A 144,179-nucleotide genomic window follows, 5' to 3' on the forward strand; every position below is an offset into this window, starting at 1 on the left:
GAACCTTGCATGTGCTTCCATCAAGATGTCATGGGGCTCCCTTAATATTTGTTGCTTCAACCTTTTCCAAGGCCATAGAAACATTTTACCCTTGTACCAAAATATATTTCCCTTCAACTTCCAATGTTATATAGATTTCATCCCTTCATTTATACATTATATTTCTTGTTTAGTACTATTCTCATTTTTCAACTAATGTAAATATTTTTCCATCAAAATTGAAATAGAAGATGTAATAGAATATAAAGTTGAGACTTTTTATATTCTAGAAAGAGCATATGCTAATCTTTTATCAATGAAGTTATGGGTAATACTTGAGTTAATTAGAGCTATTACCTTTTGCTTCAAAGTGTAACCTACAATTTCAAGGGTTTGAGGTGCTAACGCACATGCCAATGTATGACGTGGTATTGCTCTAAGTGGTACCAGTAGGGGTTACATGGGTTTTTGATAAAGGTAAAACCACTTGTATTCCTTGCATGTATTCGCCCATTACTGAACTTTTACCCATATAATGATGGATCATTTTACTATTTAAAGATGCAAGAACATGCCTATAAAAAAGAGAAGAGTAAAAAAAAATCTTGCTAACCCCCCCAAAGAAACTCTCAGAATATCCTAAAATTCCACAAGATATATATCATAGGTTATAATGAGTTAGAATCTAAATTTTTTCCCACATGTCAACTATGTCACCTTAGGATTCTAAAAATTTCAAAGAGTAAGAATTCACAAAAAAATATCTATAGCAAATATTCTAAGATTGTTTTTTTAAACTTATTTCAGGATTAGTCATATACCCTATCTTCCATAGGCTACATCTAAAAAATTATAATGAACCCAGATTTCAATTTTTTACTATCTACATTATGATATTTGGTCTAAGGATGCACAATATTTCACTATCTAATACCTACCATAAAAGAAGTTACAAAAAAATAAAAACATGATGTGTTTGAGAATAATTCCATGACTATTCAGAAACCTTAACTTTTATAGGCTATATCCATAAAATTACTGTTAGAAAATTATATATTACAAAGCAATGGAACACATAAAATATTGTAGAAATATAAACACATAAAACATATAAAACAAGAGAGACACAGATATACGTGGTTCACCCAGTTTGGGCTACATCCATGGAGAAACAACCAGTCCTTCCTTTTATATTATCCAACAAACTGAAGAGATACAACCTATAGTAGATCGGCTATAATTACCTCTTCGCTCTCAATCTCCTCTCTCTTCGACACTGAGAATACAAATCTACATAGACGCAATACAATTCCCTCATATATAGTGAGGGGTTTCCTTCTAGGGCCAAAAAAACCCTAAATTAAACATAACTTCTACCGTCAGATCTCCGCCTAATGAACGGCCCAGATTGGCTACGAAATTACAACATTTTACAAGGAAAATTTACATCTATTATTAGCTTTTGGAGCATTTCCCCAGATCCCCTCGTCAGGGGGGGCTCCCAAAGGTCGCAGCTGCACCACCCCCACACCCGCACCCCCCGCCCCACCCCCCCCCCCCCCGGCCCCTCTGGACCCCCCCTACAATGAATATTTTACGGGCGGCGTTGCCACCCTATTACAAATTGGGGTCCAATGCAACGATACATTTGAATACAGAAGATAATCAGGCTCCACACCCAACAATTACAGTAGAACAAAACTTTAAATTTCGACCACATTTACTTCATTATTTGTCCTTAGTATCCAAAAATTTAACTATCAAAAACTTCCCAAAGAAGACATTATATTGAAAATGCTGAGATATCTTGATTAAAGAAACAAAACCTTATGATCATAGCCCTTATACAAAATTTTATGATCCAAGTTCCTTAAAAATGATAAAATTTTAATGAATACAATCCACTTCAGGGGGGATCTACTTTTACAATTAATCCAATGGAAATACAAGATATCATGATCCTAATACTAGGTCTCCATGGTATACATATATAAGAGAAAAAGGGTAGAATTATAATGAAATAATACAATGAAAGTTTCTATCTAACCTACCAATATAACAAATGAAATGATAATGATGCTTATTAGGGCCTTCAAAATAGCTCTATATGTGAAATTATACATTTCATATTTAACTTAAATTGCATTAATTGGGAACCAAATCCTTTGGAATTAGTTTTGTTTAGATTCATCCATAATATCTATGCATGTTGCACTGTAGTTCATCACCTTAATTCACTACCAAGTTGTATACCTAGTTTTCCCCATTTTTATGCCAACTAGTCGTGATTTTGGTTTCTCTTGGATTGTTATAAATGGAAATAATATCTCTTGCTCTCTGTGTGTGGAGGATAAGCTAAACAATGATTTGAATTAAACATATATTTTTACATTATATCATAGTAGTGTTTTGATCTTAGGGCTATAAAGCTAACAACTTTGGAGCATTTGTTGATTATTCCTCCATTTGAGCTTCTACCTTCTTACTTTTTCATGATTAGTGACATCAATTGGCATCATCTATGACTAACAATTGGTTTAGCATTGTAGGGGAAGTGGTGTGTAGTGATTCTTTATGGCATTCTTTAAGCATCAAATTTGGTTCAAGATCAATTTCTCTTTGGAATGAGCTTCATATCAAACTCTAATTCCTATTTTGGCTCAACTATTGACTTAGTGATTACATTGGCCATGACTTAGGAATTTTACCAAAATGGATAAATATCCATAACGACACTCAATTTATCTTATTTTTCTCATTTTACAAGGGCACCTAATTTCCCTTTGTATCATAACTCATTTTAGAGGAAAACTCTCCTTTTTTATTCTACCCTAAGTTGCACTTAACAAGGTGCATTAACTGCATTTGATTCTCTATGCCTTAGGAGTTTGAAACTTGTGACCTTATGTCTCTATGTGGATCTTTTAAGTCATTCCCAACATGAGGTTAATTATCTCTCTTTATATTTCTATCATATTTCATGTTTGGATATTCAACTTCCATAGTCCTAGTTTCTCTTGTGGTTCCTGTTGGTGTTTTCCACTATTGTAAGGCTCTGTTCTAGTTCTTTGTATTTTATAACATTCATGTGGTATTTTTCAATGTTTGCATTCTTTTTCATTTGCAATTATTTGTATTCTTCATTCAAATTCAACCACATTCTTTGGAGTTTCTTGACCATCCATTTTTATAGTTTTGGTTAAACTTCCTGATTAGAGTTTTCAACATTTACATGCCCCATGCTCTTACTATTAAATGCATCTTTGTGGAATCTTCTTTAATTTCAACTCTAGCTACCTTACATCATTGATGTATACTATAGCAGGGGGTCTTATTTTGGTTTGTAACCAACTTTAATCTCTTAAAACTTTTTCAATTGGGTACCTTTATAAGTACACTTTCCATCAACCATTTATTTCTTATTTTTTAAATTTGTACATCTCACTTATGGGAGGGATTATTGTACATAGAAATTTATTAAGGTTACATAAGCTAATATTTATTTTATAATCTGATATACATCCTTGTGAAGTTGTAGAACTAGTTTGTTTTGTTTGGGAAAATAGGGTATACCACATACAATGAACACCTTAAGTAACTATTGATGCTTTTATGGTTAGGTGTCGCTTCAACACCACATCAACATCTCAAACTTCTCGACGAATGAAGAGAAGTAATGGGAACACTATCCCAAAGTTTATAATCGCTAAAGTGGGAGTTGAATCCACACTAATAATGGTGCAAACCAACCCTCTTGCTTTTTAGGGAGTCACAACTGGTTAGGAAGAGTCCTGTAGCTAGTAACCCTAATAGATAAAATAAAAAGAAAACAAAGACCTAACAACTCTAACCCGGTTTTAAGAAAAGAATTGAACACAATGCAAGAAATAATAAATAGGCCATACCTCCTCCCACTTGAAATTAAATAATGAAACACTTGAGATATCTATTGAATAAGTGGAGGCATGATGTGCATATTAATCATTTCTTTTTTTTCTTTGACGTACTCTTATAACGATATTGAAATATTAACCATTAGCATAGTACACATCATTAACTCATAATGAATACGACTTGATTAAACAACAATTAAACATTTGAAAAAGCATTAGTTATATACTTTTGGTTCAATAAACTAGCCCTAATAGGGTTTGACATAATGACCTCCAAGTTGCATGACAAGTGACTTTACCATTAGGCCACATGTAGAACTTGTGTAATTGACTCTTTCATTATGTAATTTAATTATTGCATGTGTATTTATTTTAGAAATTAAGAATATTAACAAATCAATGAGTGATTAAATTACAAATTAATGAAATTTCTTATTTAAAACAATAAAACAAGAATTAACTCTCAAGACTCGTTGTAGTCGAATTGGAAATTCTTAACTAAAATATAAATTGGATTCAAAGGAAGTATACAAATGAAGACTTATACGAAGTTTCATTATAGAAGGAGTCCTTCAATAGGAAACTCTACAAGGTTTGTAAGATCAAGTTTAGGTATGTATAAAATTACAAGAATTGTAGTAATTTTCCTTCAAAGGTATGATCATTTTAAAAATTTCTATATATTACTAATTTTTTGATGTTTAGCGTTTGCTATAGAAACATTAAAATTCTATATTGTTAGGGTGATTTATCTCGAGATTAAATCATCCCTCTCTTTAATATTCTTGTTTACTTTTGTAAAACCATAATCTTTAGGGTCCACTACAAAATCCTAGCCTTTTGATGCTTAGGGTATATCAATAATGAAACCCTAGTCTACTTAGGGTTTGTTGTTAAAGTCTAGAACATATAATGATATTCTTTGATGTTTATAATTTTAGTAATGTTATGTAGAAACCCTAGCCTTTTAGGGCTTGTCGATGATATATGATGAAACCCTTAATTTTTAGGGTTTGATGATTTAAGGTTTATGTCAAAACCCTTGCGCTATATATATATATATATATATATATATATATATATATATATATATATATATATATATATATATATATATATATATATATATATATGTTGTAACTAGTGCAAGTAAGAATAAGTTAACTATAACGATAAGTACCCATAAATCAGAGGATCATGGAGGCGACTCAGGCGAGGGTTTCTGAACAATGCGCCGACGCGATACCTGGAGCCTTGCTCTGCTATGGAGCGGCCAGGAATCGGATTGCTGAAGACACAAAATACCTCTGGTTCTGGGCTGGTTTTTTCGAGGGGAAAGAAGCATTACGTTACGCCCAACGCCGGGAGCAGGTCGACAACCTCAGGGCGGCATCAGATATTCAATCGGAGGTTATTACCCAAACTCAAACGATTCTTACCATGTCGTGCTGGGATGCGCCCCTCCTTGCGACTGCATGGCACAGATCTAGCAGATCTGTCAATGGGAAACAGAGGTGCATGTTTTTCATGGTCCATTTCGATAAGAAGTGGATTGGTTTTGTTGATAAAGGGTTGCTGCTAACTGATATGGTTGAAGATCAAGTAGAGTTTGGGGCTTTGAACCTGGTGCCTCGAGGTGAAAAGTTTTTACTGCTCTATGCTGCGCAGATCTGGTATAAGATACAAAGCCCCCAGCATATCTTCAGATGCCCTGATATGGGAAACGGCTCACCAGAACGGGCCAATCGCTATAGTTCCGGGGTGGAACGATCGGATCTGGTCAGATCTAGGAAAAAGACAGAGGGAAGCCAGCCAGACCCAGAACCCAAACCAGTAAAATGTGATCTGAACAAGGAAGACACAGCAGATCTGAAGCAAATTTTTATCAGATCAACAGAAGGAAGGCACGTTTGTGTACAGATCTGGAAATGGATGACTGTATTGGAATTAAAAAAAGAGATCCAGGACAAACTAAGTACTCCAGTTGCATTACAAAATCTTTTATTTTCAGGGCTCTGCATGCAGGATCAACACACACTCCAGCATTACAGGGTTGCAAAGGACTCAACTGTTATCCTCAATCACCGACTGCGAGGCGGATCTAAGGGATCTACATCAAAACCTACAGGATCCTACAGAGATGCAGCAAAAGGGAAAGAATCTCCAAAGGGGAAAGAACATGCAACTGTTAATTCTCCTCCAGGGTAGTATATCGTGGATGAAGTACCAGAGAGTCCCTCCATTCCGTTGGATATCCCAGAGGTAAAGTGCATATTCTCAGATCTACAAAAAAATGCAGTCATTTGTAGATTTAACGGTTTCTGGCCTAGATCGGACGCTTTGTATCAATGGATTCACACGGCATGGAAAAAAAACTGTCGGATCCACCTATGCTCGAAAGGCTTCTTCATAGTAGTCTTTTGCGTTGAAGAAGAGAGGGAAAAAGCTCTCACCGAAGGACCATGGTTCTGGGGTAGTGCGGGATTATTTGTTACCCCTTGGTTCCCGGAGTTTGATCCAAATACCATGGTGGTGTCAAGGATGCCGGTATGGGTAAGGTTACATAATCTTCCGATGCACTTTTGGCACTTTACATCCTTATCAGCTATAGGGAATACCCTTGGAAGAATGTTAAAGATTGATACAGAGAGACATTTAAAAGGAATTTTTACATTTGCTAGAATTTGTGTCGAGGTAGATCTCAGCAAAGGGTTACCAGAAAGTATCATCCTGAATTTCAACAATACTCAATAGAAACAACCCATGGACTACGAGAATACAGCATTCAGATGCAGGGGATGTCAACAAACAGGTCATTTGTTCAATGCATGCAAAAGCCTTAACAAGAGCAAGCCACAACAAAGGAAGCACAAAGGATGGCAGAACATAGATAATGTCATAAAGAAGAGAACCGCAGAAAAGAAAGCCCCTATAGTATCAGAAGACGAAGAAACAGAAGCAGAGGAGGATGATACCACCATAGAGGAGGTTGAAATAGAGAACCAGAAGGAAAATACAGCAGTCAACGAGGAGCTACAGCCACACTCAATTCAGGCAGAGACCCAGCAAAATCAGCCAGAGATGACAAGCGTGGATCAAAGCATGGGAGGCATCAAACGACAGCATCACTCAGATACGTCAGACTCAGACAAAGAAACAGGGCAACAAAATGTAACAACCCAGTTAGTCATTGCTTCGACCGAGCCCACTGTGGGAGAGTGGCGCAAGGTTGAAAAGAAAAAGGGGCGAAAAACCTGAAGAAGTCAGGCTCTTTTCCCCTTTTTTCTTTCTCTTCTCTCTTCTCCTTCTTATTCTTTGTGCACGTTAGTTTACTAACGCTGTGAGCCCATGTGGCAACATACTGAATGCTTCATTGCATGTGCTAGTGTAACTTTTCATTAATTTTTTAATAAAAGGTTACCGCTCTTTTCCTTGGAATATATATATATATATATATATATATATATATATATATATATATATATATATATATATATATATATATATATATATATATATATATATATATATATATATATATATATATATATATATATATATATATATATATAAGTTAACTCAAAACCTTCGAGGTTCTCAAATATATTGATGTTGCTTCAATCATCATCATATTATCAAACACATCTTCATTGGAAGCTTTCTTCTTTAACTTTTACATCAACACCAAACTCAGCCTTAACACTACTTCTAAAACATCGAAGTCTTATTTACAACTTTGCCACTCATGAGTATCTATCTCTAATGCTTCAACCATGATATTTATTCTTTATTTAAGGCCTTTATTGAAGTTGTCACATTATTCTCTCCCTCTTAACTAGGGAGATATACAACATCATTCTTACAGGTTCTTTATCATAACATTGGAGAAACCCCAACCTCTTAATGCTTCATTTTCTTTAGGGGCATCATTCTTTCTCATGGAAACAAGGTTATCTATTCATCTTTTATGTCATCATCATTCTTACAACTTCCTTCATTCATCATGCTCATTATTATTATCAAGTCATCTTCAATTATGAACATCTTCAACATCTTGAATATTATGTACTTGCAAAAAGCAAGTACAACCAAGTTAAAAAATATAGAAGCATGAAGTGAACTATATCAAAATAATCCTTTATCATGTCATTACAATGGAAGCATTAAAAACCTAAACCTATTTAGGTCCATAATCAACAAGGGTTACATCTTTTATATTCTAGACTTTAAGAAATTGCTAGGGTTTTGTCACAAACCCATCATCGAGACTTAAATATTTAGATATCAGTAACTAAATCAAGTTAGCAATCTAATCATAACGTTTTACATAAGATGTTTTGATATTATACTCTTATAATTTTATGTCAAACTCTACTAGGGTTTTGTCACAAACCATAGATTTCACCAATAAAAGTAAATCATAGATATCAACAATAAAGTTAGCATCCTATAATTTCATATCTAAGGTTTCATTATTATTTCCTTATATAAATATATTACTAGGGTTTTTATCATAAACCCTAGATACACACATCAAACTCCAATAATTTTGACTAGACAAGGGTTTCAATTATGCAAAAGCTCATACAAATAGGGTTTCATTCCTAGGATAGACTATCGCAAGGGTTTTGACATAAAGCTTAAATCATCAAACCCTAAAAATTAAGGGTTTCATCATTTATCATCGACAAGCCCTAAAAGGTTAGGGTTTCTACATAACATTAATAAAATTATAAACATCAAAGGATATCATTATATGTTCTAGACTATAACAACAAACCCTAAGTAGACTAGGGTTTCATTATTGATATACCCTAAGCATCAAAAGGCTAGGATTTTGTAGTGGACCCTAAAGATTATGGTTTTACAAAAGTAGACAAGAATATTAAAGAGAGGGATGATTTAGCCTAGAGATTAATCACCCTAACAATATAAAATTTTAATGTTTCTATAACAAATGCTAAACATCAAAAAATTAGTAATATATAGAAAAATTTTAAAATGATCGTACCTTTGAAGGAGAATTACTACAATTCTTATAATTTTATACATACCTAAACTTGCTCTTACAAACCTTGTATAGTTTCGTATTGAAGGACTCCGATAACAAAACTTCTTATAAGTCTTCATATGTAGACTCCCTTTGAATCCAATTAATCCTTTGAGCATACCTGCAAGTTTTCCTTCAAGGAAAATATAAGAGAAAGGATAATATACAAAAAAAAGTAAGAAAGAAATCAAAATATAATACTTATATTTTGTGAAAAGGGCTTCTTTTTGCATAAAAATAAGTATTTATTTTATGTACATGTAACATTTTTCTTGACTAGTATCATCAAAAGTATACAAGTGAAAAACGATGATCTAAAGTTTTTCATTAAGTTTTAGGATATGTATTTCTATGGTTTCTAGAAGCCATTTAATTTCATTCTTGCCATAGATTTTCATACTCCTTACAAACCCTAGAAATTATGAGGACTTTCATATGAACAGTTTTCAACATTATGAAAAGTTGCAAACCCCAAAAGCAGCTAAACCTTAAAACTTTTCTAATTTAACAAATGAGCAAGCTATACTTACCTCAAGATTTTGTACATTGTCTATGATTGAAAGATTGACATTCCATTGAACGTTTTGCCTTTTCAAAACATAACATCAATATTTAATTGAGTTGGGTGAGGACTTCAAGCTATTAAAAAATGAGTTGGCTAAATGATTGCTTCCTACTTTATTGGTGATAGACTATGCATACATGTCTTCTTTCACAAATTGCAAGGCTGATGGCTGCTTCTTTCTAGAAGACATTTTTGCTAGTAAAATTCACTTTTTATGTCACTGATACATCTTGGTATGATATATATATATATATATATATATATATATATATATATATATATATATATATATATATATATATACATACATATACTCAGATTCTTGTACAGAGTCTCGTCTTCTTCTAATTCTTTGACTTTTGTGATGAGAGAGGAATTAGAATAGACCTTTTAGAACATGTATTCATCAACTCTATATAGGTTCTTCCCTTTATTTGATTATGGAGCTATATTCTTTATAAATTTCCATAGGTCTCCTTTTTGGTCATGACAAAAGTTCTTATGGTGGCTAGAATGTCTTTAGATAAATTTTAGAACCATATGATTTTATGAATTTCTGAGATGATTCAAGACTTCAGATTTCTTGCATGATACTCGACCTTCCCTTATTTGTATGCACAAATCCATGTCATATTCGATAGGGGTATCAACTTCATTAATTGTTGTAGTCTCACAATTTAGCTTTATGAAATGGTCTTTTCTTCTGCTAAAATGGAGACGCCACAGATTGTTTACAGAGCTTTAGATTTCTAATGTGTGCTGAGCTTGTTCATTCCACAGTGATTGTAATATAATTCTAAATAGTTCGGTATATAATCCATACTATCACTAAAATTCACTCTATGTTCTAGGGACCTTGGTTTGGATCAAGCTTATAATTTTGGTTTTCTAAGATCCTTCATTGATGCTTCATGGCTTCCATAATTAATTTGGTTTTCTAACATAGTCTTTTTGCCTAGTTATTGACTTATAAATAAGTTTGGTAATGAGCTTATTTAATTGAATCCTTCTTTCAGATAGATAAGACTTTAAAAACTCTTATTTTTCCAACCAATAATATCTTCTAGCTACCATTTCATCATTGACCTTAGGTCTAAAACCATGTAGAGAAATATAGGGAAGCTTAGTTAGGGCATATACTTAATTTAATTTTTGTTCCTTTGACATTTTTTTGTGATTATTATTAATTATTATTTGTAATTTATTAGGATCTTATCATCAATACAAATGCCAAACAATACAGAACACATGATGTAAGTAGACATCCAGGGCGAAATCCCTATGAAGGGGAAACCCAGTCAAACTCTTCCACTATTAGATTCAAATAAAAATTGAGACAACCAGGACCCAAGACCAAGACAAGTGACTTCCCTAACTCGACCAAGTCAGCCTTCCATAAACTAAAAATTAGGGTTTCAATCCCTTTCTTTTTTCTCCTACAACTTTCGATTTCTTGTACTTTTTCGTCGCTGTAATTCTTCAAAGAATTTGCATATGTGGCAAAGGATTGATGGATTCAGAATTTTTCTTGGCTTTTTTCTCTTCATGGCATAGGATAGGCTAGCTTTCACATTTCATTTCTTCTTCTAAGCTTCAGATCAAATGTTTTATATGTCACCTTCAACTCATCAAATGCACATGTATATCAGTCTCCAATATTAGGCCGACTTGTCAATTGTTTTGAGGTTGAATTGAAGGAGTAGGGCATGCTGACATATAGGAGAGGGAGACAAATTGGTGGAGGAGTCTCTTGTTAGATGATCCAAAAATAAAATATTATCATAGGTTATAAAATTAGAATAAAATTATTATTAATTTAAGATATTAAATTAATAATTATTATTCTAGAATGTTTAATTATTTAATGGAGACATTTAGAATTAGTATATTGTTGTAACAAGATATGACTCTCCAAAAGTGTCGTATCTTAGGCTCTATTTTAGGAGATTTGTTAGGTAGTTGTTTTGAATAGAATTTATTGCAAATGGACACTTGCTATTTAATAAGTGATCCATAATTAGAGGTAGTTAGTATATGGAGCTTATAAATAGCTCATTGCAAGAGTGTTTTGTTGTTCGGGTGTAAACTCTTGCAAAATCAAATATGTAATTATTTTTTTCTGATTAATAAAATTACGTGACTAATTAATAAAATATGTAATTATTTTTTTCTAATTAATATAATTGACTTCTGTAACATGGCTTGTGTCACCTAGTTTACTCAATAAATTCATGTTGGAGGAGTTAGAGTCCAGTTAAGCATGTGTGACTATCAATTTGTAGCAATCAAAGTTAATTATCTCAAGTTATTTTTATTTAAACTAGTTCCAACTATTGGAGGAACTAGTGGAAGGTCAGATGTGTAGTGGGACTTCAATCAAACTCAGTGATCATCTAGTTAACTGATTAATCAACCCCAAATAGCTAGTGCATGCAGTGAATTCGAGTTCCCCTATTGTGGTGGAGATTCTAAGGCAGTGTAACATAAATTGTGGACTAGTATTGAGTGTACATGTGTTGCATCCATTCAAATGATCAACCTTGGGAATTGTGCAATCCATTTTGGATAATTTCCTAAATAATAGCAGGGAGTTTCTCACGAATTGCGCAAGAAAATAGGGGCTCAAGTAGAGGAAAAACTTGACTAAGTCTGGGTAAAAGCTTTTCAATGAGCATAGAGATAGGTTATTCACTTGCAGTTTGTGCTCAGTTGAGCAAAAAAAATGTAATACATCTATATTCATCAGATTAATGCAAGATGCATTAGAGTTTTTAACAAATTTGTTTCCCTGAGAGAAATACCATATGCATGTGTGTTATTTCTTATTGCATGCTCAAATTTTTTTCTTCTAAATTGTGAACTAACTTCCACAGAGCAGTAGAGTAAGTTTATGTCTTGTGATTTTGATTAAAACTTCATGAGCAATTCCAAATATACAATATAATTTCTACAAGATGAAGTTCATTAAGGATAATGACAATCTCCTCCTTAGCTTCATTGTGGTCCAACAAAACTCTCCCAGAAAACATCTTTAAGTGCCAATAGATATCCACGATGTACATATATTGACTAAAGTGACAACATGTGTGGTTAACATTAGAAACCCAATCAACAATTTCACATACAACCTCAAAATCTAATAGGAATCCTCATTCACCAACAATTTCTCTTTCGGCTTCTCCAATTTCATCTTGAACATGTTGTGGCATATGAGAGTGGAAGAGCTTGCCAAGGCTTCTAGTCTCCATTGAGCTTTGGAGCTACCATGATCCTTGTAATAGGTGGCATCATTCTAACTTCTAGTCTGCTACCTTGGCATTGTAGCTATCAAATTGAAATTCAGACTAGGGCCAAGAGGAAAGAGGCAAAGGTGTGGAGTGTGAGTGGACGGCAAGGGAAACTTGACAAAGATAGGGATTGGAAAAGAGCTACACAAGAGAATAAGAAGTCATAGCCAAAGAAAACCAAAGCTCATAGAGAAAAAAGAGAACCAAAATCACTGAGCAAAAAAGAAAAAGCAATGGCCAAAAAATAAGAACAAAAGAACAAAAAAAACATAGAGCCAAAGAAGCTCGTCATATTAACATAGTTATTAATATTATTTTAATTTTAATTTTAAAATCATGCACTAATCATTTTCAACATTTAAATTTATTTAATTATATATTAATATTAATTATATATATTACTTTTTATAAAATCATATTAAATATTATTTCAATTTTGAATTTAAATGAAATTTAAATTTAATTTAACTTTTAAACCTATAATTTTTTTTAATTAGATATAAATAATATGTTATTACACATTTCAAAGTTCCTATAATTATTTTAAATTTTAGATTTGGATTATACACAACCACTCCATTAAATTCCTATAACTATTTTAAATTTCAAACTTTGGATTATGCACAACTACTCCATTAAATATTTTTAAGAAGTAAACAGAAGCAACTTGTAGCAATATTTCTTCTTATTTTACAGTGCATTGTCAGAATTAAATTTCGTCACATTACCTGATTTGTTAACGTTACACTTTGTAGTTAAAATATTTATCCACGTCGGGTTGTCTTAATGACGTGACAATTTCGCTGGATTGTGAATTTTTGATGGCTAGAAAATTTTAAGGAAATTCAATCTTAGAGAGTGTTTTAATCATTTTTTAAATAGTAAAAATGATTGAGCACTCTCAAGAATTTTAGATAGCCAAAATTTTAAATCTTAATAATTATAACTTAAATTAGCAGGACTTTTTTGTCAAGATGATATGGATAAATTGAGAAATGGTCTAAATTTTTTAGTCTGGTAACTATAGTTAAGGGGTTAAATTTTCTTAAGGGGTTAAATTAGAAAATTGATTTCCACAAATTTTGTAATTTAATCCCAGGTAATTCAAAAATTAGAAATTTTTCATTTCCCATCAATTTTTCTAGTTTAATTGCTCTAAAATCTTACAAAAATTTATTGAAATCAAAAATTTAATGCGTAACCCCTGCACAACCTAAAAAAATTCCAAAAAAATTCACACTAAAAACAAACTAATAAGGCAATAAAATATTGTCGTGAGGATACGCACTAGATTAGGCGGTAGGCCATGTAGACCCTTACCTAAGCGGCTTGAACCTCGATCACTGAATTTTTTAAACATGGAAAAGACGTACTGGAGAGCTCATTATCAATCTGTCGCTCACAACCTCGACGGCCCGGTTGAAAATAGGACGACGCAGATCCCATTTCATGTCTGCGTTCATACTGAGATCTTGATTTCATGGAAGTAGTATCCCTCGCTTATAAAAAGAGACAACTGGTCGTTTCTCTCCTTGTAACTTTAACTTGTGGTGATATATCGTTAGTGTTATTGTGAGCTTGCGATTCATTCTTCAATTATTCAAAGGGGAGCTTGCGATTCATTCTTTATGGCAGACGTGAAGGCAGTGATGGTAATACTGTTTGCACTGTGGAGCTCACACATATTGCAGACTGTTTATAGCGCTGGTGAATGTGGGAGTACTCCCATTAGCACCGTGGGTCTCAGTCTGAGCCCCTGTTTTGGGGCTGCGAGCAATGCCAGGGCAAGCGTCCCTGCTTCCTGCTGCACCCAAGTGAGGAATGCCCTTGCAATGCCAGCCTGTCTGTGTGCAGTGTTCCTTTCTCCCGTAGCGAGGCAGGTTGGAATCAACCCTGCTATCGCCATCACCATTCCTAAGCGCTGCAACATTGCCAATCGCCCCGCTGGAAAGAAATGTGGCAGTAAGTTGCTTTCCACCTTTTTCATCTCATCACCCACACTCTCACTATGTAGCTTATCTGTTTGTATGTTTGTTTGTGCTTGGTGTGCAGGTTATACAATTCCCTGAACAAAGCATGGAACGACAGCCACTTTGGTGTATGCCTTTATATCTATCTCTGTATAGATACCATACTATGCTGCTACTTTGATGTATGTGTATATGTATCTCTATATAGATGCTATACTCTGCTACTACTTTGGTGTATGCATATATGTATCTCTTTATAGATACTATGCTATTATATGTATTTCACTACAAATACTATATTGCTATTAATATTACTGTATGAATTTATGTATTTCTGCGGCTCAATAATGGAGTATTATCCTCATGGTGTTTAACTACTTATGGTTTGTTCTTAAAATCTATCATTTCTAATGTCACCTTCAAATATAATACGATTTCCATTAAAATTCACATAACATTCACATGTATTTCTTGAGGTCATATACTTCAAAACTAAAATTTCCATATATAAATTGGTTTGGATAATCTTATTCATGATCGCATTAGAATTAACATAGTTATTAGATACAACGTGTTTTTCATAAAATGAATAAAAAGGTCAGAATCCCCTAACGAGGAAGAGTTTTTTTCGAAATTAATCTAATGTATTATAAGATATGATAATCATATATACGTGAGATAAAGGCTTTCCTTATAATAAAAGGATATAAGAGGACTAAGGCTACTCATTTACTTCATTTGTTTTTAGCGGGTAAGTTCTTCCGCTTGATGAGATACTCTGAAATTGATCGATTTCATAGCTGTTGCGTTCTTGTTTCTGTGACTGCTCGAGCTTCCAATATGATTTTTCCTTCGTCTTCAATTTCTGGCAATATTGTTTGAATTGGGATCTTTCGCAACTTTTGAATAAGTGGCCATACTTCTTCGTCCTTCTTCCATTCATCCCTTGCTTTGTTTATCCAATCTAGTTGGATAATAGAAATAGCACAAAACAATGCTTCCACATCCTCATCCTTGAAGAGTCTTTCCATTCGGTAAGGTCCCCATTTTTTTGGTTCATGTAGTATTGCCAACATTTCCTTCTCATAAATAGCTTGCTTGAGATGTAGCAGTAAAAATACCCAATCACCTACATCAAAACATTTTTTACTATGATGTTGATCTACCTGTTGTTTCATTTGATTTTGCACTGAAGTGGCGTTATCCTTTAAAAGTTGGAGAACTTGTTGTTGATGCTCGATATGATATTTCACTGCTTGAACCTTTTTCTTCTTGATATGTCCTTCTATCTCTAGAGTTTGAGGAGTGGTAATTTCTTCCAATCCTTTACAAGATATGGTCGGATTCATTTCTTGATTCTCGATGTGATCATTCACTTCTTGAACATTTTTCTTGTTGATATGTCCTTCTACTTTATAGTTTGAGGAGTGGTAATTTTGACCAATGAATTACAAGATATGGTTGGATTCATTTATTCTTTCTCGATGTGTTCTTTCACTTCTTGCACCTTTTTCTTCTTGATGTGTCCTTTTATCTTGAGAGTTTGAGGAGTGGTAATTCTTGCCAATGCTTTACAAGATATGGTCTGATTCATTTCTTCTTTCTCTGGGGTGGGGTCGGGGCGTATATCTTGTTCTTTTGATATTTCTTGATCCTTTTCTTCCTCCTCTTCATATTCTATGTAAAATAATTTATTTTTAGCACACTTATGATCTTTAGTGCATTTGCTATCACAATTGTAACAAAGCCCTTTTTCTCTTTTTTCTTCCAATTGTTGTGGTGTAACCCTTGTAGGTTGTGGAAGGCTAGGAGAAACAACACTTTCATCTTTATAGTTGTGAGGGGTATGCTTCCTGGTTTCCATAATTTTTCTTTCCACTATGTCACAAAGCCCTTTTACTCTTTCCAATTGTTGTGGTGTTGCTCTAAATAACGTGTTGCTCTTTGTATCCTCATAATGTGCTATCATTTCCTCCATGAAAATTGACCATGTAACAAGTTGTTTATGAGAAAAAAGCCCTTCATACCATAAAAATTGATCCGGTTCTAAATATGAAGATGCAATACATACCTTTTGTAACAGTGGTACACCATGTAGATCAAAATATTGCTCCATCTGAAGTATCCAATTTACCGGATCCTTGCCATCAAACTTCCTCATATTGTTTTTTCTTGATTTTAGGAGCTCGATCTTGAAACGACTGTAACTTTGTACTTTCGAATCTTTAAGTTCTGAAATTGCGATCTGTAGTATCCCTCTGTGTCCTCTTTCCAATGCCACCAGTTTGATCCAAATTGGATTCTCCAAGAAAGAGTTATGCACAATCTCCCAAGATGACCTGATTATAGACCTTTCCAGAAGAGCGAACTTGTATGAAGTTCCACGTGTCACTTTTTTGACCTTTGGATCTGAAAAAGATACACAAGAAACTACAGTTCATCCTCTTTCTGTACCTTCTTACGAAATTTCAATTCGATGCTCAGAGAGAAAGTTATGACAATTTTCCCCAGGTCACCTGTTTGGAATGTAATTCAGGAGTCTGCAAAAGACCAACTTCCTCAGATCATATCTCCATAAATATAGCGCAAAAAGCTCGAAAATTTGTACCCGAGATTTAGCGTGATTTCTTCCCAAATGGGTTTTCTTTCTAGCTTTTGAAACGTCGCAAAAAAAAGTTATAGAGAAAATGCCACGATGACCTGTTTGGAGCAGTGAAACCATAAAATCCAAAGCTCTGATACCAAATGTTATGAAACAAGCTCACAAAAAGATAGAAAAGAGAGATCAATGCCTTAGAATTCAGCCTCTTCGACGGGGCAGCCTCCTTTACATTACACAAATGAACAATTCTTGGATCATACAAATGAAAAGACCTCCTTTCTATATATAGGAGTCTAAGGGGTCATAACATAATCAGAGTTGACATAAAAATAATAATGTAAGGGCACAATATTAATAATAGTGAGCTTCTATGGAGCACAATAACAATATGGGCACTACATGGGTACATCAATATAATAAGTGGGTTGTAGTAATAACAATAAGGGGTTACACTAGTAGTATAGGGACCTAACATGGAGTTGGATATCCGTAAAGGGCCTCAAATGAAGACATATAATTAGTAGATTTGTGACAGGTACCATTATACAACTATTATAAGCCACATCATCCATTGAGATTGCTTGTATAATAAAAACATGTAGATACCCCTCTAAATATTTGTTAATTATTTCTATTTGACAACCTATTCGTGGATGATATGTCGAATTCATTGATTCGGATTTAAATAGGAACACAACAAATTACATATATAACCATAAATACAAAAATGCATCAGAAATAATACTTCATTTCATTAATGTAAAATACTGAAATATGCTTACAAACAAAAATGGAAAAACACCAGCTAGGACGATGATAGCTTATCTCTGAGAAGAGATGTGGCAGCTACATGCCTCTGAACTATGTTATAATGGGGCCCAAAGGCATATTTATGGTTGAAAAACAATGGGAAACCCTAAACATCCAAAAACCTAACCCTAGGAGATGAAACGCCAAACTGTGGGTTCTGTTTGGGTAAATTGGTACATCAACTTCCCGGGGTTGTAACTTTGGCATATGATTTCTGTTTGATGCGCACAATACCTGGTTAGAAAGATCTACCCAAGGACTACAAATTTTCAGTGAGAAATAATGGTTAGCGACCCACTTGCTTCTGGTTTTCTCAAGAAATGTCGTTTAGGGCCTCAAAACGGCTCTGGAAGTTCACGACCCAAAAAACTGCCAAAAATATTAAATTGTGCTACAATTAAGGAAACTAAAAAATTGAAAGAGATAGTTGTGGGGGTCCAAGTGGGATAGATGGGTGGCCACCAACATCCACCTGGATCATTCCTCCCCCCTTAGGAAGCAATGGTTCCCATTGCATTGAATTCCTCCATGAGATGAGGAAACTTCTGCTGAACTTGGTCCCTGGTGAGTTGTTCTGCAACCTCTGATGTGTCTAGTAATGGTGGGAAGCGTGGTTGAAGGCAGTCCACATTGAAAACTTGGTGTAAGTGAAGGAATGGGGGAATGATGTTCTCCAAAGCATTGTTTCCCACATACTTGGTAATGGTGTAAGGACCATATCAGAGTGGTTTGAGCTTTTGATGGTCTCTTGTAAGGCATTCTTTCTGCAGATGCAACCAGACTTTGTCACCCACTTGAAACTTGTGTGGTACCTGATGCTAATCATGTTGATGCTTGTACTTGGCATTATCGAGAACGAAGTGGCCATAGATCGGCCCTTTGGGTAGAGGTGCTTCAGAAGACAGATTAGATGAATGTTTGACCTGACAGTGCAATGGTACCCCTGTAGGTGAGGAGAAGATGTCTGTGTGTTCTTCCACAACCATATCCACCTACTTCTGCTCCATGGAGTAACCCTTATTGGGGTCCATGGATGTGTATAGGATCTTCCCCTTACTCTGGAAGCGAACCAGAAAGGAAATAAATTTCCTAGTCTAGGAGATGATCTTACTACCTTTCTTAGCAGAGATCAAAGAAGTGGTGGAAGGTGGAGATACCTCCGATATCCTGTATAATGTATTACCCAAAGAAATAATGACAGCGCGAGGCCTTGACTCATACACATCATGTCACCTCCACAATTATGGTTGGCCTAATAATAAATCACAAACATCAAGAAGTGCAACATCACACAATACCTCATCTGTGAAGGGCTTGATGATGTAGGGAAGGCGGCATTGCTGGGGGGCTCGGAGATCTCGTGCTTGGTGAAGCTACCCAATATTGTATGACTGCAGGTGTGATGTAGTCAGTAGGCCCAACCACTTCACGACTTCTGCTGAAATGAGGTTCTTTTGGCTCCCACTATCAACCATGAATTACAGCGGCGAAACCTTCACCCACACCTGTGATTGGAAAAGATGCTCCCCCTCCTCTGGATCTTCAGGCTCATTCTTCTGGACCTTGGCGGTGACAACAGTGGCATTGGGCTCCGCGTCAATGATCTACTTCCCTTTTCCATCCCCCTTGTCGGGTTCTGACTCAAGGTCAGAACATGCATCTGATTCTGAAGCCTTCAACTCCGCTACCAACAACTTCTTGGTCCGACACTCACTTGTGTTGTGATTGGGGCTCTTATGGAAGTCACACCACTTTCTTGTGTCCTTATTTGACTTTGTGTTGCTTTCCTTTTCTTACGGCTTCAACGGGTTGCCTTGGGTCACCCTGCCTTGGCTTTGTCCTTTGTTCTTTGGATTCGCAGATCAGAAGTCTCGCTTCTTTTCTTTAAACTTCTACTCAATATTGACAACATATCGGTATGTTGTGCCGAGTGAGGAGATGTTCAGGAACTCCATCTCATCTTGGATGTACCTGTGTAGGCAGCCGCTATATTTGAGTACCAAATGCAGCTCAGAACCCTTGATACCAAACTTTGTGTGAAGGGTATGAAAAATATTTGTGAACTCCGACACATCTTGGTCCCTCCCCTACTGCAGTGTGGTCCATTTTATGTATTTGTCCTCAAAGCTCTTGACAGGGTAGTATTGCTCCGTGATGGCATCCTGTAATGAATTCCAAGTGGGTGCGTGATCCGGATTTAAATAGGAACGCAAAAAATTACAGATATAACCATACATATGGAGATGCAACATAAATAATACTTCATTTAATTACTGTAAAATACTAAAATATGCTTACAAACATAAATCGAAATAAACTAGCTAGGGCAATGGTAACTTATCTTTGAGAAGAGATGTGGCAGTTACATGCCTCTGAATTGTATTACAATGAGGATCAGAGGCCTATTTATTGTTGAGAAATAACGGATAACCATAAACATCCAAAAACCTAACCCTAGAAGATCAAATGGCAAACTGTGGGCCCTGTTTGGGTAAATTTGTACATCAACTTCCCGGGGTCATAACTTTGGCATACGATCTTTGTTTGATGCACAAAATATCTCGTTAGAAAGATCTATCCGAGCTCTACAACTTTGGGAAGAGCAACATCAATGCATGGACTCATGTTGCTTCCAATTTCCCAAAAAATGTCGTTTAGGGCCTCAAAATGGCTCCGGAAGTTTAGGACTCGAAAAACTGCTAAAAATAGTAAATTGTTATGAAACCAGCTCAAGAAAAGATAGAAAAGATAGATCAACGCCTTAGAATTCAGCCTCTTCGAGGGGGAAACCTCCTTTACATTACATAAATGAACAATTCTTGGATGATACAAATGAAAATACCTCCTTTCTATATATAGGAGTCTAAGGGGTTATAACATAATCAGAGCCGACATAACAATAATAATGTAAGGGCACAATAATAACAATAGTGGGCTTCTATGGGGCACAATAGTAACAATATGGGAACTACACGGGTACATCAATATAATAAGTGGGTTATACTAATAACAATAAGGGGTTACACTAGTAGTATGGGGGCCTAACATGCCCCTCTCCTTCAAAAAGTGTTGTCCTCAATGCTTGAGTAGTTCTTGATGCTTTTGTATAAAATTCTTTTCCTCCCATGTGGAATATTCAGTGGGTAAGTTCTTCCACTTGATGAGATACTCTGAAATTGATCGATTTTGTAGCTGTCCGGTTCTTGTTTCTGTGACTGCTCCAGGTTCCAACATGATTTTTCCTTCCTCTTCAATTTCTGGCAATATTGCTTGAATTGGGATCTTTTGCAACTTTTGAATAAGTGGCCATACTTCTTCGTCCTTCTTCCATTCATCCCTTGCTTCGTTTATCCAATCTGGTTGGATAATATAAATAGCACAAAACAATGCTTCCACATCCTCATCCTTGAAGAGTCTTCCCATTCGGTAAGGTTGCCATTTTTTAAGTGCATGTAGTATTGCCAACATTTCCTTCTCATAAATAGCTTGCTTGAGATGTAGCAGTAAAAATACCCAATCACCTACATCAAAACATTTTTCACTACGATGTTGATCTACCTGTTGTTTCATTTGATTTTGCACCGAAGTGGCGTTATCCTTTAAAAGTTGGAGAACTTGCTGTTGATGCTCAATGTGATCTTTCTTTGCTTGAACCTTTTTCTTCTTGATATGTCCTATCTTTTGAGGAGTGGTAATTTCTTCCAGTCCTTTACAAGATATGGTCGGATTCATTTCTTGATGCTCGATGTGATCTTTCACTTCTTGAACATTTTTCTTCTTGATGTGTCCTTCTATCTTGATAGTTTGAGGAATGGTAATTTCGTCCATTGAATTACAAGATATGGTTGGATTCATTTCTTCTTTCTCGATGTGATCTTTCACTTCTTGCACCTTTTTCTTCTTGATATGTCCTTCTATCTTGAGAGTTTGAGGAGTGGTAATTCTTGCCAATTCTTTACAAGATATGGTCTGATTCATTTCTTCTTTCTCTGGGGTGGGGTCCCGGCATATATCTTCTTCTTTTGATGTTTCTTGATCCTTTTCTTCCTACTCTTCATATTCTATGTAAAATAATTTCTTATTAGCACACTTATGACCTTTAGTGCATTTGCTATCACAATTGTAACAAAGCCCTTTTCCTCTTCTTTCTTCCAATTGTTGTGGTTTAACCCTTATAGGTTGTGGAAGGCTAGGAGAAACAACACTTCCATCTTTATAGTTGTGAGGGGTAGACTTCCATGTTGCCATAATTTTACTTTTCAATATGTCACAAAGCCCTTTTACTCTTTCCAATTGTTGTGGTGTTGCTCTAAAGAAGGTGTTGCTCTTTGTATCCTCATAATGTGCTATCATTTCCTCCGTGAGAATTGACCATGTAACAAGTTGTTTACGAGAAGAAAGCCCTTTATACCATAAAAATTGATCCGGTTCTAAATATGAAGATGCAATACATACCTTTTGCAATAGTGGTACACCATGTAGATCAAAATATTGCTCCATCTGAAGTATCCAATTTACCGGATCCTTGCCATCAAACTTCCTCATCTTGCTTTTTCTTGATTTTAGGACCTTGATCTTGAAACGAATATAACTCTGTACTTTCAGATATTTAAGTTCTAAAATTGATACCTTTAGTAGCCCTCTGTGTTCTCTTTCCAATGCCACAAGTCTGACCCAAATTGGATTCTCTAAGAAAGAGTTATGCACAATCTCCCAAGATGACCTGATTATCGACCTTTCCAGAAGAGTGAACTTGTATGAAGTTCCACGTGTACAATTTTTGATCTTTGGTTCTGAAAATGATATAAAAGAAACTACAGTCCGTCCTCTTTCTGTACCTTCTTACGAAATTTCAATTTGATTCCCAGGGAGAAAGTTATGACAATTTTCCCCAGGTCACCTATTTTGAATGTAATTCAGGAGTCTGCAAAAAGACCAACTTCCTCAGATGATATCTCCACAAATATCAGCAAAAAGCTCTGAAATTCGGACCCAAGATTCAACGCGATTTCTTCTCAAATGGGTTTTTTTTTGCGACTTCTGAAACGTCACAGAAAAAAAGTTATAGCGAAAATGCCACGATGACTTGTTTGGAGCAGCGAAACCCTAGAATCCAAAGCTCTGATACCAAATGTTATGAAACCAGCTCAAGAAAAGATAGAAAAGATAGATCAACGCCTTAGAATTCAACCTCTTCTATGGGGCAACCTCCTTTACATTACATATATGAACAATTCTTGGATGATACAAATGAAAAGACCTCCTTTCTATATATAGGAGTCTAAGGGGTTATAACATAATCAGAGCCGACATAACAATAATAATGTAAGGGCACAATAATAACAATAGTGGGCTTCTATGGGGCACAATAGTAACAATATGGGCACTACATGTGTACATCAATATAATAAGTGGGTTATACTAATAACATTAAGGGGTTACACTAGTAGTATAGGGGCCTAACATAAATTGTGCTACAATTAAAGAAACTGAAAGGCTGAAAGCAACAATGGTGGGGGTACAAGTGGACTTGGCGGGTGGCCACCAATATCCACTTGGATCATTCCTCCCCCCTTAGGAAGAAATGGTCCCCATTGCATTTAGTTCCTCCATGAGATGAGGAAGCTTCTGTTGAACTTGGTCCTTGGTGAAGGAGTTGGCCTGCTTTGACAACTTGATACAGTTAGATATTCTCTTGGCAAGTTTGCCTGATCTGTGTGTCCATGATCTGATCAGTTGCAGCTTGTTACATGCAATTTGGATTTAACTTTGTGGGTGTGATCTATTCTGCAATGTCAGATGTGTCTAGTAATGTTGGAAAGTATGGCCGAAGGCAGTCCACATTGAACATTGGGTGCAGGCCAAGGAATGGGGGAATGCTGAGCTCAAATGCATTATCTCCCACACCCTTGGTAGTGGTGTAAGGACCATATTGAAGTGGTCTAAGTTTTCGATAGGCTCCGGTAAGGCATTCCTTTTGCAAATGCAACCAAACTTTATCGCCCACCTGAAACTTGTGTGGCACCCGATGTTGATCATGTCGTTGCTTGTACTTGGCATTTGACTTCTCCAGAATGTCGTGGACTTGTTAGCGAATATGTTGGATATGCTTAATGAAGTTGTTTGCCTTATCTGTTTCAGACTGCACATGAGCCGAATTTGTGTGGGTAGCTGCAAATGGCATGGCCACATCAATGGGAGAGAGTGGCTGGAATCCAAGCCCACCTGAAAAGGGTTGTGGCCAGTCGAGCTGTGGAGAGCCCGATTGTAGTTGTGCTGAACATAGGGGAGGCTCTCATCCCATGTGCGTGATGCTTTGAGTTGTACATGTGTAGAATGTGTACAATCATCTTGTTGACAACCTCTGTCTGGCCATCAGTTTGAGGATGGAAGGTTGTGGACGTAGTGAGTTTGGTATCCAGCATTGACCAACGACTGAACCAAAATGTATTGAGGAACCTGTTGTCCCGAACTGAGATGATAGACTGTGGGATCCAAAAGTGTACCCACACTCATTCAAAGAAGAGTTTAGCAGTGGCTTCTGCTGTGACATTCTTCTTGCAGACTGCCATAATGGCCATCTTAGAGAACCTGTCGATGACCACAAAAACACATTCATTTCCATGCTTAGTAGAAGGAAGGCCCGACATGTAATCCATGGAGATGGATTCCCAAGGTTGACTAGGGGCAGGCAGTGAGGTATAGAGGCCTTACTTCTTGATGGTCGGCTTGACAATGCCATAGGCAGTGCATGATCTGATGTACTTCCCAATATCCTGTCGAAGATTCGGCCAATATAAATACTTCTGCAGTACTGCCACCTTTTTCTCGACCCCAAAATGCCCAGTAGCCCGACTGTAGTGTGCTTCCCAAATCATCTTGGCACGCTCACTTGAAGGAACACAAAGGTGACCCAGGTGGCATAACAAGGCATCGTGGAGGTGAAAATATGGAACATGATGACCCTCCAAGAGTGTCTGGTATGTGTGGCCGAATTCTGGGTCGCTTTTGTAGAGAAGTGGCCAATCAGAAGTCTCGTGCCCACAAGAGTTGATCACGGTAGTTAACGCCATGATCGGTGGTCGATTGAGGCAATCTTCAACATTATTGATGCCTCCCTTCCTATACTTGATATTCAAATGGAACTGTTGCAGGTATATGGACTACTTCTGATGGCGATCATTCTTCAATTTCCCTTGGATCTGTATGAATTGCAGGGGTGGGTGGTCTGTGTTGACGACCATTTCCTTCCCCAAAATGTAATGCTTCCATTGTCGGTAGGCCTGCATAATGGAATACATCTCTTTGTCATAAGTGGGATACTTCCAAACTGTGTCTGAAAGTGTCTCACTATGATATGCCACTGGATGCCTGTGTTGAGTAAGAACTTCCTCAATAGCATAGTCAGAGGCATCTATATCGACCTCAAATGGTTGTTTCAAGTCTGGTAATGCGAGCACTAGTGCCGGGTAGAGGCGATCTTTCAACTCTGTGAATGCCTTCTGTTAAGGTTCAGACCAAAATAATTTTTCTTTCGCTCCTCCCTTGGTGAGTTGACTCAAGGGCCAAGTGATATGAGAAAATCCCAACACAAACCTGGGGTAGAAGTTGGCAAGACCTAGAAATTTGTAGAGCTCTGTCAAAGTGGTTGGAGATGGCCAATCCCGAATGACTTGGATCTTGGCCGGATTCACATGCACTCCCCATTCATCAATAACGTATCCCAGATACTGAACCTGGGTCATGCCAAAAGTGCATTTCTCCAAATTGGCACATAACTTGTGTTGCTACAGTGTTTGGAGAATCTGTCGGATGTGTTGGAGGTGCTCTTTCCAACTCTGGCTGAAGATCAGGATGTCATCCAAGTATACCACTACAAATGAGTTAGTGTATGGCCGCAAGATGTCGTCCATTAGCCTCATGAAGGTTGTAGAAGCATTTGTCAATCCCAAAGGCATAACCAACCATTTCAAAAGACCCTCCTTGGCTTTGAAGGAAGTCTTCCACACATCAGAGGCTTTGATTGGTACCTGGTGATATCCTGACCTCAAATCGAACTTGCTGAAATATTTTCCCCCTTCAGTTGGTCCAGGAGGTCATCAATCCGTGGGATCAGGTACCTATTATGGAAAATGATCTTGTTCAACGCCCAATAGTCAATACAGAGTCTCCAAGTCCCATCCTTCTTCTGTACCAAAACGATCGGGCTCCCACAGGGCGATGAACTCAGATAGATGTGACCTTTCTGCAACAGCTCTTGAATCTGCCACTTGATTTCATCATTTTCTAGAATGGAGAGCCGATAGATTGGTCCATTGGGTACTGATGCACCTGGGGTCAGATCGATGGAGTGCTTGACCTGACAATGCAGAGGAACCCCTATGTGGGAGGTGAAGATGTCCTCGTACTCCTCCATGACCTTGTCCATCTGTAGTTGTCGTGTGGAGGGGCCCTGTATGGAGGTCATGGCCATTGTCTTCTTCTTTCCTTGAGGGCAAATCATTAGGAAAAAAAATTTCTCGGTTTTGGAAATGAGCTTACTGCATTGTTTTACAGTAACCAAAGAGATGGCGCTAGGCAGTGCTACGTCTGGTATCCTGTACAACTTATTTTCCAAAGTAATAATAATAGCACGAGGCCTGGATTCATACATAGCATGTCGCTTCCACAAGTATGATTGTCCTAATAATACATCACAAGCATCAAGGGGAGAAACGTCACACAATACCTCATCTATGAAGGGCTTGATGCTGTATGGAAGGAGACACTATTGACTCACGTGAAGATTCCGTCCTTGGTGAAGCCACCTGATGGTGTACAGTTGCGGATGTGCTATGGTCGGTAAGCCCAGTCACTTCACGACCTCTGCTAAAATGAGGTTCTTTTGGCTCCCACTATCGACAATGAACTATAGTGGGGAGCCCTTTACCCATATCTGGGAGTGGAAGAGACGCTCCTCCTCCTATGGATCTTCAAGTTCCTCCTTCTGGATCTTTGTGGTGGCAACAATGGCGTAGGACTCCACATCGATAATCTGCTTCCCTTTGTCATTCCCCTTGTCTGGTTCTAACTCAGAGTCAAAACATGCATCTGATTCTGAAACCTTTAGCTCATCCACCTGTGACTGCTTGGCTCAACACTCACTTGTTTTGTGAGTGAAGCTCTTGTTGAGCCTCAAACCTGCACCTTCCTATACACCCTCTCAACCTTCTTTTTCCACTTACTTCATCCATCAAGCTGTTAAATCATTGCATTATAGTCTAAAAAGAGCTTCTGACATGGTTTTCTAACTATGCTTATGACTGTTGTTTGGTTTAGATTTTTGTTCAGGCAGCTGCGGAAACTTGTCAGTTTCTGCAGGCAGCACAGGTTTCCGCAGCTAGCATAGGATTCCGCGGCCATTTTGTTAAAAGCTATGCTACAGGTGTCCTATGAAGAAACGAGCCACATGGGAAAGCTACAAGTGACAGGTACATGGAACGTGTCCCTTCAAATCAGCCAAATCATCCATAGAAGGTTACGGTCAACAAGGGTCAAAGGCAAAGCCAACCAAGGAATTCAGCAGTGGCACGTCTCTGTTTTGAGCACGTGAACGTTTACGTGGCATAGTCCTCAGCTCACGGAGATATCAGCACACCTGGAGATCAACCCCGTAACCTGAATCCAACAGCTACCACTCCGAAGATTTAATAGACATGATGACCGTTATGCTAGATCTCGCCTGAGGAGATCTATGTGTCTCTGGCAACGCAGTTAACAGCATAGGATTTAGTTAATTAGTTTCAGCACTTTTTCATTATAAATAACGCATTGATAAACGCTGTGTAGAAGCTTTTTGGCGATGTAATTTTTGAACTGTTGCTATTATCACCCCACTGTACTCTGTTTTATATATTTTGCTGCTGCTTTAATACATGAGAAGACTACTTTCCTGAGCTTGTTCTTGTGACTGTTCGTTGACTGGCTGAGGTGGCAGAGGGCCCCTGCGCACTAAAGCCCTGTATAGTTTTCATTTTATTTTATTATATTTCTGTTTTCATAATCACTAGCTTGTATATAACATGCTGTTTTGATGTTTTTAATCTACTGCTGTTTACATTTTCATTTATGTTTTCTTATAGCTGTCAGCTGATCAATGCTTTTCTACAGGTTTTCTTAGGCAGCCCGGGCAAATTTTCATCTTTTGATAACTATTGACATATGAGATCATCTTGTCCTTCCTGCTAATTTTCATTTTCTGAAGTTTAATTCCAGCACTGTCCTTTTTCAAATTGTGTTTTGCTTATTTATTTTCTGCTACTTAGACATCATACTACTCATTTGTTTATAGTTTCTTTCTATAGTCAAGTGACTCTATTAGTAAGGAATCAGAATATCACTTATTGTAGTGTGATTTAGTTATCATATTGCTTAAACTTATTCATGATTGCTTCCCATAAGGTAGATTGAGCTGAAGGGTAAAGGATCAGAAGAGTTGAAGTAGTGTGATTAGTTTCCTTTATGCAATTTAATTTCTTGCAATTTAGTTATCATATTGCTTAACTTATTCATGATTGCTTCCCATAAGGTAGATTGAGCTGAAGGGTAAAGGATCAGAAGAGTTGAAGTAGTGTGATTAGTTTCCTTTATGCAATTTAATTTCTTGCTATTTAGATATCATATTGCTTAACTTGTTCATGATTGCTTCCCACAAGGTAGATTGAGCTGAAGGGTAAAGGATGAGAAGAGTTGAAGTAGTGTGAATTAGTTGCTTTGCTTTTAGTTTTTGAGTTGCTTTAAGTTCAGTTTTTACTTTCTTTTTCATACAGCAGCAAGGATACTGGGCCATTGTCATCAGTTCACTCTTTGATACATTTACTTTCTCTTAAGAATTGATTTCATTACAGTTGTTTTAAAGCTTTCTTTTTGAGCACTTTTAAGTTTGGAAAACCACTGTAGAAATCACCATCACCATCCATACTTAACTTTCATTTTCGCCATCACACATTAGGGAAAGATAAATCCAAAAACAAACTAAAAAAAAAACTCAAAAACGACAAAAGACTAAGGAAATGGTTATCTTGTACATATAGTACACTTCACTTCGTCAGTTTACGAATCTCGGATTGACATTTTAAATAGCAATTTAGAACACACTAAATTGACCAAAGAGCTCTTATGGAACTCACACCACTTTCCTGTGTCCTTTTCGGCTTCGCAGTGCTATTCTTTGCTTGCAGCTTTGGCGGGTTTTCTTTGGCTGCCTCACCTTGGCTTTGTCCTTTGTTTTGTGGTTTGGGGGCACCTTTCTCTTGCTTCAGATTCATAGATCAAAAGTCTTGCTTCTTCTATTTAAACTTTTGCTCGATCTTGACAGCATATCGGTATGTCATGCTGAGTGAGGAGATGTTTATGAATTCAATTTCTTCCTGGATGTACTTATGCAGGCAACCACGGTATTTGAGTTCCAAATGATGCTCCGAATCCTTGATACCCAACTTTGTGCAAAGGGTATGGAAAATATTGGTAAACTCCGGCACGTCTTGGTCCCTTCCCTACCTCAGCGTGGTCCACTTTATGTATTGATCCTCAGAGCTTCCAACAGGTTAGTACTGCTCCTTGATGGCAGTCCAGAATGAATTCCAAGTGGGTGCGGCTGAAAACATTGAGGCCGTACTTTCATCCTTTTGTTTGGAGTAGGTTTCCCACCAGTCCTTGACGTAGGGGATGGCTTTGAGAAGAGCGAAAGTAATGTTTTCCTGGTCGGAAAAATCATGAACAGAAAAATACCTTTCTAGCAGATTTAACCATTTATCTACGGCGTTCGCATCTATATGACCCTCAAATATGGGAATGTCAAAGTTAACTTGTACCTTAAAGGGTGTGGTGCTTCCAGAGTAGCTGCTGGAAGTAGATGTGTCACCCCTAGGTAGGCGCTAAAGGATCTGGGCAAACTTGTCCATCATCACGTTTCTTTGTCGCTTGAGGGCCTCTTCGAGCAAGATTTTGATGATAATATCTCCTACCCCCTCGTCTTTATTTTCATCCGCCATGGGAGGCCGTTGGGATTTGTGAGGCTAGTCTTGCAAAGGTTCGACCAGTTCAAGCCCTAACTCCCTAAATCCTGACCTCGTTGGGGACATGCAAAGAAAGATAGAGAAAGAGCAGACCGCTCTGATACCACTAATCCGAATTTAAAGAGGAACGCAACAAATTACAAATATAAACATACATATAGAGATGCAGCAGAAATAATACTTCATTTCATTACTGTAAAATAGTAAAATATGCTTACAAGCAGAAATGGAAATAAACTAGCTAGGGTGGTGGTAGCTTATCTCTAAGAAGAGATGTGGCGACTACATGCCTCTGAACTGTGTTACAATGAAGCTCGAAGGCCTATTTATTGTTGAGAAACAATGGATAACCCTAAACATCCAAAAACCTAACCCTAGAAGATGAAACACCAAATTGTGGGCCTCGTTTGGGTAAATTGGTACATCAACTTCCCAGGGTCATAACTTTGGCATACGATCTCTGTTTGACGTGGACAATATCTTGCTAGAAAGATCTATCGGAGAACTACAACTCTGGGTAGAGAGACATCGGTCCATGGACCCATGTTGCTCTTAGTTTTCCCAAAAAATGTCGTTTAGGGCCTCCAAACGGCTCCGGAAGTTTAGAATCCAAAAAACTGCTAAAAATAGTAAACTATGCTACAATTAAGGAAACTGAAAGGCTAAAAGAAACAATGGTGGGGGTCCAAGTGGACTTGAAGAGTGGCCATCAATATCCACCTGGATCAGTGTGAATGAAAATAGTGAGCGCGTACTTTCATCCATCTGCTCAGAGTAGGTTTGCCACCAATCCTTGACATGGGGGGCTACTTTGAGAAAAGCGAAAGTAATCTTTTCTTGACTGGAAAAATCATTAACATAAAATAACCCTGTAGCAGATTTAACCATTATTCTAGGGAATTTGCGTCTATTTGACCCTCGAATATGGGGATTTCAAAATTAACTTGTACCTTAAAGGGTGTGGCGATTCCAAAGTAGTTGTGTCACCCTGGGTAGTGGCTGAAGGATTTGGGTAAAGTTGTCCATCATCGTGTTCCTTTGTCGCTCGAGGGCTTCTTCGAGCAAGATTTTGATAGGTTCTCCTATCCCCTCGTCTTTCTTTTCATCTACCATGGGAGGCCGTCGGGATTTTTGGAGCTGGTCTTGTAAGGGTTCGACCAGTGCAAACCCTAACTCCTTATATCCCAACCTCGTTGGGGACATGCAAATAAAAATATAGAAAAAGCACACCGCTCTGATACCGCTGATTCGTATTTAAACAGGAATGCAACAAATAACCATAAATACAGAGATGCAATCAAAATAATACTTCATTTCATTAATGTAAAATACTGAAATAAGCTTACACACAAAAATAGAAATACACCAGCTAGGGCGATGGTAGCTTATCTCTGAGAAGAGATGTGGTGGATACATGCCTCTAAACTGTGTTACAATGAGGTTCGAAGGCCTATTTATTGTTGAGAAAAATGGAAAACCATAAACATCCAAAAACCTAAGCCTAGGAGATGAAATGCCAAACTGTGGGCCCCGTTTGGGTAAATTGGTACATCAACTTCCTAGGGTCGTAACTTTGGCACACGATCTCTATTTGACACGCACAATACCTCATTAGAAAGATCTATCTAAGGACTAAAAATTTTGAGTGAGCTCTTGATTTCCCCAAAAAATGTCGTTTATGGCCTCAAAATGGCTCCAGAAGTTCAGGACCCGAAAAACTGCCAAAAATAGTAAATTGTGCTACAATTAAGGAAACTGAAAAAATGAAAGAGATAGTTGTGGGAGTCCAAGTGGGATAGGTGGGTGGCCACCAACATCCACCTGGATCACTCATAACATGTATTGTTCCACTCATCTTCCATAATGTTTTCAAAAAAATATTGTGAATTTTTTATCTTTGTCACTTATTATTACTTTAGCAAGACAAAGATGTCTATGAATTTCATCCACAAACACTTATGCGCTTTTCTTATTGTATATGTCCTTTGAATTTTGCAAAACCATGTATGACGTGTGAGTTTATCAGCAAGAAAAAATATGACATTCTTACCCTCATATTTTGATAAGCCTATAATGATTTCCAGGTATATGTAATGGCTCAAATAACCTTGCAGATTTTTCTATCTCTCATTTATTTATTTGGAAAACCTAACATCCTCTTACAATTTTTTAAATATCTTTCTTCGTTTCTTCCTATTTTATTTTATCCCTTTATAAGTTTTAAGGAACCTTGCATGTGCTTCCATCAAGATGTCATGGGACTCCCTTAATATTTGTTGCTTCAAACTTTTCTAAGGCGATAAAAATATTTTACCCTTGTACCAAAATATATTTCCCTTCAACTTCCAATGTTATATAGATTTCATCCCTTCATTTATACATTGTATTTCTTGTTTAGTACTATTCTGATTTTTCAACTCATGTAAATATTTTCCATCAAAATTGAAATAGAAGATGTAATAGAATATAAAGTTGAGACTTTTTATATTCTAGAAAGAGTATATGCTAATCTTTTATCAATGAAGTTATGGGTACTATTCGAGTTAATTAGAGCTATAACCTTTTACTTCAAAGTGTAACCTACAAGTTCAAGTGTTTGAGGTGCTAATGAACATGCCAATGTATGATGTGGTATTGCTCTAAGTGGTACCAGTAGGGGTTACATGGGTTTTTGACAAAGGTAAAACTACATGTAGTCCTTGCATGTATTCGTCCATTATTGCACTTTTACCCATTTAATGATGGATCATTTTATTATTTAAAATGCAAGAACATGTCTCTAAAAAAGAGAAGAGTAAAAAAAATCTTGCTAACCCCCCCAAAGAAACTCTAAGAATATCCTAAAATTCCACAAGATATATATCATAAGTTATAATGAGTCAGAATCTAAATTTTTTCCCACATGTCAACTATGCCTCCTTAGGATTCTAAAAATTTCAAAGAATAAGAATTCACAAAAAAAATATCTATACCAGATATTCTAAGATTTTTTTTTAAACTTATTTAAGGACTAGTCATATACCCTATCTTCCATAGGCTACATCTAAAAAATTATAATGAATCCGGATTTCAATTTTTTACTATCTACATTATGATATTTGGTCTAAGTATGGACAATATTTCACTATCTAAGACCTCCCATAAAATAAGTTACAAAAAAATAAAAACATGATGTGTTTGAGAATAATTCCATGACTATTCAAAAACCTTAACTTTTATAGGCTATATCCATAAAATTACTATTAGAAAATTATATATTACAGAGCAATGGAACACATAAAATATTGTAGAAATATAAACACAGAAAACGCATAAAACAAGAGAGACACAGATATACATGGTTCACCCAGTTTGGGATACGTCCATGGATAAAAACCAGTCCTTCCTTTTATATTATCCAGCAAACTGAAGAGATACAACCTATAGCAGATCCTCTGTAATTCCCTCTTCGCTCTCAATCTCCTCTCTCTTCCTCACTTAGAATACAAATCTACATAGACGCAACACAATTCCTTCATATATAGTGAGGGGTTTCCTTCTAGGGCAAAAAAACCCTAAATTAAACATAAATTCTACCGTTAGATCTCCGCCTAATGAACGGCCCAAATTGGCTACGTAATTACAACATTTTACAAGGAAAATTTAGATCTATTCTTAGCTTCGAGAGCGCTGCCCCGAACCCCCCGTCAGGGGGGGCTCACAAAGGTCACAGCCGCCCCCCTGGACCCCCCCCTGTAGTGAATATTTTATTGGCAGCGTTGCCACCCCATTATGAACTGGGGTCCAATTCCACGATACATTTGAATACAGAAGATAATCAGGCTCCACACCCAACAATTACAGTAGAACAAAACTTGAAATTTTGACCACATTTACTTCATTATTTGTCCTTAGTATCCCAAAAATTTAACTATCAAAAAATTCCCAAAGAAAACATTATCGTGAAAATGATGAGATATCTTGATTAAAGAAAGAAAACCTTATTATCATAGCCCTTATACAAAATTTTATGATCCAAGTTCCTTAAAATTGATAAAATTTTAATGAATACAATCCACTTCAAGGGGGGGATCTACTTTTACAATTAATCCAATGGAAATACAAGATATCATGATCCTAATACTAGGTCTCCATGGTATACATATATAAGAAAAAAAGGGTAGAATTATAATGAAATAATACAATGAAAATTTCTATCTGATCTACTAATATAATAAATGAATGGATAATGATGCTTATTAGGGCCTCAAAAATAGCTCTGTATGTGAAATTATACATTTAATATTTAACTTAAATTGCATTAATTGGGAACCAAATCCTTTGGAATTATTTTTCTTTAGATTCATCCATAATATCTATGCATGTTGCATTGTAGTTCATCACATTAATTCACTACCAAGTTGTATACCTAGTTTTCCCCATTTTTATGCCAGCTAGTTGTGATTTTGGTTTCTCTTGGATTGTTATAAATGGAAATGATATCTCTTGCTTTGTGTGTGTGGAGGATAAGCTAAACAATTATTTGAATTAAACATATATTTTTACATTATATCATTGTAATGTTTTGATCTTAGGGCTATGAAGCTAACAACTTTGGATCATTTGTTGATTATTCCTCCATTTGAGCTTCTACCTTCTTACTTTTTCATGATTAGTGACATCAATTGGCATCATCTATGACTAATTATTGGTTTAGCATTATAGGGTAAATGGTGTGAAGTGATTCTTTATGGCATTCTTTAAGCATCAAATTTTGTTCAAGATCAATTTCTCTTTGGAATGAGCTTCATATCAAACTCTAATTCCTATCTTCACTCAACCATTGACTTAGTGATTACATTGGCCATGACTTAGGAATTCTACCAAAATGGATAAATATCCATAAAGACACTCAATGTATCTTATTTTTCTCATTTTACAAGGGTACCTAATTTCCCTTTGTATCATAACTCATTTTAGAGGACAACTCTCTTTTTTTATTCTACCCTAAGTTGCACCTTAATGGGGTGCATTAACCTCATTTGATTCTCTATGCCTTAGGAGTTTGAAACTTGTGACCTTATGTCTCTATGTGGATCTTTTAAGTCATTTCCAACAGGAGGTTAATTATCTCTCTTTACATTTCTATCATATTTCATGTTTGGATATTCAACTTCCATAGTCCTAGTTACTCTTTTGGTTCCTGTTGGTGTTTTCCACTATTGTAAGGCTTTGTTCTAGTTCTTTGTATTTTAGAACATTCATGTGGTAGTTTTCAATGTTTGCGTTCTTTTTCATTTGCAATTATTTGTATTCTTCATTCAAATTCAACCACATTCTTTGTAGTTTCTTGACCATCCATTTTTATAGTTTTGGTTAAACTTCCTCATTAGAGCTTTCAACATTTACATGCCCTATGCTCTTACTATTAAAAGCATCTATGTGGAACCTTCTTCAATTTCAACTCCAGCTACCTTACATCATTGATGTATACTATAGTAGGGGGTCTTATTTTGGTTCGTAACCAACTTTAATCTTTTAAAATTTTTTCAATTGGCTACCTTTACAAGTACACTTTCCATGAACCATTTATTTCTTACTTTTTAAATTTGTACATCTCACTTATGGGAGGGATTATTTTACATAGAAATTTCTTAAGGTTACATAAGCTAATATTTATTTTATAATCTGATATACATCTTTATGAAGTTGTGGAACTAGTTTATTTTGTTTGGGAAAATAGGGTATACCACATACAATGAACACCTTAAGTAACTATTGATGTTTTTATGGTTAGGTGTCGCTTCAACACCAAATCAACATCTCGAACTTCTCGACGAATGACGAGAAGTAGTGGGAACACTATCCCAAAGTTTATAATCACTAAATTGGGAGTTGAATCCACACTAATAATGGTGCAAATCAACCCTCTTGCTTGTTAAGGAGTCACAACTGGTTAGGAAGCATCCTACAGCTAGTAAGCCTAATAGATAAAATAAAAAGAAAACAAAGACCTAACAACCCTAACCCTATTTTAAGAAAAGAATTGAACACAATGCATGTTATAAAACGAGCTCAAGAAAAGATAGAAAAGAGAGATCAATGCCTTAGAATTTAGCCTCTTCGAGGGGGAAACCTCCTTTACATTACATAAATGAACAATTCTTGGATGATACAAATGAAAAGACCTCCTTTCTATATATAGGAGTCTAAGGGGTCATAACATAATTAGAGCCGACATAACAATAATAATGTAAGGGCACAATAATAACAATAGTGGGCTTCTATGGGGCACAATAGTAACAATATGGGAACTACATGGGTACATCAATATAATAAGTGGGTTATACTAATAACAATAAGGGGTTACACTAGTAGTATAGGGGCCTAACATGCTCGTCTCCTTCAAAAATTGTTGTCCTCAATGCTTGAGTAGTTCTTGATGCTTCTGTATAAAATTATTGTCCTCCCATGTGGAATCTTCAGCGGGTAAGTTCTTCCACTTGATGAGATACTCTGAAATTGATCGATTTCGTAGTTGTCGGGTTCTTGTTTCTATGACTGCTCTAGGTTCTAATATGATTTTCCTTCCTCTTCAATTTCTGGCAATATTGTTTGAATTGGGATCTTTTCCAACTTTTGAATAAGTGGCCATACTTCTTCGTACTTCTTCCATTCATCGCTTGCTTTTTTTATCCAATCTGGTTGGATAATATAAATAGCAGAAAACAATACTTCCACATCCTCATCCTTGAAGAGTCTTCCCATTCGGTAAGGTCGCCATTTTTTAAGTGCATGTAGTATTGCCAACATTTCCTTCTCATAAATAGCTTGCTTGAGATGTAGCAGTAAAAATACCCAATCACCTACATCCAGACATTTTTCACTACGATGTTGATATACCTGTTGTTTTGTTTGATTTTGCACTGATGTGGCGTTATCTTTTAAAAGTTGGAGAACTTGTTGTTGATGCTCAATGTGATCTTTCACTACTTGAACCTTTTTCTTCTTAATATGTCCTTCTAGCTCTTGAGTTTTAGGAGTGGTAATTTCTTCCAATCCTTTACAAGATATGGTCGGATTCATTTCTTGATGCTCGATGTGATCTTTCACTTCTTGAACATTTTTCTTCTTGATATGTCCTTCTATCTTGATAGTTTGAGGAGTGGTAATTTCGAACAATGAATTACAAGATATGGTTGGATTCATTTCTTCTTTCTCGATGTGATCTTTCACTTCTTGCACATTTTTCTTATTGATATGTCCTTCTATCTTGAGAGTTTGAGGAGTGGTAATTCTTGCCAATTCTTTACAAGATATTGTCTCATTCATTTCTTCTTTCTCTAGGGTGGGGTCCTGGCGTATATCTTCTTCTTTTGATGTTTCTTGATCCTTTTTTTCCTCCTCTTCATATTCTATGTAAAATAATTTCTTCTCAGCACACTTATGACCTTTAGTGGATTTGCTATCACAATTGTAACAAAGCCCTTTTTCTCTTTTTTCTTCCAATTGTTGTGGTGTAACCCTTATAGGTTGTGGAAGGCTAGGAGAAACAACAATTCCATCTTTATATTGTGAGGGGTACGCTTCCTGGTTTCCATAATTTTTCTTTCCACTGTGCCACAAAGTGCTTTTACTCTTTCCAATTGTTGTGGTGTTGCTCTAAAGAAGGTGTTTCTCTTTGTATCCTCATAATGTGCTATCATTTCCTCCATGAAAATTGACCACGTAACAAGTTGTTTATGAGAACAAAGCCTTTCGTACCATAAAAATTGATCTGGTTCTAAATATGAAGATGCAATACATACCTTTTGTAACATTTGTACACCATGTAGATCAAAATATTGCTCCATCTGAAGCATCCAATTTACCGGATCCTTGCCATCAAACTTCCTCATATTGCTTTTTCTTGATTTTAGGAGCTCGACCTTGAAACTACTGTAACTCTGTACTTTCAGATCTTTAAGTTCTAAAATTGTGACCTATAGTAGCCCTCTGTGCCCTCTTTCCAATGCCACTAGTCTGATCCAAATTGGATTCTCTAAGTAAAAGTTATGCACAATCTCCCAAGATGACCTGATTATAAACCTTTCCAGACGAGCAAACTTGTATGAAGTGCCACGTGTCACTGTTTCAACCTTTGGATCTAAAAAGGATATAAAAAGAAACTAGTGTCTGTCCTCTTTCTGTACCTTCTTACTAAATTTCAATCTGATCCCCAGAGAGAAAGTTATGACAATTTTCCCCAAGTCACCTGTTTGGAATGTAATTCAGGAGTCTGCAAAAAGACCAACTTCTTCAGATCATATCTCTGCAAATATAGCGCTAAAAGCTCCAAAATGTGGACCCGAGTTTCAGTGTGATTTCTTCTCAAATGGGTTTTTTTTTGCAACTTCTGAAACATCGCAGAAAAAAGTTATAGCGAAAATGCCACGATGACCTGTTTGGAACAGAAAAACCCTAGAATCCAAAGCTTTGATACCAAATGTTATGAAACCAACTCAAGAAAAGATAGAAAATATAGATCAACGCCTTATAATTTAGCCTCTTCGAGGGGGAAACCTCCTTTACATTACATAAATGAACAATTCTTGGATGATACAAATGAAAAGACCTCCTTTCTATATAGGATGCTAAGGAGTCATAACATAATTAAAGCCGACATAACAATAATAATGTAAGGGCACAATAATAACAACAGTGGGCTACTATGGGGCACAATAGTAACAATATGGGCACTACATGGGTACATCAATATGATAAGTGGGTTATACTAATAACAATAAGGGGTTACACTTGTAGTATAGGGGCCTAACAATGCAAGAAATATTAAATAGGCCATACCTCCTCCCACTTGAAATTAAATAATGAAACACTTGAGATAGCTATTGAATAAGTGGAGGCATGATGTGCATATCAATCATTTCTTGTTTTCTTTGACATACTCTTATAATGACATTGAAATATTAACCATTATCATAGTACACATCATTAACTCATAATGAATAAGACTTGATTAGACAACAATTAAACATTTGAAAAAGCATTAGTTATATAATTTTGGTTCAATAAACTATCCCTAATAATGTTTGAAATAATGACCTCCAAGTTGCATGACAAGTGACTTTACCATTAGCCCACATGTAGAACTTGTGTAATTGACTCTTTCATTATGTAATTTAATTGTTTCATGTGTATTTATTTCAGAAATTAAGAATATTAACAAATCATTGAGTGATTAAATTACAAATTAGTGAAATTTCTTATTTAAAACAATAAAACAACAATTAAATCTCAAGACTCGTTGTAGTCAAATTGGAAATTCTTAACTAAAACATAAATTGGATTCAAAGGGAGTCTACAAATGAAGACTTATAAGAAGTTTCATTATAGAAGGAGTCCTTCAATAGGAACCACTACAAGGTTTGTAAGAGCAAGTTAAGGTATGTATAAAATTACAAGAATTGTAGTAATTCTCCTTCAAAGGTATGATCATTTTAAAAATTTATATATATTACTAATTTTTTGATGTTTAACTTTTGTTATAGAAACATTAAATTCTATATTGTTAGGGTGATTAATCTTGAGATTAAATCATACCTCTCTTTAATATTCTTGTTTACTTTTGTAAAAACATAATCTTTAAGGTCCACTACAAAATCCTAGCCTTTTGATGCTTAGGGTATATCAATAATGAAACCCTAGTCTACTTAGGGTTTGTTGTTAAAGTCTAGAACATATAATGATATTCTTTGATGTTTACAATTTTAGTAATGTTATGTAGAAACCCTAGCCTTTTAGGGCTTGTCGATGATATATGATGAAACCCTTAATTTTTAGGGTTTGATGATTTAAGTTTTTTGTCAAAACCCTTGCGATATATATATATATATATATATATATATATATATATATATATATATATATATATATATATATATATATATATATATATAGTTAACTCAAAACCTCTGAGGTTCTCAAATATATTGATGTTGCTTCGGTCATCATCATATTATCAACCACATCTTCGTTGGAAGCTTTCTTCTTTAACTTTTACATCAACACCAAACTCAGCCTTAACACTACTTCTAAAACATCCAAGTCTTATTTACAACTTTGCCACTCATGAGTATCTATCTCTAATGCTTCAGCCATGATATTTTTTCTTTATTTAAGGCCTTTATTGAAGTCGTCACATTATTCCCTCCCTCTTAACTAGGGAGATATAAAACCTCATTCTTACAGGTTCTTTATCATAACATTGGAGAAACCTCAACCTCTTAATGCTTCATTTCCTTTAGGGTCATCATTCTTTCTCATGGAAACAAGGTTATCTATTCATATTTTATGGCATCATCATTCTTAGAACTTCCTTCATTCATCATGCTCATAATTATTATCAAGTCATCCTCAATTATGAACATCTTCAACATCTTGAAGATTATGTACCTGCAAAAAGCAAGTACAACCAAGTTCAAAAATATAGAAGCATGAAGTGAATTGTATCAAAATAAGCCTCTATCATGTCATTACAATGGAAGCATAAAAAACCTAAACCTATTTAGGTCCATAGTCAACAAGGGTTACATCTTTTATATTCTAGACTTTAACAAATTGCTAGGGTTTTGTCACAAACCCATCATCAAGACTTAAATATTTAGATATCAGTAACTAAATCAAGTTAGCAATCTAATCATAATGTCTTACATAAGAGGTTTTGATATTATACTCTTAGAATTTTATCTCAAACTCTACTAGGGTTTTGTCACAAACCAGAGATTTCACCAATAAAAGTAAATCATAGATATCAACAATAAAGTTAGCATCCTATAATTTCATACCTAGGGTTTCGTTATTATTTCCTTATATAAATATATTACTAGGGTTTTTATCATAAACCCTAGATACACACATCAAACTCCAATAATTTTGACTAGACAAGGGTTTCAATTATGCAAAAGCTCATACAAATAGGGTTTCATTCCTAGGATAGACTATCGCAAGGGTTTTGACATAAACCTTAAATCATCAAAACTTTAAAATTAAGGGTTTCATCATTTATCATCGACAATCCCTAAAAGGCTAGGGTTTCTACATAACATTACTAAAATTATAAACATCAAAGGATATCATTATATGTTCTAGACTTTAACAACAAACCCTAAGTAGACTAGGGTTTCATTATTGATATACCCTAAGCATCAAAAGGATAGGATTTTGTAGTGGACCCTAAAGATTATGGTTATACAAAAGTAAACAAGAATATTAAAGAGAGGGATGATTTAATCTTGAGATTAATCACCCTAAAAATATAAAATTTTAATGTTTCTATAACAAATGCTAAACATCAAAAAATTAGTAATATATAGAAATTTTTAAAATGATCGTACTTTTGAAGGAGAATTACTACAATTCTTATAATTTTATACATACCTGAACTTTCTTTTACAAACCTTGTACAGTTTCCTATTGAAGGACTCCTATAATGAAACTTCTTATAAGTCTTCATTTGTAGACTCCCTTTGAATCCAATTAATCCTTTGAGCATACCTGCAAGTTTTCCTTCAAGGGAAAATATAAGAGAAAGGATAATATACAAAAAAAAAAAGTAAGGAAGAAATCAAAATATAATACTTATATTTTGTGAGAAGGGCTTCTTTTTGCATAAAAATAAGTATTTATTTTATGTGCATGTAACATTTTTCTTGACAAGTATCATCAAAAGTATACAAGTGAAAAATCATGATCTAAAGTTTTTCATTAAGTTTTAGGATATGTATTTCTATGGTTTCTAGAAGCCATTTAATTTCATTCTTGCCAAGGATTTTCATACTACTTACAAACCCTAGAAATTATGAGGACTTTCATATGAAAAATTTTCATCATTATGAAAAGTTGCAAACCCCAAAAGCAACTAAACCTTAAAACTTTTCCAATTTAACAAATCATCAAGCTATACTTACCTCAAGATTTTGTACATTGTCTATGATTGAAATATTGACATTCCATTGAACTTGTTGCCTTTTCAAAACGTAACATCAGTATTTAGTTGAGTTGGGTGAGGACTTCAAGCTATTCAAAAATGAGTTGTCTAAATGATTGCTTCATACTTTCTTGGTGATAGACTATGCATACATGTCTTCTTTCACAAATCACAAGGCTGATGGATGCTTCTTTCTAGAAGACATTTTTTCTAGTAAAATTCACCTTTTATGTCACTGATACATCTTGGTATTATCTCTCTCTCTCTCTCTCTCTCGCTACACACACACACACACACACACGCATATACTCAGATTCTTGTACAAAGTCTTGTCTTCTTCTAATTCTTTGAGTTTTGTGATGAGAGAGGAATTAGAATAGACCTTTTAGAACATATATTCATCGCCTCTATACAGGTTCTTCCCTTTATTTGATTATGGAGCTATATTCTTTATAAATTTCCATAAGTCTCCTTTTTGGTGATGAAAAAAGTTCTTATGGTGGCTAGAATGTCATTAGATAAATTTTAGAACCATATAATTTTATGAATTTCTGAGATGATTCAGGACTTCAGATTTCTTGCATCATACTCGACCTTCCCTTATTTGTATGCACAAATCATTGTCATATTCCATAGGGGTATCAAATTCATTAATTATTGTAGTCTCACAATTTAACTTTATGAAATGGTCTTTTCTTTTGCTAAAAAGGAGACACCACGGATTGTTTACAGATCTTTAGATTTCTAATGTGTGTCAAGGTTGTTCATTCCACAATGATTGTAATATGATTCTAAATAGTTCAGTATATAATCCATACAATAACTAAAACTCACTCTATGTTCTAGGGACCTTGGTTTGGATAAATCCTATAATTTTGGTTTTCTAAGATCCTTCATTCATGCTTCATGGCTTCCATAATTATTTTGGTTTTCTAACATAGTATTGTTGCCTAGTTATTGACTTATAAATAAGTTTGGTAATGAGCTTATTTAATTGAATCCTTCTTTCAGATAGATAAGACTTTAAAAACTCTTGTTTTTCCAACCAATAATTATCTTCTAGCTACCATTTCATCATTGACCTTAGGTCTAAAACCATGTTGAGAAATATATGGAAGCTTTGTTAGGGCATATACTTAATTTAATTTTTGTTCGTTTGAATTTTTTTTGTGATGATTATTAATTATTATTTGTAATTTATTAGGATCTTATCATCAATACAAATTCCAAACAATACAGAACACAAGATGTAAGCAGACACCTAGGGAAAAACCCCTATTAAGGGGAAACCCAGTCAAACTCTTCCATTATTAGATTCAAACAAAATTGAGACAACCAGGACCCAAGACCAAGACAAGTGACTTCCCTAACTCCACCAAGTCAGCCTTCCATAAACTAAAAATTAGGTGTCAATCCCTTTCTTTTTTCTCCTACAAATTTCGATTTCTTGCACTTTTTCGTCCCTGTAATTCTTCAGAGAATTCGCATATGTGGTAAAGGGTTGATGGATTCATATTTTCTCCTGGATTTTTTCTCTTCATGGCATAGGATAGGCTATCTTTCACATTTCATTTCTTCTTCTAAGCTTTAGATCAAATGTGTTATAAATCACCTTCAACTCATCAAATGCACTTGTATATGAGTCTCCAATATTAGGCCGACTTGTCAATTATTCTGAGGTTGAATTGAAGGAGTAGGGCATGCTGACATATAGGAGAGGGAGACAAATTGGTGGAGGAGTCTCTTGTTAGATGATCCAAAAATAAAATCTTATCATAGGTTATAAAATTAGAATAAAATAATTATTAATTTAAGATATTAAATTAATAATTATTATTCTAGAATGTTTAATTATTTAATGGAGATATTTAGAATTAGTATATTGTTGTAACAATATATGACTCTCCAAAAGTGTTGTATCTTAGGCTCTATTTTAGGAGATTTGTTAGGTAGTTGTTTTGAATAGCATTTATTGTAAATGGACACTTGTTATTTAATAAGTGATCCATAATTAGAGGTAGTTAGTACATGGAGCTTATAAATAGCTCACTGCAAGAGTGTTTATTGTTTGGGTGTAAACTCTTGCAAAATCAAATATGTAATTTTTTTTTTATGATTAATAAAATTAAGTGTCTAAGGACACTTCTTCCATTATTATGGTATCAGAGATCCAGTAATGCTGTAGTGGATGTGAGAAGGAGATTCCAGCTCTACAAGTTTTTGGAAAACTCCATTAAATTGATTAGCGAATGATTGGTATGAATTTGTCCAATTTTATGTTCAAATGAAAAGAAATTTTTATTATTTTAATGATTTTAAATTTTTTTAAATCTGAAAATCAATTGTAAGAATTACTGCTGCCACCATGTACTATCAAATTGAATGACTGACCCATTTAAAGCACACATTTCAGACTCAATTCCTGGTTAGAGCGTGGAGAGCTCGATCCCTGCTTCAAGGCTGCAGAAATAGATGAAAATTTCTAATGTAGATTGCATTCAATTCTGAATTTTTAATGTAGTCTGTGGCATTGTATTTTAATGACCAGTTTACGTTGGAAATTTGTATTGAAGTTTGAGTTTAAATTGCATGGCCTAGCATAGATTTAAGTAAAATATTTGTAACAAGAAATGTAAGAAGCTTGAGAGAATTTGGTCTAAATGCCATGCTTTGAAGAATATTGTAGCGAGAGCGCTACTGACTGTTACTATTCTTCAACATATTTGCATTTGGGCAAGGCGACATTATTCTGCTCCTCAGAGTGGAGTACAGATTCCTGAGTGGTTTCTAAGGTTTGTTGTTCTTCTTACACCAAATTTCTGCTACACGAGTATTTATTCGTCACTGGTTTCTTAGATTTGCTGTTCGAACACAATTTGCCACACGAGTAATTGTGAATTGTGGGGTTTTTCATTTTGCCTTCATAAAACTTAATACTTTTATTGCTGGATCGAGCAAAGTTGAAACCTCCATTCGAATCGCTAGATAGATTGTGTGGATCCCTCGTATAATGATCGCAGGCAATATGAAAATTAACTTTTTCATCAAACAATTGGAATGGATTCCGGAACCATAGTACATCGGCATCATCTGATCCAAGTATTCTTCGGTCATAAAAATCTGCTGGCAACACTTAAATGCATGTTCGTCGACTACAACGAGGAGGACATGTTTCAATAACTGTTGTGTCCCTTTGCCAATTCGAAACTCTACAGGTACAAATCTAGTATACTGTTTTCTTCTTCCCAAGCTGCGTTTATGGGTGTGGTTATCACAGTCTTGTTTGGCATTTAAGCTTTTTCTAGAGCACTTCCCAATTCAGTGATGGTTGTTGGCAAACTCATCTCAACACTATGGTCAGGAAGCATGTAGACACCTTTTCTGCCATCGCTCTGGTCATCTGGGCAATAATAATATGAGAGTGTAATGAATAAAGTGAAAATTCAAATGCAGAATATATTGCCATATTTGCATATCATGGCCTGCTGCTCAATTGTTTGCAATCTCTTTTCAAGCCGCCGAGTCATCATTCCCTGATCCATAACTTATTTCTTTGTGAAATTTCTCAGCCAAAAGGAGTTGACCAAGTATGATATTCTATGAAAACATTATTATAATATCATGGATGGGCTTAATTAAGCCAGAAGCGAAGAAATAAGAAATATTTTTTTAATTTTGTAGTGTTAATGGAGTGACAAGTATTTTTTCCATTGTTTGCAATTTTGTGAATCTTGTGCAGTAAAAAAATTTCCATGGGGCGCTGCGCTAGACCCCATAGAGGGGGCTACTCACCCCCCTCAAACCCCCACTACTCAATCATTGCAATGAAGGGGAGGCTCCATCCTCCCTCTACCCCCTGGTTAACTACGTGGGCTAGTCGTGGAAAGAATACAACACAACCTAAAGACCAAGTTGATTTTACGTAACTCTCAAGTGTCTAAATGGTCTAAATCCCCCCTTTAGAATAACTTAGGATTCGATTGAAATATTTAAAGTTGATATAATAGGAGAATTAAAGGGGCACTAGAGCCTATCCTGGCCTAATGAAAACTTCTTGAACTCCCAACATAGATCAAAGTTTAGATTTATTTTTTTATTTTTTTATGTAAGAGACATTTTAAATATTTCTAGAGATTGATCATATTGTAGGAAGCGGAGCACTTTAATAACATGATCCAGAATGATATTTTTAATTAACTACATTTGTAGGTCATTATGTTTGTTGAGTTGATGTTGAATTGGATATTTCATAAGCTAGATGGCACTCTTACTGTCATACTAATGGGAGGTTAGATGTTGTTGTTGGAATCCAAAATATACAAGGATATATTAAATCCACAAGGCTTATTTACTTGTATTAATGACTACTTTGTGCTCCACTAGTATAGAAGAAAGAACAATAACATGTTGCTTCTTAATCCCAAGTGATAAGTCTACAGCCATAGTTGAAAGCATAGCCTATAGTGAAATTTCAATCATTAGGGTTTCTGATGCAATATAAATCAGTGAAAGAAATGAATAAAAAATTCCACTCAAAATTATAATGTGTCCAAATCTAAATTATACCCTAGATAGACTAAAATATCATTTCTCTTGCTTTCTAGTGGCATTCATAGAGTGTTTTCACATACTAGGAAACAAGACCAACATTAAAGGAAATACGAGGGCATGTATGATTCAAATATAAGAGGATACTAACTAATTGATTTCAAAAAGTGGCATTGAGTTCATGTGTATTATAGGTGGCAAAAAGTTTGACTTCGTGCTAGAAGGGAAAAGGGATATTTTACAATCCTCCATGTGAAAATGGTGAAGAAGGTCACATGCATACTTATATTGTGAAAGATAAATTATTTCCTTAGCCTGCAATAGTTGAGGGATGAGGAAATAATGCAAATATATTAAGCCTATTATTCCATATTTATCTTGAAGACTAGATTTCACACAAGTTGATGATAACAAGTAGATCAGAAGGGAATCCAAGCACAAAACAGTGAAAAAATACATTGTTGTAGGCACTACAAAATATTTTCATAGCGTGATGCGAAATATTTTCGTAACTCCTCTAGAAACTTTGTTTTCGTCTTTGGGAAGGCAGAACGACTCACGCTCTCTATAGGCTTGACTCTCCACCATTTGAGCACGTCTTCCATGCTTAGAAAGGGGTCTCCCTCCTCTCCCTTACTGATGGTTACATGCAGGATCCCAACAAACTTGTGACAGTGTCCAGGAAAAAAGGATTTTTCCAGCACTCGAATTACTCAGATTCTTCACCCTTTCCTCTCAGAAAATGATCTCCTCCTTCATTTTCTGCATCCATCATCCCCTCATCGGATTATTGAGCACACTCAAATCAACATAACTGTGTCAATGCCTGCAAAATACAGACGCTGCAAAAATATAGTTTGGGGTCACTTTAACCAATACGCCTAATGACCATAGCTCATAAATGGAATATCTACAAGATGATAACACTACAAGTGTTGTTCACATGGTTTCTGGAATGAAATCAAATATATATACAATTTGAACATAAAGATAATAATGCAGAGCTATGGAATGAATATGATACAAATTTATTTTATTTATTTCATTGGTATAGGTTTGATGGAGGAGAAGAAACTCCTTTCCTCTCAATCGATACTCATTTTATGCACATCCTTGGAAAACTGATTCACTTCCCCTTCTCTCTAGTTGAGGGAAGTCGAAAAGTCACAACAGAAATCACTCTTCATTTCCTAGACTCTACAAATTATTAGAATTTTGTATTTACAATATTTAAGATCTCATTAAAGGAGACAAAATAGACTTTTCTAGCTCAACATGTGGCCAATACAGCACATTGTCAAGCCCCCTTCATTTTTACTACAAACTTGGTCTAATGATTCTGCATCAGACTCCCCAGCAAAGAAATAAATATCATGAGCTCTTGCTCATATGGTCCTCTAAAGAGAAACCTTATATAGGGTTACAAAACTCATCCATTTAGAATCCTCTATCATTAGGTCCTTCCACTTCACCAAAAATTCCATATAGTCTTTTCCTTTATTGTGTTTTGCAACTTTGGCTTCCAAAATCCTTCCAGCTTCTAGTTTCTCTACCATAGGCATCTGCATCATCCACCTATGCTCACTGACTTATCCAATTCTCTCAATTGTTGCAGTGTCACCTTCATCATAAACTCGATAGGGGTACAAATCAGTCACATTGAACATAAGTGAGATACCTATGCCCATAGGTAGTTCTAATTCATAATAATTCGTGGAAAACTTTATGAGTATTTTACAGAGTCTGATTTTCTTCATCTTGAGTTTGTTATATTCCCCTCTTGGGATATTTATTTCCTCAGATGTGCTAAAACCATGTCTCCTACCTCAAAGTTTACCTCTCTTCTTCTCCAATTTGATCTTTGTTTGTACTTGTAGTTTTTATCCCATAGCTTCTATTTGACCTTCTCATGTAAGTCACTTATGGATGCTACAAAATCCTTCCCATAAGCACTCTTTTACTCAAGTTTTACCAAATCTCTCAACTCAAAAACTCCTCTAGGATCCATTCCATACAAGATCTGAAACAGACTCTTATCGGTGCTTCTTTTTGTTGAATCACTGAATGCAAACTCACCTTGAGATAATACATGATGTTGCTGCTTAGTATGCTCTCCCATAAGGATCCTCAATAGGTTTCCGAGGCTCCTATTCATAACTTCAGTTTGTCCATTAGATTGTGGGTGAGAGACTGAGTTGAAGTTCAATTTTGTTCCAAGCTTCTTCCACAAAGTCCTCCAAAAATGTCATGTGAACCTGGTGTCTCTCTCAAAAATTATCCTCCTTAGCAAGCCATGCAATCGTAAAATTTCATTGAAAAACAAATGAGCCATGTGTGTAGCATCACTAGTCTTGCAACATGGGACAAAGTGAGTTGTTTTCATAAATATGTCCACAACTACAAGTATAGAATCCTTACCTTGTTGCATCCTTGGCAAATGCAAAATAAAATCCATAATCACCGAGTCTCATGGTCTACAAGGAAAGGGAAAAGGAGTATACAACCTAGCATTCTGACTCCTTCCTTTCACATGTTGACATACTCTGAATTTACCCACATATTTATGCACATAAGTTGTCATCTTCGACTAGAATTAGAAGTGTTCTAGTTGTCCAAGTGTCGTTTCCACAACAAAATGTCTTGCCAATCCTCCATTGTGCTTTTCCTACATCAAATTATCCCTCATTAAACAATGGGGAATACATAAGTGACTGCTTTTTAACACCAAAATATCATGCAAAATAAACTACCTGCATGGGACGTTATCTTTTCTCATAGGGTTCCTGCATGCTTCAAAGGCTTCTTAGAATCAACTTCATCCTTGTACAAGTCCTTCAGATAATCAAAACCCAAAATATACACATGGCACTCCTACATGATCAAGCTACTCTTGCTCAAAGCATCGGTGACCTTGTTCTCTTGTCCACACACATGTTTCAAAACAAAGGTGAAAGTCTATAGGAATTCCACCCACTTGGCATGCTTATGGTTCAAATTGTGCTTCTACATTATATTCCATAATGTGGAATTGTGAGAGAATAAAACAAATTCCCTAGCCCTCAGTTGACAATTAAGTGTTGAAGGAGATTGTTGAACTAAAACTCTTGCACCCAACAACAATAATTTTAAATTAATCATTATTCTATATATTTTAGTGTTATGGATAGGAGTTACAACATAAGTAGTAGATTTTATTCATCAATTTATTTTAAGATCTGTTCATTTGTTAATTGTTTGTTTGTTTGTTTTTTTTTTCTTTTAAATATGTAAGCGAGGTTTTTTCATTTCTTACTATTGATTAAAAAAATATGTTATAATTTTCCCTAATGTGTCACTAGGGAGACTAGAGCAACTTCTCATCTAGTTTGTTTCCAACATCCAAAAATTAAGAAAATATTTAGAGACCAAAAGTACAATTCTTTTCCTAAGATCTATAGCTTGTCACTACTAGTGTAAACTGAAATATAGGAAACCAACATGGAAAATAAGAAGGAAAATAAATTGAAAACATCATTTAGATTTGGGGGAATCTATTTCTTTGACAACAATTGACTCTTTGTTCTTCCATGGTGAGAAACTTGGGTGGGAGGGAGGCCCAAGTAAGCCTCAATATGTTGGAAATGTTTATCCAAAACACACATAGAGAGATATGCTGAAAAATGCAACAAGAAATTATCAATTTGATTTTGCCTTGATTACATTGAGAAAAATTAAATTTCCAAATGAGAAGACAACTTGGATGTAGTTGACTTGTGTAACGAGGCTTGTGTCACCTAGTTTACTCAGTAAATTCATGTTGGAGGAGTTAGAGTGTAGTTAAGCATGTGTGACTATCAATTTGTAGCAATCAAAGTCAATTATCTCAAGTTGTTTTTAGTTAAACTAGTTCCAACTATTGGAGGAACTAGTGGAAGGTCAGTTGTGTAGTGGGACTTCAATCAAACTCAGTGATCATCCAGCTAACTGATTAATCAACCCAAAATAGCTAGTGCATGCAGTGAATTCGAGTCCCCCTATTGTGGTGGAGATTCTAAGGTAGTGTAACATAAGTTGTAGACTAGTATTGAGTGGACATGTGTTGCATGCAGTCAAATGATCAACCTTGAGAATTGTGCAATCCATTTTGGATAATTTCCTAAATAATAGCAGCCTAATTTCTCAGGAATTACACAAGAAAATAGGGGCTCAAGTAGAGGAAAAACTTTACTAAGTCTGGGTCAAAGCTTTTCAACGAGCATAGAGATAGGTTATTCACTTGCAGTTTGTGCTCAGTTGAGCAAAAAAAATGTAATACATCTATATTCATGAGATTAATGCAATATGCATTAGAGTTTTTAACAGATTTGTTTCCCCAAGAGAAATACCATATGCATGTGTGTTATTTCTTATTGCATGCTCAAATTTTTTCCTTCTAAATTGTGAACTAACTTCCACAGAGTAGTAGAGTAAGTTTATGTCTTGTGATTTTGATTAAAACTTCATGAGAAATTCCAAATATACAATATAATTTCTACAAGATGAAGTTCATTAAGCATAATGACGATCTCCTCCTTAGCTTCATTGTGGTCCAACAAAACTCTCTCAGAAAACATCTTTAAGTGCCAATAGATATCCACGATATACATATATTGACTAAAGCGACAACATTTGTGGTTAACAATAGAAACCCAATCAACAATTTCACATACGACCTCAAAATCTAATAGGAATCCTCATTCGCCAACAATTTCTCTTTCAGTTTCTCCAATTTCATCTTGAACATGTTGTGGCATATGAGTGTGGAAGAGCCTTGCCAAGGCTTCTAATCTCCATTGAGCTTTGGAGCTACCTTGATCCTTGTAATAGGTGGCATTGTGCTAACTTCTATTCCAAAACCTTGGCATTGCAGCGATCAAATTGAAATTCAAACTAGGGCCAAAAGGAAAGAGGCAAAGGTGTGGAGTGTGAGTGGAAGGCAAGGGAAACTTGACAAAGATAGGGATTGGAAAAGAGCTACACAAGAGAATAAGAAGTCATAGCCAAAGAAAACCAAAGCTCATACAGAAAAAGGAGAACCAAAATGACTGAGTGAAAAAGAAAAAGCAATGGCCAAAAAATAAGAACAAAAGAACGAAAAAAGACATAAAGCCAAAGAAGTTTGTCATATTAACATAGTTATTGATATTATTTTAATTTTAATTTATTTTTTTTGTAAGCTAAGGCGATACTCTACTTTTCCATTACTGAAAATAAAAGACATTACATATATAGACAGGTCTCAACCCGCCCTTAAGGGAAACCTGGTTTCTTGACCATCTGAAGTTTTTAAAAGCCATCCAAAAAAAGTATATTACCAGTCTATCTACCCACGCTAAATATCCATCTATTCTTACTATAGTCAAACTGTTTTTCTTCTGAGTCATTAACATCTAAGATTCCAAAAAACAAAATATAAATATATATAAAAAACCTCTTTGCAGCAGCTCCATCTTCTACTGATTCATTGTAGCTATCTTTGGTTCTTTCTCGACCTTGAATCCCATTCCACCCGCTTGAAGCATCTGCAGAATCTCATCCATCTTTCTTTCTTGCATAAGTAGAGTAACCTGGATATTCTTCAATTCCGTTTTCATGGTGGGAATTCCTTGGACCAATTCAGCCATTTCCATAGCCACCTGCTCCATTGCTTTGGCCAATAACCGCTTCATTCCCCAATAAACATGTAATGATTGTTTATACAGGGACATTCGTCCTCTCGTATAGGGAGGAACTCTCCCAATCCTCCATTTCAGGATCTGAAATCTCCTGCATAGCTTCTTCCTCTAAATGATCAATAATCCTTCTGATATTTGGATTTGTATCATGGTAATATGCTTCTTCTGCTTCCTGTAATTTTTTCCTCATATCTTTCTTACCTCTCTTTCTGCCTCTTACCTCACTAGCTGCTCCCTCCTCAAATTCTGATCTCACACTCCTACTCCCTCGGCCGCCTCGTCCTCCAATCCCCCCTCTCCCTCTCTGGTTCACGCGCCCTCGCGTTCCTCTGCTCCGTCCGCGTCTGCCAACCTCCGCTTCTTCGTCGTCTTCCTGACCCTCATCCTCCTCTTCTCGGTCTCCCTTTTCCATCTCGTGCACCTTCCCCTTACCCTCTTTTCCATGCGTTGCTCGTTGGGGCTCCTCGTCTAAAATATAATTCCGGATGTCAAACTCTTCCTCCGACTCGTCCTGGATAGTAAGATATATCTTCTGCAAAGCTTCCTCGACCGTGCTCTTTCCTTTCTCCGCTGGATTTGCTGCCTTGCTCCTCGTCCACCTTCCTGCTCCCCTGTCTTGGTGCTCTGCCATCTTACTGGCCTTCTTCTGTTGCAATTTCCTACTACTCTTCCTCACTCTGCTTTGCTTCTCTCCTGGTTTCTCCCTTTGCTTTGTTCGATTGCATGCAGGCCCTATATTATCGCTGTGCTGCCACCTTACCTTCTTGAAACTTCTCTGCTGCCTGTCCTCGTCATTAATACCCATTCCATATGCTCTATCATGATGGGAAACGATCACTGTCTCGCTGACGTTTCCACCTCTCCTCCTCGGTACCTTGCCCGTTTTTCTCCTTGGGATGCTCATCCTTCCCGTGGGTTGATTGCTGCCATCCTTCATGACTTTAACTTCATAATCTTGATCCTGCAGACACTTTGATCGATCATTGATTACCCTGTCCTTCCCCCTCCTTCCCATAATCTGGAGGCGTCTAATTATTCCTTCCCTGTGCGGTCGCTTCATTATGATCCTGACTTAATAAATTTTTTAACTCGTTCCAACTTGGATCATCCTGTAATGATGTCCAGGTGCCATCCACGATCCTGGTCAATCCTTCACTTCCCCAATTGGCCAATAGATCAGCTGCGCGGTTTCCATTTCTCAGTACATGGTTTATTATTGTATATTCGATCCTACTCAGCAGTCCCTCAATATCCTGTAGGAACCCTGCTGTCCGCCAACTCTTCGTTACATGATCCCAGCTCTTACCATGCCTTAATTTCTTTAACATATCGATTGTAATTTGGGAATCTCCTAATCATGCACTAATCATTTTTTGACATTTAAATTTATTTAATTATATATTACTATTAAAAACATGACGCCATTATTTTTTATAAAATCATATTTATACAAAAATTAAATGTTTAATATTATTTCAGTTTTAAATTTAATTTAATTTTTAAACCTATAGTTAAATTTTTTTTTTAAATTAGATATAAATAATATATTATTACACATTTCAAAGTTCCTATAATTATTTTAAATTTCAGGTTTGGATTATACACAACCACTCCATCAAATTCCTTTAATTATTTTAAATTTCAATTTTGGATTATACACAACTACTCCATTAAATTTTTTTAAGAAGTAAACAGAAGCAACTTGTAGCAATATTTTTTCTTATTTTACAGTTCATTGTCAGAATTAAAATTTCGTCATATTACCTGATTTGTTAACGTCACACTTTGTAGTTAAAATATTTATCCACCTCGGGTTGTCTTAATGACGTGACAATTTCTCTGGATTGTGAATTTTTGGTGGCGAGAAATTTTTAAGGAAATTCATCTTAAAGAGTGTTTTAATCATTTTTAAATAGTAAAAATGACTCAGCACTCTCAAAAATTTTAGATAGCCAAAATTTTAGAGCTTAATAACTATAACTTAAATTAGCAGGACTTTTTTGTTAAGATGATATGGATAAATCGAGAAATGGTATAAGTTTTTTTAGTAGTCTAATTATAGTTAAGCGGTTAAATTAGAAAATTGGTCTTCACAAATTTTATAATTTAATCCCAAACCAATAAGGTGATTCAAAAATTAAGAATTTTTCATTTCTCGTAGGTTTTTCTAGACTAATTTTTCTAAAATTTTATAAGAATTTATTGAAATCAGAAATTTAATGAGTAACGTTGCACAATCTAAATGCATTAAAAAAATTTCAGAATGCTGACTCTATATAGTCAAAAAAACCAATTTAAATAACAGAAATCAAAATTTCACCCTAAATTTTAGAAAATTCCAAAAAATTCACACTAAAAAACAAACTAATATTGTCGCGAAGATACGCACTAGATTCAGCGGTACGCCATGTAGATCCTTACGTAAGCGGTTTGAACCTCAATCACTGAATTTTTTAAACATGGAAAAGACGTAATGGAGAGCTCATTATGAATCTGTCGCTCACAACCTCGACGGCCCGGTTGAAAATAGGACGACGCAGGCCATTTAGCGGGGCCCATAACACAAGCGCACATCCCATTTCATGTCTGCGTTCATACTGAGATCTTGATTTCATGGAAGTAGTATCCCTCGCTTATAAAAAGAGACAACTGGTCGTTTCTCTCCTTGTAACTTTAACTTGTGGTGATATATCGTTAGTGTTATTGTGAGCTTGCGATTCATTCTTCAATTATTCAAAGGGGAGCTTGCGATTCATTCTTTATGGCAGACGTGAAGGCAGTGATGGTAATACTGTTTGCACTGTGGAGCTCACACATATTGCAGACTGTTTATAGCGCTGGTGAATGTGGGAGTACTCCCATTAGCACCGTGGGTCTCAGTCTGAGCTCTTGTATTGGGGCTGCAAGCAATGCCAGGGCAAGCGTCCCTGCTTCCTGCTGCACCCAAGTGAGGAATACCCTGGCAATGCCAGCCTGTCTGTGTGCAGTGTTCCTTTCTCCCGTAGCGAGGCAGGTTGGAATCAACCCTGCTATCGCCATCACCATTCCTAAGCGCTGCAACATTGCCAATCGCCCCGCTGGAAAGAAATGTGGCAGTAAGTTGCTTTCCACCTTTTTCATCTCCTCACCCACACTCTCACTATGTAGCTTATCTGTTTGTATGTTTGTTTGTGCTTGGTGTGCAGGTTATACAATTCCCTGAGCAAAGCATGGAACGACAGCCACTTTGGTGTATGCCTTTATATCTATCTCTGTATAGATACCATACTATGCTGCTACTTTTATGTATGTGTATATGTATCTCTATATAGATGCTATACTCTGTTACTACTTTGGTGTATGAATATATCTATCTCTTTATAGATACTATGCTATTATATGTATTTCACTACAAATACTATATTGCTATTAATATTACTGTATGCATTTATGTATTTCTGGGGCTTAATAATGGAGTATTATCCTCATGGTGCTTAACTACTTATGGTTTGTTCTTAAAATTTATCATTTCTAATGTCACCTTCAAATATAATACGATTTCCATTAAAATTCACATAACATTCACATGTATTTCCTGAGGTCTTATACTTCAAAACTAAAATTTCCATATATAAATTGGTTTGGATAATCTTATTCATGATCGCATTAGAATTAACATAGTTATTAGATACAACGTGTTTTTCATAAAATGAATAAAAAGGTCAAAATCCCCTAACGAGGAAGAGTTCTTTTCACAATTAATCTAAAAGATATGATAATCATATACATGTGAGATAAAGGCTTTCCTTATAATAAGAGGATATAAGAGGACTAAGGCCACTCATTTGCTTCATTTGTTTTAAAAATATTTAATTTTAAATTTTGTAAAATTTGTAATTAGGATGTTTTTCACTAATTATTCATTTTCTGGTATAAGTTCAACATGTAAAGTATTTCACTTGATTAGTTATTCTATAATGGTTATGTTTTTAAGAGATAGAAAAAGTTAGATTTATAATTTTTTATAGTTTAATAATCAGCTTTCTTTCATCTAATTTTGAAATTTCTATCTGCATTAACATACTTTGTCCCTTTTTTTTAGACAAGATACAAGAAAATTTTATGAATTCAGAAAAAAAATCTAACTCATACACCATTTGTCCATTTATGCAAATAATATTATAGGGTCTTCAAAATTTTGGCACTAAAAGTTCTAATTCTTCTTTTAAGTGAGTGCAGATTGTTTATAAGGTTGTAGTCTTAAAAATACTAAATTACCCTTCTCAAATTATCTTTATCTTTTAATTTGATATTGATTTTCTTGCTACTTTATTCTATTTTACACCATTTGAAGGCTTTCATTAAAAAATGAAAAAATGTTTTTATTCATCTCCATATGTGACTCTATTTCTAGTACTTGGGCTTATCTTGCAAACTGTATGAGATACAAGGAGTTGGATATCCATAAAAGGCCTCAAATGAAGAGATATAATTAGTAGATGTGTGATAGGTATCATTATACAACCAGTATAAGCCACTTCATCCATTGAGATTGTTTGTATAATAAAAACATCTAGATACCCCTCTGAACATTTGTTAATTATTTCTATTTGACAAACTATTTGTGGATGATATGCTGAACTCATAGCTTGTGTTGTTCCACTCGTCTTCCATGATGTTTTCCAAAAAAAATATTGTGATTTTTTTTTTTGTAATCTATGTCACGTATTATTACTTTAGGAAGAAAAATATGTCTATGAATTTCCTCCATGAACACTTATGCACTTGGCTTGTTATATATGTCCTTTGAATTTTGCAAAAACATGTATGCCTTGTGATTTTATCAACAAGAAAAAAATTGACATCCTTACCCTCATATTTTGATAACCCTATATTGATTTCTAATTATATATGTTGTCATCTTTTATTAGGTATGTGTAATGGCTGAAATAACCTTGGAGATTTTTCTATCTCTCATTTATTTATTTGGAAAAACTAACATCCTCTTACAATTTTTTAAATATCTTTCTTCATTTCTTCATATTTTATTTGATCCCTTGATATGTTTTAAGGAACCTTGCATGTCCTTCCATCAAAATGTCACGAGACTCCCTTAATTTTTGTTGCTTAAAATTTGAATGAGGCCATATAAATATTTTACCCTTGTACCAAAATATATTTCCCTTCAACTCCCAATGTTCTATAGAGTTCATCCATTCCTTTATACATTATATTTATTGTTTAGTACTATTCTCATTTTTCAACTCATGTAAAGCTTCTTCCACCAAAATTGGATTAGAAGATGTTATAGAATATAAAGTTGAGGCTTCTTATATTCTAGAAAGAGCATATGCTAATCTTTTATCAATGAAGTTATTGGTATTGCTCGAGTTAATTAGGGCTATAACCTTTTTCTTAGTAGTGTAACCTACAATTTCTAGGGTTTGAGGTGCTAACAAACATGCCAATGTATGATGTGGTAGCTCTAAGTGGTACCAGTAGGGGTTACATGGGTTTTTGACAAAGGTAAAACCACTTGTAGTGCTTGCATGTATTCTTCCATTACTGCATTTTTACCCATTTAATGATGGATGATTTATTATTTAGAGATGCAAGAAAATGTCTCTAAAAAAGAGGAGTAAAAAAAAAGCTTGCTAACCCCCCAAAGAAACTCTTAGAATCACCTAAAATTCCACAAGATATATATCATAATTATAATGAGTCAGAATCTAATTTTTTTTCCACATGTCAATTATGTCAAATTAGGATTCTAAAAATTTCAAAGTAAAAGAACTCACTGAAAAATCTCTATACCAAATTTTCTAAGATGGTTTTTTTAAAATTGATTTCAAGATTAGTCACATACCCTATCTTCTATAGGCTACATCAAAAAATTATAATGAACCTCGATTTCAAGATTTTTCCATCTACATTATGATATTTGGTCTAAGTATGCACAATATTTCACTATCTAAGACCTACCATAAAAGAAGTTACAAAAAAAATAAAAGCATGATCTGTTTGACAATAATTCCATAATTATTCACAAACCTTAACTTTTATAGGCTATATCCATAAAATTATAGTAGAACAAAACTTGAATTTTTGACCACATGTACTTTATTATTTTTCCTTTGTATCCCCAAAATTTCACTATCAAAAACTTTCTAAAGAAAGCATTATAGTGAAAAGGTTGAGATATCTTGATTAAAGAAACAAAACCATATAATAGTAGCCCTTATACAAAATTTTATGATCCAAGTTCCCTAAAAATGATAAAATTTCAATGAATACAATCCACTTCAAGGGGCGAATCTACTTTTACAATTAATCCAATGGAAATAAAAGATATAATGATCCTAATACTAGGTCTACATGGTATACATATAGAAGAGAGAAAGGGTACGATTATAATGAAATGGTACAATGAAAGCTTCTATCTAACCTACTAATATAACAAATGAATTGATTATGATGCTTATTAGGGCCTTAAAAATAACTCTATATGTGAAATTATATATTTCATATTTAACTTAAATTGTATTAATTAGGAACCAAATCCTTTGGAATTAATTTCTTTAGATTCATCCATAATAGCTATGCATGTTGCACTATAGTTCGTCACCTTAATTCACTACCAAGTTGTATACCTTGTTTTCCCCATTTTTATGCCAACTAATTGTGATTTTGGTTTCTCTTGGTTTGATATAAATCAAAATGATAGCTCTTTCTCTCTCTGTGTGGAGGCTAAGCTCAACAATGATTTGAATTAAACATATATTTTTACATGATATCATAGTAATGTTTTGATCCTAGGGCCTTGAAGCTAACAACTTTGGAGCATTTGTTGATTATTTCCTCCATTTTAGCTTCTACCTTCTTACTATTCCATTATTAGTGACATCAATTGCCATCATCTATGACTAATTCTTGGTTTAGCATTCTATGGGAAATTGTGTGCAATGATTCTTTATCGAATTCATTAAGCATCAAATTTCGTTCAAGATCAATTTGTCTTTGGAATGAGGTTCATATCAAACTCCAATTCCTATTTTGACTCAACTATTGAATTAGTGATTGCATTGTCCATGAATTAGGAATTCTACCAAAATGGCTAGGTATCCATAAAGACACTCAATTTATCTTAATTTTCTCGTAGTACAAGAGTACCTAATTTTCCTTGGTATCAAAACTCATTTTAGAGGACAATTTTCTTTTTTTATTCTTCCCTAAGTTGCACTTAGTGGGGTGCATTAACTGCATTTGATTCTCTATGCCTTAGGAGTTTGAAACTTGTTAGCTTATGTATCTATTTGGATCTTTTATGCCATTGCGAACATGATGTTAATTATCTCTCTTTACATTTCCATCATATTTCTTGTTTGGATATTCAACATCCATAGGCCCAATTACTCTTTTGGTGCATGTTGGTGTTTTTCACTATTGTAAGGCTTTGTTCTAGTTCTTTATATTTTGGAACATTCATGTGGTAGTTTCCAATGTTTGCATTCTTGTGCCTTTGTAATTATTTTTATTCTTCATTCAACCACATTGTTTGCAGTTTCTTGGCCATCCATTTTTATAGTTTTGGTTAAAATTCGGAGTTTTCAACATTTACCTGCCCCATGCTCTTACTATTAAATGCATCTTTGTGGAACCTTCTTCAATTTCAACTCCATGTACCTTACATCATTGCTGTTACTATAGTAGGGGGTGTTATTCTGGTTCGTAACAAAATTTAATCTTTCAAAACTTTTTTAATTGGGTACCTTAACAAGTACACTTTCCATGAACCATTTATTTCTAATTTTTAAATTTGTACATCTCACTTATGGGAGGGATTATTGTACATAGAAATTTCTTAATATTACATCTGCAAATATTTATTTCATAATCTGATATACATCCTTATAAATTTGTACAACTCTTTTGTTTTGTTTGGGAAAATAGGGTATGCCACATACAATGAACACCTTAAGTAACTATTGATGTTTTTATGCTTAGATTTTGCTCCAGCACCACATCAACATCTCAAAATTCTTGACTACTGACGAGAAGTAATGAGAACACTATCCCAAAGTTTATAGTCTCTAAAGTGGGAGTTGAATACACACTGATAATGAGGCAAATCAACCCTCTTGTTTGTGAAGGAGTCACAACTGGTTAGGAAGAGTCCTACAACTAGTAAACCTCACAAATAAAAGAAAAAGAAAACAAAGACCTAAAAACCCTAACCTTGTTTTAAGAAAGGAATTGAACACAATGCAAGAAATATTTAATAGGCCATACCTCCTCCCACTTGAAAATTAAATAATGAAACACTGGAAATATCTATTGAGTAAGTAGAGTCATGATGTACATATTAATCATTTCTTGTTTTATTTAATTTTTGTTTGACACACTCTTATAATGACATTGAAATATTAACCATTAGCATAGTACAAGTCACTAATTCATAATGAATAAGACTTCATTAAACACGAATTAAACACTGGAACAAGCCTTATTTATATAATTTTGGTCACCTTAATAGGGTTTGAAATGACTTTACCATCAAGCCACATGTAGAACTTGTATAATTGACTCTTTCATTATGTAGTTTAATTGTTGCATGTGTGTTTATTTTAGAAAATAAGAATATTAACAAATCAATGGAATGAGTGATTAAGTTATAAATTAATGAAATTTCTTATTTAAAACAATAAAACAACAATTAACCATCAATACTCATTGTAGTCAATTAGGAAATTCTTAACTAAAACATAAACAAGTATGTACAAAAGTAAAATAAAGTTTAAAAATCTAAAACATTATTTAAAAATATAAAACATTATTTAAAAATATAATGCCAAATGCCAGAAAGCATTAAAGGGAGATTTGATTAGCAAGGAAAATCCCTTTTCGTTTTATTGCATTTTCTCATCTAGGAACATCTCTGCATGGTGGGATATGCGCGAAAATCGAAAGGTGATGAACAATTGTTTTAAATTGATCAACAATCAACAAGATTGTATCTTTTGCCTGGTTATAAACCAATGGAGCTCTGAAATCACATTCCAGGAGACACTCGAAAGAGGCAAAAAAATGGGTAACATCTGGGTATGTAAAAGAGGGAATCCCATGTTCAAGTTAGGTTTCTTGCTTTTATAGATCTCCTGAGGCCTCATGGATGATCTTGATACTCTTCAATTGACCATCGAATAAATATTAGTGGTTGCATTCGTTTTGTTGGATTGGCGATTGTCTCATAGTTAATCAAAACAAAACTTAATTTAAGGCTTCATTATCTGGTGCACATATATTTACTCTCGTCCTGATGCCAATTAATGAATATGATTTTTTTTGCCTATGCCCTCCCTTTTTTGTTAAAAAAAATTACATTACATAGGGTTGATATATTTAATATTTTCCATGGGATCTGTATTTAGTAAATCATACATTTGCTTTACCTTTTTATTGGATGAGCATGCAAATATTTTCTACAAAAGTCCCTCCAAACATCCACAACTTGATAAATATATACAAAATTATGAATTCTCTGAAGAAACTTGGAATTATAATTCTAGACAAAGATGATAAGACTTTTCTCCTCGCTTGATGTCTACTTGGGAGCTAGCGCGACTGGGGGATCTATTCCTTGTATCAACATTGGAATGAACGTAATTTGAGAATTTTTTTTCAGTCCATAGATCTCGATGCTTATTTTTCTGAATTTTCTCTCAATTGTTCACCAATGGCACATAAATCATCAGTTACGAGTAGTTTTCCATACAGATCAACTACCTTTGGATCACCATCCATCTCCATAACATGTTTGAATGTTGTAGCAAATCTAAGTTAAACACAAAGATGAAATCGGGTTTGTGACCAAGAAAATATCCATGGCATGGCCCAAAGTAACTTAATGCCTGAACGCTTTGTAATTGCATCATTAACATCAATATTGTTGAGAAATCTAAGGCAACTTAATTTGGACATATAATTACTTTGATTTCTCTTCTTTTCACACTTTCTTGTGATGATTATTAATTCTTATTTGCAATTTATTAGGTTGTTATCATCAAGACAAATTCCAAACAATATAGAACACAAGATGTAGGCACATAGCCACCCAAAAAGCACTATGAAGGGTAAAACCCAGTAAAACTCTTCCACTATTAGATTCAAATCAAAATTGAGACAAACAAAACCCAAGACCGAGAAAAATGACTTCCCTCACTCCACCAATTCATCCTTCCATAAACTACATATTAGGGTGTCGCTACCTTTCTTCTTTCTCTTACAAATTTAGGTTTCTTGCACTTTTTTGGCCCTATAATACTTCAGAGAATTCACACATGTGGCAGAGGATTGATGACTTCAGACTTTCACTTGGCTTGTTTCTCTTCATGGCATAGGACGGGCTCTCTTTTGCACTTCATTCCTTCTTCTAAGCTTCAAATCGAATGTGTTGTATGTCACCTTCAACTTGCCGAATGCACTTGTATATATAGTAGTTTGAGTATCTAATATTAGGCTGATTTGTCAATTATTTTGAGGTTGAATTGAAGGAATATGGTAGACTGACATATCGGAGAGGGAGCCGACTTGTTGGAGGAGTCACTTGGACACAAATTTTTTTCTCTTCTTTGAATTTAATGTGCCGATGAAGGGTATTTCACATCATGGATATGACCTTGACTCAAGATATAAACCTTACAATACATAATGGGTTTTTTGACTTATTGACCATTGAACGATGAATGAACCCATGTTTTAATAACTCAATAATTCTTTTTATCTTTTCTTTCTTTTGACAAATACAATTATGAAGGCTGACACTAGTTACATTCTTCAACACTCCCTGTTAACTACAGAGGTATTCATAATTACATACATATATAGGTACATGGATGAACTCAAAATGATATTATCTATGAAGAGACACAACACACGCAATGCTAGAGATTAGATACCTGACCAAGGTATCTAACTAGGTGAGACTAAGTTGTGTTCCAAGATTCAACTTCTATAGGTACTATTAGGGTTCAACTCTAACAACAACCCAAGTATCTAGGTATTTTATCTAAGGTCAGAGCTCCACAAGACCAGCGAAACCCTCCTTACTTCACGATCTGGACATCATCACAAGCCGACCAGATGTCCTCCCAAGCATCTTGTCGCCCAAATAATATTAATCTCTCTTTATTAACTAAATCAGATACATCGACTAGTCCAAGCATTCTGCACAATCACAACCTCAATTACTAATAAAATTTCTACATATATACATATACATATAAAAATACATATGTATATGTATATATATATATATATATATATATATATATATATATATATATATGTATATATATGTGTATATATATATATATATATCTATATATATATATATATATATATATATATATATATATATATATACATATATGTGTATATATATATGTGTGTATGTATATATATATATATGTGTGTGTGTGTGTGTGTTAACTCAAAACCTTCGGGGTTCTCAGATATATGGATGTTTCTTTGGTCATCATCATATTATCAAACACATCTTCGTTGGAAGCTTTCTTCTTTAACTTATACAACAACACCAAACTCAGCCTAAGAACTACTTCTAAAACATCCAAGTCTTATTTACAACTTTTCCACTCACGAGTATCTATCTGTAATACTTCAGCCATGATATTTTTTCTTTCTTTAAGGCCTTTATTGGGGTTGCCACATTATGCCCTCCCTCTTAAGTAGGGATATATACAACTTCATTCTTACAGACTCTTTATAATAAAATTGGAGAAAATTCAACCTATTAACACTTCATTTTCTTTAGGGACATCATTATTTCTCATGGAAACAAAGTTATCTATTCATCTTTTATGTCATCATAATTCCTACAATTTCCTTCATTCATCATGCTCATCATTATTTAGGTCATCCTCAATTATAAACATCTTCAACATCTTGAAGATTATGTACCTACAAATAGAAAGTACAACCAAGTACAAATATATAGAAGCATGAAGTCAACTATATCAAAACAAGGTTATCATGTCATTACAATGCAAACATAAAAAATCAAAACCTATTTAGGTTCATATTCAATAAGGGTTACGTATTTTATATTCTAGACTTTAACAACTTGCTAGGATTTTGTCACAAACCCATCATCGAGACTTTAATCTTTAGATATCAGAAACTACATCAAGTTAGAAATCCAATCATAACATTTTACATCAGAGGTTTCAATATTATACTCTTAGAATTTCATGTCAAACTTTACTAGGGTTTTCTCATAAACCATAGATTTCAACAATAAAATTAAATCATAGATATCAACAACAAAGTTAGTATCCTATAATTTCATATCTAGGGTTTCATTATTATTTCCTTATATCAATATCTTACTAGGGTTTTTATCATAAACCCTAGATACTCACATCAAAGTCCAACAATTTTGACGAGACAAGGGTTTCAATTATGTGAAAGCTCATACACCTAGGGTTTCATTCCTAGGATAGACTATAGCAAGGGTTTTGACATAAAACTTAAATCATAAAACCCTAAAAATTTATGGTGTCATCATATATCATTGACAAACCCTAAAAGGATAGGGTTTCTACATAACATTACTAAAATTCTAAACATCAGATGATATCATTATGTGTTCTAGACTTTAACAACAAACCCTAAGTAGACTATGGTTTCATTATTGATATACTCTAAGCATCAAAAGGCTAGTTTTTTTGTAGCAAACCCGAAAGATTAGAGTTTTAAAAAAGTAAACAAGAATATTAAAGAGAGGTATGATTTAATATTGAGATTAATCACCCTAAAAATATAGAATTGAATGATTCTATAGCAAACCCTAAACATGAAAAAGTTAGTAATATGTAGAAATTTTTAAAATGATCGTACCTTTGAAGGAGACCTACTACAAATCTTGTACTTTTATACATACCTGAAGTTGCTCTTACAAACCTTGTAGGGTTTCCTAGTGAAGGACTCCTTCTACAATGAAACTTCTTACAAGTCTTCATTTGAGGACTCCCTACGAATCCAATTATTCTTTACAGCATAACTGCAAGTTTTCCTTCAAGGAAAAATATAAGATAAATGATAATATATGAAAAACAGTAAGAAAGAAATCAAAATATAATACTTATATTTTGTGAGAAAGGCTTCTTTTTGCATAAAAATCAATATTTATTTTATGCACATGTAACATTTTTCTTGACAAGTATCATAAAAAGTATATAAGTGCGAAACCATGTTCTAAAGTTTTTCATTAAATTTTAGAACATGTATTTCTATGGCTTCTAGACATCATTTAATTTCATTCTTTCCAAAGATTTTCATACTGCTTACACACCCTACAAATTATGAAGAATTTCATATGAATAATTTTCATCATAATGAAACTTGCAAACCCCAAAAGAAACTAAACCTTAAAATTTTTCTTATTTAAAAAATGAGCAAGCTATACTTACCTCAAGATTCCATACCTTGTCTATTATTGAAATATTGACATTCCATTGAGCTTGTTGCCTTTTCAAAAAGTAATATCAATACTTACTTGAGTTGGGTGAGGACTTCAAGTTGTTCAAAAATGAGTTGGCTACATTATTTCTTCCTACTCGTTGGGTGATAGACTATGCATACATGTCTTCTTTCACAAATCGCAAGGCTGATGGATGCTTTTTTCTAGAAGACATTTTTGCTAGTAAAAGTCAGTTTTTATGTCACTCATACATCTTGGTCATATATATATATATATATATATATATATATATATATATATATATATATATATATATATATATATATATATGCTTAGATTCTTGTACAGGAGTCTCTTTGACTTTTGTGATGAGAGAGGAATTATAATAGAACTTTTAGAACAATATATGTCGCATCTATATAGGTTCTTCCCTTTGCTGGATTATGGAGCTATATTCTTTATAAATGTCCACATGTCTCCTTTTAGGTGATGAAAAAATTTCTTATGGTGGCTACAATGTTTTTAAATAAATTTTAGAACCATATAATTTTACGAATTTTTGAGATGATTAAGGACTTCAACTTTCTTGCATGATGCTTGACCTTCCCTTATTTGTATGCAAAGATCCTCGTCATATACCACAGGGGTCTCAACTTCATTAATGATTGTAGTCTCACAATAGGTTTACCAAACGGTCTTTTCTTTTGCTAAAAAGGAGTCACCACATATTGTTTACAAAGCTTCATATTTATAATGTGTGCCAAGGTTCTTCATTCCATAAGTACTGTAATATGCTTCTAAACATTTCACTCTACAATAATATTTTAGGGACCTTGGTTTGGATAAAGCTTATAATTTTGGTTTTCTAGGATCCTTCATTGATGCTTCATGGCTTCCATAATTATTTTGTTTTTCTAACACAGTAGTGTTGCCTAGCTATTGATATTTTGACTTATAAACAAGTTGAGAAATGAGCTTATTTAATTTACTCATTCTTTTAGATAGATAGGACTTCAAAAGATCTTGTGTTTCTAACAAATAATTATCTTCCAGCTTCAATTTCAGTACGGACCTTAGGTCTGAAACCATGTTGAGAAATCTAGGGAAGATTAGTTAGGGCATACACTTAATTTGATTTCCATTCCTTTGACACTTTCTTGTGATGATTATTAATTCTTCTTTGCAATAGGATCTTATCATCAAGACAAATGCTAAAGAATACATAACACAAGATGTAAGCAGATAACCACGGAAAACCCCCTATGAAGGGGAAGCTCAGTCAAACTCTTCCATTATTAGATTCAAATCAAAATTGAGACAACTAAGACCCAAGACCAAGACAAATGACTTCCCTAACTCCACCAAGTCAATCTTCCATAAACTGCAAATTAGGGTTTCAGTCCCTTTCTTCTTTCACCTGCAACTTTCAATTTCCTCCACTTTTTCAGCCTTGTAGTACTTTAAAGAATTCACACATGTGTCAAAGGATTGATGGCTTCAGACTTTTTCTTGGCTTGTTTCTCTTCATGGCATATGATAGGTTCTCTTTCACATTTCATTTCTTCTTCTAAGCTTCAGATCAAACGTGTTGTATGTCACCTTCAACTCGCCAAATGAACTTGTATATATAGTAGTTAGAGTCTCCAATATTAGGCCCACTTGTCAATTGTTGAGGCTGACTTTAAGGAGTAGGGCATGCTGACATATAGGAGAGGGAGTAGACTTGGTGGAGGAGTCTCTTTGACACAAAACATTTTTTCTTCTTTGACTTTAAGGTGCTCATGTAGGGTTTTTACATCATGATTATGACATTGACTCAAGATATAAAACCTAGAGCACACAATGGGTGCTTTGACCTATTGACCATTAACCCAAACATGAACCCATGCTTTGATAAGTCAATAAAAAAAAAATTCTTTTTTATTTCTTTTGACAAATACAACTATGAAGACCTACATTAATTACATTCTTCAACAAATATTTCTATCGAAATCCTATCTAATATCTAACCTAACAAGTGACCAACCAAATGTTGAAGCTTAACGCATGAAAACAAGAATACTACTATCTGTGATTGGCTAGTCTCTAGTGGAACATAATGGTCAATAGCAAAATAAGTGACTCCCAAGAATTCATCAACATCGGAGAAGGTTACTTCCTTTGGTAGGTCGTCTATTACAATTTTTTGTGAAATTAATCCAAATATGCAAGGTAACTACTGCCAGTTAAGTCAAATAATAAATCCATATCTAGGTTACTTTTGATCCTTATCGGGGACTGCCCAAAGCAAAGCCCACGATGTAATCATACTCAATTGTAGGAAAACCTGATGCCAATAATTTCAGGAAGAGAAATAGATACTTTTCCACTTGTAGTTCACCTCCATTAGACATCAATATGTCTGTTAGTTTCTTCATGATAGTCTCATGATGACAAGAGCGTATATATGCATGCTTTCCAGACATGTGAAGATGATCCTCAATTGTGACATTTTTACGAGCATGTAGAATATGAAATGACTTATTTCCAACCAAATGAGAAAACAGTACTATGAAGAAAAAAACATATAAAAGATAAAACAATTAAAAAAACACAGTGACTGTGTGAGCTAAGAAATGCTACAAATCTCATATATTAAATTCAACTATAAACTACATTCTTAAATAGTAAAACTATTACTAAATATTTGTCAATCAACTCTGCAATCAATCTATTGGCATTACAGTGAATTTCTAGCAACTTCCAGCACTAACTATCCTAACAATCTGCTGCTTTAATTTTACAGACAACACAAAATTTGTTGCCTACTTTGTCAGCAATTTACATAACTAATTAAGCATTATTCCCAACACTCCCCCTTAATGATTAATGAGGATTTACTATCTTATCTCGTATTGCCAAAAACTGATCTTTTGCAACTGCTTTAGTGAATATATCTGCTAGTTGATGCTCAGTATTTATATGCTTCAATTCAATCTCCTTCTTCTGCACCAAATCTCTAATGAAGTGATATTTCAGGTCAAAATGCTTTGTCCTGCTGTGATGAACTGGATTCTTTGCTAACTTGATGGCACTTAAATTATCACAATAAATCACTGTAGACTGAACTTGTTTTTCTCCAATTTCTTCCAAAATTTTTCTGAGCCAAAGAGCTTGTGTACCTGCTGAGGTAACTGCAACATATTCCGCTTCTGTGGATGAGAGGGAAACAATGCTTTGTTTTTTTGAGCTCCATGTAATCAAACCAGAACCAAAAGAGAAACAATTTCCAGATGTGGACTTACGGTCATCAAGAATACCTCCCCAATCTGAATCACTAAATCCAACAAGATTGAACTTTTCAGAAGAGTAGTAATGAATACCAAAATTTAGAGTGCCTTTCACATACCTTAAAATCCTCTTGGATGCCTTCATATGTATTTCAGATGGATTTGTCATATACCTTGAAACAAGTGAAATTGAATATGTAATATCAGGCCTTGTGTGGGTTAGAAATATCAAGCTTCCCACAATACTTCTGTAAGTTTTCTCATCAACTAGATCAGCACCATCATCTCTACATAACACCTCTCCATGAGCACTTGGAGTAGGGGATGGATGACAATCAAGCATATCAAATTTATTTAGCATATCATGTGAATACTTTGTCTGACAAAAGAAAATATCATCCCTACTTTGATAAACCTCCATTCCTAGAAAATATTTCATGATGCCTAGATCTTTCATCTCAAATTCATTCATCATAGCAGCTTTGAATTTATCACTCATCTTAGAACTACTACACATATACAATAGATCATCAACATACAAACTTATGATTAAAATATCAATACCTTATTGTTTGTAGTAAAGGGTAGGATCATTCTTACTTCTCTGGAAGCCATTTTGTTGAAAGTATCCATCAATCCTTGCATACCACACTCTTGGTGCTTGCTTAAGGCCATACAAAGCCTTCTTCAACTTGTAGACATTATTCTCCTTTCCTTCCACTTCAAAACCTTGTGGCTGCTCCAAATATACTTCCTCTTCTAAGTACCCATTCGAGAAGGCACTTTTCACATCCATATGATGTATGCTCCACCTTTTATGAGCTGCTAATGAAATCAACATTCTAATGGTCTCCTGTCTTGCCACTGGTGCAAATGTCTCTTCATAATCAATTCCATACTTCTGTGTGAATCCTTTAGCAACTAATCTTGCTTTGTGTCTTTCAACACTCCCATCACTATTAAATTTAGTCTTATAGACCCATTTGGTGCCAATCTTTTCCTTGTCATGTGGAAGCTCTGTCAACTTCCAAGTGTCATTCCTTTGAATGGAATCCATCTCTTCTTGCATGGCTTGCATCCAAACCTCATTAGTACATGCATCTTCAAAACATGATGGTTCAAATTTAGCCTTAGCTAATAAAGCAAAATTGACTATCTCACCTATTGGGCTTTCTTCATGTGCTTGATTTGCACTCCTCTCATAAATATCACTCAATCTTCTTACCTTCCTTGTAGAACTTGGAGAAGAAGTTGGAATTGAACTTGATGTTGAAGAAATTGATGAAGGGCTACTTGGTGGAGTTAAGCCACTAATTACAGAAACATTAGTTGGCTGCTCATTATCATTATCAACAATTATATCATTCAAAACAGATTTTGTTTTCTCAACATGGTCTTTTTGATGACCATAAACTCCCCCTTCATCAAAAATTACATCTCTTGAGACAATAAGCTTGTTAGTTAGAGGATTATACAATTTATAAGCCTTGCTTGTCTCACTATACCCAATAAAAATACATAACTCACTCTTTGCATCTAACTTTTTTCTATTCTGATCAGGTACATGCACATAAGCCAAACAACCAAAAACTTTGAAATGATTAACATTAGGTTTTTTTCCATACCAAGCTTCATAAGGAGTCATATTTTCCAGTGCACTGGTGGGGCTACGGTTCAGGATGTATACTGCTGTAGCAACTGCATCTCCCCAATAAGTGTTGCTCAATCCCTTAGTTTGTAGCATGCATCTTGCCATTTCAACCATAGTATGATTTTTCCTTTCAGCTATGCCATTCTGCTGGGGTGTGTATGTTGTAGTATGCTGCCTCCTGATGCCATTCATATCACAATAACTCTGGAAAGCTTTTGAGCAGAATTCTCAAACATTTGATCTCCCCCACGGTCAGTCCGCAAACATTTGATCTTGCACCCTCTCTCATTTTCTACAAGGGCTTTGAACTTCTTGAATGTATCCAGGGCTTCACTTTTGGCCTTCAAAAAATAAACCCAACAATTTCGTGAGTAATCATCAATAAAAGTGATGAAATATGATGACTTACCCAAACTCTTAGTCTGCATAGGACCACATATGTCTGAATGAACAAGCTGAAGTGGGTGACAAGCCCTCCATGCACTACCCTTTGGAAACCTTTCCCTTACATGCTTTCCTTTAGCACATCCTTCACAAACCTCCTTATGCTCTTCTACCTTGGGCAAACGAGAAACTAATGCATGTGAGGTTAGAAACTTCAAACTGTGAAAATTTAAATGCCCATACCTGAGATGCCATAACCAACTTGAATCCTCATAAGCCATATTAGCAAGATTGTTGTTATGTTCATCAAACCTCAAGGGAAACATCCTATTTCTTGTCATAGGCACAACAGTGATCACCCTATTTCCCTTATTCTTATCATAGATAGTACATGTCTTATTTTCAAAGACTACTTTATAATTTTTCTCACATAGCTATCCAACACTCAACAAATTATGCTTCAATTATGGAGTATAATAAATGTCATGAATACTCTTTATACCTTCTTTTGTTTGGACCTCCATAGCTCCTTTGGCAGCAACCTCCAATGATTTATCATCACCAAGTTGGATCTTGGATTTGAAACTTCCATCCTTTGCTGAAAACAACTTCTCATTCCCTGTCATATAGTTAGAGCATCCAGAATCTAGGTACCAAACATCTTTACTAGTATTTTCACCTTTGGCATAAGATAAAAATAAGTGATCTTGAGGATACTCACCACTTTCGTGAGCATAATTAGCATTTTTACCTTCTTTCAATCTGCATTCTCTTTCAAAGTGACCATACCTGTTACAATGGTAACATTGAACATTTCTCTTATCAAATCTACCTCTACTTCTTCCTCTGAAACTACCTCTTCCACTTGAGCCACCTCTTCCTCTACCTCTTGAATAATTTTGGCTTTGCCATTTACCTTGACCTTGATGGCTTTTGGCACTGCTACTTGCATCTTCATTCTTTGTAATTTGTAATTTAGAGGAAAAAGCTTTCTCTACAGCTTCAAAACTTTCCTTCAATCTTTCTTCATGAGACATCAAAGATCCAACCAATTCATCAAACTGTAGTTTTGTTAAATCCTTACTTTCTTCCATGATTATTGCAACATGATTCCATCTATGTGTTAAAGACCTCAATACTTTTTTAATTAAAACTTCATTACTTACAGCTTCTCCAAGTGTAGCCATTTTATTGACCACATCTTTGACTCTCACACAATAGTCACTGATACTTTCAGCTTCTTGCATCTTCGAATTCTCGAACTCTCGCCTCAATGTCTGAAGCTTGACCACCTTAACTTGATCACTACCTTGGTAAGCTTCTTGTAGAGTCTCCTAGGCAGCTTTGGCAGTTTTTGCTCCAGATATTCTTGGAAATAAGCTCTTATCAAGAGCTATCTGAATGTGAAACAAAGCTTGAGCATTCTTCTTCCTTGCTTCCTTTCTTGTTGTTCTTTCATTGGCTGTAAGAGCATTCCAATCAGCTCACTCTTCATATCCTGATTCAACAATCTCCCACAAATCCTTTCCAATAAAAAAGGTTAGCATCTTAATGGACCAATAATCATAATCGTTACCATCAAATTCTGGAACTAGCATCTGGTTAGAATTCGACATGATTAACTTTGGCGAAATTCCAACAATACAGCTTTAACCCAAAAAAATTTTACCTGCTCTGATACCACATGTAGAATATGAAATGACTTATTTCCAGCCAAATGAGAAAACAATACTATGAAGAAAAAAACAATTAAAAGATAAAACAATTAAAAAAACACAGTGACTGTGTGAGCTAAGAAATGCTGCAAATCTCATATATTAAATTCAACTATAAACTACATTCTTAAATAGTAAAACTATTACTAAAATATTTGTCAATCAACTCTGCAATCAATCTACTGGCATTACAGCGAATTTCCAGCAACTTCCAGCACTGACCATCCTAACAATCTACTGCTTTAATTTTACAGACAACACAAAATCTGCTGCCTACTTTGTCAGCAATTTACATGACTAATTAAGCATTATTACCAACAGAGCATGATCAGTAGGGTTTGGCTTCTTTGGAAAATTCCAGTCCATCGCCACAAAATATCTTATAAATTTCCCATCACGACCATGAAAGCGCAGTAAGTCATTGTCCAGGTTTCATCATCTTAAACTGCTCGAGGAATTCGTAGAAAACAATAGCCGTTGCTGAGAAAACTGCTCAAAGAAATTGTCACTGAGAAAAACAATTGTTGTCATAGCAAAGGCTAAAAGAATGGGCTTATTCCAGCAATTGGCTTTCTTTATTTTCGTGCAGGAGAGAACATGGCACCACTGCCAGATGTTCTGGTATCCTTGTTGAGATAGGATCTTTCAGCGTTATGTTCCATTGAGAGAATGACTTGTGTAGCGCATGCTCCACATAAGTTTCAACCTTTGAGAATTTGATCAAATATGACTTTGCACAAATGCTTGCCACCTCTTTGATCTCCAAATTACAAGACTCGCCTATTTTTATAGGGTTGTTGCACGCCATGCATATCTACCACTGGTGCCTTTCTTGATCTACATAGTTTTCTATTTTCATATGACATTCCTTCGCTTGTTAGAACTTGTAGGCCTGCATCGATAAAATCATGTATTTTGGTCTCTACCAACAATAACGATCGCTATCTCCAACTCCTACCTTGGTCCTCTACATTATCTGCTTGTTATTTTATTATTATCGTTTTTTAATAAAAATAAAACCGCCATTTCCCACATGCACAGTGGCAATAGCATGACTCAATATCTATGCCTCTATCATTACCGATTTAGTTTGACAATATTGGATCACTCAGCAATCGGTGGTTCTCCAACTCGTGGGCAGGGGTCTCCTTAGATTAAGGGCACGAATTAAGCTTCATTAGAAAGAGGGGGACAATTGTGTTTTGTTTGAAGTCCCTATAAAATAAACATTTATTTGATAATGTCAGGCCAGGGTAACTCCAGAATAAGCAGAAGAAAAACTGATATGTAATTTCATTAGAGAACTATTGATTATATACAAAAAGGAGACGAAACAGTTCATCTTCTTGATGACTCTTCATGTTCCAGTTCACCCATCCGTTGAGGATTAGGTGTCAACATTCCCCCCCTTAATCTGAAGGGATGTTGGTGAGTCCAAGCATCGTTCTGAATCTTTCAAGCTTTTCTCTTCCAAGCGCTTTGGTGAAGATGTCTGCAATTTGCTCGTTTGTGGAACAATGACGGAGATGGATTGTTTTGGCCTCAACATGATGTCGGATCAGATGATATTTAGTATTGATGTGCTTAGTACGATCATGGAACTTTGGGTTCTTGGCCAACTTTATTGCAGAGGTGTTATCAATCATGAGTGGAGTTGATTGTATTTGTTTTACCTGCAAATCTTCAAGAATTTTCCTGAGCCACACAATTTCTTTCGTTGCTTCAGCTGCTGCCACATATTCTGCTTCTATTGTGCAATCAACTGGTACTGATTGTTTGCGTGATCTCCAGGAGACAACTCCTGATCCAAGACTCATAGCATATCCTGAAGTAGATACCCCAGTTTCTTTGTCTCCATCGAAGTTTGAATCAGAGTATCCAATCAAGTTGAAGTCGTCCACCTGTGTATACTTGATTCCAAGGTCTTGAGTTCCCTTCAAGTACCTTAGAACTCTTTTTGCAGCAGACCAATGTCCCTCACAAGGCTTTTGCATAAACCTGGAGAGGATTCCAACAACAAATGAAATGTCTGGTCTGGTAGTAGTGAGGTAGATGAGACTTCCTACAAGCTGTCTATACTTTGTTGCATCCTCAAATTCCTTTCCTTCAATAGATGTGAGCTTCAAGTTTTGTTCCATTGGAGTAGAAAGAGGATTGCACTCTGTCATGCCAAATCTGTTTAACAAATCTCCAATGTATTTCTTTTGAGAAAGAAATATGGATTTTTGATGTTGGGTTACTTCAATGCCAAGATAGTAATGAACATAGCCCAAATCAGTCATTTCAAAACTTTTTCCTAATTCTTTCTTTATGGATGCAATATAGCTTTCATTGTCCCTGTCATTAAAAGATCATCTACATATACCACAAGATATACAACTGTTTTGCCAACTTTCTTGACAAATAAAGTTGCATCATCAAGATCAAAATGTTTGAAGTTGAGTTTCAGAAGATGCTCAGTTAGTTTTTCATACCAGGCTCGTGGTGCTTGTTTGAGGCCATACAAGGACTTCAAAAGTTTGCATACTTTGTGTTCATGTCCTTTCATAGCAAATCCTTCAGGCTGGGACATAAAAACATTCTCTTTTAGATCTCCATTCAAGAATGCCGTTTTTACTTCCATTTGATGGACTTTCCAACCGTTCTGAGCAGCTAGTGCAAAGAGTGTCCGGATGGTGGCCCATTTTGCTGTGGGGGCAAAAGTTTCCTCATAATCAACCCCTTCTTTCTGTGCAAAACCTTTTGCCACAAGCCTAGCTTTGTGCTTGTCAAGTGAGCCATCAGCTTTGTACTTGTTCTTGTAGACCCACTTGCAGCCAATTGGTTTGGTTCCAAATGGAGGATCAACCAGCTTCCAAGTGCCATTCTTTATGAGGGAATCATACTCCTTCTGCATCGCTTCTTTCCATTCATCATGAGAAGCAGCTTCTTTGAAGGAAGTTGGTTCAAAATCTGTAGACAAGTTCAATTCACAATCATAAGTAACATCCATATCAACAGGTGAATTAGAGTTATCTACATCACCTCCATCTTGTTGGTTTGTATTTCTGGTTCCTGTTTTTCCAATTTCATCAGGATGAACACTTTCAAGTGTCTTTGTCAGCCACTTTGGGGGACCTTTCTGAGATGGTCCAGGCTGCTCTGTTGATTGAGTTGGGACTGAATCAAGATTGAGTCTCCCAATTCTATCAATTACATCACTTAAAGGATCATCCGGTGTTGGAGTTTCATGCACGGGAGATTGTTCTTCAGAAGAAGATTCCACATGTTGATCTAGTATAGGAATCCCCCCTTCAAGATGTGGAATCTGATTATCAAACTCTTGAAATGATTTCGTTTTTGTGAATCTATCCAAGCGATCAAGTTGCCGCTCAACAACACTGTCAGATTTGGATGATTCAAGAAAAATGACATCTCTAGATACAACAAACTTTTTATTTACTTCATCATAGAGACGGTATGCTTTAGAGGTGTTTGAGTACCCCAGGAAGATACACTTATGACTTCTAGCACCAATTTTGTTTCTATGTACCTTTGGTATTAAAGCATAACAGGTGGAACCAAAAATCCTGAGATGTTTTACCGAAGGAACATGTCCATACCACAATTCATAAGGAGTCTTGTTTCTTATAGCACTAGATGGACATCTATTCTTTATATATGCAGCACATAGAACAGCATCAGCCCAAAACATTATCTTTACATTTTTGAAGAAAAGCATGGATCGTACCATATTCAAGATTGTTCTGTTCATTCTTTCAGCTACACCATTTTGTTGAGGATTATAAGGCACAGTTGTTTGATGTTTAATCCCATGTTGATGAAGATAGTGTTCAAATTCATTTGATGTATATTCTTTTCCATTATTAGTGCGAATAGACCCAATATGAGATGGTGCATCATTTTCAATCCATTTATGAAAATTCTTGAATGTTTGAAAAGCATCAGATTTGTTCTTCAATAAATAAACCCAACACATTATGGTGTAATCATCAATAAATGTCATGATATATTTATTTCCATTTGCAGAAGGAACAGGCATTGGACCACATAAATCTGAATGAATGAGTTCAAGCTTCCTATGTGCTCTTGAATGTGAATCATGAAAAGACTGTTTGCTATGCTTTCCTAGAATGCAAGCATCACATTGCTTATGTTTTCTAGGAATTGTAGGCAAACCAGCAACACCATTTTCCTTTAATAAGCGGAGACTGTCATAGTTTAAGTGTCCAAATCTAACATGCCATAATAAACTTGATGGAAGTGTACCTTCTTCATGATGAGAAATATATGAGAAATGTTGTGCATGAGCAGAAGTTCCTTGTAGTTTAAGAAGTCTTTCTTCTTCTATACCCCTCATGACAAGTGAGTGGTCAGATGCCTTTCTTACCTCAAGCTTGCCATCAAACATATGAATGGAGTGACCGTGCTGGCAGATGTGGACCAGGGACAACAAGTTTCTCTTGAGCTGTGGGAGATATAGAACATGGTCCAGAAGAAAGTCTGGAAGACCAGGCGGTTTAAGCCTGATTGTGCCAAGCCCTGATGGCTTGATTTTTGACTGATCTCCAAAGTATACTGCTCCATCAACATTGTCAGTGAAATCTTCAAAAAAATATTTCCTATGAGTCATATGACAGGTTGCTCCTGAATCAAGCAACCAGTCATTTTTCGAAGAAGCAAGTGAAGCATTAAACAAATCTTCATTTACTCCAATGTTACATTGTGCCTCAATATAGTGAGCGGATTCAGGTGCTTTACCTTTGTCTGTGTCATCAGTTTTACCTTTCTGCTGATTTCTTCTCTGCTCAATTTTGTCCCATGGTAGCTTGCATGTAGAAGCATCATGTGATCCATTTCGTTTGCAGCGAATGCAATGCAGATCTACCTTTTCTGCTTGAGAATGTCTGCCCCCCCTGCCTCTAAAGTATCTTCCTCTTCCTCTTTGTCCACCTCTTCCTCTTGTAGAATCTTGAGCAGGATGCTTTTCTTTATGAGCAAGGCAAACAGTCTCTTCAGAAGATTCAGGGACTATTTTCTTTCCAAAGGCTTTCTGTCTTTCAGCAAACTTTTTCACAAGAGACTCAAAGGTTATGTCTTTAAGATTTCCATTTGCTTGTAAAGACTCAAGATAATTGGAGTAGGTAGGATAGAGTGCATTGAGAAAGGAAATAAGAGAGATATCCAGCTCAACCTTAGTAGATTTAATATCATGCATTATAGACTTTATTTCAGATGCAAGAGCAAGGGGATCATTATTTTTCAGTTCAAGAGTGAAGAGTTTAATCATGAGCTGAAAAACTTCAAGTGCAGAATGAGAATCATAGAGTTCTTTCAGCTTTTGTAAAGCTTCAAAGGGAGTGGAATAGGATGAAATATGACGACTTACTTCTTCATTTACAGATGTTGCGATCAATGCATAGGCTTTGTTGTTCTTGTTTTCCCAAATGACAAGTTCTTTATCTGATGTAGGCTGCACCAGGGTCTTTGTCTTCTTCTCCGACACACACTCCTTTCCACAACTCATTGTAGATGAGGGTGTGTTTTACCATCCGAGACCATTCAGAATAGTTCTCCTTGCCAGTGAGAACTATTCCGACCATAGAGATGATTGAATGCATTCTGTAAAAAAAATACTTCTGCTGATAAAAAAAAATCCTTACGTTACAGCCTTCAAATCCTTCTGATATTTGCTAAAAGCATCAACATTTCATTGTACATATCACTGCAATACTACTATGTTTTGAAAAAAATGTGCAAGGGATCACTTCAATATATCACTTCAATGTATTAATATATCACTTCAATATATCAATTTATCATGCAACACTACAAATGCTTTGATATATAAAATACTCTGACTGATATAACTTTGAATGCTTTGAAAACTGCTTATATAAACGCCTTGAATGATATATATAAACTGCGCAATACAATTTGAACTACCAAACACAGTTTTGTTACCATACGCAGTTAGGTTATCTGTCCTCAGCAATGTTCACTCTCAAGGACTTCCCACAGACGGCGCCAGATGTTATTTGCAAACAAAAACATGATACATGGCGTTTCCCATGAGCGTCGGTAATCTGGAGGAAATTATCGACAAAAATCACGCAATTGTTTCGTCTTCGGTCGGCCCTGAGTATTATGTCAATATTCTGTCGTTTGTAGATAAAGATCAGCTTGAGCCTGGATGCGCCATTCTCATGCACAATAAGGTCCTATCTGTCGTTGGACTCTTGCAGGATGAAGTTGATCCAATGGTATCTGTCATGAAAGTGGAGAAGGCACCATTGGAGTCATATGCTGATATCGGAGGTTTAGATGCTCAAATTCAGGAGATAAAAGAAGCTGTTGAGCTTCCTCTTACGCATCCTGAACTGTATGAGGATATTGGTATCAAGCCTTCAAAAGGAGTCATTCTATATGGTGAGCCAGGAACAGGCAAAACACTACTGGCTAAGGCTGTTGCAAACTCAATTTCTACGTGTTGTCGGAAGTGAGCTGATCCATAAATATTTGGGAGATGGAGGGAGCGCAGGAGAATGTCGACGAAGAAGTTATGCGTGGACAACACACAAGGACAGCTCTCAAATCTCGGGGTAGATTACTGCAATATGAATACACAGAAAAAAATGGGGACTCTGCTCATGTAATGCAAATTTTTGACGATGAAACCCGAGCCAGGCAGTCGGCACGTAATTCATCATACATGCTTGATGAGGCTTATGCTACTGGAGTGGTTGTTCTTTCAAAGTATGCAGAACAAAGAGATCGTTTGAAGCAAGCACAGCGGAAAGCTCTAGACATTCTCAATATTGTTGGTTTATCTAATTCTGTACTGAAGATAATCGAAAGACAACATCGGTTAGATAAATGGATATCTTACATTGGCATGTTCCTTACAGTTGTAATCATCGTAATTCGTAGAGTGGGCGAATGTCTTCCAGGAGGTCAGATGCGCAGGACAATCAAAGAGGCGCAGAAAATCAATGATGCGCAGAGAATTCAATGAGGTGCAGAGAATCACGCAGAGGAACGTTGGAACGATATTGGACAGCAGGTGTGGCAGATTGACATAGTCATTTGAGGACAGAGCGCTGGCAGAGGCAAAGGTGTTAACCAACGAATGCAATTACACTAGAGGAGAGAGCACTGGTAGAGGCAGAGGAGTTACAAGGCACGCCAGAAAAAGGGACTTGGGACCTGTGCTCTGATACCATGTCAGGCCAGGGTAACTCCAGAATAAGCAGAAGAAAAACTGATATGTAATTTCATTAGAGAACTATTGATTATATACAAAAAGGAGACGGAACAGTTCATCTTCTTGATGACTGTTCACGTTCCAGTTCACCCATTCGTTGAGGATTAGGTGTCAATAGATAAAGAGGGGCAAGCTACACAAGAGGGGATTTATTTGATAAAGAGGGGAAAGGTCATGTTACGATTTTTGTTTGAAGTCCCTATAAAATAAACATTTATTTGATAAAGAGGGGCAAGGTACACAAGAGGGGGACACTGTGTTTTGTTTCAAGTCCTATAAAATAAACATAAAGAGGGGTAAGGCATTTCAAGTCCTATAAAATAAACATAAAGAGGGGTAAGGCACACCAGAAACGCCGTGTTACAATTATAAAAGGGAAGAAAGGTCATGTTAAAATAAACATAAAGAGGGGCAAAGCACACCAGAAAGGTCATGTTAAAATAAACATAAAGAGGGGCAAGGCACACGAAAGGTCATGCTACAATTATAAAAGGGAAGAAAGGTCATGTTACAATGATAAAAGATAAAATATATGAATAGAATTTGAGGTCTTATAAACATAAAGAGAGGGGCAAGGAAAATGTCATGTTACAATGATTGATTTTGTTTTGTTTGAGATCTAGTTTGAATTTGTTTTGTTTGAGGTCTAGTTTGAGGTGCTATAAAATAAACATAAAGAGAAAGTTCGTGTTACAATGATAAAAGAGATGAATAAATTTGAGGTCCTATAAAATAAATATAAAGAGGAGCAAGGCACACTAGGAATGTCATATTACAATGTTAAATGAGATGAATAAAATAAACATAAAGAGGGGCAAGGCATACAAGAAAGGTCATGTTACAATGATAAAAAAGATGGATAAAAATAAAGATAAAGAGGGGCAAGGCACACAAGAAATGTCATGTTACAATGATAAAAGAGATGAATAAAATAAACATAAAGATGGGCAAGGCCCATAAGAGGTCATATTAGAATGATAAAAGATATGAATATACATTGGTATTGGGAATAAAGTAAAGGTGGTGAACAAAACTTTATTTTCAATGAAAAGAGTCCAAGAGGAGGGGCAAGACACACAAGAAAGGTCATGTTACAATGATAAAAGAGATTAATATAGATTGGTATTGGGAATAAATTAAATACCTGAAATATAGAAAGTGGCGAACGAAACTTTCTTTTCAATGAAAAGAATCTGAGAGGACACAAAGATTTCTTGCACCTTTACAATGATAAGAGGGGGGCCACAAACCTTATTCCATGAGACTTGTAACAACATACGGTGAGACAACATCTTGTTTTACATTAACCACCTATATATTTACCATCCTTTTGATAAAAGAACTAGAGAAATGCCACCGTAATTTGATATACTTTCTTATAGAAGAGGAACTGATATTTTTTCTTATTTCGTGGAGGTTCATGATAGACCATTCAAGCGATAAATATGGATTTGAGGCTAGGAAGACACCCGCAATGGCTTGCATAACATTTTAATTGTTGATGTGCATCAATAGTAACCACTCACACAAACAAATAAATATCATAACAACATTGACTTTATGTGGTTAAAACCCTCTAAGAGGGAGACAATCCACAATGCTAGCCAATATGGCCATTTGAGGTAATTTATTAATTAACAAAAAGAATTGTGCATAAGAGAGTTGTTAACAATCAATCATCAACAAATGACCATCTATGCTCTTTAAATAGATATCATGGACTAAGAGGGTGTTAAGCCACAAATAATAAGTATTTGTATTGAGGATAATATGATCCATCATATCACTCTATATCTAGAACATATCATGACTATCACAATATCAAATTACATAACTACAAATGCCTACTAATGCATACTAAAGAAACACACACACTTTTACCTAAAGACGCATTAGACCAAATTGATTTTACATAACTCTTAAGTGTCTAAATGTTTTAACATCCCCCCTTAAGAATAACTTGGGATATTATTGAAATATTTACAAAGGTGACACAATAGGAGAATGAAAGGGGAACTAGAGCCTATCCCCACCTAATGAAAACTTCTTTAACTCTTAACATAGATCAAAGTTTAAATCTTTATTTTTTATTTTTTATATAAGATAAATTTTAAATATGTCTACATATTGATCATATGTTAGGAAGAAGAGCACTTTAAGAACATGATCTTGAATGATATTTTTAATTAACTAGATTTGTAGGTCATTATGTTTGTTGAGTTGATGTTGAATTGGATATTTCACAAGCTAGATGGCACTATTATTGTCATAGTAATGGGAGGTTAGATGTTGTTGTTGGAATCCAAAATATATAAGGATCTATTAAAGCCACAACACTTATTGACTTGTATTAATGACTACTTGGTGTGATACTACTATAGAGACAGAATAATGACATGTTGCTTCTTAATCCAAGGTGATTATTCTATAGCAAGAGTTGAAAACATAAGCTACAATAAAATTTAAATTATTAGGGTTTATGATGCAATATAAAATAGTGAAAGAAACCAATAAAAGATTCCACCCAAAATTATAATGTATCCAAAAATAAATTATACCCTTGATAGACCAAAGTATCCTTTCTGTTGCTTTCCAGTGGCATTCAATAGAGGGCATGTACGATTCAAATATAAGAGGACACAAACTGATTGATAGTACAAAGTGGCATTGAGTTAATGTGTAGTATAGGTGGAAATTTGTTTTACCCTGGGCTAGTAGGGAGAAGGGGATATTTTACATCCTCCATGTGAAAATGGTGAAGAAGGTCACATGCATACTTAGATTTTGTCATCCATATCTTTTTACTTCAAATATTCATACTAAATTGCATTTACAAGGACATGTAACCATAAGATGCATACACATAAAAGAAGCAGGAATAAACAATAACCATGAGAAGCAAAGACATAAATAAGTTGATAACAGAGTTCACCTAGTGTGGGTTATGTCTTTGGGCCCTTCTCAAAGTGGGGAGGCCTCTTTCATTAATCTTCTGAAGAAACTGCACTGTTGAATTCATGGCGTGAATTCATGTCAAATTATTGTAAACTTGACCCCTTTATGTTTCGGTCAAAATATGGACCCTTGGGAATCTCAAAGATTCCTTCTCGCTGGTTGACTAAAATTTTGTTGCTTAGATGACAAATCCGATGTCACTGTTGTGCTCCTTGCAAAAAACAAAGTAAAATGAGTATAAAGTCGGCCTAGTTCTGAAGTTGTCAAAATTAGGCCCTTAGGGAATCTTTTAGATTCCTCATGATTCCACAAAGATTCCTCTCTACACGTTGACTAAAATCTCGCTGATCGGATCAAAAAATTGATCGCGCCATGAGACTCCTGGAAAAATTATAGTTTGTTCGAGTATGAACTTGGCGTGAATTTGACACTATGAAAATTTGGCTACAAAAGGAATCTCCAAGATTCTGCATGGAATATTTTGTGGAATATTACCTTGGAATATTCCCTCGAACTTCGTGCCCAAGGTAGAACCCTCCTAGTTCTGTTACTCATTGTTCCACTCTGTTGGGTTTTGTTCTCACCCCCTCTGCGCTCTGGTCACAAATGTTCTTTAAGTACAAAGTCTTGGGTAGTGTTAACAATGGGTGTCCATCTGGCACTGTGGTTGGTGGGTGGATGTAAAGTTAATGCAAGTGTATGGGTTATAGGTTCAAACCCACAGATCCACCTAGTTTTGGTATTTGTTTTGTTAACTTTTGTCACTTTTTATTATAACAGCCCCCATTATTTTTTCATTTGATAATGGTTATATATATATATATATAGCCATTCGTTCTTGGTTGTTCACATGCCAACCCACCATTACAACAAACGTACTACATGTTATAACTATTCTCCATGTTTGGCTACCTGCCACACTCCACATTGATTCATTCACATGCTATATGTTTGATGTTGACTGCCATCCCCTCCAACGGCTTTGACACCCATTCTTTTGATTTGCCATGATATAGGGGTAACCCATATATATTATATGGTTCCAACTTTTATGGTCCATCATTACACCTACCATTTAATATGGCTTATATTTTGTATAGACCATTTCATTTGGATCTAATTTAACATTTTGTTTTGGAATATATACATTTGTATGGAATTTAAATAATAACTGATTTGTTTTGTTTTGTTTTTTCTTATTTTGGCTTTGGAATTTTTTTTTTAATATATTTTTCTGTTTTTTTTGTAGGGCTAAGGTGTCCAATGTCGAGGCTCCATGTGTCAGTAACTTGTTGGTAATTTAGTTGCCTCATAACTAAAGAGGGTCCCACATATTTATGTAGCTTGCAAACTTCTGATGATAACAAGTTGGTCATACAAATTCAGATTTGAGTGTTGTTTGCACCACCAAAATTGTAATGAAGAGCTCTTCAAATTAATGCCAATATTGTTGAGATTCATTAAATTCAGAACTTGATCCTTTCTGGAGCATATTTTTATTTCTGAGCATTCCTAGATCCTCCTAGATCACTCCTCCCCACTGAGGATCTTTTGTTCCTCCAAAAGCATGAACTATCTCCAATTTCTTGTACTCCCTCATTCACAAAGCAACTGCCCTGATAGGCCACACTTCCTTCTCCTTCACATTTTTTCTTTGGAGCCATAAGTGATGAACTGACACTTTAATTATCTACAAACATGTAGTACAATATTTGCAAACTACATGTTTAGTTATATGACCAATCATGACCCAAGTATCCCCATACTTGCCAACAGTTTATAACACACATTCTTTGGTCATGTGTACATCATAATATAAATCAATACCCCAACTATCAACAAAAAGAGGCCAAAACATCATCATGTTTCTTTCATAAGTGATGGAAAACATTTCATCACTTTTACAATCATTTCATAACATATGATTTACAATAATATGGTCACGAAAAGCTACTATATCTAATAAAACCATCCCTCGCTCAACAAAGTGAATGGGTCATCTCCCTGTGGCTGATTCTCTTGTTGAACATCTTCACCAACGGGTTCCTTCATAGGTGCTTTTTGGGCATGAAGTATATGAAATTTGGCTCTCTGATGCCCATCCTTGTTGTAGTGACTACAATGATTCTTTCTCCTCCAAAATTTCTGGACCATCTTCGAACGCTTATTCCTGGTGAGCCTTTGATGAGTGCCCATGGTATCCTCACCATCAATGGAATGTGATGAGGTTCTCCCATCATTTGTCATTGGTTGGTCATTGGTTGTCTTCTAGAATTCTCCAAACTCTTTTCTAACATACCAAAGTCATGCATAATGAGGAAATTCCTCCACTTTGATGGGATTCACAAGCCATGGCCATTAATGCCAAGGCCCTTCCCTTGATACCCCATTTTCTTCAACAATTTTGATTCAATTCCCGTAATATGTTTCTCAAAAGTAGTGAAATCATCATCATAAAAAGACCATGAAATTGAAGAATCACTTTTTACCTTAGGCTTGTTATGCTACAACTTTTCTAAGGCCTCCTCCTTGGCTTGTAATTGATGTCATAACCTTTGTTTTTCCTCTTTTTCTTCTTGTAGGAGTCTCTTTAGTTCAACATTCTTTGCTTGAATGATTTGGTTGATCTCTTTGAGTTCTTGGTATCATGTAGTATTTGGTGCCCTTTTCCTCTTTGGCATAATGTTTGTTGAAATATTTGTCTCATCACCTGAATCAGAATCCAAGTCAATAGGTCCATCTCCTGCAATGCCAAGAACTGCAATTTTCATCTCATCACTCAAGTCAGATCCATGGTCAATTGGTCCAACACCTGAAAAATCCTACAACGATGATATTCTCCTCATCTTTTGATTTAGATTCTTGGTCTTGTTGCATGATTAAAAACATCTTCTGCTTCTCCTTCACGCAATTCCTCTTTGGACTTAATAACAAATGTAGTTTCTAGCAATGTTTCTCATCATGCCCTTCCTTCTCACAATGAGTACAAGAGGGCTTTGCTTCCTTTCACTTAGTTGTTTTCGTCATCTTTATGAGGTCTTCCTTCTCATGCTCCCTCCTACTTTCAAGATGTACAACCTTCACACTATCTTCATCAAGAGTTTTAGGTTCAAATAATAACAATGAATGATGCAAATAACCATGAAATGAGCCAATTTATTTCATCAACGTCTTAGGAGAGTCTAATGGAACATTCAGAGTTAATGATTATTTCCTAAACTCCTCTATAAAATTTTGAAAATTTTCACATTTACTTCGTTTCAAATGTTACCATTTCATCATGGCCTTCTGTCTGTAACCCAATGGGTAAAATTATCCTCTTAAAGAAGAAACAAACTTAGAACAACATGAAAGAAGCTTATGACTACTCTTACCACCTTTTCGCAGTTTTCCTTCCCACCAAATGAGAGCAGTGCCACTCAATCGAAGGGATGCTAGCTAGATCTTGGATTCATCCTCTTTGATTTGTTGTAGGTGGGAATATACTTCAACATGTCTAATCCATTTATCTAGCTTTTCTGGATTAGATTCTCCACTGAACACATCTAGATCAAACTTGACATCCAACTTGAAAAAGGGATTTTTATGAGCTTTTCTACCACTATAATGACAAGAAGAGGAAGAAAAATAAATCTCACTGGAATATGGAGAGGGAAGTTCAAGATTCTCTTCTCCTCCTCCTTTATGATTCACCAAAGCATGATCATTTGGTCCTTCCTTCTTCTCTGGTTTCGACATGATTTTCTTCTCATACTCTGTAAAGGATTTGTCCACTTTTCTGCCATGCTGTAGAAGGACTTGCGATAGTTTCCATCCTCCTCCTACTGAGCATCTTCATCTGCCATTCTCCCTCTTCATGCTACATGCCCCTCTTCTGGATCAAAGGAATTTAGTTTTCCTTCACCTCTTTAGAGCTTTTCCCTAGTTATCATACACTTGCAATTCACATCAACATAAGACTTGTTCTGATACCAAACTTGATCTGGATCTTTTTACTTCAAAGGTATATACAAAATTGTATTTAAAAGTACATGTAACCATAAGATGCATACACATAAAAGAAGCGGGAATAAATGAAAACCATGAGAAGCAAAGACACAAATAAGTTGATAACGAAGTTCACTTAGTGTGGGTTACATCTATGTGCCTTGCTCAAATTGGGGAGGTCTCTTTCATTAATCTTCAATGAGATCAAATTATATACATGTACAAAAGGCACCTTATACCTCCACTTCCAGGGATGGATTGAAAATGCACACCTCTACTGAAGAAATGGACTGCACCGTTGAATTCCTGGTGCGAAATCATGCCAAATGATTGTAAACTTGACCCCTTTCTGCTTCCGTCAAAATCTGGACCCTCGAGAATCTCAAAGGTTTCCCAAATATTCCTTCTCACTAATTGACTGTAATTCTATGGTTTAGATAAAAAATTTAACTTCACCATTGTGCTCCTGGTGAAAAACTGAGTAAAATGAGTATAAAGTCAGCTTGGTTATGAATCTATCAAAATTTGGCCCTTAGGGAATCTTTTGGATTCCTCATGATTCCACAAAGGTTCCTCTCTCCAAGTTGACTAAAATTCTGCTACTTAGATCAGAAAAATGCTCATGCCATGAGGCTCTTGGCAAAATTTTAGTTCGTTTGAGTATAAACTTGGCATGAATCTAACACTGTGAAATTTTGGCTCCAAAAGGAATCTCTAATATTCTCCTTAAGATTCTACATGAAATATTCTGCAAAATATTCCTTGGAATATTCTACAAAGTATTCCCCTAGAATATTTCCTTTGAACTACATGGCCAGGGTGGACCCCTCCTAGATTTGTCACTCATTGCTCTGCTCCGTTGGGTTTCGTGCTCCCCCCTCGTTTCTTGCTCCCCCCCTCTACGCTCTGGTCACAAATGTTATTTAAGTGTAAAGTCTTGGGCGAAGTTAACAACATATGCCCATCTGGTACCGTGGTCGGCAAGTGGATGTAAAGTTAATGGAAATGGATGGGTTGCGGGTTCAAACCCACATACCCACCCTTTTTGGTGTTTTTTTTTAATTTCCTTCACTATTTATCGTAATAGCCCCCGTCATTTCATCATTTGACCACGATTATATATATATCCATTCTTGGTCGTTCACTTGCCAACCCACCATTACAACAAACATACTGCATGAGATAGAGATTACTCGAGGGTGCTCTACAATCTGATCTAGGGTTTGAGTCAGGGTTTGGCACTGGTAACCATGGCGGGTTGTGGAGGAGGGAGTATGCTCCCTCCTATAGTCAAATAACCGCGAACAAAAACAAGGAAACTGATCTGCATCGCTTCAAGAAACCAACAGAGGTGATAACTGAGGACACTAACAGAAGAAATATCAAACCTCACGAACAGAGAGTACATCACGAGGAAGATAGCAGGGAGAAGAGGAAAGAGGGCAGCAGTCAGAAAGATGCACCTTTGAGGATGACAAGGGTTTGCAAACCCAAGTCGACCATCACTCTTTGGGTCGTTTTAAGTGACCCAGCGCTACAAGTGTATAGAGATCACATGGCAGAACATGCAATCATATGCAAATTTATGGGGATTTGGCCGACAGAGAAGGCCTTACATGCATGGATAAGGAATCACTGGAAACCGAAGGGGGAAATAAACCTTCACCTTGGATCCAAGGGTTTCTTTAAGGTGGTGTTCACAAGCTTAGAAGATAAAGACAGAGTGTTCGATGGAGGACCTATTTTTACGCTGCTGCAGACCTTTACATGCGACCATGGGTGATGAAATTTGTCCCAGAACGAGAAACATTCACTTCAGTATCGGTATGGATAAGACTATACTCCCTTCCTTTAGATTATTGGCTATCGGAGTCTCTAAAGGCTATTGGCAATAAACTAGGGAATTTTATAAAGACATCAAATGCGACATTAAAAGGCAAATACACTTCCTTCGCCGAGATGTGTGTGGAAATGGACCTATCTCAGGCACTCCCAGACGAGATCATTTTAGAAGTTTATAACGAAGAATGGGTGTAGGCGGTGGACTATGAGCATGTCCCATTTAGGTGCCATAAGTGCCATGAACACGGGAACCTATAAAGAGACTGCCCATTAAACAAACTTGAAAGCAACAAGAAAAACACCATAAGCAAAGATCCTGAGGGTTTCACTGAGGGGGGTAAGGGGAAAGGAGGAAAGAGGCACCAAAAGAAAATCAATGAGGATGGACAACTGAGCCACAATAGTTTCAAAAATCTTATAAGAAGAAATTGGAAACAATGGGAAAACTAGAAATCGGAGACTAAAACCAATGAGAAGGATAGGGATACTAGCATGCAGGACATACCAGAGGAAAACCAACAATAGGATGATCTACTGAGCATTGTGGAGCTCAGCAGGGACCATGAGATAACCTCAATTGAGGTGGGAAGGGAGGATCATGAACTACAGGAGATTCTTGAGAAGGAAAACCTGGATCTAGAAAAGTTTCTAGAACAGGGTATTACCAAAGGAGTTGACTCCTTGCCAAAATAGGAGTTTGACGGGGTTCAAAAAATCTTCCTATGGAGATCCCAATCGAAGAGTTCTGGAGTCAAAAGGAACCATGACAATCAGGAAAATAGAGGGATAAAGACAATGGAGGTAACACCGGGGTACTCTTCCAAGAACCCGGGTAGGAAAAGAGGAAGGAAAAGACAGAATGTGGTGCTGACAGAATGTGGAAAACTCATGATCAACTCAGGTAAGATGAAATATCTCACCAGTTACTCTTTTACAAAACTTTCTTAATGAATTTTACAACTTGGAATACTAGGGGCCTAGGAAGTAAAAGGAAACAGAGAAATTTCAGCAGTAGAATAAAAGAAGAAAAACCAGACATGGTTTTCATTCAGGAAACAATGTGCTTGATGGATAAAATCAGAGAAATAAATAGCAAATGATTAAGCAGGTAAGAGTATCTAGAGGTTAAGGCAGAAAAATCGGAAGGAGGGATTCTTATGCTTTGGGATCCCCAAAAACTTGGAATCCTGGACGCAGAAGCGTCCAAGAACTATCTTTCACTTGTATTACAACCTGTGGGTGATAAGGAGATTTACATGATTACAAATGTCTATGGTCATCAAAAACTAGAAGACAAACTAAAGCTTCTCACTTCCCTTGAGGAGCTAAGAGAGAGATATCCTGATATTCCCTAGATTCTGGCAGGGGATTTCAATATGATTAAATCTCTTACAGAGAAAAAAGGTGGCGCCAGAAAACTAGGTAGAGACACCATTGCCTTCCAGAAATTCATAAATAACATGAGCTTAGTGGATGCTGAAACAATAAATGGCGCTTTCACCTGGAACAACAAGAGAGGAGGGGCTTCTCAAGTTGCCTCTAAATTAGATACATTCATGATCTCAGAGGACCTATTTCTCACAGGCCCTAACATGTCATATTTAATCCTTCCTTTTGGAGTCTCAGACCGCTGGAATGTCCAGATTGAAGCCACTTTTATGGGTACACCAAGGAACAGAACTTTCAGGTTTGAAAATGTCTGGCCCTCTCACCCTGACTTAACCAGTAATATTGATAAATGGTGGATGGAAGAGTTGCCCTTTCAAGGCACTAAAATGTACATGCTACAATAAAGACTTAAACACTTCAAAGTCAAACTCAAAGATTGGAACAAAAAATAGTTTGGTAACATTTTCAAAGCCAAAAAAAAAATTGAATAGAAACTTCATGGGATTAATCAGCTCATGATCATAGATGGTTTTACCGAGGAAAGGAAAACTCAAGTTGATGCTCTTTAGAAGGAATGGGATGATAGGTGTAGGCAAGAGGAGATTTTTTGGAGACAGAAATCGAGAGTATAGTGGATTAGAGAAGGGGAAATAAACACAAAATTTTTTCATAAGTCAACTTTGACTCACAGGTCACATAACAAAATTTTAAAACTCAGAAATTCTCAAGGGAAAGAGCTCGTCACCCACAAAAAAATGGAATATGTCCTAGTACAACACTTCCTTAGCATTGAAAAGGAGCCTCTCTTAGACAGGTCATAGTTCATTAACAAATTCACAAGGTACATTCCCAAGCTTGTAACAAGGGAAGACAATCATAATCTCAATAGGCCAATATCTGAAGATGAGGTCAGTGAAGTTATCAACAGATGAAAAATGGGAAAGCTCCTGGCTCGGATGGTTTCAATGTAGACTTTTTCAAAGCATGCTGGAAAACAGTCAAACAAGACATCCTTGATTCAGTGGAAGACTCAAAAAGATCCAGATCGGTCTTGAAGGCTCTCAATGTCTCTTTCATAGCTTTGATTCCAAAGCAGGAAAAATTCATCAGACCGAATAGATTCAGGCCCATAGCTTTATGTAATGTGGTGTACAAAATTATTTCCAAATTGATCTCTAACACCCTCAAGCCCCTTCTTCCATCTCTTATCTCAGAGGAGAAAACTAGTTATGTGGAAGGAAGACAGATTCTCAACAATATCATACAAGCTCATGAGATGGTACACTCTCTGCAGAGCAACAAGCAAGCTAGTATGATCATACAGCTTCACCTAGTGAAATCTTATGATAAGCTAAGTTGGTATTACATCAGGGCAGTGCTGAAAGCTTATAGTTTTGACCACAATTGGATCAGATGGTTTATGGCCCTTGTATCCATGACTAGTTTTTCAATCCTGCTTAATGGCTCACCCTCAAGAACCTTCATGCATTCTAGGGGATTGAGACAAGGAGATCCACTCTCCCCCTTCCTCTTTGTGCTCATGATGGAAGGGCTAGGTAGAGCGATAAAAATGACAAGTGCTGAGGGAAGAATCCAAGGTTTGAAACTCACCACAGATGGAGTGGCTTCAACTCACCAACAATTTGTGGATGACTGTTATAGACATTTTTGTGCCTTGCAGCTCCAAGCATGAAATGTCCATAAACCAAGGGCTCCTAAGTCCCTAAAAGTGTTGTTCTAACCCTTAAAGGAACAAGGTCAACAAATTACAGCTTCTCCCAGAAGTTCTCCACCAGAAATTGCTCAGAATAAGACAAAACAGGATCATTTCAGCTGCTGCACTGGCTAGCTGCGTTGCATAGCACCTAAACACACTAGCTAGGTGCGTTGTAACGCACCTAAATTCACTATGAGGGTGCGTTGAGCGGGAAATGACAAATGGCAGTGCCATTCCGCGAGGTGGAAAGACAATGGAAGCTTCCAGAATCTTCTCCTATGACACTTGCCTCACTAAATTCGACCAAGGATGAGTAAGAGGCTCTCAATCTCCAAGTGGAAGCAAGAACTGACAGAGAGAAGACACTAATCAAATCGCAAGCTGACTCATCCTCCTTGCATACATCTATAAATGGATCCCTCATCCCAGAGATCCAGAGGCTGGAATTTTTCACATTGTAAGGAATTGCTATTGGTTTTGAGATAGATATCAGAGTATTGGGTGATCTATGCTTTGTTGGAGGTGAAGAGGGGCTTCTTTGCTGGGAGGTTGATGTTGGGTCAGGAATCATCGGTTGTAACTCCTCCTGGATCTTCTTGTATATCAATAAAAACTATTTGAGTTTTTCCTCCATGTATTTTGTATCATTGATGCTTGTTACATTTGTATGGTTAGCTTAAATCGGATCCTAAGCTGTTTATGAATATAGATCCATGTCTTTGTATAGTTTTCTTCTTCTGTGATATTACAGGTACTTGGTGAAGCTGGGAAAGTAAGGGAGCAGGTAGCTGGAAGCTGTCAAAGAAGAGAGGGATTGGATCAAAGGATTAGCGCAAGACACAGGTCAGTTCTTTCTATCCCCCTCTATCTTCAATTCATAAAGGAAATACAAAAGTAGTTTTCTCTGTTTGTTTCTAAGGCAGCTGTCACACCTTAGTGGGATAGAGTAGTTCTAAATAGACACTTTTCCTGGTAACAAAATGGCGACTCCACTGGGGACGATTGTCTAATTAGTTTGTTTGTGTATCTTTTTGTTGTTTGTTTCATAAACTTATAAGTAGCATTCGAACTGCGTTTGCCATAAAAAATGCAAAGTAGACATCTGCTGCTTCAATCCATTCACTGGATCTGTTTATGATTTGAACAGCTGATTCACAAAGGATCTGATTGCCCTTTGTGATAGCTCTTAGACCCTCCTTAGATCTACCCCGTGATTGTGCATTACTGATTGCTTTTACTCGGCCAAAAACCAAAGACTAAACTTCAAACCGTGACCCAGAACCCGGACAGATTCTCGTTTCTGGCCCAGCGCAGGTATTGTTAAGAGTTCCTGCATTTTAGCGCACTTCCCGAAAGGGAAACCTGCGCTGCAATCCAGTTTCTCTGTGTTACAGGTGCGCTGATCAGACTAGCCCTGTGCAGTTGAGGTTCTTGTGCTTCATTCTTTCCAGTTTTGTCTCTGATTTTTGCATCCTGTGATCAGTATATGTCTGTCTAAAACCCCTTTTCCTTACAATTATTCCGCCTCTTTTGTACAAAAGAATTGTAAATGTTTTTGTGTGTTTGTTGAGTCGTTTACAGTTTTCCATTGCAAAAGTAAAATAGTCGTACTGTTGTCCTTTGATTTAGATCTGTCGCAAGTGTCGATTTTGATCGTAGGAGAAAGTTTGATTGCTGTTGGTGGTCGATTATACTTTTACTTTTGCCTTTGGTCTGATTTGTGTTTTTCTAGTGTCCAGAACGAGTGTTCATTTCAAAATCGTAAAGTGTCGTAATCGTCTTTATCTTTTGATTTCGAAAAGAAGCTTGTTTGTGTTTGTCGCTTGAAAGAAAATTCAGATTTGTACATCAACTTTCTTTTTAGCATCAATACTAAGAAAGTCGAAAACAAATACATGCATGTGCATTTGCATATTGACAGTCTGTTTGGCTTGATTTAGGAAAGTGCATTTACAGTGTGCTCTTTGCTCTTTGTGAAAAGATTGTGTCTCTCTTTTCCCCTAGTAGCTAGGATTTTCATTGCAGAAAAGAGATAAAAGTTTGTTTATCATCTTTAGATTGAATTTTAGGAATTACATCTACATCTCGTGGTGAACCCAAAAGGAAAACTTCATAAGCAAGATCAACTTAAAATAAATTCAATGAATCTAACAACGCTTTGGAACCTAACGCACAACATTTAGAGGTCTAGGCTAGAGATGTATTCCGGCATCGTAAAGCCTGGTAACTGTTGTCCTCATTGATGGTTGGGTGATTCCTCCACTTTGAGACGATAAGTGCCAGTACGGACTTGTGCTCCCATGTACTGTCGAGTATATTTTGGGAGACCCCTATAGGCTTAAATCCTTTATCCATAGGAAGTTGTGTCTGCCACCCTATCGATCGCAATGCACTGAACACAACATTCGGGAAGATTGACTGCCGTACCATAAAAAGTATTCCACAGTTTTGCGATTGGTTTGGTACTCCCTCTACCTAGATCTCCAGAGCAGTCCCTTTCGTTCCTTTTCAGACTCCTTAACGGAAAAGGTCCATCTGAGCACTTGTCACTTCAGGCTCATTAAAAATCGAAGGAGACTAGAGTCATCTTTTGTTTTTTCTCGACTCTTAAAAACTGAAAAAACAACTTGTGTCAAAGCGTCTAAAAACTTATTTTAAACGGAATATTCATTACCCCTTTCCTACGTTGATCTTGGGTTGAGAAAATGGAGTCTACCAACCAAGGAATTCCCCTTGGAGGAAATCCTAGTCCCTTCTCCTCTTGTGGAGATGTTGGTGCACCCCATATGGCCACATTTCCGCTTCCAGGACTGACAATTGGTTTGCCTGTATGGCTCTTCTCAACCTCTGTCGTTCAGAACACCACTATTCCTGAACAATCGAATAAGCAATTAGACGAGTCCAGAGTTGCCCACCAACCTTCTACTTCCTCTAATTCTTCTTCTCCTCCTTCCTCTTCGCTTGATGGGGATGGTAAAGCCAAAAGTCAAGTTCCTAACGAGAAGAAGGAAAAGAAGAAGAAAGAGAAGAAGAAGAAGGAGCCAAAGGCGAATGGGGGAAAACGAGTGTCGTCTAATGAAAATCCACACACTGCACCGACCAGGCCTAAATCGCCATGTGTCATTTGCAAAGGAGACCACTTTCACAGAGATTGTCCTTGCATCCCTCAGATATTAAGGGACTGGTCTCCTAGATTGCACAACCCGGTGTCGTCAACCTCTGATGATCATGTTGAAAGCACACCGTCGACTAGTGAAAGTGAAGTCCCAAGACAAAAAGAAAAATATAGATTTCCTTGTAAACTGTGTGAAGGTGATCATGCTGTTCACCGTTGTCCCTTCTTAGACAAAGCCAAAAGAGTTTTGGATGATCGTCCGGTTTCACCGTTACGACTTCCTCCTGGATATAAAAAACTCTTGCCGAGTCCGTCAATAGTTGAAAATCTGGCTGGCCCGCTCAAGTGGTCGGCTGAAGCACCTATCATTGAAGATAAACCATTTGGATCCATACCAGACGAAAGTCAAAAGGTCGAGGCGGCAGTTGACCCGGTCTTTCCTTCGGAGGTTTCACCTTCAGATGATACAATCACTGAAGAGAACAAGGATGACACCGTCCAAATTCTTTTCATAAGCACAGACTCGAACGAACATGGGGGCAATTTACCCGTTCCTTTACTGCAGGAAGGAAGTTCATCAGAGTCATACCCGGCCGTCTATTCGGTCCCACCTCCAAGCAACCTAGTTGTCTCCTTTGACTGGAATCAACTAGGCAGACCCCGTTTACCAGCAAGCATACCATTCTGAATTATCGTTCAAATATATAGAATGGTTATGGCTGCTACCATCATAGATGAAGGGGCTTCTGTGAGTATCCTTTCCTCAACTGCTTGGAAAGCGCTTGGTTCGCCATCGCTTTTGCCTGAGATGAGAAATCTGACAGGCTTTGATAAAGGAATCAGTCGACCTTTAGGGATCCTTCCCGATGTGCCCATAACATTGAGAGGGAAAAACGTTTGCATGAACGTGATGGTAGTTCAAGGACCCCTGGATTACAATCTACTCCTTGGACGAGACTATATTTATTGCATGGGAGCTATTGTCTGCTCACTCTTTAAAGTAATGTGTTTTCTGCACGAAGGAAGAGTGGTCAAGCTCGTGGACCAGCTTTCATTTCCCGGATCATACAGAGAAAATAGTCATATACCATCCCTGAATGGTCTTTTCACGCAAGAAATGTCTCAATCTCCAGTCCGTCCTCCCGATGAGCACGAGTAATTCGGAAGGATATGACTGAAACCCAGGGGGCATGCATCCTGGTGTGCTTCGGCAGGAAAACTTCGGGTATAGAGTAGGTTTCCGTGGGAGAATATGCCTAGTCTGTACCCCCGTCTATGAGTGGAAGAGGGGGTTATTCTAGTACAGGATTCTCTTGTCAAAGTTATGTGGGTTGGCGAGCGCTGCCACTTACCTTTGTTTATCTAGGTAGACATTGCCAAAGAAGTGTTTTGTTTGCGGTGTGAATAGAACAATCTTTGGGTAACCTGTAAGAGGTAGGCCTCTCTCGGTAAAACAAATGTTTTAACGGACTAAAGAAGAGGTAACCTTGAAACTTTGTTTTATACCTGGGGGCATGCAAACCTTTTGGAGTGCAAGCAAAGAGCGATTATTTATCTGTTTTTTGGATTAGTCGTTTACTAACTTGCATAAAGAAAGGATGTGGGGCAAAACTCTAAAAAGTTGCCATTTTTATATGAGACATTCTTATCATACGACTGGATTAATCGAGCAGTTTTATCACATAGTTCAAGCTCGTTAAAAAATAAACATAAGACATGAGCAAATGTTTCCACCCGCGTTTAAGCTCATTAAAAAATGAACTATTCCCCAGTAAATAACCACCGTGAATGTAGTACTTTAGCCATTAAAGCCTTGGTCGTGTTTGCACCGTCACCTCCACTTTTACATTGGCCGATCATTCACCTCCATTTGATTGTTTACCCATTTTGAGGAACAGCTGCGAAGAGTGATTTCACTAGCCATCCTTGTGACACTGCCGTGATTGGAAAATTCCAAACCTTACCTGGAATCAGCTGCTACCCATTTTATCACTCGTTCCTCAAAAGATGAGTCTCCTTTAAGCTCTTTTCAACTGACTCGTAAAATATGAAAAGATTGTCGAGCCATTGGCCTCTCTAGCTCGTTAAAGGGACAGGAAGTGCTATCCCTCCTCTAGATTTTAATCTTTTTGGACCTGAGGGATTATTACACAAAAATATCAAGCGCTTGTTTTGTTCGGCTCGTTAAAACTATCGAAAATTCATCCCTTCTGTATTGTTTTATACTTTTTTGGACTTAAGGGATTAGATGACGAAAAAGGAATTTTGGAGTTACCTTTACGTACCTTTTCAGACTCTCTAAAAATGAAAAGGACTGAGTTATGTTTGTCGCTAAAATCGTTAAAAAGATTAATAGCGACAAACTTGTCTTTAGACGAGAACGAGTTTCACTATCGCTAGGCTCGTTAAAACATGGTGATGGGTTTCCCCGAAGGGAAAATTATAGAACAAGCATATGTTATCCTCCTCAAGCTTGACAAAAATAAAGAGGTACTGGTCAGCAATGATTGGGGAAAAATTGGGAAGAAAACTCAAAGAATCTTTATTGGTAGCAAGTCGCTCTTGAACATGACACTTCCACTCCGTGTCCGAGTCGGGTTGGGTTGTTTCATTCACCGGTCACATTGCCATGGTCACACCATACCATCCACATTTGGGGTTAATGCTACCAATCCATCACATAAGTGTCGTCGACATGTTCAAGAGAAATCATCCAAAGAAGTCACCTGTGTCCCACCCACTACCATACATTATACTTCATTCTTTCATGACCACCACCCTGAACCGTATATCATCAGATCGTTTTCACCTCCATCAAAATCATTTGCTCCGTTCCGTGTCATTGATGTGGGATTCATTAAGGCCCTCCTTTGACGGAACACGTCTTGTCGACATCAGCTCATTATCCAAGAAGTTGGTCTAGGAACACCCCATTCAGTACTTTGAAGCTTGCATGCCTCAATGGCAAGTTTCTCACTTCGGCGACAGGTTTACATCAATGGCCTTCGACCGAAATATTTTGCGTGGTGTTTGACGCCAAGTCCTTTATTCACACCACGTGAATTGTACTGCAGTACCTTGAGGATCATTATCATTATCGGTGATTCCTCTCGTGCTTGTTAACAGTTTACATCATTGACTGGTAATCAAGCGATGTCTTTCCATGTTCGACTTCAGAACATTTCTCACATGGATCAACTTGTACTTCAAGTGAAGATCAGACGAGATTGAAGACCCCGGATCTAGTTTCATCCATCCGGGCTGTGATATATATTCAGGAAAATAACGACATTAAAATGTACAGCATTGCAGCATAGATAATCATCCTACCAAAAGGATGATGGCTCTATCAGAATCATCAGTCTACAATCAGACGATTGTCTGTCCTATGTACATGAAAATGAATTTATAAAGCTGAGCATGGGAATGCCTGCCTCAGCTAGATCATGAAAAACAGTATGAAGATAATGTATTGTATTGTATCTTATTACAGGTCTCCTCCCAGCATTGAAAGAACTTCGGATCCTCATAATAAAGCATTTCACCCGATTAACGGCCTCATACTTTAGGGGGCAACTGTTATAGACATTTTTGTGCCTTGCAGCTCCAAGCATGAAATTTCCATAAACCAAGGGCTCCTAAGTCCCTAAAAGTGTTGTTCTAACCCCTAAAGGAACAAGGTCAACAAATTACAGCTTCTCCCAGAAGTTCTCCACCAGAAATTGCTCCGAATAAGTCAAAACAGGATCGTTTCAGCTGCTCCACTGGCTAGCTGCGTTGCATAGCACCTAAACACACTAGCTAGGTGCGTTGCAACGCACCTAAATGCACTATGAGGGTGCGTTGAGCGGGAAATGACAAATGGCAGTGCCATTTCGCGAGGTGGAAAGACAATGGAAGCTTCCAGAATCTTCTCCTATGACACTTGCCTCACTGAATTCGACCAAGGATGAGTAAGAGGCTCTCAGTCTCCAAGTGGAAGCAAGAACTGACAGAGAGAAGACACTAATCAAATCACAAGCTGACTCATCCTCCTTGCATACATCTATAAATGGATCCCTCATCCCAGAGATCTAGAGGCTGGAATTTTGCACATTGTAAGGAATTGCTGTTGGTTTTGAGATAGATATCAGAGTATTGGGTGATTTGTGCTTTGTTAGAGGTGAAGAGGGACTTCTTTGATGGGAGGTTGATGTTGGGTCAGGAATCATCGGTTGTAACTCCTCCTAGATCTTCTTGTATATCAATAAAAACTATTTGAGTTTTTCCTCCATGTATTTTGTATCATTGATGCTTGTTACATTTGTATGGTTAGCTTAAATCTGATCCTAATCTGTTTATGAATATAGATCGATGTCTTTGTATAGTTTTCTTCTTCTGTGATCTTACAGGTACTTGGTGAAGCTGGGCAAGTAAGGGAGCAAGTAGCTGGAAGCTGTCAAAGAAGAGAGGGATTAGATCAAAGGATTAGCGCAAGACACAGGTCGGTTCTTTCTATCCCCCTCTATCTTCAATTCATAAAGGAAATACAAAAGTAGTTTTCTCTGTTTGTTTCTAAGGCAGCTGTCACACCTTAGTGGGATAGAGCAGTTCTAAATAGACACTTTTCCCGGTAACAATGACACTATGATGCAGGGCATTCCCACGGTCAAGGAAGATAAAGCTTTTAAAAAAATATTGAATGACTTTGCTATGGCTACTGGTACAGAGGTAAGCCTTGACAAATCAAAATTTTTCTTTTTTAATACTGACATTGCTATTCAGAGAAACCTTACCAGAATTCTAGGGTTCCAAATGGATCAATTACCCTCTAAGTACCTTGGAATGCCCCTTACAGACAAACCTCTAAGTAGGGGAGTGTGGGAGCCGGTCATTAACAAACTTCAGGATAAGGTCAGGAATTCGACATACAGATATTTGAATTTAGCAGGGCACCTTGTGCTCACAAAAGTTGTCCTGCAGGCCATACCCATTTTCATGATGTCAACTCTTCTTGTTCCTAAAGGCGTTTTGCAACAGATTAGGAACATTCAAAGAGATTTTATTTGGGGAAATGGGGAAGAGAAAAAGAAATGGGCTTTGGTAGCTTGGGATAGGATCTGCAAACCTAAGGCCCATGGAGGTTTGGGGCTTCATGACCCCAAAACCCTCAGCAGAGTTTCGGGTGCAAAGCTTTGGTGGAGGTGGCTGAAGGAATCAGCAACCCCATGGGCCAAGCTTTGGAAACAGAAATATGCAAATAATTAGTAGGAGAGGGATCATATTCAAATGTATAGCCTTATCAAGGGCTCCCACATTTGGAATCTTTCTTGGGAAAATAGAGGCATTGTCCAACACCACATCTTTTGGGAGATCTGAGATGGGAACCTGGCAAGATTCTGGGAGGACAACTGATAGCAAGAACCAAACCTGTTTAGGGAAGAACTAACCGATATCAAGAATGACATTGAAAACAAAGGTTTATGCATGGTTATTTACTTCTGGGATCAGGTAAGGAACAATGGAAAATAGAGAACATGGAAGGATCTAGGCTACAGGGAAGAGAGCCCTTTAAAATTTCAGGCAAATTCTCTTGCTATGGACTTCGAACAAAGGAAGATTTTGGTGTCATCCTTGTCTTACCAACTAAGATGGGGAAGAAACACAGAAGGTAACTTTAACCTCAAAGAAACCAAACAAATAGCTCTAGGGTTTGATTATCAAAACCCTGATAAGGCATGGAAGGACCTTTGGCAGCATCTGCATTAGATGAAAATAAAGTTGTTCATGTGGTTGGCTCAACAAAAGAAAATTCTAACTTGGGAAAATCTTCTGAAGAAAGGTTTTGTTGGCCCATCCAAATTCTATATATGTGGTACACAAGAGGAGATGATGGAACACTTACTCAACCTTTTCCCTTTCACCTCAACCTTGTGGGATTGGGTGGCCTCAGTCTTTAGGAAAATTCACAGGGATGGCCTCAGTATTACCAACACTTTGAGGAATTGGAGAAGAAACTTCTCAAGTAGTGATATCATCAACAACACTTGGACTCTGGTTCCAGGCTTCTTAATCTGGGACGTCTGGAAAGAACGCAATGGAAGGATTTTCAAGAGAAAAACTGGCTCAACCCAAAACACTATTGCACAGATATTAAGACAGCTCAAAGATACTATTGGTGCCATGTTAGGGAGACCTCCTGCGAACTTGACTCTACCCCAGGACACTCGTGTATTGCTGTAGTTGGGGCTCCATTCGCTAGTTCCCCAGAGCATACACAAGCATGTGAGCAAGATAAACGTTGGTAAAGACTTTTGGCAACCTCCTCCTCATGGTTTCATGAAAATTAACATAGATGGAGCCTCTAAAGGTAATCCAAGGATGGTTGGTTTTGGCGGGGTCATCAGAGATGAGCAAGGGTGCATAAAGGACATCTTTCATATTCATCTGGGAACTGCCACAAATAACACAACGGAGCTCATGGCCTTAGAGCAGTGCCTGTAAATACTAATCGAGTCAAATTCTCATAATTCAATCATCGAAGCAAAGTCAGAATTGGTTATTAATGCGGCCAAGAAGATCTGCGATGGAAAAGCACCTGGAAAAGTATCAAAACATTGGTGACTTTTGCAGGTCTTTCAGTGCATTCATTCCCACCTACAAACCCTGAGAATGGCCAGCTTTGTTCATGTGCGAAGAAAAGCCAATATGCTAGCTGATCGCCTGGCGAATGAAGGAGTGTTTTGCAAAGAAAGTTACAGTAGGTATGCATGAGATTCAAAACCCTCGGGAAAATTGTGTGAGGATTGTCAAAGACAGGCAGACAAAGACATGGAAAACTTCCAAACTATTAGGATTGAACAAGAATGAAGACTAGTGGAAACAGGAGAAAGTGAAAGTGTAAGTCATTCTTAACTGTTGATTTCCAAAAAAAAAAAAAGGAAAAAAAGGGAGATGAAAAATGCTTAAACAGAGCTTTCCACAGGGGAGAGGCACTTGGTAAACAACCGGCCTCTTAGTAGGTCGTCGGCCATGGATCTTGACAACCTTTGTAATCGAATGGCCATCGGGTGGAAAAGTAATCAAAGGTTAACCACCAAAGCGGACCTGATGTTTTTAGATTAGCGGTTTACAGTCCTCATCAGGTCCAAAAAGGAAAGTAAAGACCGTGCAAGTTTTCGTTCCGATATCTCGGAGGACCGTCAGATCGACATGGATTTTTTGTGTGATTTCGGGTTCTAAAAGTGATCGGAGCTTAAGTTTCAAACCAAACCCAAAAATTTATAAAACAATGGTTCACAATCCTTATCGGGTCTGTGAACTAGGTAAAAGGGGTACTTGTTGCTGAGACGATAATGTTCGTGACCGTCGGACCTCACGTGATCATGGATGGTGACTTTTTTGTAAGCCTCAGGTTGAGGGTTTCAGGTCTATTTTAGGTTGTGTAGTTGGTTACCCTTCATAGGGATAGCCCTTGTTGGTCCTTATATTGTAAATCCATGTAACATATGTAATCTTTCTTGCGGTTAATAGAAGGCTCCACTCTTATTTGACAAGAAAAAACAACAAACATACTGCATGTTATAACTATTTTCCATGTTTGGCTACCCACCACACTCCACATTGATTCATTCACATGCTAACTGTTTGATGTTGACTTCCATCCTCGCCAACACTTTCGACACACAGTCTTTTGATTTTCCATGATATATGGGTAAACCATATATATTACATGGTTCCAAATTTTATGGTCCATCATTACACCCACAATTTAATATGGCTTATCTTTTTTATAGACCATTTCATTTGGGTCCAATTTAACATGTTGTTTTGGCTTATATACATTTGTATGGAATTTAAATAATAACTATTTTTTATTATTTAACAATTAATTAGTCTTTTTTTGGCCTTGGATTTTTTTTTTTCTAATATATTTTTTTGTATTTTGTGCATGGATAAGGTGTCCAATACTAGTGCGCCATGTATCGATAACTTGTTGGTCATTTAGCTACCTTGTAAGCAAAACACGTCCCACATCTTTATGTAACTTGCAAACTTCTGACGATAATAAGTTGGCCATACGAACTTCGATTTGAGTGTCGTCTACACCGCCAGAATCATAACGAAGAGCTCTTCAACTTGATGCTAATATTTCTGAGATTCATGAACTTTGAAAAGTGAGCCTTTCTAGAGCCACCTTTTAACTTCTAAGCATTTCTTGAGTCACCTGGATCATTGAGAAAGAGAAATTCTTTCCTTAGCCTGCAATACTTGGGGGATGAGGAAATAATGCAAATATACTAAGCCTATTATTTCAAATTTATCTTGAAGACTAGATTTCACACAGGTTGATGGAAAGAAGTATACCAGAAGGAAATATGGCCACAACATGATGCAAAAATACACTATTGTAGGCACTGTGAAATATTTTCATAGTGAGTTGCGAAATATTTTTGTAGCGCCTTTAGAAACTTTTTTTTCATCTTTGGGAAGGCAGAATGGCTCGTGCTCTCTACGGGCTTGACTCTCCACCATTTGAGCATGTCCTCCATTTCAGGAAGTGGCCTCCCTCATCTCCCCTACTTATGGTTACATGCAGGCTCCCAAAAAAATTGTGACCATGTCCAGAACAAAGGCTCTATCCAAATTTCAAATTACTCATATTTTTCACGCTGTCCTCTGAGAAAACAATCTCCTCCTATCTTGTCTACATCCAACATCTCCTCATCGAATTATTGAGCACAATCAAGTCATCATAACCATATCACTTCCTGTAAAACAGAGACACTGCAAAAATATGGTTTGGGGTCACTTTAACCAATACACCTAACAACCACAGCTCAAAAATAAAATATCTAAAAGCCTTGTTCACATGAGTTCTAGAATGAAATCAAATGTATATACAATCTGAGCACAAAGATCATAACACAGAGCTCTGGAATGAATATGCTACATATTTATTTTATATATTTCACAAGTACAGGTTCGAGACAAGAGAAGAAGTTCCTTTCCTCTCAATCAATACTCGTTTTATGCACATACTTGAAAATTGGTTCGCTTCCCCTTCTCTCTAGTTGATGGAAGTTTCCTAGAATCTACAACTTATTCAAATTTTTTATTTACATTATTCGAAATCTCATTAAAGGAGAAAAAATCGAATTTTCCAGCTCAACATGTGGCCAATCCACCACATTGTCATGCTCCCTTCATTTTACCAAGAACTTGGTCTAATGCTCCTAAATCAGACTCCCTAGGAAAGAAACAAATCTCATGAGCTCTTTCTTTTTGAATAATCTAGGGCAGTCAGAGTTAATGATATTCTTCTTGACATGATAACTATTTGTGAGGTATTTTATCTTTATCTGTTAGCACAAACTTTTCTTGATATCATTAGTGTGTGTATTTCTTACGTCATCAAATAGCTATAAAAAACAAAGAGACAAGAACACAAGATGTTGGCTTTCTTCCAGGGCCAAAACCTCTCCCTCTTGGAGAGGAAAGCCGCACAAATCATTCTTATAGAGATTCCAATTGATGAATACCAAGACCATGACCCTTGACCTACTAGGCCACTCCAAGACCAAGACATGAATCTTCTTCTTTATCACTATTGAGATCATCATCATTGTTGTACCACTAAGGCCATCACTACTGCACCACCGAGATCTCCGTCACTGCTACAACACCGAGATTATTATTGCTGTAGCACCGAGATCATTACTATTGTATCCTTACTGAGATATTCATTACAACAAAGAGATATGCTATATTGCAATAATTACAGTGAGAAAATCTCCTCAGTATACACAGTCTAGGCCTATATATACAGTGATCTTTGAAGCAACCTTACAATCTCGACATTCTTGTGATAAGGCAGTGATCTCATGAAGACACACTTTCTCTTGATATATAGTCTAGAAGACGTCGTAATAGATGCAATTATGATCTTAGTATAAATACAGTCATGACCTTAGTATATCGCACTTAGATTTACCGAGATACTGATCTTCTCCACTAAGGTCATGACTGTATTTATACTAAGATCATAATTGCATCTATTACAACTTCTTCTATACTATATACTGAGAGAAAGTGTGTATTCATGATATCACTGCCTTATCACAAGAATGTCGAGACTATAAGGTTTCTTCAAAGATAACTGTATAGAATAGCCTAGAGTGTGAACACCGAGGAGATTTTCTCACTGTAATTGTTGCAGAGATATCCAATATGCACCCTACTGTACCCATCTAAAGTTCCTGAACTTGTGGATAGACATCCGAGAATGTCATACGAAATTCTTCTTGCAACTATCCTGTACTTCCTGCACCTATACAAGGTTCATAGAGAATCCAAGTTCTGCTACTTCTATGGTGACCCTAGCTGCATATATATAGTATTTAGTCTCCCATAATAAGCCGACATGACAGTGAATTGTTGTGTCAGTTTATTTGAGCCGACATGACTTCTCTTTATATTGTTTTGTTGGATGTCTTGACTGCATTTTACATTGTTTTGTTTTCTTCCTTATTCAAGAGGATTGTGCTTGTCTTGGAGGGATAATCTAGACACTAGGTAGACTCATATTCATGCGTATATGCTCAAGAATATATTTTCATGATATTGACTCTTAATAATACATCCTAAGTCTCTCAATGGGAGCCACAAAATAAATAAACCTCTTGCTCATGAAACCCTTGCAGCAAGGCATAATAATAAATTTAGTTTTCTTGTTTACAAAAATCATAATTATAATGTCATGAAGACCAAACCTAGTTACACTTTCAACAACACTCCCTCTTAACTAGGAAGGTATTCATGATGGTACTTGGTCATTCTCAATTTGAATAATTTCTCATAAGAAGAATAAGATTGGTAACCCATTTGTATAGCATCATAGTAACCAACATTGTTTCCATAGCAAGGCCTTGACTGACAAATCTATCTCTCATTAGACCAGAGCACAATGTTGGCCAGACCAATGATTAAAGACACCTTCATCATTGTCTCTCAAGGTACATACCCACACGGGTGTTCACTAAGTATGACCTTCTAGGACTATTCTTATCTTAGGTTCCTAGCCCTCAAAGAATATCGGTCCTCTTGCCTACTCTTATCTTAGATGCCCTACAAATCCTTAAAGTGCATCGGATGCTAGATGATTACCCAATCCTCCATTATTTCTTCCTAGATGAAGAGAATAATGTTGTGTCTATCTCTCTGTCTCAATTAGGGAGGATATGGCCATTCCTATAAAGGAATGTACCCAAGTTTCCTTTGACCAGGAACTTGTCCAAGCTCCCTCTTAATTAGGGACTTGTGAGAGACCCCTATTAAGTAAGGAATCTCCTTTTCATTAGCAACTTCTTCTTCGTGGATCCTTCAGCTACTTGATCAATTTATTTTCGTGATGTCGTGAAATTCAGTCAAGCTTCTTCTTTCTAGGGAATTAGCCATCTATCACTTTCCTTCTTGGTTCGTCATTTCATTCCTTTATTCATGGAAAGTGGCCTTCTTGATACATATTTGGAACCTTCTTCATATGGATACTTCTTCCTCATCATGTTTCTTTCAGGGATTTCCATCCACCACATGAATGCTAGTTGTACTTGTACTAACAACTCTTGTTCCAATATCCCTGCATGAGCTCATCCATATATTATTCAAGAAATCAAAACATAACATTAAATCAAACAGTACCTTACGATATGGCTCTTCATCATGACATCTTCATGTAGGTATCAGCATCCTACATACATGTTGACACATATCCCAAAAATATCCATTATCAAGGGTCTTCATCTTTTTCAGACTTCCATCAGAGTCTTCATATCTTTCCGGGAGATTTCCTAGTAAACTCTTTTTGGTCTTTTGGATGTTGATTGCCTTCGTCATGGTTTCATATCTCACGATCTCTTCCTTTCTCACACATTCCATTCCTAGGAGCTTTCAATCAGAATTTCTTGATTATAGTCAACCACCTCATACTTCATATGATGACGTATTATGTTGATTTCATCTAGTGTGATTTATGCCTTCCTTCATCCTTTCATAGGAGGGGATCATTTTTCTCTTGATCATGCTTCCCAAGACAGAAGTAGTGATCCATGTTACCTACAACCATACGAAATGAATTTATAATATTAAATACAAGAATACATACTTCATTTTACCTTTAGGTCATCTAGGATTCTCCCAACAACTTCCTTGATTGACAAGATATTCAATCCATTGATTTTCTTCATTTCTCATGTCATCATACGATCATCTGATGAATTTCGTAATTTGGATTTCCTGATGAAACACTTTCTTCCTCTCTAGATTTGTGAACCCTCTGGTGAAGATTTCTTCAGAGAATATTGAGGATCTTTCATATCCCCATCTAGGAAATGTTTCCTTTTTGACTTGATGTATGATGAGCCTTGTCCTAGATGACTCCTTCCTTTCCTTCGATTTCCACTAAGGTTTCTAAGAGCTATATCCTTCATGTATTTTTTTCATGGATTGTTTCCTTCATGATTCCCATTGTAATGTCACGAGATCTTGTTTCTAATGCTTCCATGATGCCACAGTGCATATTATTATCATGGTCATATCTATAACATAAGCTTATAATAGGACACTTTTGTGAGGGATACTATCTCAATCATAATAGAGATCTGTTACTCCCTTTTTACTTGGACCTTTTTCTTCAGCTTCCTCCATCTATCTGATGATATGAGCTTCAATGACCTTTCCATAATTTTAGCCATACTATCTTGTCTTGTTTGAGGACCAAAATTCCCTTTCCTTTCTGCACATGATTTAGTCCTTTAACCTCCAATACTTTTGCCACCAACTTGTCTTTCTCTATTTAGAATAGATACCATAAGTTTTCGAATGAGGTAAATTTCTTGTTCATGGACATTTGTTACGTTTCCTATTAGTTAGAAAAATGATGATTATCTTCATCTCCCAATTGAGATCTTATGAAGATATTCCTTTATTGTTTGATACCTTCAATCAAGTCTAAGTGATATGACCTTCTTCACTGTATTTTAGAGAGTATATCTTCTAGAATTTCATATCTCTCTTTTATGTCACCTCTCCTGCTACATAGGGATGAGAGGACCGAGGATTGATTTCATATGACTTATCTTCCAGGGACTATATCTATCCTCCTTTCTTATGTAAGGAATCTTGATGACCCAACCGATTTATAGATCTCCATGCAAATATGAAGTCATTTAACCAAAACTGATTTTAAAATGAAAGATACTTAATTGAGATGTGAATATAAAATCTTCACCTTGATCATGTTGGAAGTTGTTGAAGCGGATGCATTAGATCTTCCTCTTGAATGATCTTCCTTCAAATGAGAAATCCTTTCCTCAATAGAAAATATTGCTCCTTTTGATGAGGATGATTTTCTTCTTCCTAGGATAATCTTCTTCTAAGGTTTCAACCTATTCCAAGATGATGTGATCTTCATTTGTTAGGTCCTTTGAGCTACCTTGCTTTGTAGACAACTTGATGAGGGTCGTGCTGGCCTTTTGATGATGACTATGGAGACAAAAACTCTTGTTGTTATAGACTGCTGTTATGGCTGATTTTTATAGATCTTGATCCCTTTCTTTGATATCCTTATTGAAACTTGATCCTTGAATGTCTCTTTGTTGCCCTTCCTTTGAATTTAGCACCTTAGCTCTTATACCATGTTGAAGAATCTAGAGCAGTTAGCGTTAATGAGATTCTTCTTGACATGATAACTATTGGTGAGGTATTTTATCTTTATGTTATTAGCACAATATTTTCTTGATATGACTAGTGTGTGTGTTTCTTACTTCATCAAATAGCTATAAAAAACAAAGAGACAAGAGCACAAGATGTTGGCTTTCTGCTAGGACCAAAACCTCTCCCTCTTGGAGAGGAAAACCCGCACATGATTCTTCTTATAGACATTCCAATTGACGAATACCAAGACCATTACCCTTCATCTACTAGGCCACTACAAGACCAAGACACCAATCCTCTTCTTTTTCACGGTTGAGATCATCATCATTTCTGCACCACTGAGGCCATCACTACTGCACCACCGAGATCTCCATCAGTACTGCAACATCGAGATTATTACTGTTGTACCATCGACATCATTACTGTTGTATCCTTACCGAGATTTTCATTACAGCAAAAAGATGTGATATATATATATATATATATATATATATATATATATATATATATATATATATATATATATATATAGATAGATAGATAGGAGAGTTTCCCTTAGATTTACCGAGATACTGATCTTGTCCATTAAGATCATGACTGTAGTTATACTAAGATCATAATTGCATCTATTATGATTGCTTCTGTACTATATACTGAGATAGAGTGTGTCTTCATTAGATCATTTCCTTATCACAAGAATGTCGAGATTTTAAGGTTGCTTCAAAGATCACTGTATAGATAGGCCTAGACTATGAACATCGAGGATATTTTCTCACTGTAATTATTGCATAGATATCTAATGTGCATCCTACTGTACCCATCCAAAGTTCCTAAGCTTGTGGAGAGACCTCCGAGAATGTCATCCAAAATTATTCCTGCAATTGTCCTGTACTTCCTGCACCTATACGAAGTTAAGAGATAATTCAAGTTCTGCTCCTTCTGTGGTGACCCTAGCCGCATAAATATAATACCTAGTCTCCCATAATAAGCTGACATGGAAGTGATATGGATTTAAACAGGAACACAACAAATTACAGATATAACCATAAATACAAAGATGTAGTAGAAATAACACTTCATTTCATTAATATCAAATACTAAAATATGCTTACAAACAGAATGGAAATAAGACTAGCTCTGGCGATGGTAGCTTATCTCTGAGAAGAGATGTGGTGGCTGCATGCCTTTGACTGTGTTACAATGAGGCTCAAAGGCCTATATATTATTGAGAAACAATGGAAAACCCTAAACATCCAAAAACCGAACCCTAGGAGATGAAGCACCAACCTATGGGCGCTATTTGGGTAAATTGGTACATCAAATTCCGAGAGTCGTAACTTTGGCATACAATCTCCGTTTGACTCGCACAATACCTTGTTAGAAGGATCTATCTGAGGACTACAACTTTTGAATGACCAAGATGGTTGACCATTGTTGGTCATAGTTTTCCCAAAAAATGTCGTTTAGGGCCTCAAAACATCTCCGGAAGTTCAAGACCTGAAAAAATGATAAAAATAGTAAATTGTGCTACAAATAAGGAAACTGAAAAACTGAAAGAAATAATGGTGGGGTCCAAGTGGAATAGGTGGGTGGCCACCAATATCCACGTGGATCATTCATCCCCCCTTAGGAAGCAATGGTCCCTATTGCGTTGAGTTCCTCCATGAGATGAGGAAACTTATGCTGAAATTGGTCCCTGGTGAGCCACTTGCCCTGGTGAAGGAGCTGGCCTACTTTGACAACTTGATATAGTTGTATCCTTTGTTGTCGGGTGTTCTTGATCTGTGTGTCCATGATTTGATCAGTTGTGGCTTGTTCCATGCAATATGGATTTAACTCTATAGGTGTGAGTTGTTCTACAATGTTTGATGTTTCCAGTAATGGTGGGAAGTATAGTCGAAGGCGGTCCACATTGAACACTGGGTGCAGGCCAAGGAATGGGGGAATGCTAAGCTCAAATGCATTGTCTCCCACAGCCTTGGTAATGGTGTAAGGACCATATCAGGGTGGTCTGAGTTTCTGATAGGCTCTAGTAAGGTGCTCCTTCTGCAAATGCAACCAAACTTTACCTCCCACCTGCAACCTGTGTGGCAACCGATGTTGATCATGTCATTGCTTCTACTTGTCATTTGATTTCTGCAAAATGTCATGGACCAGCTAGCAGATATGTTGGATGTGCTCAATGAAGCCATTTTCCTTATCGACTTCTAACTGGACATGAGCCAAATCTGCTTGAGTAGCTGCAAATGGTATGGCCAAATCAATGGGACATAGTGGCTGGAATCCCAAGCCCACCTAAAAAGGGTTGTGGCCAGTTGAGCTGTAAAGAGCCCAGTTATAGTTGTGCTAGACATAGGGGAGGCTCTCATCCCATGTGCATGGATGCTTTGAGTTGTACATGCACAGAATGTGTATGATCATCCTGTTGATGACCTCTGTCTCGCCATCAGGTTGGGGATGGAAGTTGTGGATGTAGTGAGCTTGGTGTCCAGCATCGACTAGAGACTAGACCAAAATGTACTGGGGGACCTACTATCCCGATTTGAGATGATAGACTGTGGGATCCAAAAGTGTACCTACACTCGTTCAAAGAATAGTTTAGCAGTGGCTTCTGCTGTGATATTCTTCTTGTAGGCCGCCATAATGGCCATCTTCGAGAATATGTCGACGACCACAAAAACACAGTAGTTTCCATGCTTAGTAGAAGGAAGGCCCGACATGTAATCCATGGAGATGGATTCCCAAGGTCGACTAGGGGTAGACAACGGAGTATAGAGGCCTTACTTCTTGATGGTTGGTTTGGCGATGGCGTAGGCAGTGTAGGATCTTATGTACTTCCCGACATCCTGTCGAAGATTCAGACAATAGAAATACTTTTGCAATATTTCCACCATTTTCTCGACCCCGAAATTTCTAGCGGCTCGACCGTAATGCGCTTCCCAAATCATCTTGGCTCGTTTGCTTGAAGGAACATAAAGGTGTCCCAAGTGGCATATCAGGGCATCCTGGAGGTGAAAATCTAGAACTTGCTAACCATCCAAGAGTGTCTAGTATGTGTGGCTGAATTCTGGGTCGCTTTTGTAGAGAAGTGGCCAATCAGAAGTCTCGTGCCCACAAGAGTTGAGCACGATGGTTAACACCATGATCAGTGGTCGGCTGAGGCAGTCTGCAAAATTATTTGTCCTTCCCTTCTTACACTTGATATTCAAATGGAACTTTTGCAGGTATGTGGACCACTTCTGATGGTGATCATTCTGTAACTTCCCTTGCATTTGTATGAACTACAGGGGTTAGTGTTCTGTGTGGATGACCGTTTCCTTCCCCAAAACGTAATGCTTCCATTGTTGGCAGGCTTGCACAATGTAATACATCTCTTTGCCATAAGTAGGATACTTCCGAACTATGTATGAAAGTGTCTCACTGTGATATGCCACTAGATGCCCCTGTTGAGTACGGACTGCCCCAATAGAATAGTCAGAGGCATCTGTCTTGATCTCAAATGGTTGTTGCAAGTCTGGTAAAGTGAGAACTAGTGCAGAGTAGAGGCAATGTTTCAACTTTGTGAATGGCTTGTGTTGAGATTCAGACCAAAATAATTTTTCTTTCACTCCTCCCTTGGTGACTTGGCTCAAGGGCCAAGTGATATGAGAGAATACCAACACATACCTATGGTAGAAATTGGCAAGATCCAGGAAGCTATGGAGCTCTGTCAGAGTGGTTGGTGCTGGCTGATCCAGAATGACTTTGATCTTGGCTAGATCCACATACACCCCTCGTTCATCAATAATGTATCCCAGATACTAAACCTAGGTCATGCCAAAAGTGCATTTCTCCAAATTGGCACACAGATTTTGTTGCCGTAGTGTTTGGAGAACCTGTTGGATGTGGTGGAGGTGCTCTTCCCAACTCTGGTTGAAGATCAAGATGTCATCCAAGTATACCACTATAAATGAGTTGGTGAATGGCCACAAGATGTCATCCATCAGCCTCATGAAGGTTGCAGGAGCATTCGTCAGCGCAAAAGGCACAACCAACCATTCAAAAAGGCCCTCCTTAGCTTTGAAGGAAGTCTTCCACACATCAGAGGGTTCAATTTGTACCTAGTGATATCCGGACTTCAAGTCGATCTTGCTGAAATAATTTGGCCCCTTGATTTGTTCTGAAAGGTCATCAATCTGTGGGATCGGGTACCTATTCTGAACAGTGATCTTGTTCAATGCCCGATAGTCAATACAAAGTCTCCAAGTCCCATCCTTATTCTATACCAACACGATCGGGCTCCCGCAAGGTGATCAACTCAGGTGGATGTGACCTTTCTGCAGCAACTCGTGAATCTGCCTCTTGATCTCGTCATTCTCCAGAATGCATCGCTGATAGATTGGTACATTGGGAAACGACACACCTGGGGTCGGATCGATGGAGTGCTTGATCTAACAGTACAGAGGCACCCCTACGGGGGAGGTGAAGATGTCCTCGTACTCCTCCATGACCTTGTCCATCTATTTTTGTTATGCGGAGGGGCCCTGTCTAGAGGTACTAGCCACCGTCTTTTTGTTTCCATAAGGGCATATCATCAAGAAAACAAATTTCCCGGTTTTGGAAATGAGCTTACTACATTGTTTTGCAGTAACCAAAGAGATGACGGTAGGTGGTGCTACCTTCTGTATCCTGTACAACTTATTTCCCAAAGTAACAATAATAGTGCGAGGCCTTGACTCATACACAATATGTCACTTCCAAAAGTATGGTTGGCCTAATAATACATCACAAACATCAAGGGGAGCAACATCACATAATACCTCATTCGTGAAGGGTTTGATGTTGTATGGAAGGAAATGCTCCTGGCTCATGCGAAGATCCTGTCCTTGGTGAAGCCACCCGATGGTGTATGGTTGTGGGTGTGCTATGGTTGGTAAGCCCAGCCGCTTCACGACCTGTGCCGAAATGAGTTTCTTTTGGCTCCCGTTGTTGAAAATGAACTATAGGGGGGAACCCTTTACCCAAATCTAGGAGTGGAAGAGGAGCTCCTCCTCCTTTAGATATTCGGGTTCCTCCTTTTGGATCTTCGTGGTGACGATGGTGGCGTTGGGCTCCGCATCGATAATATGCTTCCCTTTGTCATTCCCTTTGCCGAGTGCTGAATCAGAATCAGAACATGCCTCTAATTCTAGAGCCTTCAGCTCGACCACCAGTGACTGCTTGGCCTGGAACTCACTTATGTTGTGAGTGGAGCTCTTATGGAACTAACACCACTTTCCCGTGTCCTTCTTAGGCTTCGTAGCATTGTTCTTTGGTTGCGACTATGGTGGGTTGTCTTGGAATGTCCCGCCTTGGCTTTGTCCTTTGTTTTGTGGTTTGGGGGCACCTTTCCCTTGCTTTGTATTCCTAGATTCAAAGTCTCGCTTCTTCTGTTTAAACTTCTGCTTGATCTTGACGACATATCGTTACACCATTCTGAGTGAGGTGATGTCTAGGAACTCCATTGCGTGCTGGATGTACCTGTGTAGGCAGTCACGGTACTTGATTACCAAATGTTTCTAAGAATCCTTGATACCGATCTTCATGCGAAGGGTATGAAAAACATTGGTAACCTCTAGCACATATTGGTCCCTTCCCTACTGCAGCATTGTGCACTTTATATATTTATCCTCATAGCTCCTGACAGGGTAGTATTTCCCCTTGATGGCATCCTGAAATGAATTCCAAGTGGGTGCAGCTAAAAAACATGAGGTTTTACATTCATCCTTCTTCTCACAGTAGTTTTCCCACCTGTCCTTGACGTGGGGGTGGCTTTGAGAAGAGAAAAGGTAATATTTTCTCAGCTTGAAAAATCATGAACATAAAAATATCCTTCTAGCAGATTTAACCATTTATCTATGACATCTGCATCTATTTGGCCCTCAAATATGGGAATGTCAAATTTTACTTTTACCTTAAAAGGAGTGGAGCCTCCAGAGCGGCTGCTGGATGTGGATGCGCCGCCGATGGGCAACTGTTGAAGGATAAGGGAAAAGTTATCCATCATCACGTTCCTTTGTTTCTCGAGGGCCTCCTTGAGCAATATTTTGATAGGATCTCCTACCCCCTCGTCTCTCTTTTCTTCCCCAATGGGTGGATGTCAGGGTTTGCGAGGCTAATTTGGCAAAGGTTCAACCAGATCAAGCCCTAACTCCTTATATCCCAACCTCGTTGGGGACATGCAAAGAAAAATAGAGAAAGAGAAGACCGCTCAGACACAACTGATCCAGATTTAAACAGGAAAGCAAAAAATTACAGATATAACCATAAATACAAAGATGCATTAGAAATAACACTTCATTTCATTAATATCAAATATTGAAATATGCTTACAAACAGAATGGAAATAAGACTAGCTCGGGCGATGGTAGTTTATCTCTGAGAAGAGATGTGGCGGCTACATGCCTCTGAACTATGTTACAATGAGGATCAAAGGCCTATTTATTATTGAGAAACAATGGAAATCCCTAAACATCCAAAAACCTAACCCTAGGAGATGAAGCACCAAACAATGGGCTCTGTTTGGGTAAATTGGTACATCAACTTCCTGGGGTCGTAACTTTGGCATACGATCTATGTTTGATGCGCACAATACCTCGTTAGAAAGATCTATCCGAGGAATACAACTTTTGAAAGACCAACATTGGTTCATGACCTATGTTGATACAAATTTTCCCAAAAAACTTCGTTTAGGGCCTTAAAACGGCTCCAAAAGTTCAGGACTCCAAAAACTGCCAAAAATAGTAAATTGTGCTACAAATAAGGAAACTGAAAAGCTGAAAGAAACAATGGTGGGGGTCCAAGTGGAATAGGCAGGTGGCCACCAATATCCACTTGGATTAGGTAATGAATTGTTGTGTCACTTCATTTGAGCTGACATGACTGCTCTTTATATCATTTTGTTGGCTGACTTGACAACATTTTACATCGTTTTGTTTGTTGCCTTATTCAAGAGGATTGTGCTTGTCTGGGAGGGCTAATCTAGACACTAGGTAGACTCATATTCATACATATATGCTCAAGAATATATTTTCATGACTTTGACTCATAATAATACATCCTAAGTCTCTCAATGAGAGCCACTAAATAAATAACCCTCTTTCTCATGTAACCCATGCAGCAAGGCATAATAAAAAAATTCATTTTTCTTGTTTACAAAAATCACAATTACAATGTCATGAAGACCGAACCTAGTTACACTTTCAAAAACACTGCTCATAAGGTCCTCTATAGAGAAACCTTCCTTCTGTATGGCTGCAACACTCACCCATTTAGAATCATCCATCAGACAGTCCTTCCACTTCACCAAAAACACTAGATACTCTTTTCCCCCGGTGTTGTTTGCAACTCTCGTGTCCAAAATCCATTAAGCTTTTGGTTTCTCTACGATGGGAATCTGCTTCATCCAACTCTTCTCATTGGCTTCTCCAGTTTTCTCATTTGTTGTAGTCGCACCTTCATCATTAACTCAATAGGGTTGAAAATCAATCACATTGAAGATAAGTGAGATACCTATTCCCATAGGTAGCTCTAATTCATAAGAATTCATAGAAAAAATTCTGAGTATTCTGCAGGGTTCGATTTTCTTCATCTTGAGTTTGTTATATTCCCCTCTTGGGAAGCTTTCTTTCCTTAGGTGTGCTAAAACCATGCCTCCTACCTCAAAGTTTACCTCTCTTCTTCTCAAATTTGTTATTTGTTTGTACTTGTAGCTGTTGTCCTGTAGCTTCTGTTAGACCTCATCATGTAATTCACTTATGGTTGCTACAAAATCCCCTCCTTTCATATGTTGACATACTTTGCATATGTCCACATATTTCTGCATCACAAATCTCATCTTTGGCTAGAATTAGAAGTGTTCTAGTTGTCCAAGTATCCTCTCCACACCAAAATGTCCTTTCAATCCTGCATTATGATTTTCCTGTATCAAATTATCCCTCATTGAACAACTAGGAATACATAACTAGCTTTTTTTTAACAATAAACCATCTTGCAACATAAACTCCCTTCATGGGTTGTTATCTCTGCTTGCAGGCTTCCATCATGCTTCAAAGGCTTCTCAGAAATCAACTTCATCATTGTACAAGTCCTTCAGATAATCAAAGCCCAAAATATGCACATGGAACTCTTGCATGATCAACCTCCTCCTGCTTAAAGCACTGACTACCTTGTTCTCTTTTCCACTCACATGTTTCAGAACAAAGGTGAAATTTTGTAGGAATTCCACCCACTTGGCATGTTGATGGTTCAAATTGTACTGCTAAATTATATACTCTAATTTAGAATTATCAGAGAACAAAAAAAATTCCCTGGGCATCAAATAGTGACTCCAATGCTTCAATGCTTGAACCACCACATAAAATTCCTTGTCATAAGAGGAGTATTTCTACTTTAAGTCATTCAAATTCTCACTGAATATGAAAAAAGTCTACTTTCTTGACTCAATATTGCTCCAATGGTTGTACCACTAGCATCACATCTTACTTGGAAAATCTGGTTGAAGTCATGTAACTTCAACACTAGGTTCTCAGTAATATTTTTCTTCAAGAGCTGGAAGCTTTTCTCTAGTGGTGTTGTCCAAAAAAATGGTTTCTTGTCCTTCTTGATTATCTCAACGATAGGTGCAAAAATACCAATGAAATTCTAGATGAAATTTTAGTAGAAGCTAGCTAACCCATGAAAAATCCTTACTTCGAAAATTCTCTTGGGCGAAGGCCATCTCACAATTTCCTCTATTTTCTCTAGATCCATTTTTAACCCATATTTTGAAATTACAAAGCCTAAGTATACCAACTCAGACCTCATGAAAGTACACTTTTTGAGGTTAACCAAAAATTTCTCTTACTACAACCTTTCTAGAACATACCTTACATGCCTAACGTGTTCTTCCATTGTTTGGCCGAAAATCAAAATATCATCTAAATAAAAAATAACAAAATTACTCATGAACTCCTTCAAGACTTCATCCATCAACCGCATGAAGGTACTTGGTTCATTTGTCAATCCAAATTGCATGACCAATCACTCATATAGTTCGCTATTGGTCTTGAAAGTTGTCTTCCACTCGTCTCCTTCTCTGATCCAGATCTAATGGTAACAAATCTTCAAATAAAGCTTTGAAAAGTAGGTTTCCCCACTCAAATAGTCCATAATGTCATCCATTCGTGGCAATGAAAATTTGTACCTGACTGTAATATTGTTGATTTATTTTTAATCTATGCAAATCCTCCATTCTAGATCTTTTTTTGGGCTAAGTACTGCAGGGAGAATGCATGGACTCAAGCTCTCCCATATCAATCCTTTATCCAATAGCCCTTGAACCTACTTCCTTATCTCCTCATTTTCCTTGGGTGTCATTCAGTAAGAAGCTTTGTTTGGAAGGCTTGCACTTAGTATCGATTCTATGTGATGGTTGATACTTCTCTTAGATGGCATCTCACTTAGCAAGTCATCTACCACGATTTCACTAAACTCATGGAAAATATCTTGAATCTTAATAGGTAAATTTGTAATTTTAGTGTGAAAAAGTATTACTTTTGGCTTGCATACCACCGCATATCTGACCTCTTCTTCCTCCATTTGTTGCAAAAATTCCTTTCCTCCTAGCAATAGTTCTTTTGAGCTACTTGTCCTAGCTATACTTTCTTCCTTCAATGGTACAAGGGTCTGATTGATTCCATCCTTTTCAAACTTATAGGTATTTTTCTCTCCATCATGTACCACTCTTATGTCAAACCTCCAAGGTCATCCCAAAAGAGAGTGGTAAACATCCATTGGCATGATTTCACAAACTACCTTATCCTTATAGCCACTTATCTGGAACTCTACTTCGCTCTGCTTACTTACCAACAATCGCTAACCTTTATATTATCATAATTTATATGGTGTTTGATACTTCAACCTTTTCAATCCAAGTTTTTCTACCATTTATGTGGAAACTAGATTTCTAGTGCTCCTAATGTCAATCACGACTTTGCAACATTTTCCTTCAGCCTTGCAAGCAATCCTAAACAAGGATTTCCTCTATGTTGGTTCATTAGTCTCCTTGAATAGTTTTAACAAGATCTTATTCACCATTAAAGCTTCTCCTGTCTTTGGTGCATTTTCTTGCATAGGTCTCTGTGCTTCTATTACTTCTGGATGAGCTACATATAAATCTCTTTGTCCTCCTTTCTCATTCTCGAGACACTCAAAATATCTGTGACCTAGCTATCCAAATTTATAGCACCGATAGATAATATGTCTGCCTCTTCCTTTACCTCGGAGTCTACCTTTGCAGTAAGGTCTTCCTCCTCTGGAGTCACCTTATTTTTCTTACTTTCCTTGCTGCCTTGGGTTATCAGTGTCATTCTTTTGGTATGGAGCCTTCCCTCTTCCAGTTGTCTTTCCTTTTCCCTTATAAAAACCACAGCCTCTGCTTGAATTCTTCTTCCTCATTATCTTCTCTTTCTCCTTCAAGGAAAACTTGTATGCTTTTTCCATCATCTTGGGAGAAAGAGTGTTGATTTCATCTTGAATCTCCAACTTCAAGCCATTAATGTACCTTGTTTTCTTTTTTGGGGTGCCTTCTACATAACATGCCTTCAAATTCACCATGTAAAACTCCTCAATATATTCTCTAACTATTAGCAACCTTTTCTTGAGGTTATGCACGTGCCTATAGAGGGATAGATAATATTCGTTTGGTAGAAACTTCCCCTTCATATTTGTTATCATCTTGTCCCAACTTTTAATCAATGGTTTCCCCTTTTTCCTTCTTTTAGCCTACACATTGTCCCACCACAATGAAGCATGGTCTTTAAACCTAGTTACAACAAATTGTACCCGTTTATCTTCTTCAATCTCCTCATATTCAAAATACTTGTCTAGTTCACTAATCCAATCCATCAAAGTCTCTGCTGCCAAACTACCATGATAGGTAGACAACTTACGTTTTGGTCTCAAAATTGAGGTTAAAACTGACCTCAATAGTTTAACCTTTGGAGCTTCATCTGTAGGTTCTTATCTTTTTGTTGTAGCTTCTCCCTTTGACCCACTATCATCTCCAGCCTCAAGGTCTCACTGCCTGCTAGTATCCAGGGCCTTTAAACAAGCTTGCAGTCTCTATATCTCTTCTTATAATTTTGCATTAGCTATGGGTCTCCCTCGACGACCTCATGCTCTTCTTTCTTGCATTTCCATTTTCCTTTTCTGTAGACAACGCCACCAATATCAAATGTAACTCTGTCAGAAATGTAGCTCTACTTAAATCCTACTATGATATCAAAAGTTGATGGTAGCAAGAAAACCAGCAGGCAATTTAGGCACAACACAATGCAAAAATACACTGTTCTAGGGGTTACAAAATATTTTCGTAGCGCCTTTAGAAACTATTTTTTTGTCTCTCGGAAGGTAGAACGAGTCACAATCTCTAGATGCTTGACTCTCCACTATCAAAGTGTGTAATCCATGCTCAGGAAGGGGCCTCCCTTGTCTCCCTTACTGATGGTTACATGTAGGCTCCCAATAAACATGTGACTGCGCCCTCTTAGAAAACGATCTCCTCCTACCTTGTCCACATCTAGCATCCCCTCATCGAATTATTGAGCACACCCAAATCAACGTAACAACGTCACTACCTGCAAAATAGAGATGCTGAAAAAATATTGTTTGGGATCACTTTAACCAATACACCTAACAACCACAACTCATAAATTGAATATCTACAAGAACATAATGGCACAAACCTTGTTCACATGAAATCTAGAATGAAATCAAATGTAGATACAAATCGAACACAGACATAATGACACAAAGATAATAACACAAAGCTATGGAATGAAAATGCTACACATTTCTCTTATTTATTTCACATGTACAGGTTTGAGGCAGGTGAAGAAACTCCTTTCATCTCAATTGATACTCTTTTTATGCACATCCTTGGCAACTAATTCACTTCCCTTTCTCTTTAGTTGAGGGAAGTCGAAAAGTCACAACAATAATGACTCTGCATTTCCTAGACTGTATTTTGTATTTACATTATTCAAAATCTCATTAAAGGAGACAAAACTGACTTTTCCAGCTCAACATGTGGCCAATCCACCACATTGTCAAGCCCCTTTCACTTTTACCATGACCTTGGTCTAGTTCTCTTGCATCACAGGCTAAAATTTTAGGGTGAATACCAATGAGGATTGTTGGGAAGATCAATTGTCCTTTTCATTCAGAACAACCAATCTGTGTCACGCATAAATTGTCAATCTAAGTAGGATTATTGTTTGAAGGCTATTGCGTAGAATATGTAGAAAATCATTGAAACCTTGGTATTGCTAATGAGAGTAAACTGATATGAAAAATACGCAAGATTTTTCTACCAAAATTTTGCAAAAACAAAACAATGAATATAAACAAAATCACACATAGGACATAATAATTTTTCATACAGAACCCAATTGGGAGAAAACCCTCTTGTTTGTATTAAATAAACTGAGCGATCTGATCTACTATAAAGAAACTACTTAAATCCTAAATATCCCCACAATATTGATCGAATTTACACAATACTTTCCCAACACTTAGGAAAATAATGCCTACTAGGAGCTCCTATTTCCTAGCACAATTATGCCCCTAAAAAATAGGAATTTCCTCCTATTTCCTTGTGCCATTCCCAAGAGAAATTTCTCTGCTTGATCCTCAAGCTTCTACACAAAAACTTTTGTACAATGAATAAATATATTTGTGCCTTCGTTTAATCTCAATAGGCAATTCGAATTGCATGACCTACTAGGGCTAAATTTAGTAGCTACAACTAGTTAACTAAGAGTTAGTTAAGTTAACAAAAGTCAAACTACTCAATTAAACTCAAGAACTCAAGTCTATCTCTATTATAGAAATAGAGATCAGTTAACTGACAAACACTAGAGTTTAAATCCACTAGATAGCTAAATTTTAGCTATCAACTAGTACAAAACTCACTGAAATCCATGTTACTCGAATTAACTGACAATAACTCAGTGATAGGACATATCCGACATGTTAACTAACAACTAAATCAAATATATATGAGACTTAATTCGAATTAGCATATTTGACTAAGGCACAAGTCAAAGAATCTATTCCTTGCTACAATTTCAGCATTCCTTCTTAGTGAGGAAGGGCTTCTTGGAAGAGCCTTGTCCACCTGCATCTATCTTCAACTCTACCAAGTTCTTTGTTGCTGCAGTTTCCCCCTCTAAACTAGAAAGAGGCATGTACATTATGTATCTGGATGTATGCTTCTTGATGCTACCATACTCAACTCTCTTCTGAGCTCCCTTAACCAAACCCTATGCACACTTCGCTCGAGTTTTCCCTATACTGGAAGTCTCTAACTAAGTGGATCCCTCTACTCGCCCTAGGAAATGGTCATCATCATCATCCTGTTGGTTAGACAAACCACCAATGAGCTTAGACTGAGACATAGATACTGGTTGAGGCTCCATCTTGAGAGCTATATCCTGCTCTTTCTCAACAACCACATCTCTACTTTAGGAACTCTCTGCCTTGCTTCTCAAGGTTGCACAACAATCAACCTCCAATTTGTAAACTCTTAACTCCGGATCTATCAAGTATCGAGAGGGATAAAATCTCACAAGGTGAAAAACTCTTCTCTAACTAAAAAACTTGAGGAATGGTTCGCACCTCGAGAGATTTGATCCTTCTCAGAGATTGGTAGATCCAGAGTTAAATATAGATCTATGTTGGTTTAATTATTAATTTTATTTTCTTAGTTTAATTTTTATTTTTATGTAATTTCACTAAGTCAAAATGTTTTAATTAAAAATTTAATTTTTATTTCCATCTTAACTCCAGATCTATCAAGCATCGAGAGGGATCAAATCTCTCGAAGTGTGAACCTCCTTTTTGAGTGAAAAACTTGAAGAAAGGTTTGCACCTCGAGATATTTGATTCCTCTGAGAGCTTGATAGATCTAGAGTTAAAATGGATCTAGGCTTGTTTAATTATTAATTTTATTTTTTTAGATAAATTTTATAGAAAAGGGAAATCACGTTTTTTGAGAAGCTTTTTCGGCGGAAATCACATTACAATACATTTGTCGACGTGTTTCGAACCAACGAGTGTGGTTCATCATCAAGACAAGTTGAAGAACCAGAACATGGCTGCATGTTAAATAGGGAGAGCAGATCTTCCAACAATTATATTTGACTAGGAAATGACTATATTGGACTGGGCAACTAGACTGGACCAACAACTATATTTGACTATGAAACGGCTAAATTTGACTGGCCAACTAGACTGGACCAAGGGATAGGGACAGGGAAAAATAATCAGTTAATTAATATGTAAGTTAGTTTTGTTATATTTATTACCAAATTTGAATAAAGGTAAGGTTTGTATTTAATAATCAAGAGTATGAATCAATTAGTTATCAATAGGCCTTTTCTCTAATTATAATAAATAGTTAGTTATTTTTATGTAAGTTAGTTTTTTTGTTATATGTATTACTATAAAAAGTAATTGTTTGTATTAACTACCAAGATCACTAACCTATTAATGGACCTATTGTTGTGGGGAAAAGTATCCGATGCGGATGACCCTATCCCTACTCTAAAGGTGACAGTCTTTAGCAACAACTGAAAGTAAAGTTTTGATGATTTCCTTTATGAAAGTACAGAGAGAATGAAGAAAGATTAACCAACCTGGTGTCTTTCACTTAGTCGATCCTTGTCCTCTCTCTTTGTCTCTTGTTCCCAGCTCTTTGCTCTCTTTGCCGGTCCAGCTACACACAGATCCTGTACAAAACAAGAGAGCAAACTACAAGATACATGTACTCATAACTGAAGCATGGATTAGGATGAATCAAATATACATGTAAATACAATACATCAATGCAATACAAGTATATAGGAGAACATGCAAAACTTTATTGATAGAAGTAACAGGGTTCTGAGAAGGTTACAACCAATGATGGCTCCAATCCAGCAGCACCTCCCCAGCAGCAAGAACTCTCCTCTTCACCTCTAGTAAAACAATCACCCAATAGCTCTAACTGTAAACCAACAGCACCTCCTTGCTTTACACAAAATTCCAGCCTCCTTAGACCTCATAGAAGAGCTCTATATATAGGAGAGAAGAAGAGAGGATGAGTCAGCTTGAGGCTGGCATAGAGCTGACTAGTGTCCTCTCCCTCTTCAGTTAAACTTCAGTCCTTGAGTCCACTTGGAGATCCTTGCTTACACATGGTGATCAAGTACCTCTTACTCATCACAAGGCGAATCTCATGAACCAAGTGTCAGTTTGGAAGCTTCCTGGGCAGTTGACACTTTGCAGGATGACTGTGCCACTTGGCCAATCTCGCCCAGCGCAGGTAGCCTTCATTAATCTTGACTTCCAGCGCAGGTACAAGGAGGGACAGTTGCATTCCAGCGCAGAAGCTCAGTGGAGCAGCTGACATGATCCAAAATAAGCCTGTTTTGAAGTGTTTTCAGGTGGAGAACTGATTGGAAGTGCTGTTGTTTGATGACCTTGTTCTTTTAGGGGTAAGAACAATATGTTTAGGGACTGAGGATCCCTGTAATTATTGACATTTCATGCTCCATGTCGCGAGGCACAAAAATGTCTATAACAGTTGCCCCCTAAAGTATGAGGCCGTTTATCGGGTGAAATGCTTTATCTAGAGGGTCCGAAGTTCATTCCAGTGCTGAGGAGGCGCCCTGTAATACAATACAATACAATACATTATTTTTCATTCTATTTTCATGATCTAGCTGAGGCGGGCATTCCCATGCTCAGCTTTTATAAATACATTTTGGTACATATGACAGACGATCGTCTGAAGGTAGACTGATAATTTTCTGCTGAAATTATCATCCTTTGAGTAGGATGATCATCTGCTGCAATGATGTACATGGCAAATGCTTTTATATTTCCCGAATATATATCGCAGCCCGGATGGATGAAACTAGATCCGGGGTCTTCAAACTCGTTCGATCTTCACTCTAAGTACAAGTCGATCCATGTGAGAATTGCGCTGAAGTCGAACATGGAAAGACATCGCTTGATTACCGGTCAATAATGAAAACCGTTAACAAGCGCGAGAGGAATCACCAATAATGACGATGACCCTCAAGGTACTGCAGTACAATTCACGTGGCGTGAATAAAGGACTTGGCGTTGAACGCCACGCAAAATCTTCTGGTCGAAGGTCATTGATGTATACCTGTCGCCGGAAGTGAGAAACTTGCCATTGAGGCATGCAAGCTTCAAAGTACTGATGGGGGTGTTCCTAGATCAACTTCTTGGATAATGAGCTGAAGTCGACAAGAAGCGATCCGTCAAAGGAGGGCCTTAATGAATCCCACAGCAATGACACGGAACGGAGCTAATGACTTTAGTGGAGGTGAAAACAAACTGTGACATATGATTCAGGGTGGCGATCATGAATGGATGAAGGATAATGTATGGCAGTGGATGGGACACGGTTGACACTTTCAGAATGACCCCTCTTGAACATATAACGACACTGATGCGATGGATCGGTAGCATTGCCCCAAATGTGGATGGTTTGGCGAGGACCATGGTGATGAGACCGGTGAATGAAACAACCCAACCCGATGTGGTACGGAGGAAAAGTGTCATGTTCAAGAGTGACTTGCTACCATTAAACTTTGATGTTCTCCCAATTTTTCCCCAGTCATTTCTGACCAGTACCTCTTTATTTTTGTCAAGCTTGAGGAGGATAACATATGCTTGTTCTATAACCTGCCCTTCGGGCAAGCCCATCGCTATGATTTAACGAGCCTAGCGATAGGGAAACTCGTTCTCGTCTAAAGACAAGTTTGTCGCTAATTAATCATTTTAACGAGTCTAACGACAAAGAAAACTCGGTCCTTTTCATTTTTAGAGAGTCTGAAAAGGTACGGAAAGTCAACTCCATAATTCCTTTTTCGCCAGCAAATCCCTTAAGTCCGAAAAAGTATAAAACAATACAGAAGGGATGGCTGTTCGGTACTTTTAACGAGCCGAACAAGACAAGCGCTCGATCCTTTTGTGCAATAATCCCTCAGGTCCAAAAAGATTAAAATTTAGAGGAGGGATAGCGTTCCGGTCATTTAACGAGCTGGAAGGCCAAAAATCGGCAAACTTTTCATATTTTACGAGTCAGTGAAAAGAGCTGAAAGAAGACTCGTCTTTTGAGGAACGAGTGATAAACAGGGATAGCTACAGATTCCAGGTACAGGTTGGAATTTTCCAATCACGGCAGTGTTACGAGGATGGCTAGGTGGAATCACTCTTCGCAGCTGTTTCTCAAAAGAGGTAAACACACAAATGGAAGTGAATGATCGGCCAAATGAACGGTGGAGGTGATGGATGACAACACGATCAAGGCTCTTATGGCTGATGAATTTGCGATCTCAAGAGGTTATTTACCGGTTCATTTTTTCCATGAGCTTGAACTCTGGGGGAAACTTTTGCTCACACTTTTCTATTTTTTAACGAGCATAGATTCAGTCATAAAACTGCTCGAATTCTGCGTTTATTTTTTAACGAGCATGAACTATATGCTAAAACTGCTCGATATACCAGTCATAAAAAGAACGCCTCCCGTAAGGACCAATTTTTATAGAGCTTATGCCTTACCACAGCTATGCTCACTTTTGGCAAATTTTACTTTTGCCCCACAGGCTTCTTTCATGCAAGTTTGGAAACGGCTAATCTTAAAACCAGATAAATAACCGCCCCTAGCTTGCACTCCAGAAGGTTTGCATGCCCCCAGGTATAGGATAGAATTTCGAGGCTGCCCCTCCTCTCCCCTACCTCTGCTTTTCTTTGGGTGTTCACAGTTACTTGTCATCTTGCCAATCTAATGTTAACGATACTTGTCTTCTCGTTATTCTAAGGGGTCTTACGCAGTACTCAGGCTTCCCGTCGGCCCACTTTTAACAAACAGCTATTTGTGACAATAGAAGAACACCTCTCAAAGATAAAACATTGGCATTATTGAGGGAGGCTTGCCTCTTTCTTATTATTCCAAAGACGGTTCGATTCGCTGCCGCAAATCAATCTCTTTCTTCGGCGGTGTCTATCATTGGGTTGTCCAAAGATGGTTACCCTCTGTCACAACAATACGGTCTCCTTCTTCGTAGACTGCCCCTGCTTATCCTTCAAAACACATGTTTCGATGGGCGAGGCTTGAATTCAAAGATGGTTACTACTTGTTGCAATAAGGGAATTCCTACTTGGGCATTGCCCACTTTTTTAGACAAAGGTGAATGACTCTTTGGTCAAACACATAACTTTAACAAAAGATTATTATTCTAGAACAACCCCACTTCCTTTGGACGGGGTACGGACTAGTCATATTCTTCTGCGGAAATTCTTTCTTATACCCGGGGTTTCTTCTGCCCGAAGCAGACCAGGGTGCATGCCCCCTGGGTCCTAGTCTTTCTTTCCGAATCACTCGCGCTCATCGGGAAGGAGGACCGGGGGTGGAGGCGAATCTTGAGTGAACAGACCATTTAGGAATGGTATTTGACTATTTGCGATGCGAGATCCCGGAAACGAAAGTTGGTCTACGAGCTTGACCACCCTTCCTTCGTGTGGAAAACACATTACTCTAAAGAGTGAGGAGACTATCGCTCCCATGCAATAAATATAGTCCCGCCCAAGGAGTAGGTTATAATCCAAAGGTCCTTGGACGACCATCACGTTCATCTCGACGGTCTTCCCTTTCAATGTAACAGGTACATTGGGGAGGATCCCTAATGGTCGACTGGTTCCTTTATCAAAACCTGAGAGATTTCTCAACTCAGGTAAAAGCGCTGGGGAACCCAGTGCTTTCCAAGCAACAGAGGAAAGGATACTCACAGACGCCCCTTCATCAATGATAGTACCAGCCATGATCATTCTATAGATCTGGACAATGATTCTGAATGGTACACTGGCTGGTAACCGGGGTCTGCCTAGTTGATTCCAATCAAAGGATACAACCAGGTTGCTTGGTGGTGGGACCGAATATACGGCCGGATATGACTCTGATGATGTTCCTTCCTGCGATAAAGGAATGGGCACATTGCCCTGACGCTCATCGGAGTCGGTGCTGATGAAAAGAACCTGGATGGTGTCATCCTTATTCTCTTCAGTGAGGGTGTCGCATGAAGACGACTCTTCGGCGACGGTGTCATTTGAAGACGGGTCTTCAATGACGGAGTCATTGGACGATAGAACCTCTGAAGGAAGAACCGGGTCAACTGCCGTTTCGACCTTTAGACTTTCGTCTGGTCTGGATTCAGTAGGTTCATTCTCAATGACCGACACTTCAGCTGACCACTTGAGCGGGCCAGCTGGATTTTCAACTATCGAGGGATTAGGCACGAGTTTTTGGTATCCAGGAGGAAGTCGCAACGGTGAAACCGGGCGATCTTCCAAAACTCTCTTGGCCTCATCTAAGAATGGACATTTGTGGATGGCATGATGGCCTTCACACAATAGACAGGGTGATCTTGGTCCCCTTCTTCGTCCTTCACTCTCGTTAGTTGACGGATTGCAATCAACATGACAACCAGAGGTTGATGCTACCGGATTGTGCAACCTTGGGGACCAGTCCCTTAGTATCCGGGGAATACAAGGACAATCACGATGGAAGTGGATCCCTTTGCAAATGACACATGGCGATTTAGGCCCGGTCGGTGCAGTGTGTGGGTTTTTGTCAGCTTTCTTCTGCTTGCCCCCAGTCGCCTTCGCCAGAGGCTCCTTCTGCTTCTTTTCTTTCTTCTTCTTTTCCTTCTTCTCCTTGGGAGGCTGACTTTTGCCAGCTCTACCTTGGGAAGATGAAGGATCAGAGGAAGTATCATAAGAAGTGGAAGGCTGGTGGGTAGTTCTAGATTGTTCTGACTGTTGATTCGACTGCTCAGGATTAGTGGCGATCTGGACTACATTAGTTGAAAAGAGCCATACAGGGAGGCCGATTGTCAATCCTGGAAGTGACAATGTAGCCATATGAGGCGCACCAACATCTCCCCAAGAGGAGAAGGGATTTGGACTTCCGCCAAGGTTACTTCCTTGGTTGGTGGGCTCCATACTTTTCAACTGAAAGATCAATGTGGGAATAATAGGTGATTATGTTCCGCTTAAAATAAATTTTATTAACGACGCTTTTAGACACAAACTTGCTTTTTCATGTTTTAAGAGTCGAGAAAAAGCTAAAGATGACTCTAGTCGCCTTCGATGTATTAACGAGCCCGAAGTGACAAATGCTCGGTTGGACCTTTTCAGTTATAGAGTTTGAAAAGGGCCAAAAGAAACTGCTCTGGAGATCTAGGCAGAGGGTGTGCCAAACCTTTCGCGAAACCACAGAATACGTTTTACGGTACGGGTGGTCGATCTTCGTGAATGCTGTGTTCACTGCATCGCGATCAGTAGGGCGGCCGACACGGCTTCCTAAGGATAAAGGATAAAAGCCTATAGGGGTCTCCCAATATACGCGACGGTACGCGGGAGCTCAAGTCCGTATTAGTGCTATCGTCCCTCAGGAGGAATCACCCACCTTCGTAGAGATCGACAGTCACTACGTTTAACGACGCCGGAACACGTCTCTACCTAGACCTCTATTGTGAGCGTTATGTTACAATGCGTTTTTAGATTCATTCAATATATTTTAAGTTGATCTTGTTTATCAGTTTGCCTTTCAGGATCACCACGAAATGTATTGGTACAAATTCCTAAATGCAGCTAAAATGATAAGCAAGCTTTCACAATCTTTTTAGCTTTGAAAATCCTAACTACTGAGGGGAGAGAAAAACAATATCTTTCCACACAGAGCACAAAGCACAAACTAATGCACTTTCTCCTAGATCAGACACACAAACTTATCAAAAATGCAAATGCAAGATGCATGTATTTCTTTTCTTTCCCTTTAATGTTGATGTAGACAAAAGGAAAACTGTTGTATGACTTTCGAATTCAATTTGAAGCGTAAACAAACAAGCTTTGTCTAAATGAAAAGACGCTTTACAAGTACTTGTTTCAACACTCAAAATATATGAATTCAAACCATAAAGTGAAAAACAAACAAACTCAAACAGCCATGATCAGTAATAAAACTAGCTCATAAGATCACAAAGACACTTTTACAGTTCAGGATCTAAGAGGTCACAGCTATACCGGTTCGCTTTTCACAATGGGAAACTGTAACTGAAACAAGAAATACTGAAAGAACATTCACAGTTTCATCACACAACTGAGGCGGAATAATGTCAAGGAGAAGTGGTCTACAGCAAGTACAATGACCAGCAAGCAATCAGCTAAAAATCAGTGAAAACAGGGCCAAGACACAAAGGGAAAGCTGAGCAAGACAATGGCTAACTGGACCAGCGCAGGTTCTAGTCTGCCAGTTTGACTCTCAGCGCAGTTCCCGAAGGGAGTACCTGCGCTGTAATGCAGACTGCCTGTGGACAGCCTGCACTGACACACGAGAGTTGCTTCTGCAAAGAATTCCGGGTCATAAAAAGCTCAAAAATGCACTGTTTTTGCTGAAATAAAAAGCTATAGGTCAAGTACAGGCTAAGGGATGATCAAGAGGATGAAGATCTATCACAAAGAGTAAAGAGTCTTTTGTAGATAAGCTCTTTAAATCTTGAATTTGCTCAGCAAATGAGCAAGAGTAGCAGTCCCTCTACTTCGCTTTTGATATAGTCAAAAGCTTTTCGATTTCGTACTCTTTTCTTCAAGAAATGAATAGCAAAATACTACAAACACCAACAAGATACTAGGCTCCCCAGTGGAGTCGCCAGTTTGTTGTGGGGAAAAGTATCCGATGCGGATGACCCTATCCCTACTCTAAAGGTGACAGTCTTTAGCAACAACTGAAAGTAAAGTTTTGATGATTTCCTTTATGAAAGTACAGAGAGAATGAAGAAAGATTAACCAACCTGGTGTCTTTCGCTTAGTCGATCCTTGTCCTCTCTCTTTGTCTCTTGTTCCCAGCTCTTTGCTCTCTTTGCCAGTCCAGCTACACACAGATCCTGTACAAAACAAGAGAGCAAACTACAAGATACATGTACTCATAACTGAAGCATGGATTAGGATGAATCAAATATACATGTAAATACAATACATCAATGCAATACAAGTATATAGGAGAACATGCAAAACTTTATTGATAGAAGTAACAGGGTTCTGAGAAGGTTACAACCAATGATGGCTCCAATCCAGCAGCACCTCCCCAGCAGCAAGAACTCTCCTCTTCACCTCTAGTAAAACAATCACCCAATAGCTCTAACTGTAAACCAACAGCACCTCCTTGCTTTACACAAAATTCCAGCCTCCTTAGACCTCATAGAAGAGCTCTATATATAGGAGAGAAGAAGAGAGGATGAGTCAGCTTGAGGCTGGCATAGAGCTGACTAGTGTCCTCTCCCTCTTCAGTTAAACTTCAGTCCTTGAGTCCACTTGGAGATCCTTGCTTACACATGGTGATCAAGTACCTCTTACTCATCACAGGGCGAATCTCATGAACCAAGTGTCAGTTTGGAAGCTTCCTGGGCAGTTGACACTTTGCAGGATGACTGTGCCACTTGGCCAATCTCGCCCAGCGCAGGTAGCCTTCATTAATCTTGACTTCCAGCGCAGGTACAAGGAGGGACAGTTGCATTCCAGCGCAGAAGCTCAGTGGAGCAGCTGACATGATCCAAAATAAGCCTGTTTTGAAGTGTTTTCAGGTGGAGAACTGATTGGAAGTGCTGTTGTTTGATGACCTTGTTCTTTTAGGGGTAATAACAACATGTTTAGGGACTGAGGATCCCTGTAATTATTGACATTTCATGCTCCATGTCGCGAGGCACAAAAATGTCTATAACACCTATTTACTATTAAAACCATCCAAATAAAGAATTAAACAATTAATATAATATGGAATAATATATATATAAGTTTATTAAACGTAATAAGTTAGTTAAATAATTGACCACATATTAAGTTTAAGGAATCTAATAGTATTGAGAATGAAGCAAATTCCTCCTAATTAAAACAACTTGGAAATTAAATTAAAATCATTGAAGAAGAATATGGTTGGTTAATTCATTTTTAATTAATTATATCCAAAAGGGGGGTAAGATCAGTAGTTAATGTCTATGTTTAGGTACAGAAAGATTTTTTTATTGATTTATTTACACAATAATGTTAATAAAAAGGATTTTTATTACTTATTCAAACCAAGTACTTATTTTTATTTTGGAAGGAGTGAAATCAAACTAGTAAAATTAAAAATAAAATACTAAAAATAAAGAAATGAGAAGGGTAAAAGGAAAACAAACGATCCAAATGACAAGGGGGAAAACAAAGAAGACGTGGGGCAGGGACGGGGGGGAGGCGGCTAGGAAGAAATGGCAGGGATCCAACAATTGCTAATTTTCCAGCCATCATCTCTATTGAGATTGCTCAGCCATTTTTCGATTTGTATGGCTTCCCTAAATTTCCGGTGATGGAAATGCGTAACCTTGGGAATAACACCTCGTCAATACATACATGATGCTTAGTTTTCTCCACGTGTTCTTCCAGGGTGGAAGACTGGGTCCTCCCATGTTTTATGTCAGCTGAGTGCTCATTAATCCTCTTATTAATAGAATGACCAAGCTCACCAACATAGGGGGTCCCACAGGAACATGGAATAACATAGACACCTTTCATATCCTTGGGGTCAACTGGGTCTTTTACCGATCTAAGCGAGCTACAGATGGTCTTAATATGTGGTCAAACTAACTTATTAGGTTAACTTATATATATATATATATATTATATATATATATATATATATATATATATATATATATATATATATATATATATATATATATATATATATATATATATATATATATATATATATATATATATCCATATTATATTAATGATTTAAGTTTTTATTTAGATGGTTTTAATAGTAAATAGGTCCATTAATAGGTTAGTGATCTTGGTAGTTAATACAAACAATTACTTTTTATGGCAATAGATATAACAAAACTAACTTACATATTAATTAACTGATTATTTTTCCTTGTCCCTATCCGTTGGTCCAGTCTAGTTGGCCAGTCAAATTTATTCGTTTCATAGTCAAATATAGCTATTGGTCCAGTTTAGTTGCCCAGTTCAATATAGTCGTTTCCTAGTCAAATATATCTGTTGGAAGATTTGCTCTCCATATTTAACATGGAACCATGATCTGGTTCTTCAACTTGCCCTGATGATGAACCACACTCGTTGGTTCGAAACGCGTCGACAAATGTATTGCAATGTGATTTCAGCCGAAAAAAATTCTCAAAAAACTTGATATGGATCATAGAAGCTTAAATTCAAAAAAGGGAAATCACCATGATGGATCCATATTGACTCCAAATCTATAAAGAACTAGTACACAACTCACTCAAAGCCATGCATTAAGATGGGTCCTAAATGATATTTTTAATTAACTACATTTGTAGGTCATTATGTTTGTTGAGTTGATGTTGAATTGGATATTTCACAAGCTAGATGACACTATTACTATCATACTAATGGGAGATCAGATGTTGTTGTTGGAATCCAGAATATACAAGGATTTATTAAAGCCACAAGGCTTATTGACTTGTATTAAGTACTACTTAGTTCTCTATTGCTATAGAAGAAAGAACAATGGAATGTTGCTTCTTAATCCCAAGTGATAAGTCTAGAGCCATAGTTGAAAACATAACCTACAATGGAATTTCAATCATTAGGGTTTCTGATGAAATATGAATTAGTGAAAGAAACCAATAAAAAATTCCACCCAAAATTAGAATGTATCAAAAACTAAATTATACCCTAGATAGACAAATGTATCCTTTCTGTTGCTTTCCAGTGGCATTCATAGAGTGTTTCCACATACTAGGAAACAAGACCAACATTAAAGGAAATATGAGGGCATGTATGATTCAAATATAAGAGGATACTAACTAATTGATTGCACAGAGTGGTATTGATTTCATGTGTAGTATAGGTGGCAAAAGGTTTGACTTCGGGCTAGAAGGGAGAAGGGGATATTTTACAATCCTCCATGTGAAAATGGTGGAGAGGTCACATGCATACTTATATTGAGAAAAAAAAATTATTTCCTTAGCTCGCAATACTTGGGGGATGAGGAAATAATGCAAATATACTAAGCCTATTATTTACAATCTATCCTAAAGACTAGAATTCACATAGGTTGATGGAAACAAGTAGAACAAAAGGGAATATGGGCACAACATAGTGCAGAAATACACTGATTTAGGTGCTACAAAATATTTTCGTAGCATGATGCGAAATATTTTCGTAGAGCCTCTAGAAACTGTATTTTTGTCTCTTGGAAGTCATAACAAGTCACTCCCTCTGCAGGATTAACTCTCCACCTATTATGGAACCAACTCACATAAAATATAAATCAACGACTTAAAAATTATCCTCCTTAAGGGGGAAACTTTCTTTACATTACATAAATGAATAATTCTTGGATGATACAAACGAAAATATCTCCTTTGTATATATAGGAGTCTAAGGGATCACAATATAATCAGAGCCTACATAACAATAATAATGTAAGGGTACAATAATTAAAATAGTAGGCTTCTATGGGGCACAACAATAACAATATGAGGGTTACATGGGCACCACAATAACAATAGGGGGGGATACACTAGTATTATAGGGACCTAACATGCTCCTCTTCTTAAAAAAAGTGTTGTCCTCAACACTTGAGTATTTTTGGATGCTTATGTATAAAATTCTCATCCTCCGATGTGGAATCTTCAGCGGGTAAGTTCTTCCACTTAATGAGATACTGTAAAATTGATCGATTTGGTAGCTATCGGGTTCTTGTTTATGTGACTGCTTTAGGCTCAAATATGATTTTTCCTTCTTCATCAAGTTCTGGAAACAATGTTTGAGCTGGAAGCTTGTCACTTATAACCTTCTTTAAGCATGAAACATGTAAAATTTGGTGTACTCATGAAGATGCAGGCATATCCAATTTGTATGCAATGTACCAATCTTTTGCAACACCTTGTAACGACCATAGTACTTGGGTGATAGTTTATTATCCTTCCTAGCTTTCTTGAGAGGCATTTGTTTGTATGGTTATATTCGTAAAAATACCTAGTCACCTACATCAAAACTTCTTTCACTGCAATGTTGATCTTCCTGTTATTTCATTTGATTATGTGCCAGAGTGAGGTTATCCTTTAAGAGTTGGATAACTTTTTGTTGATGATTGATGTGATCTTCCACTCCTTGAACCTTAGAATTTTCTCTTAAATATGATGTGATGGATGGTGGATGATATCCATAAAGTGCCATAAATGGGGTCATTTTTACTGTAGTATGGAAGGAAGTGTTATACCGCCATTCAACTAGAGGTAACCATTTGACCCGTTGTGTTTGTTTATTAGATAAAAAGAACCAAAGATATCCTTCCAAACATTTTTTCACTATCTCATTTTTCCCATTATATTGAGGATGATAAGATGAGCTATGAGATAATTGAGTACCAAGACAATAAAATAGTTCCATCCAAAAATTTCTAGTGAAAATGGGATCTCTATCACTTACAATAATATTTGGATTTCCATGAATCTTTTGAATTGTTTCCATAAATGAAGTAGCATCTATACCGACTTTAAAAGGATGAGATAATGCAAAAAAGTGTGAATACTTGGTAAGTCTATCAACTACCACCATCATGACCCTCTTTTCTTCAGACTTGGGTAAACTAGTGATAAAATCCATTGATACCTCCTCCTAGCGCTGACTTGGAATGGCTAAAGGTTGTAAGATAGCCAGGGTCTTAATTTTATCAACTTTATTTTGTTGGCAAACCACCAAACATTCTGCCACAAACTTCTTATATCAGATTTAAGGCCATCCCAAAAAAAAACCTTCTTGACTGTATCGTAAGTTTTTAAAAATACTAAGTGCCCTCCTAAGGGAGAGGTGTGAAATTCCAAAATAATCTTTTGTTTGAGTTGGGAATTCTTACAAAGATATAAGCAATCTTTGTACCATACAGAATCATTTTTCCAGCTAAATGTATCATATGTACTAGGATCTTGCTGCAAATTTTAAATGAGTGCCACACCTCTTCATCATTCTTCCATTCATCCCTTGCTTAGGTTATCAACTCAAGTTGGATACCAGAAATGACACAAAGCAATGATTCCACATCCTCATCCTTTCTTGAGAGTGCATCTGCAACAACAATTTGCTTCCCCTTTTTGTAGATGATTTCAAAGTCATAACCCAACATCTTTGTGACCCATTTTTTCTTCTCTTCTAAAGATAATCTTGTTCTAAAAAGTATTTAAGACTATCATGATCTATTTTTACCTTGAAGTGCCTTCCCATTAGGTAAGGTCGTAATTTCTTAAGTGCATGTAATAGTGCCACCATTTCCCTCTCATATATAGCTTTGTGTAAATACTTTCCTTTGATTGGATGACTTTCAAAAGAAATGGGTCTTCTTTCTTACTTTAAAAAAACACCAATTCCATTTCCTGAGGCATCACATTCAACAATAAAGATTTTTGTGAAGTATGGCATATCTAAGACCGGTGCTTGGTACATTTCCTCTTTAAGAGGCTCGAAGGCCTTAGTTTCTTCTGGAGTCCAAGAAAATGCATCTTTCTTCAGTAATGTTTTTAGAGGTGCTGATATTATCCCATAATTCTTAACAAATTTGCGATAGTACCCTGTCAACTATAGAAATACTCACAAATGCTTTATGGATGTGGGTATTTTCCATTCCTTAATGAATTTAATTTTGTTAGGGTCTATATTAACACCCTCATGAGATACAATATGACCCATATATTCCACCTCCTTTACCCCAAATAAATATTTGGATGTTCTTACATATAATTGTTTCTCCTCCAATTGCTTGAGCACCCTGTCAACATGTTGAACATGATCCTTCCAAGCCTTGTTGTAGATTGGTATATCATCAAAAAAGGAACACAAATTTTCTAAGGAAGGGTTTGAAAATGGAATTCACCAAACCTTGAAATGTGGAAGGTGCATTAGTAATGCCAAAAGGCATGATCAAAAATTCATAATGACCCTTATGAGTTTTGAGTGTTGTTTTCAGATTGTCTTCAGTCTTCATTCTAATTTGATGATATCCTGAACACAGATCCAACTTGGTGAAGTAAATTGATCCATGTAGTTCATAATACAATTCATCAATGATAGGAATGTGAAATTTATCTTTGATAGTGAGCTTGTTGAGCTCCCTATAATTTGGACACATACGCCATGATCCATCCTTCTTGTGCACCAATACTACTCGAGTAGAGAAATAACTTTGACTAGGTTGAATTACTAACCTCTAGCATTTCTACAACCATACGTTCAATTTCACTCTTTTGGGCATATGTATATTTGTAAGGCCTGATGTTTGGAGGAACACTTCCTAGAATCAAGTGAATTGCATGATCATGATCACAAATAGGTGGGAGGCCTTTGGGAGTCTCAAACACCTTGGAATGATTGTCTAAGACTTTTTGGAGATCTGGACAAATAGATGATTTCATTGTTTGAACCCCTAGTGAGCATAATTGTGAAATTACACCTCGTTGTTCTTTTTTCATAAGTTTTTTCATCCCATTAGAGATGATTACCTTTCCTGGTTTCCCTACGATACCCCTTAGTTCAACTTCTTTTCCTTCCCAAAAAAAATTCAAGAAAAGTTCATGAAAAATGAAAGATATCGTCCCCAAAGAGATGTGACCATTGGAATCATAGTACAACATCAACACAACCCATTGGAGTGGAAAGCATTGGACTATTCAATACATATTCTCACATGGTTAGCTTGATATTATGGCACTTTCTAGATCAATTTATAGTTCCTCCATTTGAAACCATCACTTGATACTTTGGTGTTGGATATAGGAAGCAATTCAATTCCTTGGCTATCTCACAATGAATAAAATTATGGGTACTACCCAAATTAATCAACACTATTACCTTTTTCTTCTTGATATATCCTTATATATTGAGAGTTTGAGGAGTGGTAATTCCTACCAATTCATTACAAGATATGGTTGGATTCATTTCTTCTTTATCTAGGGTTGGTTCCCAGTGTATATCCTCTTATTTTGATGTTTCTTGTTCCTTTTCTTCCTCCTCTTCACAATCTATGTAGAATAATTTCTTCTCATCACACTTATGATGTTTAGTGTATTTTCTATCAAAACTGTAACAAAGCCCTTTAGCTCTTTTTTCCTCCAATTTTTGTGTTGTCAACATTGTAGGTGTTGGAAGACTAGGAGCAACAACACGTCCATATTTATAGTTGTGAGTGGTAGACTTCCTTGTTGCCATAATTTTTCTTTCAACTTTTCTTCCCACCCTGAATATCTTCTCCAATGAATTAGGTTCCCAAAGGTGAACCTCATGTTGGATGTTATATTTTAAAGTCCCTAAGAAAACATCAATCCTAAGCTCCTTTGGAATATCCATTACCCTAATATTCAATTTTTGGAAGTCTTCAATGTGCTCCTCCATTGAACCCTTTTGTTTGAGATTTATCAATTGGCCAAAGCAGAGGTTTCACTTTGTATCTTGATAATATGGTTGTTGGGTAGCGGAGATCCCGCGTAACAGTTTTGGGGCTTAAAGCCTATAAGTTAGGATGAAAATATTGTAAAACTTCGAAATATGCGGAGCGAAAAATGTAATAGGTCAAGTCAAAGGGTTGTCTGCCCAAGAAATAATATAGAATAATAGGAAGTAATTCGGCCTACCCATGGTCCGCGGACCATGAGAATGTATAAATAGAGCGAGGCTCTAAGGACAGAAGGCAATTTTTTTCGGGTTTAAATGAATCTTAGTGCTATGGGTGTGTGAAGACAGTATATTCTGCATCTGTAAGTTCGAGTCAAGCGTATTGGTGGGTAGATAGAGGCTCTGCAACTATGTTCACAGAGGCCTGGTAGAGACCGCAGCTATGTGCGCGGACCCCTATAGCTGAGTGCGTAGGGCAGATCTGGTTGTATTGGTGAAAGAAGTGAATAAAAGATAAGTTGGTTATGAAATACTGTGTTGATTCTGAAATATCATGGATCTGGTTAAATTATGGTTGATATATCTATTTCATCTATACGCTTATGTTTATATTATGAATGTATGAAAATCTATAACTTTTCTGGCTGCACGCACTAGTTATCTCTATTAAATGTTTGCTTAAAGACCATGAAAAGTAGAATTGATCTATAACAACTCATTACCAATAAGTATTAAGGAATTGCCTTGGTCCGGATCTGTGAGAGGCCACAGAATGGCACGCAAACCCTCCAGACCACATCAAGACATCCCAAGGGTGTGGAAACCTAGTTCCAGCACCCTCCCCTGCTACCTCGGGTGAGACCTCAATCCACGCTCCGCAGGATGTTATCGAAAGGGCCGGTAGCTGCGGGATTTGTTTGGCTAAATAACTCTTCCGAACCTGGGTCAGGCCCATATAAGCCAACAAATGGGTTTGTTTCCAGGACCGGGATCTGCCTAAGGGATGTTTTATGTCGGAACGCTGGAACCCTATGAAGAAAGAGTTTGAGAATTAATTGGATCAGGAGTGGTACGAGTTCATAGTACACCGACCAGAGGTTAGAAATGATGAGTGCGATCCAGTTACCGGTATTCAAAGGAGCAAGAAGCCAAGATCCAGAACAATTTTGGTTTTTGGTAATGGCAGTATGGGAAGCACATGCAGTTACAGACAATAAAATCAAAAAGGCTACCTTTGTTAGCGCGTTGCAGGACTGAGCACTGACATGGTATATAAAGTACTCAAGCAATCACCTGAATGCGGGAACAGCGAAGATTCAAGCCGAATTGAAAAAATAATTTAGCCAGCCAAAATCAGAAATGCAGTCGATCATATGGTTCAAGGAGATCACGATGATTCTTGGTGAAACTCCATGGGATCTAGATCAAAGATTGAAAAGTACAATCCGCGAGGCGAACATGACACTGTCGGATTTGCAGCACTGCGCGTGGTTTGTGGCATCACTGACACCACATCTGAGGATGGCACTTTCACAGCAAAAGATCTCAACCCAGGCTGAAGCATTAGAGACAGTGATGAGGTTGCATGAAACTCTGATCCAGGATCCGGGTTTCGGAGTTCAGCGAATCCACGTGCAAACAAAAAACCTGTGTTTAGAAATGCAGAAGTTAAAAAAGAACAGTCACCCCGCCTAGAAGATCAGGAGGAAGTGTGGTGTATAAAGTGTAGAAGCCAGGGTCATATAAAGATCACTGTCTAGTCTTTGTCAACTATGTGAAAACGGGGGGACCAACACCGTTGCGACCAGAGGCACAAGCAGGGCCAAGTGCGACACCCTCACTCTGGTGCGCAATCTGTCAGGTGGGAGGAAAGCACAACATGGACAACTGTCATCTACTGCCAAAATTTAACCAGACCCCCTAGCATCTATTTTGCAACTTTTGCAGATCGGTGAGCCACGAGGAGTGAGACTGCTGTAGTTATCAATTATTGATGGACCAATCACTTGCCTATAGAATATAGACTGAAGCGCGAGGTCAGGATCCAGCCGCGGGGATAGCGCATAGTGGGTTCTAGGGACGTGGACGAGGATGGGGAGGAATGGGGCCAGGGAGGGGTCGCGGGCTGCTAATCTGTTACAACTGCAGAGGACCAGGACACTACACGTGGGACTGTACCAACCGAACCAGAATATTGTGCCCTTACTGCGAGCAATTCAATCATGAACTGATAGATTGCCCCACATTGATAGCGCAGATTCATGAGAAAAGGTCAGCACCACCTACGATGACACAAGTTGTCTAGATGATGAGATCCGAACCACACGAAGGAAGACCCCAACGTAAACATGGTACTTAGAAATGGCAAGGTCACAGGAGAGGATAAGGGGAAACTAACCAAAGAAGATGCAAGGGTTTACAAGGAGACATGTCTAGAAGCTAGGGAGAGCTTCACGGAGGTCTCTACCCTAGGCAGTAGGGATAAAATTGAGCCGAAAAGGGATCCCTCGATGATGACTACCTTTCTAGAGACATTTGAAATTTCTTTGCGACAATAGGGCAGTTAAGGGCTTGTAAGAATTGCTAAATAGGTGTGCAGGGTCGAGTGAACCTCGCGTGGTCTGAAAATTGGGAAAATATGCGTCGCGGATGGGGCGGGAAATGCAATTAACGGTGCAGATTGGCGACTATGATATGGATCAGATCATTCTGGACTTGGGCTCAGATGCAAATGTACTACCTAAAAAGACTTGGGAGTGCATGGGAAAACCCACACTACAATTGTCTCCTATTCAATTGCAGATGGCGATCCAACAGAAGGTCCTACCCATGGGAAGACTGCAAGGAATTATGGTAGATATAGAAGGTGCAAGCACCTGGATGGACTTTGAAGTAATAGAAATCGTGGATGAAAGTAGCCCTTACCCTGCGTTGTTAGGGATAGACTAGGCCACCGATATGAATGGGGTTATTAATTTAAAGAACCAGAAAATGATATTTGAGAAGAAGTCACTCCTCGTAGTCATTCTGCTAGATCCGGCTGAAGGACCACATTACACTGAACCCGTGCGCAATGATGGAAGTGACGATGAATTAGATTGTATCTACAAAATTTCTACACAGAATTAAGAGTGGGTCAAGCCAACGGCAGAAGGGAGAATACGTGGGGGCATGTAGAGTCCTGCGCCGAAGATTCAGATGAAGAAGACGAGCAGTGGCATAACCGGTTGAACGAAGTAACCATGTTACACTACAATATGATAACTAAATCACTGTATTGCGTGAAAGCTCAGGATCGCGAACTGCCGAGGTATGATGGGCTGACAGCAGTAGATGAATTCCTGACCAAGTTTGAAAGCACGGTACCAAAGCACTAATGGTTTGATGTGTTGAGATGGGCATTGCACACAACACCTGCGTGATGGTGGGGCACACATGAAGGAACTTTCAAAGATTGGCGCGGCTACAGGAGCATGATGCAGATCCAATTCGGGAGGCCAGAACTATGAATAGCTGAGAAATAAGAACGTGATGATCCGTGCATGCACCTTACTAGATGGGTCCAAGCCTATGGAGAAGAGCCTCAACCAAAATGGGTACACTTATTTTATCATACCCTGGATGTCATTCCAAGAAGCTAGTATATTGAATCAGAGCTCCGACATGGCATAGGCAAGTGGGATATCTTGCACGAAGGGTTTTTGTTAACATTCCTCTTTGAAGATCAATGGATGGATATTGTGGATGATGCGTTGCAGGTTGTGAAGGCCACTATTTTCAAAATACCACTAGAACCAGAAGAAATCGTGTAGCCAGACTCATCACGACAGCTGAGCCAGGCCCTGAAATGCTACAATGTGCAGGTAGAAGATGATGAGGACGACCCTAGAAACATCAATATTCTGGAAATAGAGGGGAGTCGCGAGGTGCGTGGATCAACAATCAAGGATCCAAACATCACTATGCCGCTGAAAAAGAAACAGGTAAACATTGGAATGGAGGAACAACTGAAGTATGCAATTCTTGGGGACTATTGGGACGATACCACAGTGGAAAAGGTCGTCGAATTGCTTCGCGAATATCAAGATTTATTCCCAACCAAAATCATGGAGTTAAAAGGGATCCTCAGTGGCCTGGGAATGGTGAAGATAACCTTGAAGCCAGATGCAAAGCCAGTTAAGCAGTGGCCTTACCGGTTGAATCCAAAATACAAAGCGAAGGCCTGCGAAGAGTTGGACAAGATTCTTGCAGCTGGAATAATTGAACCAGTAGAGGAGTCCAATTGGGTAAGTCCTATGGTTGTGCAGGAAAAGAAACAAAAGGGTGAATTCGCATCTACGTGGATCTCTGGAAGCTCAATGATGCATGTGTTAACGATCCATTTCCGACACCATTTGCAAATGAGGTACTGGAAAATGTGGGTGGATAGGAAGCCTACTCCTTCACAGATGGTTTCTTGGGGCACCACCAGATCAAGATCACGCCAGAGGACAATAGCAAAAAAACTTTCACCACCGAATGGGGCTGCTTTCAGTATACAATGATGCCCTTTGGACTAAAGGACGCGCCGACGATATTCTCCTGCGTTGTGGTAGCTACATTCAAAGAATTTATAAAAAAGTTCTTAGAGGTATATCTTGATGATTGGACTGTATTCGGTCTTGTTAAGAAACATACTGCGAGCTTACGATTAATTCTAGATACTTGCCTATGGCACTAGATTGTGTTAAACCTAAAGAAGTGTACTTTCCTCATCCCCTTCGAGAACCTGCTTGGCCATGTGGTTTGTAAGCAAGGTCTGATGGTGGATCCGGCGAAGATCGTTGTCATACTCAATCTGCAAGCACCGCGAAGTGTCAAACAACTGCGCACTACACTGGGACACACTGGTTACTATCGAAAGTTCATAAAAGGCTACGCACAGATCATGGCACCAATGGAACAGTTGTTGAAGAAGGATGCTACTTATTGCTGGAATGAGGAATGCAACAGAAGTTTGGAAATTCTTAGGGAAAAGATGGCATTAGCACCTATATTGGTCTTTCCGAAATGGGACATCGAATTTCACGTGCATGTCGACGCATCATGTATCACGTTAGGTGCGGTACTCACTCAAGAAGGAGCAGAGGGAATTGATCACCCGATTGCATTCGCAAGTCGACGATTATCAAAAGCTGAGAATAATTACTCCACTACTGAGCGAGAGGGATTGGCGATGGTATATGCACTCCAGAAATACCGCCACTATCTGCTTGGAGGACATTTTAAGATGTATACTGACCACTCTACGCTAAAATACCTAGTGAATAAGCTTGTGTTGGGGGGGGCATTTGTAGGTGGTTGCTATTATTTCAAGAATATGACTTCGAAGTCATCATAAAGCTAGGACGTCTAAATGCAGGCCCAGATCACTTGTCCCGAATTGAGAACGGCGAAGAGCCCACAAACTTAGAGGAAGGACTACCGAATGCACAACTATATGCAATGCGCATCGCAGATGGCCATTTTGAGGATATAATCCACTTCTTAATCATAGGAACTGCGCTGCAGGGATATTCCGTCCAGTAAAAGAAGGAACTAGTGATACGCGCAGTAGATTTTACTGTTATTGTAGGGAACCTCTACAAAATGGGCAACGATGAAATATTATGCAAATATGTCCCTGAATTCGAGCGAGGATAGTTCCTGGTTGAAGCACATGGGGGGGTTGCTGGAGGACATTATGCGGGTTACACCAGAGCACAGAAGATTCTTCTCGCA

The 144,179-nt window shown here is 37.1% G+C and overlaps 2 protein-coding genes and 2 pseudogenes across 2 annotated transcripts; all 4 read left to right on the plus strand.

The window, feature by feature from the left end:
- Positions 1-14,291: 14,291 nt before the first annotated feature.
- Positions 14,292-15,075, plus strand: LOC149234201 (uncharacterized). The gene is made up of 2 exons (XM_089461124.1): positions 14,292-14,736; positions 14,827-15,075. The coding sequence occupies exons 1-2, from the start codon at positions 14,403-14,405 to the stop codon at positions 14,841-14,843; spliced, it is 351 nt and encodes a 116-aa protein (XP_089317250.1). The 5' UTR covers positions 14,292-14,402; the 3' UTR covers positions 14,844-15,075.
- A 39,995-nt stretch (positions 15,076-55,070) lies between these two features.
- On the plus strand, positions 55,071-55,852 carry LOC149234202 (uncharacterized). The gene is made up of 2 exons (XM_089461125.1): positions 55,071-55,513; positions 55,604-55,852. Exons 1-2 carry the CDS (start codon positions 55,180-55,182, stop codon positions 55,618-55,620), a joined length of 351 nt encoding a protein of 116 aa, XP_089317251.1. The 5' UTR covers positions 55,071-55,179; the 3' UTR covers positions 55,621-55,852.
- Positions 55,853-78,973: 23,121 nt separating this feature from the next.
- On the plus strand, positions 78,974-79,417 carry LOC149234203 (26S proteasome regulatory subunit 4 homolog B pseudogene; annotated as a pseudogene).
- A 23-nt stretch (positions 79,418-79,440) lies between these two features.
- Positions 79,441-79,929, plus strand: LOC149234204 (membrin-11 pseudogene; annotated as a pseudogene).
- The last annotated feature ends 64,250 nt before the right edge of the window (positions 79,930-144,179 follow it).

This window comes from Pinus tabuliformis, chromosome 8 (assembly GCF_031772625.1).
Source record: "Pinus tabuliformis cultivar Carrire ecotype Pingquan chromosome 8, CPIR1, whole genome shotgun sequence".
In the NCBI taxonomy this organism is placed as follows: domain Eukaryota; kingdom Viridiplantae; phylum Streptophyta; class Pinopsida; order Pinales; family Pinaceae; genus Pinus; species Pinus tabuliformis.

Bases quoted from the DNA above. Each gene is read 5' to 3' on its own strand.
- LOC149234201 (XM_089461124.1), top strand. From the start codon at position 14,403: ATGGCAGACGTGAAGGCAGTGATGGTAATACTGTTTGCACTGTGGAGC.
- LOC149234202 (XM_089461125.1), top strand. From the start codon at position 55,180: ATGGCAGACGTGAAGGCAGTGATGGTAATACTGTTTGCACTGTGGAGC.